At 47.6% G+C, this 144179-nt stretch overlaps 1 long non-coding RNA gene across 1 annotated transcript; it reads left to right on the forward strand.

The window, feature by feature from the left end:
• The first annotated feature begins 17762 nt into the window (after positions 1-17762).
• On the forward strand, positions 17763-96387 carry LOC138565901 (uncharacterized). Its single transcript, XR_011301691.1, has 4 exons — positions 17763-18501; positions 19538-19775; positions 95572-95784; positions 96094-96387. It is a non-coding gene; the product is annotated as an uncharacterized lncRNA (long non-coding RNA).
• Positions 96388-144179: the final 47792 nt, after the last annotated feature.

Below are 144179 nucleotides of genomic sequence, written 5' to 3' on the forward strand. Positions count from 1 at the left end.
TAAATGAGCATGTCGAGAGGTTATTTGGGTATAGAAAGGAGTTAGAAAAGTTACAGAATGAGGATGACGAGGAGGAAAGTATGTATGTACAGAAACGGTTCCTTCCTTGTCGTAAATCGATATCTGAGGAAGCACGAATTTGTACGAAGAACGCACTTAGATGGATTTCGGATATGTCGATAACTCCAGTTGAAGTATATGACACGTATAGTCACTATACGCCAGAAATGCAGAGGAAAGTGATACAGGTAATGATAGAGTACCTACAGGATGATTATGTAAAAAGAAAGATTAGTTGTCCCACAGAGTTATTGAGTATTTACAAGAGAGCTTTTTCACTTAACACTTCTTCGACTGCTTTAGCGCTTGATTTAGCTCTGTTGCTTAGTAAGCGTTCGGAGTCACCTACTTTTCAGTTGCCTATGAGAGAGGTTCCCCCGACATTTGTCCCAAAGGTTGAGGTTGCGGCCGATGCTGCCCGAAATATAGATGCTGTGAACATTCCTGCACATTATGTATCACAGTTCGTTCACGTCCCGTTCTCAAGACAGGAAGTGAATACTATTAGACAATCCATTCCTGATATCAGGAAAAATCCGACGGGATTCTATAAAGAAATAGAGTCCGTCTTGCAAACCTCAGTGTACACCTTAGGTGATATCGATTTGTTATTTCCTGTACTCCTGCCCGTAGATTTGTGGAAACAAGTTAGAACTATAGGCGACGTGCCAGGGTTGGGAGATACATGGGTGAATTTAACTAGACTTGATCGAGAAAGGCCAGCTGGTGAAAGACCGCCTCAGGTGATACTAACTTTGCCTGATAGAATTATTGCAAAATTAAAAACTATAATTCCAGAAAAAAGAATTATATGGGACAAACTTACGGCCTGTGTCCAAGGAAAGTCTGAGGCTGCTACCGAGTTCTTTAATCGGTTCGAACAGGTATTTTCGGATTTCAGTGGACAAGACCTAGGCACAGTCTGGGAAAAGGTTGTTTGTGGACAAATTTGTGCGTGAATTGCTGCCTGACATCCAGTCACAAATTACGTCTTCTGAGAGCGCTTGGCAGGTGAAATCACAATTAGAAGTACTGCACATGGCTCAGTACTACGAGAACCGTGTCAATAATGAAAAAGATAGGGTTGAAAAACGAAAAGGCGATTTGAAAACTAAAGTGCTATTGCAGCAAATTGTTAGAGGCCCCAGAGGGGGTAGTTCTCAGGTTAGAGGTCAGTATGTCCCACAGGGGAATGTGCCCTTGGGTCCTGTGAACATTAACCAGTGCGCTTATTGTCGTCGAGAGGGTCTTTGGCGAGCACAATGCCCCGTCCTTCAACAAAGGTCAAATAATACATTTGGAAATATGGGTAGGCTATCCAGAGGTCGCCCGGGTGTCAGTTTGCACAGGACCCTCTGCAACCTTTCTCGCAGGACAATCAGACGTCGAGTGTGGACACCAGGAACATATTTGATCATCCTTCCGCTGGTTTGGAACCTACACCTATTCCCGTCAATCAGAAAGTTCCCTACGTTGAAATGGTGGTGGGAAATAGGAAACATCAGTTTTCGATAGACACTGGAGCACAGAAGTGTTCCATTGATCATTCACGGGTTCCAAACATTCCACTGTCAGGGCAAACCAATGTTTCTGTAGGGTTTTCTGGCACATCAGTTATTTGTCCGGTTTCTTTGCCGGTACCTATTTCTTTGGGTCCCTTTATGGACCACTGTCCATTTCTGTTGACTTCAAATTGTGGAGAGAACTTGCTGGGGTTGAATCTGTTAAAATAATTAAATGCAGTGATTTATTGTTCTTCTGATGGAGTACACTTGACGATTTCACCACAGCAATTTTCTGTCTCGCAATTCTTGACTAGACCTTTGCCTCCAGAATTCATTAATGTACCAGAGAGCTTGTAGGCTGTCGACGACAATGATGTCAGTGTTTTACAGATTGAACCTGTCAATATAGTTTTGAAACATGGAATTGAGCTGCCACGCATTCCCAACTGTGGCGGCGGCATCGCTATCATATCTAAAGAAAGTCTAGCTCTCAGATTAGCCCCGACTCAAACCCTGCTATCGTGTGAATCCCTCACTGCCAAACTCCCTATAAATAACACCCAATCCCTCACCATCCACCTGGTCTACAGACCACCTGGTCCGCTTGGGACCTTCGAGGAAGACTTGCATAGCCTACTATCCAACAATGCGAAAACCACCTCACAATTACTGCTACTAGGTAACTTCAACCTAGGGTTTAACGATCCAGCAGACATGCATGCCTCCACCATAGCCAATACTATATCATCACTTGGACTCTCACAAAAAGTCAACCTACCCACTCACCTGAAGGGAAGAACCCTAGACTGGGTTGCCGATGCTAATTGCTCAGCGGTCATCTCCTCTACCACACCATTACCTTGGACCGACCACTCCCTGGTCTCATTTAACCTACTGACCTCCAGACCACCTACCACAACTGTGTCACTGGCACCACCCTGCCTAACAAGAAATAGGAAAAATATAACAGTAGAAAGAATCATCCCAGCCATCCTCCCAACGCTAAACGCATTGCCAGACAATCTAGATCCCAAAACACTAGTTCAGGAATATAATAAAATTATGTTAACTACCATGGACAAAATTGCCCCACTTAAACTTCGCACCAGCAAGCCCAAAACCCATTTAAATAAATGGTACACACCCGAACTCAAAGCCCTCTGTCTAAAAAAGAGAAAATGTGAATCTGCCTGGAAACTATGCCCTTCCAGTGAAAAGAAAGCCATTCTTGATACGATTTCTCGTCAATACAAAGCTGAAATCTGCTTAGCTAAACGGAACTCCTACAACAATCGCATTGCTAATTCCAACTCAAGTATGAAGGAGCTCTTCTCCATACTGAAGGAACTTGAGTCACCCATTGCCACACCCGACACTTGCACCAAGGACCAGACTTGGTGCGCAGACATCCAACATGCTCTAGCAAATAAAATAAATACCCTACAAAACAGAATTCAACTAAAAAAAGACTCCTTAAACCTCACCAACCCTCCCACATCTCCTCCGAATGCTTTACCAAGCACACATACTAATTCATTCTCCTTCTCTAAAACTACCATCCTGGAGGTCGAGAAAATTATACTTTCTCTCAAACCCTCAAACTGCAAAGGTGACATCTGCCCTGCACACATAATCAAGGACGCAGCCAGAGACCTGTCGCCCTTCATTTCCAAACTTATAAACGCATCTTTTTCCTCAGGTAGTATCCCCTCCAACTTAAAACAATCCTGGGTGCTCCCCCTCCTTAAAAAGCAGACGCTTGATCCTCTCATCCCCACCAACTACCGCCCCATCACCACGGTACCCTTTCTACTGAAAATCTTGGACAAAGTGGCCTACGTCCAGATTCAAAAATACCTAGAACTACACAAATTACTAGGCTCCAGACAATCAGGTTTCCGCCCATTATACGGCACGGAAACAGCCCTCATTGACTTGAAGACCCAAATTGATGACCTGAGGGATGAGGGAAAGACAGCACTCCTCCTCCTACTTGACCTCTCCGCGGCATTCGACCTTGTCGACCACAAGGTCCTCTGCAGACACATGGACCCAGCCGCTCATTTCTCCCCAGAAGCCATTAGATGGATTGAATCCTTTCTGAGCGAGAGAACAATGAGAGTCTTCTCCCCATCAGCAGCAGCAGACCCCTCTCCTATTATTTGCGGAGTCCCGCAGGGCTCATGCGTCTCCCCCACATTATACAACATCTTCACCAAACCTCTGTTCGACGATCTGGATCATCTGGGTGTCACCTACACCAACTACGCAGATGACACTCAGATTCTCCTCCCACTTTCAGGGGATCACAGTAAGGACAGAGAGTTGGTGAATAGGGTGTATCTCATCATTCAGGCATGGATGGCATCTCATGGCCTATGCCTGAATGATGACAAGACAGAGCTCATCATCCTCGGTACCCCCGCTAATATCAATAAACTAGGCCTTGAATATGCCGACTTCAACATAGACTGCAACATTGTCAAAGTATCCAGGGAGGTAAAAACCCTCGGCTTTTACCTGGATGCCACTATGTCATTCACTAAACAGGTCAACTCACTAGCATCCACCACTGCGTATACCTGCAAATTAATAAGAGCAGGCATACCATTCCTATCCAATGATGGCTGTATGATCTTGGCAAGAGCACTCATACTCTCCAGGCTCGATTATTGTAATGCCCTATATAGCGGTGCTAACAAAGCCATTACTCATAGGCTACAAATCATACAAAACAATGCCTTGAGAGATGCCCTCGGCATTAATAAAAGAGAACACATCTCCGCTACCAGACACCAACACAAATGGCTCTCCACCGACAATAAAATCAAACTAAACTTGGCCTCCCTAACCCATAAAGCCCTCAACAATGCTGCCCCTAGTTACCTGATGGACAAAGTAAAGAGAAAGTCATCCATCACACAAACAAGAACTATCAATTCCAACTGTCTGATAATTCCCAGATTCAAACTCTCCACCATTGGAGGTAACAGCTTCCCTGTGAAAGCTGCTACATTTTGGAGTTCTTTGCCAGACAACCTGAGAGCCGATCAACCCTACTTGCACTTTAGAAGGAATCTCATCAGTCATTTGAATTCCAACAACCCCCGCATTTAATTGCACATTTTACACTTCTGTATAGATACTGTTACTTTCTGTTTGAGGCCTTCGCTCTCGCCACAAACAGCCCCTGTACATATCTGTATATTTCACTCCTTTGTATAGATATTGATATTTTTTATGTGTGAAGATTTGTATTTTTCTCATTCCTGTAACCCTTAATTGCATATGCCTATAATTTTATCTCAACTGTATATTTCTGTAACATTGTAAGCTTTGCATATTCTTTCTGCCTTCGCCCTGTTGCCCCTGGGTATGGTGCGCCATATAAATAAATAAACAAACAAACAAACAGTATAAGATTTCAGTTGAGGGCGAGCGAGTTTTGAAATGCATTGTTTCCGATTTTGTGCATCGCGGGGTGATTGAAGAAATTTCAGGAAGTTTGTGTAATAGTCCGATTTTACCCGTGTACAAAAAAGGCGATAATGCAATTCCATTCCGTTTCATGATTGATTTACGTGCCATTAATAAAGTTGTGGCTCCACAATTTCCAATTGTGCCTGATGTAACGACAATCCTAACCATGATTCCAGCTACAGCTACTTACTTTAGTGTGGTGGATCTAAAGAATGCTTTCTTTAGTATTCCTATACACAAGGATAGTAGATACTTGTTCACGTTCACCTTAGGGGGACACTCGTTCACATTTACTCGTGCACCTCAAGGGTACACAGAGAGTCCTAGCATTTATAGTAGGGCTTTGAAAGAACAAATTGATACCCTTGAATTGCCCTCTACCTGTACTTTGCTTCAGTACGTTGATGGTTTGCTTTTAGCTGCTGACTCTGAGAGTGCCTGTAAGGAGGGCACTGTGTTATTGCTTATCCATCTAGCTAAGCATGGTCACAAAGCTTTGCTTAAAAAATGTCAATATTGTTGTCAGGAGGTCGCCTATTTACGCTATCTCCTGTCAAAGGAGGGAAGAAGATTGACACCTGAAAGAATAAAACACATTTCCGGCATGCCTGTCCCAAATACACAGAAGGAAGTTAGAGCCTTGATAGGTATGGCTTCTTACTGTAGGTTGTGGATCCCAAATTTTTCACTAGTGATCAAACCGATGTTGGCTTTGACGAAGAAGGGCATTTCTTCGCCATTACCATGGAACGTGGAACACCAGCAATCGTTTGACTTGCTTACGACTGCATTATGCTCTGCACCAGTTTTGGGCACACCAAACTATGAAAAGGCCTTTTTGTTGTTTGTGCATGAATGTGATGGATGTGCTTTGGCTGTATTAACGCAGGAACATGGAGAGAAGAATAGGCCGTGCGGTTACTTTTCTTCCGCCGTTGATCCTGTAGCATGCGCTTTGCCAAGATGTTTGCGAGCTGTCGCTGCTGCTGCGTCTGTAAAACAGAGTTAGGTCCTAGGCCATGATCTAACCCTGATGGTGCCTCACTCTGTAGATGTTCTACTGAACCGAAGTCAAACGCAATTCCTCACTTCTGCATGGTTGACAAGATATGAATTGATCTTGTTTGCTCCTCACATTCAAATTAAGAGGTGTTGTGTTCTTAATCCGGCTGAACTCCTACCTTTCCCGCAAGATACTTGCAGCGATGAAGTGCCACATGATTGTTTGTATATGACCGAGCAAGAGACAAAGGGTACAATTGATTTCAAAGATACTCTTTTGGATAATCCGCAAGGAGAGCTGTTTTGTGATGGCTCCTGCTTCAGTCTTCCGGATGGTACATCAACAGCTGCTTAAGCGATCACTACATTAAGCACGTTTGTGGAAACTAAGAGAATCACGCATAATTCTGCGCAGGCCGCAGGGATTATAGCATTAACCCGAGCTTGTGAACTTTCCGAAGGGCTTGCAGTATATGTATATACTGATAGTCAGTATGCCTTTGGGGTGGTTCACAACTTTGGGAGACTTTGGTCAGAGAGAGGGTTCCTAACTTCACATGGCACCAAAATTCAACTTGGCTCCCTGATAGTACAACTACTCTCAGCACTTGCGCTCCCTACTCAGTTAGCAGTTATGCAGCACATCGAAACATTACAGATGATATAGGGAAAGGGAATGCTTTCGTTGATCAGATAGCTAGACAAACTGCTATCGATCTCCTTGCAGAGATGTATGTTTCAAGGGAGACTGTAAATGCTTATGCAATGGATGAGGGTGTTGGGTCTGTACGGGATATCCAAGCTGATGCCACGTTAGAAGAATCCAAAAGGTGGGCTGAAGGCTTGGGGAAACTTGATGATGACGGGTGTTGGGTGGATATAGTGGCAGGGAAATGGCTACTCCCTGACGCGTATGTAATGATGATGGTCATCATGGCCCATGGTCCTACGCATGTATGTGCCCAGAAGATGACAAAAATGTTAGAGAAAGTTTGGGTAAATGACAAGATTTAAAAAATTGCCCAGCGCTACGTCCAGGATTGCATGATTTGCCAACAAAACAATGTGGGAAAGGGGGCAGTAACTCCAAGGGGAAGTTTTGGGCCACCCTCTGTCCTCTTCGAAGTGATCTACTTTGACTTTATTGAAATGGAACGATGTGATAATAAAAAATATGTGCTGGTGGTTATCTGCGCTTTTAGTAAGTGGGTTGAGGCTTTCCCTGTTAAAGATGCTACAGCTATGACTACTGCAAGAATCATGTTAAGGGAATACTTCCCGCAGTTCGGGCTACCAAGAGTTATCTGGTTGGACAATGGTCCACATTTTGTCACTGCTGTAATTCTGAGATATGTACGGCATTATGAATTGACAAACGGTTCCATTCGGCCAGACATGCTCAGAGCGCCGGATTAGTAGAAAGACACAACGGTATCATTAAGAAAAAGCTTGCTAAGACGTGTGCCGGCACCAAACTAAAATGGCCGGACGCCTCACCGATCGTGTTGTTATCCATGCGTACAACCCCTCAAACTAAGCCTGGGCTCTCTCCATTTGAGGTGGTAATGGGGAGACCTGCCAATATTTGGAACCTTCCTAGATGCAATTCATTGAGAAATGTTGAAAATGTATTACTTTCAGATTATTGTAGTCAGTTGACTAAAAACCTGTATTTGATTTATCACCAGGTACGAGAAGCTTTACCTGTGCGATACGACGGCCCGGAACACAGCATACGGCCTGGAAGCTGGGTGCTTGTCAAATCGTTAGAGCGCTCCTCCTGCCTTGCGCCTCACTGGCGTGGGCCATTCCAAGTCCTGTTGGTCACCCAGACAGCGGTGCGGGTCGCTAGGAGAAAGAACTGGATACACGCGACCCACGTCAAGAAACTTCCTCACCCTGTGCCACACGTTACAGAAGAAACCGAACCCTGCGCTGATACTGCAACCAACGATCCCAAAGCAGTAAGTAGCACTGAGAGTGTGTCGGAGAATCTCTCTGAGCCTGTGAGGCTTGGGGAAGCTGCCATTTTGTCTCCACACTCTCCAAAAGTTTTGCATCCGGAAACTGCTATTTCAAATTCGCCACCTTCACTTGCTTCCGACACGTTGCTTCCAGCAGGAAGTGACGACATATTGTTTCCAGATCAATCAGTACCGGGAAAAGTAAGGTACAATCTGCGTCCAAGAAAATAGACTTACGGCACAGTTTTGCTGTGCATCTGATAGACTTACGGCACGGTTTTGCTGTGCATCTGATAGACTTACGGCACGGTTCGGCTATGCATTTGAAGTAAAAAAGGATCGTCGAGGGCTTGTTTTTGCCCAAATTTGGGAAAGGGGTTTCTGTTGGCTAGGGTTGTGGAAGGACTAAGAAGTTGCTCGACCGGGAGGTAGCCAGCAACGAACACTGGAGTATCCATTTGAAGACTACAATGCCTGCTACTGCTACCGCTCGTATGGGACTTGTAAATAAGGGGGTGACCAACTGGGACAATGGACAAAATGCCCGGGCCCCAAAAATGTATTGCTGTATTTTTATAATGATATTTGGGTTTTTAATAGTCGCTGCCTTAGGATTGTGGTACCTTGCGGAAACTCATTCTTTGGAACTTGTGTTGCCTACTGAAAGTACACCTATTGTTCCTACTCCCTTTGTACATTTGCATACTCTATCCCCTAGGGATTCTCAGCACAGACAAAGGTACCACAATAACACTCTACTGCTTATCATGAATGCTACACATGCCATTTTTTATAAATCTAACTGTTGGGTCTGCTCACATTTACCGCAACACAGGGATAAGGGGCTAGGTTGGTATATTCATCCTTTACCTTTGACAACGGCTTGCTATGCTTCTCTTAGAGCACTGTTCTTTGGCCGGTGGAATGATAGCATCTCAGGGAACTTTGATGGCACCAATTTGAATAGTTTTGAGAAACGTGTTTTAACTCCCCTGGTATGCTCGCTTTTCGAAACAGGAGTAAACCGAATGTTGCTTCTATTAGGCCTTCTGATAAACTGTCTCGTCCTTTCCAATCTTTGATTTCCTTTAAAATGGCTCCAATAGGCAATAAGGATGCCATGCTTCCTTCTTACACTGTTAATCATACCCCTGATTCAGTTTCTTTTTGCATACAAAGGAATGGAACTCAGTCAATGGGAAATTTTCTAGGTTGTGCCAACGTTGCAAATTTGACTGGGGACAACAGATCTTTGTATGTAAGCAAACCTGTCTACTTTGTCTGCGGTAATGTAGCATTCCCATGGTTGCCCAGGGATTGCCAGGGAACCTGTTATTTAGGGATCCTGTTACCTGGGGTGTTTATAGCTAGTACAAGAGAAGTTTCAAAGGCTCGTCCACGGCGGGACGAGAATGGTGACACCCCAGCACAAATCTTGGGAGATATAGCTAAATCAGTTGTGCCATTTTGGGGGCAGATAGCGAATTCAGAAGATATCAGAAAACTAACGAGAGTACTGGAGAGAACCATAAACCGGACCACGGACATACTCTATAATATGACTTTAGAACAAAAGGCGGTAAGATTAGTAGCACGTCAAAACCAAATGGCATTAGATGTCATTCTGGCAGAGCGTGGGGGAGTGTGTAAATTAGTGGGGTCCGCTTGCTGTGTTTTCGTACCAGATTCCTCCCCAATTATCTTCAAGGCAATACAGAATCTGCACGTCCTTAGTTCCGAAGTGCATGTTCCTGTGGGAAACTGGATCTAAGCGCTTGGTTCTGGGGCTTCTTGCGATCTTGGGTTTGGAAGGTACTTTCGGTCTTGCTAATTATTTTGGGAATTCTGTTGTTTCTTTGTTGCTGTATCTAGTGTCTACCTGGTATGTGTTCGATGCTAGGGCGATGTTGCGCACAAGCGATAGGTTCGATAGGACATAAAGTGTATGCCCCATGATAAAACTTCCAAGGAATATGTGTTGAAAGAAATTTTAGCAAATGACCTAATGGCAATAGATATTTCCGACAGTGATTCAGGGTGCATGGACGATGAGGCATGGAGTTATTTACAAGGAGATCCAAAATAGTTTTAGCACTTGGCATAAGCCAAAAGGAGGGTTTGTCAAAAGAGAAATTATATTGTGCCTCCTATTGCAATAAATATATGAATATTGGCCTACGCCAAGCTGCTCGAAAGTCGCTTGCGAAAGAATCCGTGTTGCAAGGTCCTGACCTTAAATCAATGTAAGCCGCCATTTTAGGCCAATCCGCCATTTTAGGCCAATCCGCCATTTTAGGATTCGCTTTGTAAAAGTCACCCTGTGAGTTAAAATGGTGGACGATGTCATTCCAAAATACAACATGGCCGTCTTGACCTCTGTACATAGCTAATATGTAACTTGCCTGCAGGCCACTTGTTGAGGTCGTGAACTGAGGCCTTGTCCTTCGTTGACCTGTGTGTAAAAGGATTACTCGTGCAATGAAACTAAACCACGAGCATATGTTGAAACAATGTATTCAAATACTGAACGTAGAACACTTGTTTAACTACATTGTATTAATGTTTGAGAAGGCCTGCATGGAAAATCTTAGAATACACAGTTATTGTATAGGCTTGTTGATACATGTATTAAAGGCAAACCAGTTATATGCGGTTGTTCGAGACTTGGCACGAACCCTAGATCGGTGATGTATTAAGTGGAATATTAACCCGAAGTGGGGCTGGACAACGTGCCCACCAAGTGTATAAAAAGCGAATGCATTCTAATGTACAACGTCTCTCACTGAACACACTGAACCACGCTGGAATTCGTTGTGTTGTACTGAGGGCCGATAGCTATCTGATTTTGCTCTGTTTTGTAACTGGATTCAGTATAAAATAAAGTACTTTGTATGTTCCTTTGTAACCCGTGTTCGGTGTATTTCCTTTTGGGGTACTCAGCCTCGATATTTTGATTTTGTTTTCACACAGTGACCTTGGAGAGGCAGCGCAATCTGCGCAACATAACGTGGAGGAGGTGGAGGAGGCGGAGGAGGTGGAGGAAGAGGACACTGCAGTCTACACCTTGCAAGAGGACATGCCGGACACCACACCCATGCCGGACACCTCAACCATGGTAGACAACCCACAGTTCTCACCCAAGCATGGCTCCGGTGGTGAGGCCTCTGCGGATGACATGCCCGTACTACCACGCAGCCCCACAACTACACACCACCTCCCGTGCAACCACCGGCTGTGCAATCCGTCGGGATTTGGAGGGCCGGGTGACCCGCATGGAGGAGCAGCAGCAGGCCATGCAAGATATGGTCAAACAATACGTGGCGGAAGGGTAAGCTACATGCCTGGCCATGCAAGAAAACACCAGGACAATAAGCCGTGCAGTCTACCATGTGGCCCGGCGCGTGTGTGAGGGAATATCAGCAATGACACAGGCTGTCACCAAGTTGGTGGCCACCATGGCCCAACACTGTGTTGCAGAGGCCGACCCACAATCCCACCCATCGACCAGCTCAACACCGGCGAGTTTCGACCCAGACGAGCCCGGTGCACAGGTCACAGTGCTGTCTGCGCCAGCCAAAAGAACAACCCCCGCCACCTAAAAGGGGGCATCAGTAGCCTGACACACATTGGGGGTCGAGTTAAACTGAAAGTGGATGCAAGGGCATCGGTGTATGGGGGTGGTGGGAGGCATGGGTGTGTGTAGGTGTTGGGGGTGGGGGACGTATGTGTGGGCGTGTTGGGGGGTGGAGGGTGGGGAGCATGGGTGTTGGGGGTAGGGAGTGGGGGGTGTGGATGTGTGGGGGTGTTGGGGATTGGGGGGCATGGGTGTGTGGGGGTGTTGGGGGTGGGGGGTAGTTTTTACTGTACATAGTTATGATACACTTAATACACCTGGTGTGCATAAGAAAAACACATGACTGGAAATTGCTTTTTGAGTGTGTCAATTTATTTCTTAACAGTGCCCAGTGCTCACTGTCACCAATTACGAGTGCCTTGTGTTACCCAGTCCATCAAAAGTATTGTTCAATCAAATTTTGGCATACAACACATCCTTCATTCACATTGTGCCATGCTCGTTATGCATCTTCTCCACCATCATCCTCCTCTTCTTCTCGTGGAATCTGGTCTGTGTCAGGGGGCAGGGGTACGTTGCGCCGGATGCACATGTTGTGCAGCATGGCACATGCCAACACTCTTGCCCACCTTCTCAGGCCTGTATATGAGTGCCCCACCCGACCAGCTGATGCAGCGAAAACGGGCCTTCAAAAGGCTAAAAGTCTGCTCAATCGTGACACGAGTGCGTGAATGTGCACGGTTGTAGTCCTCTTCGGTCCTGTTGACTGGTTGTCTGATGGTGGTCAGGAGCCATGGCTTCAGGGGATACCCGGCATCACCTGCACATGAGCAATGGAAAGTGTATCTGTGAACAATGTTGTCCTTCCTGTGCAATGCCTGTACAGTGTTAATGGTCACATGCCACAGATTCATCATGACTGCACTTGGCATTTCCTTATAGTAAGAGCCAGGTAAGTGTACTTAGGGATGGTCCATGCTTGGGGGGGTATGTGTGCCGTCCACGTTTTAGGGACCTTTCCATCAGGTACAGCACTCACACAAATGAGTTTACAGTGGCCATGATCTACTGACATCTGATGGGTGTGTTGCATTCCAAATTTGTACTATACATATGGAGTGCATCATGACATACATGCCTGATGTGCTTCATGATACACAGTGGTTTGCTAATCGTGTTTGCGATAACTTGATGTCACCATGTAGTTGTCCATCACTGGCTTCCCCCATGTGACTGAGGCCCAATGGCAATGGTGGTATGGTCCGCCAGTGACGGCAAACATTTCTGTAACAGGGCTGGGTGTGTACTGGCATGGTGGAGCTCAGGTATTGTGAATGGGTCCTGCCCCACTCGCTCATATGTTAGTGGTGGTGACTGATCAGTGATTGCATTAGTTTCTTTGCTTGCACCATGGCAATTGTAAGTGTCCGTTGAGGTGCCTGGGCAGGTATAGTGGTCTGCGGTGTACCTGTGGGGTGGGTGCCGTGACAGGGATTTACATGTGTGGCAGTTGGATTTGCCCTAGGCATGGCTGCATGTCCAGTGATAGACTTTGCTCTGCTCATGTATTTCAGGCATTGTGCCTGCAGGGTGATGCATTGTGGTACCTGTTGTTAATGACTGATGGTGTTCAAGGTGCATGTGCTGGCGTGGGTGCTGTGTATGTTGCTTACATCAGCGCACAGCTGTGTAGGCATGCCACATCTACATCCATTGGCTGTGTCGAACATTCTGTTGAGGTGATTGGGCTCACAGTTTTGCTACCCAGGTCGCTATATGCCCCCCAAACCCCAGGCAACACCCCTCATACCCCAGCCAGCAGACAGGTTGCCTATGCTTGTGTCCCCCCCAGGCAACACCCCTCATACCCAGCCAGCAGACAGGTTGCCTATGCTTGTGTCCCCACCCAGGCAACACCCCTCATTGCCCTGTTGTTGGACTTACCCAGCAGCCAGGTACGTTGTGCAGCATGTCGTGCCATGTAACGGGGAGGGGGGGTTGCGCAGCACCATGGCGTCATGTGTGGATCCCGGGTATCTTTTACAGCAATGCGTAATTAATTGGCTTGCATCGCACACCATCTGGACATTCAGGGAATGGTAGAACTTCCTGCTGCGGTACACTACCTCCTCACCATGCCGGAATACCAGCTCCACATGGGTGCAGTCGATGGCACCAAGTACGTTTGGCATGCCTGCCAGTGCATATAATGCAATTTATGATGCATTCACCTCCTCCACAGTCTGTGGTAGATATATGTGGTCCTTTCCATGTTTCAGGAGGGCATCTAGCACCTGGTTGAACACACGGGAGAAACATGGTTGTGAGATGCAATGCAGCTGTCCCACTGTGTGGTGTGTTGGTAGGTGCCTGTGGCAAGGATGTGCAGCACAGACACTACCTTCAGCAAGGGGGGATGCCTGTCCCGATATTGATGAGGCTTACCAGGTCGTCATGGATGAGGTCCAGTATTGTGCATATGGTGTCCCGGTCCAGGTGGTACAGGGTGTGGATCTGTGCAGGGGTTAATGGACTGACCCTTAGGTGAGGGATTGGTGGCTGCCTGCGGGGTACAACTGCCTGTTCTGGTGATCTGTGCTGGCCCTGTCTCACCCTCCTTCTCCTCCTTCACGTCTGCTGCATTCCCTGGTTCAATGCCTGCTGGAGTAGTAGCAGTGCAGACATGTCCACCAGCCCCAGTATTGCAACTGCGAATGTTAGCATTTTGGGTTTGGAAGGGGTGTGTGGTGGGTGTGCTCCTTTTGTGCTGTACCAGACTCCATTACCTCCACCTGTGCTGATTGTGTGCATCTGTGGCAGGTTTGAACACAGCAGATTGCTATTAACGGCTGCCCGCAATGCCGGTGTTAACGGCATCATGGTACCCATTCTTACTGGCATCTGGATGCCGGTATGTGCATGTCCGTGGACCTCATAATGTGCACTTCCTTACGGCAAGCCAGTGTTACTGGCACGGCTGCCGCGTGCCTACGGCCATTCTGGGATGGTGCTACCCGGTCACCACGGGTCCCTGTTGATGCCGGTAGCACCGGCATCGCGGGTCGTAATGCACCTGTCCGGTAAACGATGCCGGTATTCCCTTACAGGTATCGTTATTATCGGACTGGCAACCTTGTAATGAGGCCCATTGACTTGCTAAATGTTACATTGGGATCCAAGATGACCGTCAATGTGTATTAGCCAAGTGTGTGTGTAGCTGAGGTGTGCTTTACATAGGCTGTTGACTTGAGGGAGGAAGGCTAGTTTTGAGTCACTGGTGACACTGAGGGTTTTGTCACATTCCCAGCTGTAGATGGTTTGCCCCAGGGTGTCTCCATGGCTTCGGACCATCTTATATTTACGATGAGCAGGATTGTGGACACGGAGTGGAATTTCCCGCCCAGAGTCACTCATCACTCATAAATAGGCTAAAGTAATATGCAGGTCTTGAGTCTGCTTTTAAGTGCTCTTAGTTTTGTCAGATAATGGAACTCTGGTGCGGGAAGGTGTAGTGATGGTTCAGGAATAAACACGACGATTAAGCCTGGAAGTCAGCATTCAAACCTAGCTTGCCTGAGAGGCAATCGTCAGTTCAGCCACCAGACCACATTTCCTATCTAGAAACAGATGCTTCCTGGCCCCTGCATAAAACAGTCCATTTCCCAACATGCCAGAACCACTGAAAGTAGGGCTGCAGCAAAGCCTATGACAGAAGCCTGACGGACACGTGCTTGTTGGTGCCCCAGTTATATTGCCCTTTACATTATTGTCTGCTCAGCTTCTGCCTCAGAGAGTGGAAGTCAGTCCATAATGACGAATCGAACACTTCTGGGCAAAATGTTACTTCGGTACCTATTTATGATACTTATTTTCTAGCCAGTAACTGTGTTGAGAATAACAACATGGGATGTGACAGTCATATTGAAGCGAGTGTAAAAAGTGGCAATTGCTCATCCTTATAGATCATAAAGAAAATAAATAAAGATTGTGGCACATACATATCTATTCCATTTTCCAGGGACAGATCCATGGGTGTGCAATGGTGCTGAGAAATCATAAATGGTGATGCAACAACGTTTAAGCCTGCCAAGAGAATTATGCACATGGTGCCACAGCAAGGCAAGTTGATGTAAGGGGAAACAAACTGCACACATCCCAGGCATAGTTCAAAATCCACCACCCCCTGTCCCTCCAAGAGTAACTACTCTTAGCATAGAGCACAACCCCATCTCGCTACAAGACCTGACCGATACTGGTATAATCTAGTGATCACCAGGCATCGGATGAGCGAAATCACTGCGCATATGAACCAGTCACTGCATCCCGAAAGAATCATTGACGCTGACAAAATAAATAAATGGCATCTATGTTTCAGCAGTAAGTTATTTCACACAAATATACCATGCAGAACATAGGCTATAGTCATGCAGTTTCCCCCGCAATGGAGTACATGCAGCTCGGTTCTATTAATTGCTTTTTTTATTATTTATTTGTTAACATCTATTCTATACTATCGTCTGCCCCATTTCTAAGTATTACCAATTGTACCTGATAAAGGATGCAGGAAGTTAAAGAGTTCTCCAGGGTCACAAAAAGTCATCAAAGTGGAAAGCTAGGATTAGGACCAAGATCGGCTAATACCCGCTATGATCAGTTAGTAGACCACGCTGCTGTATAAGCAGGAGCTCTCTGCCTTATAGGACATTTCCAAACCTTTTCCTCTGACAAACTGTTGGGGAGTGGTGCACAGCCAGTTAAAAGCAGAGGCTTACTGGCCCACAGGAATAAACACAGATTTCCAGACTTCATTGGAAATGAGAAAAGTGAAATGTTTGAGGGCTGGGGCACACACATGCTTGTCTGATATGATGTAGTGGACCACAATAGGAATGCAGCATACCTGCTCTTCTCCTGTTCTGTGTGACTCCCTAGCCTTATTAATTTTGTAGAGGGCAAGCTTCAAAATTAATAATATCAAATTGGGGCAACATGGTTGCTATCAGATCAGTAGGGAAGCAACACATGAAAACTAAAAAGACTCAGCCCAGTGTAAAAAAGTATGTAATTAATATACAAATAGTCTATGCTTGGTGGATCTGGTATGACGACTAATGTCTCAGACCCTTACTCTCTCGATCCTTCATTGGGTCTTTTTATTGATCTGATAAGAACCATACTACCTCAATTTGCCATTATTCATTGTGGGGTGAAATATAGCCCCTGAATGCTAGAAATCAAGAGGCCCGAGTCATTTGTAGAAGCCCACAGAAGTATATGGCCAACACAGAAATGGTGATGTCAGACATAAGACCTATTGAACCTAAATCACCAAGGAAAGAAAGTGGGCTGGAAGTTCAAAAGTGTGAAGATATGCGCAATGCATTTCAGCAAGGAAATGAAAGACATGTGGCTGATAATGCCATTTCACTCAATCCATGGAGACCTGTGCTTTTATTTAAAAGGAGAGAGCAGTGCATGCATATCTTCAATGAAATACCAGATAGTGCTGCAGTCATTGAAATTGAAATCAAGCTCCTTGCAATTACAAGAAATAAAAGACTTTCCTGTTTGTTTTCCCCTCATCCAAATGACAGTATGCAGAGAAAATGCTCACTAGACTTGGTGTTCTAATATAACTGCCCTATACATATGGACAATTCAGAAGTGATACTCATGTATTTTGAAACTGTGAAAGTCTTATTGTCATGACCACCGGGTTTCCCCTCACAAAATCTACTAAAATGTCTTGGCTAACTGCATATAGATCCTGGGCTCAGGGAAGGTAGGACCTTGGCTATGTAGTTTTGACACTTCCTTATCCTTCAAACATGGCCCCCGGTGAAATTCCTGGTATGGGGGCTGTGCAGTCTAGTTGTTGTCACGCCTTCAGTATTTAAGCCCCTCCCCCTTAGCGTTCCGCGCTTCGCGTCTGTTTTGTTTTCAAAGGACGCTTACCGCGGATCCTGTCAAGATTCTCCTCAGAACCCCGTTCTTTCTTCATGGTTCATAGTTCCCGGTTCCGTGCTTCCGTTATTCATAGCATTCCTTACCTTGCCCCTTGCTCTACTTGCCTTTGGTGTTCGTTACACGTTTTGGGGCGAATCTTTCTAATTGAAGTAAGTTAGCGGCAACGCTTAGCTGTGCTCGCGCTTTCCGCCAGTATTGTTTCTGGTATATTTATTGTGGTGGATAGTGCGCATAGCGCTTTGATCAGTTCCAGTCAGGTGTCGAGTGTCGGGGCTCCGGCACTCAAAACGTGTTTGAGGAGTCTGTCACTAGTGACACACAGACTCTTGCCTCAGGTTTCCTGTTGCTATGTCTTCTCTGTGAAATACCTTTAACTTGTGACACTTCATTGAACTCTCAATAGTTAAATAATTCTCTCCGTTCATTTAGTGATTGTTTATATTTGGACAACGTCATAAGGAAATTCTGTGGCATTCCATATTGAACCCCTGTTACAGTTCTCCTCAGGTTTATTGTCATTCGTGCACATCACCTCAGGGTCCTGTTTCAATCCAGTCCAAGGGTTTAGGAGTCACTCCAGTGTGATAGGTGGTTATTATACAGTGGCTATTTGGTTCCTTCCTGTGCCTTATTGCCTTCCCTCCAATCACCCTTCTACAATTGCCACCCCTTCCATCTTCAGGACAAGCGCCCCTGCGCAGAAGCAGGATGGATAGCCCACAATATACCAATCAAAGGTAAGAGTAGAGAGATTGAAGGGGAAGATAGATAGGGAGATTAGTTAGTGCAAGTTACCTTGGGAAAGTTACATTTATCTATGTTCTTGTGTTTCCTCATAGATTCCTAGTCTATTGGAGCTTAAGATTTCGGGAAATAAAAACTAAGGGTTAGAACAACGCACTCAGAGAAGAAAGTTACATTATAAAGAGTGGTGTCCCCGCAGAGTCAGGTAAGCGTTACACTTATAAGATGCCGGGTAAGTTGCAATTTTGTGTGAGTTTTATAAGCCATTTACTTACAGGGTACATGAGCCGGTCATTTCTTAACCTCCAAGACTTTTCCTCTGCTGCCCTGAAGACACAGGCCTGATTGTCATCATCAATCAGGGCCATTACTTAAAAATGTAGTTAAAATACACTGCTTAGATATAAACCACGTTAAGGACTGATAAGCCCATGTCTGTTCTTGCAGCAGAAGTGACATTGAGGTCACAATTCCCATAAAAGTGTCCATTAAGAGTTGCTATCAGGACTGCACAGGCCTTGATGGGGGAAGTGGATGTAAACACGAGCCAGGCTCTGGCTAGTCACATGTGTAAGGAGAAATGAAACTCAGAGGAACAAGGGTGGGGGCTAGAGTGAGCGAGGCCTGTGAAGGCTGCAGTTGAATTAATAGGAAAATACATATTATTGCATAAAAGGGGCAGTGTAGATGCCACCACGTTCATTCCAGACTTTTATTAAAGCTGACATTCACCCCCTTTGAACCATGCTAAAACGATTTTGGTGTGATAAACATAACCAAAGTTATTAATGAAAATTTGATTTGGGCCTTCTCTTTATTCTAAGAGATTTGAAAGTTGGTGTGAGCATGCAGGTAATAATTAACATGAAAAGTATGAAGTGGCATATTTTTCACTGATATGGCTCCTAAGTAAATGAATAAAAACTGTATCTCTGCATAGGAAGGGCATGCCAACATCAGACTAGCCTCATCTGATTTGTTTTAAAATGTAGTTCTGAAAAATATATTCAGACATGTAAAGATTTGAAAATGTAGGGTACTTGCCATGTTGAGAGATTTTGTGTGTTTTAAAACTTGCCGAGCCCACTGTCAAATTGGGATGATGAAGCTTTCTCCTTCCACAGCTGTCCTGACTCACTTCCCCATCCTCTTGTCCTATAAGCACACATGTGGGAGGTGGGTAGAGATAATCAACCTTTCGCGGGAATCATGACAAGTTTGTGATGTCATTTGCCATCCAGGTAACACAGTTTGCATTAGAACTGGGCTTTTTCCACTGATTCCGAGAGGCAACCTGCTGCTGAAATCTGGCTAGAAACATCCCAGCAGAGAGGCCCAAATCTTGCATTGCAGACAAGAACCAGGAGATAGAAGCTGACTAGAACTCCTTGGAGGCTTTGGAAGAGATCCTTTACTGACCCCATTGCATCCCAGAGCGATGCCCAGCTGTTACCTGATGCCCATTCCAAGGCCTCTCCTGTAAGTATAACTATCGCCAAAGCCATAGATTGTGTAGGCCGTGTATTTTTCAAGCATTGTTTTAGTTATTTCCCCATAGCATAATATCATGTTTGTTTGTGTAGATCCTTAGCATATTTAATTAAAGTAAATCAATTAATTCCCCTATAGAAATCACAGGGTCTGTTTGTTGGCATTCGAAACCAACAAGCTCTTCCCAGTGTGTTTTGATCCAGTATAGACATAAATATTTGCCTAAAGAATGAATCCCAAAACCCTGTTCACACGTGAGTGCGCAGGGTGCAAAACAAAAATTCCCCATTGATCCCCTTCATTTTAAAACAAAAGTGTGAAGCCTGGTAGTGCCTTTGCATGTGCAGGGTACAAAACAAAATTGCCCCCTTGTTCCCATTGTGCTCTGACCAAGACCACAAAGCCCTGCCTGTTCTTTTTAGGTGTGGCAAAACACATTTTCCCCATTTGCTTTTTTCCCCCTATTGCATCTGTGATTAGAATCCCAAAACTGATTTTCCCATTGTGTTCCCACTCTCTGTCACTGGCCTTCCATTCAGAGGGGTCAAGTCTAATTGATGTTTGGAGGGTGAGGGTTGCTGAGAGAAAAGTATCATAACCAAATCAGCAATCACTGTGTGTCTTCAATTGTTCTTTTTCTGTATTGGTGGGTGATTTGAAATTACTTTGTATTTAGTATTTTAGTATTTATTTTATTTATATTGCGCACCTAACCCAGAGGTAGCAAGGCGCAGAGGCATCAAGAGGATTGCAAAGCTTGGTTACATACAGAGGTGTGAGGCCCAACTATGGTTACAGTGTTGGACGTGTCAAAAAGAGACAATGCACGCCGAAAAAGGCCTAAGTTACAGCGAAAAAAAGTATAAGCAATATCATATACAAGATGCCGGTTGTCTCATGAAAGGTATCTACGCTGAACAGTTAACATCCTTAATGTACATATTTACAAACATAGTGGTGTGGGACATCAGGGCAGCAAGGGAGCAGGCGGTCATTATGCGTCGTGAGCCTTGAGCCAATGGATGTCTTAGATCTGAATTGGCAGTAGGGAAGTTCCTCCCTGCAAGTAGGAGGAAGGGAGTTTCAGAATTATGCTGCTTTTACCGGAAAGCTGTTCCCTCCAGACATTGTACGTTTAAACCTAGGCACCAGGAGGAGATTGGAGTTGGCCATTCTAGAGGGGCGAGAGGAAGTTGGTCTGGTGAATCTAGTGATAAGGTATTGAGGGGCTGCTTGGTGGAGTCATTTGTGAATCAGGGAAACCGATTTGAGGAATATTTTGTCTTTAGTGGATAGCCAGTTGATGGATCTTCTAGAGTCAGAAATGTGGGCTTTCTTTGGGATACTGAGGGTCGCTCTTATGGCATTATTTTGAAGGATCTGTATTTTGTTAGTGATATATTTGTTGCAGCCTACATATAGTGCGTTGCAATAGTCCAGCTTGGACAAGATCAATGCCCTGGCTAGTGTGATGCAATTGGATGGAGAGAGAAAAGGTTTAGCTGCTCGGATAAGTTTGCATGTGTAGGATGTGGCGGATGCCATAGCATTAACTTGTTTTTGAAGGTGAGAGTAGAGTCCAGGTAGAAGCCGAGGGTTTTGACCTCCTTGGCTACCATAATCTTATTGTTGTCAATTACAAAAGAGGAGTAATTTTGGTAAGATTTGCTAAGGTTCTGTGAGGATCCTAGAATGAGGAGTTCTGTTTTATCATCATTCAGGCATAGACCATGTGAGGCCATCCATGCCTGAATGATGAGGTACACTCTATTGACGAAGGCCAAATCCTTGTCAAAATCCCCCATCAACGGGATGAGGATCTGGGTATCATCGGCATAATTAGTGTAGGTGATACCCAGATCATCTAGATCACCAAAAAGGGGCTTCATGAATATGTTGTACAGTGTCGAGGAAACGCATGATCCCTGGGGCACCCCACATGTGATGGGTGTTGGGTCGGCTGCTGCTAGTAGGGAGAAGACTCTCATCGTACGGTTATTTCGAAAGGATTGGATCCAGTCAGTAGCCTCTTGAGAGAAGTGGGCTGCTTTTTGAAGGTGGTCACATAAGATCTTGTGGTCGACCAGGTCGAAGGCAGCTGAGAGATCAAGAAGTAACAGTAGTGCAGTCATACCCTGATCTCTCAGCTCATCTATCTGTGCCTTGAGGTCTATGAGTACAGTTTCGGTTCCATGTTGAGGCCTGAAGCCCGATTGTCTGACTCCTAAAAGCTGGAAGTGCTCGAGGTGATGTTGGATTTGTTGGTATGCTATTTTGTCGAGGATGTTAAGAAGGAACGGTACTGTGGTGATGGGGCGGTAGTTAGTGGGAGTAGAGAGGTCTAGATTCCGTTTTCTGAGCAGGGGGAGGACCCATGATTGTTTCAAATTGTTAGGTACGGTGCCTGATGTGAATGACGCATTTATTAGTTTGGTAATAAATGGTGCAAGATCACGAGACGCATCCTTAATCAATTGTGCAGGGCATAGGTCCCCGTGGCAGTTCGATGGTTTGAGAGTGAGAATGACCTTTTCTACCTCTTTGGTAGATACTTTGTGGAAGTTAAAGTGGGAATTGTGCGCATGGGGGTGCACCTGAATGGGGTGAGTTTTTTTAGGGATGAGACTACTAGGTTTAGTAGAAGAGAGAAGGACATCTTTTTTAATGTTTATCTTTGTCTTGAGGGAGGAGATTTTGTTGGCTAAGGCATTTTGTATACCCGTGCACCAGTTTTTATCCTTTTGGCACGAGTCAGGAGCTTGGATAGGAGATTCAACCTCTTTTAGTATAGTAAAGAGCTCTCTGGTGTTAGATTTGGCTTGTAGGATTCGGGTGCTGTAAGACATTTGTTTGGACAGGATAATTTTTTTTTTTGTATTGGGAGGCTAGTCTACTCAGGTTATTCTTATTTGTTACTGCATATCTCAGTATTATCTCTGTGTAGGTGCCTTCACTGACTTATCTTGTGTTGCCACAGCATTGGTAGCTGATGTTAGTCTGTTTGTCAAATTTGGTTTAAATAACTTAATGAATAAATATATTCTTACCACACCGGCCTGGTCCTTAGTCCATTGTGGCACCGGGTACTTGTTGGGGTTGTGTACGAGACGGGTTGGAGGCCTTACCAAAGTGAACTGGTAACAAACTAGTAGTGATTTGTTGTGCGCCACATTCATTGGGGGAAAGGAACTCCCTTAGGTGAGTGTGACCGTGTAATAAACCGCAACATCATCAGGTATTGAATCATGCAACCTGACATTGTTGTGCAGCAATATTAATGGATCTGAATATGTGCGCTCTTATTTTGAATAATTTATGCAAGAACGTGTCTCGTGGCACTACACCAGTTATAGAATAGACGTGCAGCACTCATGTTTAATAGATAACACTCTACATTGTTTTGACTGAGTCAAACTTTTGCCATTGTGTTAGCCATCTTTCTACAACAACATTTCCTTTGTAGCAGGGTCCCGATGCTGGCCCTGGAAATTAAGGGGAGATAAAGAGCACCGTCCTTCTCTCCCACTCCTCACCACTGGTAGACAGGAAAGCAGCAGTACTGCTCTCCCACAGCCAAGAATCACAGGAATCCTGCTCCTGGCAATACGTGTGATGAGCTGGTCATTTAATGTCAATACCTGTTGTAGGTACCTGGGAAGATGATGGCAATACCTTGTAAACTGTGTATAGTTCATAATATGATGGTGATAGCCTCCAAATGGTCTACCTGGGCATGTATTGGTAATGTCTAACAAATGGTGTGAGTGCCAATGTTTAGTAACCTGATGTCTGGCAAATAGTGGCAATATCTTGAATATGATGAGATACTTGGTTTGATAGCAATACTTGGGAAACGGTGTGAGTAGCTGGGCAAATGAAAATAAATACCTGCCAAACGTTGTGAGTTTGTGGGCATAAAAGGCCAAAAGCTGGCAAAGGATGCGAATACCTTTGCATAAGATGGTAATAACTGACAAATGGTGCTCATGGCAGGGCTATATGTTGGCAGTAGATGGAAAATGGTGTAAGTACCTGTGAATACGTTGCCAATATTTGGCAAATTCTGTACCAGGGCATATAATGGCAACACCTGCAAATTATGTATCTTATATGAAATACCAATATCTGGAAAAGGTGATAGTACGTGATATCTTATGTGTCTGCATAAACAGTGGCCATACATGGCAAATTACGTAAGTACCTGAGTGAATAATGTCAAACATGACAAATATCTTATTGGCAGTCAAATAATGGCAGTATATGGCAAGTGGCGTCCTTACCTGGCATTTTAATGAAGTAGACAGAAAATAATGTGAGTGATGCCAAAACCACGATAAATGTGTGGCTACCTAACAATTTGATACAATAGCTGGAAAATTGTATGAGTATCCAAGCATATAATGCCAACATCTGGGAATGGTGGCATTATCAGATATATTCATTTATTTGTTTCGAAGCTTATATGGCATGCCAAGCCCGAAGGCATCAGGGCGCTTTCTTAAATAATGTGGCAGTTACATTAGTTACAAGAGCAGGTAAAAAAAGACAGACCTAGAGCACGCAAATGACAGTACATATAGATACCGTCAGCAGGGTTCAATACAACGAATGCAGATACATGGAGAGAAGAGGGATTGCAGAAGGGTTGGTCAGGTATGGGTACTTAGTTATTCGGGCTTAGAGTAAAGAGATGCGTTTTGAGTTGTTTCCGAAAGATGACAAATGATTCCTGGGCTCTAAGTTGGAGCGGCAGAGTTCCACATTTTGCTGGCCATAGTAGGGAAGCTCCTTCCTCCTTCATTTTGAAGCATGAACCTTGGAATGGCACGGTGGTGTTGATAAGCTGCTCTGTTAGGTCTAGATCTTTGAGCCAATGTGATATTGTCGGACAGGTAGGAGGAGGCCATCTGGTGAAGGCATTTATGGGTTAAGGTGAGTGATTTGAACATGATCCTAACACTTGTGTATAGGCGCTTTATAAATGCCATATCATATCATGTCATATCATGTACTGAGAGCCAGTGTTGTTGGCATCTGATGACTGATATGTGAACCGATCTAGGGACATTTAGAGCATCTCTGAGGGCATTGTTTTGGAGGACTTGTAGTTTTCAGATGTTCTGTAGCTTCGTACCTGCATACGTTACAGTAGTCAAGGCGTGTAAGGACTAGGGCTCTGGCTAGGGTGAGACAGCTTTCCTGTGAGGGGAATTTTCTGCAAGCAGTAATGAGCTTGCATGTGTATGAGATGGCTAAGGCGGTGGCATTAACTTGTTTATTGAGAATGAGTGAGGAGTACAATTAGAAACCAGGCATTTTTACCTCTTTAGTGACTGTAATGGTGTTTCGACCTATAGTGAAGGACTTGAAGAGGTTGTTGAGTTTGGCGATTCTGTGTTGAGAGCTGACGATAAGCAGCTTGGCTTTATCGTCATTTAAGCATAGCCTGTAGTGAGCCATCCATTCTTGGATAGAGAGGAAGATGGCTTTGAGGGTGGCTGTGTCGGTATCATGATCTCCTGTTATAGGGATGAGGACCTGGGTGTCATCTCCGTAGTTAGTGTAGGTGACACCCAGGCCGTTGAGTTCTTTGGTATTGGAGCTGGCTCTGGATATTCTGTTGTTGGATAATTTACCTTTGGTGAGAAGGAATAGTTGTTTGTAATTCCTAGAGGTGGTGTCAAATATAATTGTGTTACTTGAGGTGGGAAGTTTTTTTCCAGGATGATTCTGCTTTTCTTTTGGTAGTTCCTAAAACTTTTAATTCGGGGGTGAACCCACCATTGAGATGGGCTGTTTGTTTGGCTTTGCGTAGTGCAAGCCGCGCTATTTTTTGTTTATAGATGCCAGTATTTTGTAGTTTTTAAGTCTGGTCATTAAGTTGGGGTCGGCGGCTACATCCGTAGGTGAGGCCAAGATAGGTTGCAGGAGTGGGAACAAGTTGTTAGCTGTAATATTCTTTTTGTTTCTCGAGGGGGCCTCAAGGGCTATATTCGGAGGGTTGGTTGGGCTCGATCTGATTTTGGTGTTGAAAGTGATAAGGTGGTGGTCAGATCAGGGACAGGGAGAGTTAGATAAAATGGTGGCGGTGCAGTTGATATCTGCAAGCCAGTCAAGTATGCAACCTTTCACATGAGTGGTGTTCTGGATCTTGTGTGAAAAGCTGAGTGGTAACATGATGTTAGCCAAGGAGAGAGCATTGTTGTTGAGTGGGCCGTTCAAGCCAAGGTTGAAATCACCCAGTAGGATGGATTGTGATTTGGGCTTGATATTGGAGATGTTTTGCATGAACATATTCTTAAAGGAGAGTGTGGGCCCCGTAGGTCGGTAAATGAGGTGGATGTTTAACGTAGCTGTAGCTAAGAGGGACAATTTCACTGAAAGGGGTTCGCAGAATGAAATGGGAGTTGGGGGTACCTCGCTCATGTTTAATGAGGATTTGGCTATGATAGCCACTCCTACTCCTTTGGCATTAGGTATGTCCCTCCTGCATATGGAATACTGTCAGGTACATTTGAATTCCTCGATACAACTATTGCAATGCATGGCACATGGTCTGGGTAGCTTAGACTTTGATGGCACAAACTACCATGTGGTGTGGGTAGATGAGTGCATGATAGCATTAGCTATCACATGGTGTGAGTACCAAGCAACATGATGGCAACAGATGTCAATGTTGTGAGTCGTTTGCCATGTAATTCCAATGAATGAGTAATGTCAATACTTGTCGTATGATGTAAGCATATGAGCCTATCATAATTGTTTTTGGAAAATTATCATTGTAGCTAGATATGTGATAGCAAATGTTTTTAGCACCTTTTAAATTAAGATAACACCTGGAAAATTGCAATTATGCTTGGGCATGTCATGTCAATGCCTGGCACATGGTGGACCAACACATACAGTGACAACAGTATTCATTTTTAGTTTTGGGTAAGTGCAACCTGGAAGGTGAAACTACTGAATTGGGGTACAGCTAGGCGGGAGATGACATGTGAGGATGGACATACAGCTTGAATGCGGCTGTCCCTCGTCATGCTAATCTCTATGGCCGTTCCCAACCACTACGTACGCCTCCTTGCTGAGAACCTATCTTCCTGCAATCTCTTTTTGGTAGCTCTATGATCAACATTAGCCTGCCAGTGTTATTTCTACGACGTCTACTGAGAGTTAATGGTTTAATTGTGGCTGTAAATGCACTACTGGCGTAATAAAAATGTCTGAACCAAGTGAGCCTTCAGCCACTTTATTTACATCTGTGTCTTGCACCAACGTCCTGTTCAAAGGGAGCAGTGACAAATGCAACAGTTCTGACTTGTAGATAAGTATTTTACAATTACTGCTATCATATGCCCAAGTAATCACACCATTTTCCTGTGGGTGCCATCTTATTACCATATAGGACTAAAAAGCTTAAATTGTTGGCTTTGCCAATGCTGGTTTGATTTCTGTTAGTGTTTCTTTTGTAACACATTACATGCAAAGGACGGTGATACATCGGAGTTGCAAGGGTTAATGGTTGGAGAGATTAAAGCAAAAGAAAAGTGACTGCAACGGGGTGGGGAACGACATCAGTAGTCGGCAAATGTTACTATAATGCGGATATGGTGCACAATATTTGCCAAATAGTCTGAGTGCATGAGCACATGACGCGAATATCTGGCAAATAGTCTGTGTGAAATGCCACACTTTAACAACATTGAAAGCGTTTCAAAAGCGAAAACGATTGTTTTTATGAATGCTTTCTCAGTGTCTATCCTATATATCGCATGTATCTTTGAATCTTAGTAAGTCTACCTATCTCTATGACTATGGCCCTGTTTGTTTAGCCCTCGGCTTATCCTGCTATTGTTTTATGGATTTATTGTCCGCCTACACATCGCCACTTAAAGTGCTTTTATGCACCTTCTAAAAATTAGATTCGCACGGAAATTCCCCACCTGTCTAGGTTCAATGGCATAACCTGTAACCATAGCACCGACCGTTCCCCTTCTGAACTCCAGCGGCAAGTCCACTTCTCAAAGAAAACCAGGAGGATTCCCAGTGCGGTGTGGTAGAAGGCAGCGGCGACGGCGCCTCGCATAGTGCGCATAGTGTGAGAGGAGACTGTTTTGGAAACGGAGATACATAGGGCCCCCGAGGCGGAAAGACAGGTTGGGACATGGTTCTAAAGTGTAGAAATTACACCATAGAACTGCTTGCCTAATTACAGATCCGGAAGTGGCGGCTGCTTTCAAAGTGACGGAAATGACAATGATCATACTACTGACTGAGTTTCAAAGAAAAGTGCATATTTTCTTTTTGACTGTCACACACTGAAACAGTTCAGATATTTGCAATGGCGCCAGGCATGGGTGAAACGGCAGGGCACGCCACATTAGCAGCCCTGCTGTGCCATCTCAAGGGAGTCTTTCAAGGCCTTCAACGAGCTTGCACTGTGAAGGCATCCTATTGAAATGAAATGCGCCTGCTCTCGTGCACCACAGCACGGGAGCGGGATGCTTTTCATTTCAATAGGGTGCCGCTGCTGCTGCTAAACAAGCTGCTGGTTTGGCAGCAGCGCTGTATTCAACAAAGCAACCCCAAATTTTGTTTTGTTGCTCCGGGCGCTGCCAGAGCTAAGGTCTTTAATGAATGCCGCAATGTGTCACAAAGTCTTCACCTCTTAACCAGTGGAGCCAAGAGGTTGGTGATCGTTACCCATATTGTGCTTCCCCAATGATCACTGAAACATTGTAAGTGTTGGCAATAAAAAGGCTGTCGGTTTTTATTGCACATTATGTGATATTACACAACACAATAGTAATAATAATAATAACCATATCATACATAATGTACACTTTTGGGCACAAGGTCCAGGATTGTGTCCCTGGCCCATGCTACCATGGTATTACCCAAATTGTTCGAACACAATTGTTCGAATTACCTAATTGACCGAAAGTCGAGGGTCCGAATTGACCTTTGCACAATTGACTGCATATATATATATTGGTTTGGTTATATATATATGAATATATATATATATATTTATATATATAATGCGGAGTGCGGGGGGTTTCCCCCCCGCATATATGTAACAATTGACCTTCACAATTCGGTCAATTGTGCAAAGGTCAATTGTAATTCGAACAATTGTAGTTCGAACAATTCGTATACAACCGCTACCACACCTGGATGGGTTACCAGCCTTCCAGGTTCCCCCCAAAAGTTACTCACCTACCTCTTCCTGCGGCCAGACTGTCTACCGTTTCTGAATAAAACCCGTCCATTCCTTTGTCTGGTAACTGTGTCCCCTTGCTAACGTTTTGTCATTACCTGATATGGTGCATGAGCGAGTGAATTCCTCCCTTTGTTCAGTAATTTTCAACCCCTTTATTGGTCTTGTCCCTTGCTATGTCTATAGCTTTGTAGGATTTTAACCCATATATATTGAGCTCTCTTTTGCCCGTCTCGGGTGTCCGCCTTCTATTGACATCCTGTCTGTTTTAAAATTGACATCCCATGTGTCCCAATATGCACTGGTAAATGTTTCTCTAACCGGTTCTGTTTCATACGGTTCTGGGCACTTTCTATCCATTCAAACAGGGACCTCTCGTCCTTCTGCAGACCCTCCAACTTTCCTTTATGCTTTCCCCGCGCCCGTATTAAGGGGTCGATTCATGGAGCAAACGTGCGCCGAAAATCCCAGCGCCAGCAGGCGCAAGGTGGTGCAAGCGTGAGAAACCCAGCGCACGCGCATGCGTGCGATTCAAGGAAGACGCTGCGCGTGTTTCCCGCTGTCCGTGCGCAAAATCCTGCCATGGCGCACGCGGGCTCACACGGCGTGTGCTACGCGCACAGCAAAAGCGCACATAGCACGGCGCACACAACCAAAGTGGGCGGAACAGTGGGCGTAACACGCGGAATGGGGAATAACGCATGAAAAAGAAGGCGTAACTGGGGAAGTACTGCAGGGAATCACATGGAACGCCCACACGCACGCGAACAACCCGTATTCATGGATTCGAATACGGGAAACCCGCGCACGGCAAAAGACGCACACAGGCGTCAACGCGTTCACCACAGGAAGGCAGGCGGAAGCGTCCCCGCGCACAGTATAAAAGTGCACGCAAACAACAAACACATATATACAGCTACGATGAATGCCCCATTTGTCCCAGCACTGATCGTGGGACACCGCAAGAGGAGGAGAATAGCCAGGGCACACATTTTCGCACCACGGACAAGCCTTTTTGGGATGCCTGACGACCAGGTCTACGGCAGGTATAGGTTTCCACCCCATATCATCCTAGACCTGGTCAGGGAGTGGGAAGATGACCTTACATCCCCCACCCTTTGCTCCCAAGCATTGAGCCCCTTGGAGAAGGTGCTCAATGTCCTGCATTTCTTGGTCACTGGGTCATTTCATCGGACTACTGCCATAGTGGGGGGGGGTCTCACAGGCCACGCAATCACGCTGCCTACACCAGGTACTGGCAATCATGACAGCGCGCCCCTCAGTCCGCAGGCACATATACATGCCCAGAACCCCCGCAGAAAGGCAGGCCGTTGTCCTGGATTTTTACAGGGTGGCACACTTCCCCAAAGTGCTTGGTGCCATAGATTGCACCCATGTGGCCCTACGTCCACCTAGGGCCACTGAGCACATCTACCGAAACCACAAGCACTGGCATTCCATCAATGTACAGGTGGTATGCGATGCAAAGGGAATCATCACCTCTGTCTATGCAAACTACCCTGGATCCACCCATGACAGTTTCATATACAGAATGTCCGCCCTGAGCCGGGCCCTGGAAGCTGGACAGCATGGCGACACCTGGCTCCTAGGTGAGTACAAAAGCCCTTGCACATGCATGCATGTCACACACAAACACACAAATACACAAACCCCAATAATCACAACCATTTACACCTCCACAGGGGACAGTGCCTACCCTCTGAGCAACCACATGATGACCCCAATCCGGAACCCCACCACACCACCCCAGGTAAGATACAACGCCGCCCATATTGCAACCAGGGCCATAGTGGAGCGCACATTCGGAGTGCTCAAGTCACGTTTCCGCTCCCTTGACCGCTCTGGCGGGCAGCTACTCTATGCACCCCCAGTAGTGTGTAGGATCATTGTGGCAGCATGTATCCTGCACAATGTTGCAACACGGCAGGGCGTACCGGTGGACATGGTGGTGCCCCCACAACCCCAACCACAGGCACAGGCGCTGCCCATGGGAGGGGACAGGGCATGTGGTGAGGAAGCCCGGACCCAGCTTGTGGCCACATTTTTCACCTAAACTCCCACCCCTGCGGAGTGCACACAGGCCTGGCACATACCAGGTGACAATCGATGATGACAAAGAGACAGTCAACTGTCACAACCTTACCATCCTGAGATAGTTGCCATGGAAGTGCCACATTGTCTGCATCCCTAGCTACTTAAACACAAGCTATCCTGTGTGACCAAAAGGCACACATATGACATATGACATGACATAATATGGCATTTGTAACGTGCCTATACACAAGTGTTTCAAGGTGCGACGAGGCAGGGAGGGGGGAACAAGGGAAGACAGACAACGATACTACTAGGCCAGGTGTCATTTAGATTGTGCAAGTGCAGGGGTAGGGGGAAGGGAAAAGTGCAAGGGGAAGGGGAGGGGGGCAGTGCAGTACAGGGTAAGTAGAATAAAAAACAAATAAATAGGCCAGCTGGTGGCAACTGCAAAGGTAAGTGCAGACAAGTGCTGGGAAGGGGGGGGGTGTAGGGATAGAGAGACAGTCCCGCAGTGCAGGGATTGCCAGGGAGGCAGTGCAGGTGGAGAGTGGCTGGGCCAGGGACCAAGGTCGGTGAGAGTGGCCCAGTTGCAGATCCAGTGCAGTTTCAGTGAAGAATTTAGCAAGGGAGAGGGAGAGAGAAAGTAGAAGCAAAGAGGAAGGTCTTGAGGTGCTTCCGGAACCGGAGATGGTTCTCAAGTTCCAGGGAGGCAGGGAGGCTGTTCCAGAGGGAGGGCCCTGCCTCAGAGAGAGATCTACCCCCAGCTCGTTGCTTCGAGAAGTGGCTGACCCTGACATGCAAGGTGTGAATCACACACACCTGCAAAACGGGCCATGACCATCACTGTTATGTCACTCAAACCCTCCCAAACCACAACATGACATGGCAAGCAATAGCCATACACCAACACAGTACCAATAAGGTACACATTGCCATGTCAAAAATGTACAGTGGCATCAGACAATGATGCCTGACATGGAATCAGATGAAATGACTGACCAACAACCTCCCACCCAAAATACGTCATTCCCAAATGCATTACAAAAGTTGTAGACGTAACATAACACTGAATGCCTATCTACATACACATTGTGCATTGCAAAATCAACACTGCAGCTTCTGTGTGCTGTGTCCAACTCCTGCAACACACTGCTCAGCGCACAGCACAGTGAACAGCCATTGTGTGTGATGCACACCCTGAGCATCACATCTAAGCGGCAAACCACATCAAAAAGCAAATTAGGCATGTACAGGATCCATAATTGGTCACAGAACATGTGCTGCAGGGACACAGTGGGCACCAGAAGGTAAACAGAGTGTACACGTGGATATCCAAGGGTGGTTGTACATGTAGTGCATCATAGTGCAAGTGTGTGGGTCAGTAAGGACATGCACTCAACATATGCATGTGCAATCAAGTGACCATCAGTGTCCTCTACACATCACATGTGAACATTCACCATGTGTACACCCCAGCATGTCAAACCACAACTATCCCTTCACACCTGAAAGGTAAACACAACACATGGACAGGCATTGATAAGCAGATCCCAACATGTACATAGGATAACACAATTACAATGTCAGGGTTCCCATCACACTGCAGGGCAAGGCAACTATCAACAACAAAACACCCCCCCCTCACAAATGACCATGACCCACTGAACAACTGCACCTGGGTCATGGAGCCTTCAACCCTCAATTTCACCTGGCCACAGGATCACCCTTCCCCTTCGTCGCCATCTCCCACCTTGTGTGTAAAAAGTTGCCTGCACCCTCAGAGTCCACCCTCATTTGCAAAATCACAAAATCCAAGGCAGAAAAACGAACCTGAACACCCTCCAGTAGATGACTTGACGTAGCAGTACCTCAAAAAGGCCAAGTACTACCACAATAATGTAACAACCAAGGTAGCACAGTAAAACAATGTCACAACAGGATGTGAACCATGTGTGGTACATAACATAGAATGATGCACCACGAACGGATGTGTACTGTCACAGGTCCCGTGTACAGGCGCAGGAGTGGCACGAACCAACCACCCCCACCATAGCCCAGGTGCCTGCAAGCTCAAACTCACACAGGCCTCTGAGACCCTGGTGGGGAAGGAGGGTCAGGGATATGCAGTCGGGACAGGTGTTGGCACACTGGATAACTGGAATGAGTGGCAGGAGAGGGGAGGAGGAATGACACATGAAAGTAGGGAATGCACGAAGATGTACTACCTGCATGAACACATACACAATCCGAACAAACTTGGACATCATTGTCATGGCCTTCTGTAGTCCAGGCTTAGGAGTGGCACGAACCAACCACCCCCTCTAGGGTTTTGGCGCCTGCAAGTTTGGGGCTTACACAGGCATCCACAACCCCAGCGGGGAAAGAGGGTTAGGGAACGTTGGTTGGATAGGTACGGGAAGCAGGAACACCGGGTAGAGGGTACAGGGTTTAAAATTGGATAGGACTCAGGGTGATTAGGGGAAAAAAAACATACCAAATTGAATTACTCATTCATCCATGCATTAGTGCACCCCCCAGCAAGCCTATGCAGAGCAGTTTGAAAGAAAAACAACAAGACACTTAGCTCTGGTTTTAAGTGCTGGCCTCCTGCCTGCGCACCTTCAGGTCCGGTTACAGGAGCACTTCAATGCTGCAAAGAGAGCCACACTTAATAATCTGTGCGTGCCCATAACACAAAAACACACCACCAAATATGCCCCATATCTGGTGTAGATGCTTCGTACCCATATGTGACATTACCCTTGTGATGGGTCATACACAGTCAATACCGTAAGTCAGCCGCCAGTGGGTGCATGGCAAATAGAACACCATTGTGTCACAATTCACACAACATGCAATGTTCCCTGGGTAAGCAGACAGACCCATATAGCAAGGCATGACTTCAGAACAAGTCGTGTTCCACCATGACCAAAACAAAGTAGGCAGTGCATGTTTCAAAAAGTACATGGAAATGAAATGCACTGCACCCAAGTATGTCCCTTGCTGTATGTCCCTGTGAGCTGTTCCTTTCCATGTCTCGGAAGGCTACATGGTTGATAAAAGAGCCTCAATGGACCTTGGTGTACCCGAGGGTATGTGCCACTGCCCCTGCAGGTGCCCCAGACAACCTTACAATCAACAGCCATCAGTCCACCAACACATCTGAGCTGTATTGTGTGCTTCAACACCAATATTCGTCCAAGCTCACCTTCAGTGCTGTTACTAAGCCTGCATGTGCAACTGGCCTGGTGGAAGCTTTGCTGTGTTGTGGCCCCTCTGTGCTGCTCGCCTTGCCTGGAGTTCCTTGGAACACGTCAGCAGTTCTAGGATGTAGGTCTGCAATCCCTGTGCCTCTGCTTGTGCACACATGTGCATGTGGGCACCAACAAACGTGTCCAGAATTCAGACGTCCAATGGGCCATGTCTGCTGGCAAAGGTGGTCTGGAGGCTCATCCCCCTGCAGAAAGGGCATGAAACACATGATTAATGCTTTAAAGTCATCTGTGTGTGTCTCTTCAGGCATCTCATTACTGGACCATGTCAGAGACTTACATCAGAAATCACACCATCAGTCCGTCTTTCACATCCAAAGTGTGGAACACACTATCTACGGCATGAATTGCAACAAGCACGTGTACAGTAAAGATAAGAAACATACTACACAATGCATAGCAATGAATGTACACATTAATCATGAAACACCCCATCTAGCAAAAGCTGAACAGTGGTCAATAACACCGCAATCATCCCCACTAGGGGTGTCAACACAAGTTCCACAGCACCAGACATGCCACAGATATGACAGTCCAAAGCCCTTGTGTAATAGGCTGTCACACCGAACCATCCTTGCGAGCCCATGGATAAGGGAGGCAGGAGTGGCATATGTGAGTCAAGGACCCCAAGCAGCAAACACATACACAAGACAAGCCTGAAGGGCCCAGCTGGAACAGACAGTGGATGCCTTCACAAGCCACAAAGCACCGCACCGTCACATGAAAGCACAATAGACAAGCATTTTTAAACTATATTAACTAATTACACTAACTATGAAAAACCTACATTACCTAATTAAACTAACTATCAAACAGAAACTTAACTAACTAAACTAAAAGAAAAATCAAAAATTGCCACTTACGACCCGGGGGGGCACCCAGGAGGGGGGAGGTACAGGGTGCTGCTCAACACCCACATGCGATGATGCTGAGCCAAAAGAAAAACCTCCATGGGCTCAACGCCTGCACAGCCCGACCTATCTGGGAGATAGATGGTCGTCCGAGTCTGGCTCCTCCTGGAAAGGAGGATGTGGCACAGAAGCCTGGCCACGCCTAGCCGCAGCTTGCCCCTCGTCGGCAGCAAGTCTGCCGGACGGGTGAGCCTGGTTCTGTGTGGCGATGTGACGTAGGTCTGCATGCAGAACCTCACGTGATACACGTGCTTCCTCTTGCAAGGTAGCACGTGTAACACAGAGTTCCTCCTGCAAGGCCTGGCTGGACAACCGCTGCACCTCCCGGCAAGCCTGTAGCTCAGCCGAGATGGTACGCTCAAGCTGTGCAAACCTCTCCTCTGCTCGCTGCCATTGGGACATCATAAGGACACCCAGAGTGGATTTGAGGGAAGCATACTCCTCCCTCAGGGCATCCAAGTGCACCTCTGCGTGAGCAGCAATTGCTTGACGCAGAGATGACATTTCAGCCTGGCATGCCCTGTCTGAGGCCGCCATGCCGAGCCTGAGCGAGCGGGCCGTGGACCGTGCCGCCTGCTGCTGGAGAAGCACCTGCCTAGCAGGGGGGAGCACAGATCGGGCCACACGCTCCATGCTCTCAGCGATGTTCTCCATTGCTGCCCCCTGCCGTTCTGAATTGGCAGTCATGTCTTGCTCCCACTCAGTATACTGCGGTTGCGCGCGGTGACCGCGTTGCTGGGCTTGACCCCTGCGGGACCCAAGGACCAGGTGTCATCGCTGTGTTGGCACCGCCCGCGGCTGCACGACTACATGCCCCTGTCGACGTGATGTCCCAGGCACATCAGTGACTGGTGTGGAGGTAACCCTACGTCCCGATCCACCATGGGCAGAGGTACCAAGACTGTCTGACCCCTCAGTGCAGGTGTCGCGGACAGAGGAGTGTCCACATCAGAATCACTCACCCCTGACACATGGACTTGATGCTCATCCAACTCGACATGGACGTCAGAGTCGTCATCAAGGCTGGACTCATAGGCAGCCAGAGACAAGATGGACTTTAGCACTTGGGGGTTTTCGTGGCCTACCACCCCACGACCCCCACTTGTGTCGGGTTGATGTAGTGGTAACAACCCTGTGTCTGGCATGACAACACCATCCTCCGCCACCATTGTGTCATCACCTGAAAAATAGAGAGGAAAGAGGTCACTACACATGTCAGAAGCACACAACACACCGACAAAAAACACATCAGGCAGACATGTGACACACAACATATAACCTGGCATGCATTCTGGGTCAACTTTGAATTGCTTCTGTGATCAGACCTGTAGAAAGGTGGCAGTTTCCATGGAAGTGGGTCTATGCAGTGCAGAAAATGTGTACGCCACTCACTACCTACATGTACAAGGACTCCATGGTGTGTGTCAGGAAATGTGAAGGCAGTGCAAGATCAAATTCAGGCATCACATGCACTGTGCATTCAATGTGTAGCATATCTACAAGCCAAGCACCCCTCCACCCAAGTACAAAAGCAGGGATGCCTAGCATGGTGTCAAAAGGCTGACCATACACCTGTGTATTGACAGGCAGTGTTGACTGGCATCAACAGCTTAATGTGATTTAAGTGACAACACTGAAAATGATGATGAGACAGTAAGCAGGACACATGATGAAAACTCTGGAGGCTGCCCACGTGTGAAGAAGACACTACAACAGTTGGACAGAGTCATTGGCCATTAAACAGTCTGAGGCCTGTGAGCCACACAGATTGTCAGACCCTAAACATGTGTGCAACGCAGTACTGAGCCACAGTTGACATGGGAAGTCTGATGAGATGCCATGCAATGTACGTCACCCAGGACTTGTATTACAGTGATCATCCAGTCAAGGACACATAGGGGCATGCGTGCAATGCACATGGAAGATGAATGGGCACACATGTCCCTGCGGGACATCTGACCTATGCACAGTACAAGTGAGATACCCTGCATCAAGTACTAAGGCTGTACCACACGGCATATGTCTGGCAGATTGTACGCTGGAAGTTAGCATCTACACAGGACGCATGAACAGGAAAGTACACATTGGCAAGATTGAAGCAGACCAGTGCAAAGGTGGAACTGGGGTGCAGAGTGGCGGAGGAGGGGCAAGGGAGCATGCCTACATGGAGTCCCCGCATGCAGGCAGAGGAGACATGCACGTCAGTCATGCAATGACATTGTGCCTGGGCTGAGAGGAAGGTCTCCCCACGCCACATGCAGAAGGGCCAGGGAGCTGGAACATGGACCGGAGGGGCATACTTGTAACCAGCATGTCAGTAGGGTGCAATAGTGGTGATGCGGACAGTCCCCATCTGCTCCACATGTCCACCATCCAACAGAGCAGACATGCAACACGGAAGCATTGCATTACTTACACATCAGAACCATGTACACGTCACATGTAGTGGCAATCATACACAACACATCCCACAAGTGAAACACACACTTCCTCAACAAACGCGCATCAACACTTACTGGACTGGGCAGCAAAGTCCAGCATTTCTCCCACTCCTTCGACCAATTCAGGAGGTATGAACTCCGCAACGAGTGCCTCATGCGGAGTGAGCTCTTCCTCCTCTGGTGCAGGCCCACCGCCAGTCACCAGAGTCAAGTTGTAATTAGAGGCACGCTTAGCCTTAGCGCTGCATTTGAGGTCATTCCAACGCTTTTTGCACTCTTGCGCTGTGCGCACCTCATGGCCGAATGAACTGACATGTTCCGCAACAAGCTTCCAGTGGGTGTCACGGTGGGCAGCCGTAGTCTGACTATTGGCACCCACTAGCATGTCACGGCTGTGGCCCCGCACGTAGTCCACGAGGAAGTCCAGTCCCTGCTTGCAGAAAGGCTTCTCCCTCGATGTGCAGGCGGTCGTGGCTGTGTGTGGGGTCCCAGCCTGTGCTGCAGGAGCAACCTTCCTCCTCTTGGACTGTGGCGCAGACCCTGGCTGGCTAATGCCGCCCTGACCAGTATGGCCAGCGGGTTCGGTGGATTGAGCCAAGGGAGTGGCAGGTGGAGGGACGACCAAAGGCCTGACTTGTGTCAGTGGCATCTGGGTGCCCTCTAATGGACCCTGCGCAGCAACATCCCCTGTGGCAGGGTCATTGACCGCAACGGTCCTGGTTGGCAGACTCACAACCGGGGTGTTGTTGGGTGCATCTGCCCCTGCACTTGCCAACACCCGGCTGTTCGGGGCAGCAGATGACATAACTGCCCCAGGGACACGTGTCTTGGTCTGAGCAGCCCTGCCTGCCCCTATGGTTTCCCTGCTGGCCTGTTGGAAATCTACCAAGGGCTCTTCAAGTGCCAACGCAGCCTGCGCTGGCAGACCCTGAGCCTGGGTGGCGGTGTCCACAGCTGCACCTGCAGCTACCACTACCCTTGGGCCCGTGGCAGTCGATGGAACGGACTGCCGGGTCACACGGGTGCCAGATGCAGAAGCTGCATCCCCCGGAACCACAGGGGGTGGTGGCATGACTGCACCGACACATGGCACAACATTGTGCTCAAGTGGCGCACCCCTGCCTCTTCCCCCTCTGTGGCCACCCTGGAGTCCCCTACTCCCTGGTCACCACGGGCACGTCCCCGACCACGCCCGCCACGAGGAGTACGCCCAGCTGAGGCGCCCCTCACCTTTGGTGTCCTCCCAACCATGGCACAGATGTAGTAGTGCCGGCACAGATTGTCACGCTCACCTGATTCCCACGGAGGCGCAGGTCTGGCTTCGAGTGCTGATGCTTCTTCAATGGTGAAGCGCAGGACTCTGATGATGGACAGGAAGGGCCCCTCTACTCTGGCTTTTCTGGCTCGCAGGAATATTCCCCTGTGCGTGAAAAGGGAGTATTACCTACTGACGGAATTATGCTCAAGCCTCCCACTCCCTTCCAACCCTCCACGATACCCTTCCACGATTCCCCGTGAAGTCTCACCTTAGGGTCTGGAAGGATGAGTTCTCCATCCTGCTTCTGATGCAGGGGCGCGTTGAAACCCAGTTACTTCACTGGATTGAGGTTTGATGGGAGTTCAAAATAAGCTTGACTATTCAGGCGAGGCGCTGTAAGAGTTCTGTTGCAAGTTCAAAAGTTCAAGCTTAATAATAATGTTCATTGTCTTATTGCAGCAAGCGCTAATGCTTATGTCTTTTTCCCCTTAGGGGCCGGGGTTCGGAATGCCGGAGATATGGCGCCGACCCGAAGTGAAACGTGCAGTTCCAGTAAATAACAGGTAAGTTCTGGATGAGCGTTCAGGTAATGTCTTTGCATTTGCTCATTCAATGTCTTTGTCTTTTTTCCCCATAGGGGCCGGGGTCCGGAATGCCAGGAAGCGGCAGGACCCGAAATGAAATGGGAATGACCCAACAGGTAAGTCTTAGAAGGAAACTGAGCTTTTCCTATTTCCCTTCCTTCTCTCACCTTGTTTTCTTGTCTTTTCTCTCTAGGCTCTGGGAAATGGGTGCGGATCCGGATGATCGCTGCTGAAGATGGAGGCACCCAGGAAAGGTGAGTGAAATGCAGCGCTGCAGCGATCGAAGCAAAATGCTTTTAAAATGATGTCTTCCCTTTCAGGATCGTCGGTGTGATGTCTCCGTGATGCAGCTTTAGCAGGTAAGGTCTTCTTTCTCACCAATTTTCTCTTATCTCCCTTTGCAGGCGACCCAGGATGCTGACTGGCGTGGCTGAAGTCCAGATGCAGGAGCTGACACGGTGAGCGTCCAGCTGCGAGGAGCAGAACAACGCGAAGCGTGAGTTGCTGATCGGGCGTGGTTTAAATAGCTTTGGAAGAAGTTCCAGGTATGTATCCTTCCACCGATCAGGTATGTATCCTTCCCCGACCACACCCAGGTGGAAAGTAGTCCCACAGGTAAAGTAGTTCCATTCAGGCCTCAAGAGGGCCTGGATGTAGCAGCATGGTCTGCATCAGGTAAGTGCACATTAAAACACTTGAACACATGTCTAGCTTTATGAGCCTGGCGCCTAAGGCGCCAGGACTGTGTCCAAAGGGCCCCAGCTTGGGCCCGCTGGCACTTCCCTGGGGGGAATGATGCCTGCCTCTGGGGTTGCTGGGTCGAACCTGGCTCCTTGGAGGTAGGCATCATGACACAGATGGAGCAGTGCCAATGGGAGGTGTACACCACAATTGACCTGGGCAATTGGGGTGAAGGGGGTGGGAGGCAAGAGGTTAACAGCCCCCCTGCACCTGCAAGGCTGTATGTGACCCCGGTGATGTAGTGACGGGTCACGCAATGCTCAGGCACCCCAAAACTGCAGTAAAACCGTGCACGCAACCCTGCAGCTTACGTGCGTGGAATCAATCTCCCGCAGTACGCGGTGGCACCCAGTAACACGAATAACGCGTACGCGTGGGACATGCAGGCTACTATGACCTCGAAAATGGGTGCGATACACAGGGGCACCCGCAGTGGGAAAAATAGCGTGTGCGACTCACCGTCTGACTAGCGCGATGCAGAAAAACAAACGTAGCCAATACCCCCGCCAAAAGAAGAGATACGTCCTTGATAGCTGTGAATTTGTGATGGCACGCGAAACAACAGGAAGCAGCAACACACGCCGGTCTCCACGAAAGGCACGTACAGCGAACTGCTGCCCCCGCTCACCTTTAACCCGTGCTGAGGGAAACACCTGCGCGCGTCACGTCCCTTACGCGCATGGGCCCTTTCCTCGGATTACACGCATTCCCACGCGGACGTGCAGTTTTTCACGCGCGCTGAAACGCCCGTGCACGCCCGCGCATGCCACGTTACAGAGGCGCTTGCGCTTGAAGGGCCTTCTGTCCAATGAAATCGCGTATGCCTGCAGACGCGCTTACGCGCTAAGGGCTTTTCCTCGAATTACACGCTGACGTGCAGAATTTTCACGTGCCAAATCACTCCGTATCAAGCTGGCCACGCGTAAGCACACGGAAGACCATGCTCCTGCCCAAAAGGCCGAATTACTGCCCCCGAGAGCCCCGAGCAGCCTCCCACGAGCCATCTGCTGCTGCCTGCCTGCCTGCTGCCACCGTGCCCTGCCATTTGGTGCCTGCACATCAGCCATCTGCAGGGGTCCAGTTGCTGTGTCCAACCCTGCTGGAACAGAAGACTCCCGACTGGGATACCATCGCTCCACAGCCCAACCCCAGGACCCAGTTGCCCACCCACGCCTGCCTCGGGGGTCGCCATGTCAGGGCAAACGCCATCCGAGACCACTGGCGACCCCCAGCCAGAGGGGCAGAGGGCCACCAGCTTCAGTCAGAAGGAAGTTGGTGTCCTGGTGGAGCATTTCCTGGGGCATTATGATGCCCTCTTCGGATCATCACGCGCCGACAAGGAAGGACGGGACAGGATCTGGATGGACATCATGACTGCCATCAACTCGGAGGGGGTGGCAGTCCGACTATTCCATCATGTCAAGAAGCACTGGGAGGACTTCAGGTCCAGGACCCTCAACAAGGCCCGGCGCCTCTTGAAGGCAGCGGATGCTAAGGGGTGCCGGGGCCACTTGTCGGAAGATCAGATGAGGGTCCTGGAACGCATATCCCCAGCGCTCCACGTCCAGGTCCTTGAGAGGCAGACCCGTCTGGAGTCGAGCGGTAAGTGGCCAAGCATTGCTGTGTGAGACAGGGCATGTTGCAGTGTGCTGGTTGTCTGATACTTGCCTGTATGTGTGACATAGGCCATGTACGCATGTGTGTGTGTGCAGGGACATCATGGTCATGCATGTGAGACCAGTAATGTGTGAAGCACACAGTTGGTGTATGTGTTTAAATGCTACATGGGGAGCCCTATGCGGAATGGACACATGAGAGCATGCCAGTCTCTGTTCCTGGACATGGGTGGGGGTGAGGGATGGGTGATGATGCCATGTACATGTATGGTGTCCATGTCTGTGTGTCTGACCTGCGTGTCTGTGACTTGTGAATGCCATGGATGCATGACACATGTCTGTGTCAATGTTCAGATTCACTGATGCAGCCTAGCTATCCTTGCATCAACTGTGTCTGGGGTGTACGAGTCCAGATGGATGAAAGTACGGTGAAGTGTGTGAATGTGATAGGCATGACCCATGATGCATGTTAGTTCAAAAACAACATTGTATGTTTCAAGAGCCCCTTGGACATGTTTGCTTATGTCCATAGCATGCGCCATGCCTGTTACTGCATGTGTTTTGCCTGCACTGACCCATGTGTTGTGGAGGGACATAATGGAAGTGATCTTTGACAGTGCCACTCATCTGCTATTGCTTCCTGTCTAGGGCACCAGTGTACAGTACCCTGATGCTTGTGTTCTATGCCTTCCTCTACACAGCGCAAAGTGAAGAAGAGGGCGGAGACGGTGCTGTGGAGCAAAGCGGCGGGGATGCCCCCACGGCTGCAGCGGAAGGGGTGGGTGAGCCCCCACAGGGGCTTGCAACGGCGGAAGACGGTGTGGTGCCATCCAGGTTGGTGGTTTCCATATAGGAGGAGGAGGCCACTACTGAGCCGCACATGGGGCCTGGTGGGGGTATCCCTGCTGGTGCAAGTGGTGCAGTCCAGGGGCAGGAGGCAGCACAGGTCGCCGTGGAGGTGCCTGTGCATGTCACTGTCCCTGAAACTGTGACTGCACCACCATGCACCAACAGGGATGCTACATCCCAGGCCCGTCCGCAGATAGGGGGGATGTCCATGTCATCTGACTCCCCTCCACCTGCGGACGAGGGGACCCCTGGCCGTATGGAGAAGGTCCTTATTGGTGTCGCGTTGCGCACGGTTGTCATTCGTGATGAAGTGCGTGCTTCCCGGGGGGAGCACACACGTCATCACGAAGAGCACCGTGCCAACGTGGCCCAGTTGGGAGCGGTCGTGATCGGGGGTCTCGTACATGTGTCGGGAACTCTGGTGACCCTCTCCTCCTCTGTGGTGGCTATGCGCCAGTCGTTCTCCATGCCGTCTTCCGGCCCAGATGCCACCAGGGTCCCCTGTGGACCTGGCCCGACCAATGCAGCCAACTTGGTGGGGATCCCATCCCTGCCACAGTCGGGAGTCGGAGGTCCAGCAGGGGTGGACACACCAGCAACTGGACCCCAGCAGATGGAGGATGTGACGGCATCATCGGGCAGGGCACGTGCACGACGGCGTCGGTGGATTCCATCAGCCTGGATGCCATCGTGCTGGCACAGGCAATTGCGTCGGAGGCAGTGGCAGGCTCGACGTGGGAGGCATCATGGCTCGGGGCCATCAACATCAGGGGTGCAGGCATCGGCCGGAGGGCAGGATAACCCCGGAATGGGAGTGGCTTCCGTGTGGGAGCGGTTGGGCCAGCAGATAGGTGCGGAGCGGCAGCGGGAAGAGGAGGAACGGCTCCCAATGGTCAGGGCGGAGAACTCCATGCGGAGGGCGCTGAGCCGGGCTGAGTGCCTGGAGGGTATTCACAGGGAGTTGGAGCTGGACAATGCATTATCCCTGCGAGACCTCAGGGCCAGGGAACATGCCCGCCTCCAAGCCATTGACCAGGAGTTCGATGATGCCCTGGCCCATAACAACATCAAGTGAGCCGTTGGACTAGCCCGCTGCCCTTGTAAATAGTTATGTAGTTAGTGTTAGGTTTCCTTTACTTTTTTATTGATTTTGGACCTTTTGGACAATGGACCACATTTTTGTATATAGTTTTTTTATTAGGTAGTATTTTTAGATAGGTTTCATTTCTTCAGTTGGGATCATGGACCCTGGATTGTTTATCTGTATATAGTTGACTGTTGGATTATGGTTTTTTTTTTCCCTTGGATGTGCTTTTTTTAACTGTGACTTTGGACACCTTTCCTTTGGATTTTGATTTGTGGTTTTTCATTATTTTACGGACATGCTGCTTTTTGTTTTTAATTCCCATTGTCGTTTGTTTATTTTTAATCCCATTTATGTTGCTTTTAATAAATTTTTTTCGACAAACTTCAATGTGTAGTATCATCTCATTGGTTTCATGCATATCATGATATGGCTTTTGACACTGTGTGTATGTGAGGGACATGTGTTCATTTACATACTTGACATTGGGGTTGTATCATGTAATTGGCATTTCTGAGTGGGTGGATGCAATACTTGGGTGGGTGTTTGGCATGTGGAGGCTGCCCATAAAGGCCAGGGATTTGGATTGTGATGACGTGTTGGCTGGGGGACATGTGTCAGGGCCTGCTGGCAGGTGCCCCACAATGCTGGGGGGTGGAGGTGCAGGGGGACATGAGTGGGACATGAATGGGGGCCTGCTGGCAGGTGCCCGCAATGCTGGGGGGTGGGGGTGCCGGGGGACATGAGTGGGACATGAGTGGGGGCCTGCTGGCAGGTGCCTCGCAATGCTGGGGGGTGGGGGTGCAGGGGGACATGAGTGGGACATGAATGGGGGCATGCTGGCAGGTGCCCCACAATGCTGGGGGGTGGGGGTGCAGGGGGACATGAGTGGGACATGAGTGGGGGCCTGCTGGCAGGTGCCTCACAATGCTGGGGGGTGGTGGTGCAGGGGGACATGAGTGGGGGCCTGCAGGCAGGTGCCCCACAATGCTGGGGGGTGGGGGTGCAGGGGGACATGAGTGGGACATGAGTGGGGGCCTGCTGGCAGGTGCCTCGCAATGCTGGGGGGTGGGGGTTCAGGGGGACATGAGTGGGACATGAGTGGGGGCCTGCTGGCAGGTGCCTCGCAATGCTGGGGGGTGGGGGTGCAGGGGGACATGAGTGGGACATGAGTGGGACATGAGTGGGGGCCTGCTGGCAGGTGCCTCGCAATGCTGGGGGGTGGGGGTGCAGGGGGACATGAGTGGGACATGAGTGGGGGCCTGCTGGCAGGTGCCTCGCAATGCTGGGGGGTGGGGTGCAAGGGGACATGAGTTGTTGATCAGTAGTGCAAGGAGACATGTGCCTTTGCTGGGGGGCATGGCCATGTTGGGTGGGCTGCCTGCGGGACATGACCAGGGATGCAGGGTAGTCCCCTGTGGTGTGGGCTGCCTGCAGGGGCCGTGGAGGGTGTACAGGGAACACCTGGGAGGACCCACGCTGCCAAATCACGTGTGGGACTCCCCGGCACCCCCGAAGTACACGTACCCTGCTGAAATCGCGTGTGAAACTTCCCACGCACCCCAGTAATACACGTACCCAGCTGAAATCGTGTGTGAAAATTCCCGCGCACTCCAGAAATACACATACCCAGCTGAAATCGCGTGTGAAACTTCCCGTGCACCCCAGTAATACACGTACCCTGCTGAAAACGTGTGTGAAACTTCCCGCGCACCCCAGTAATACACGTACCCCGCTCGCACAGAGCCAATCGCGTGTGAAACTTCCCGCGCACCCCAGTAATACACGTACCCAGCTGAAATCGCATGTGAAACTTCCCGCGCACCCCAGTAATACACATACCCCGCTCGCACAGGGCCAATCGCGTGTGAAACTTCCCGCGCACCCCAGTGATACACGTACCCAGCTGAAATCGTGTGTGAATCTTCCCGCGCACCTCAGTAATACACGTACCCTGCTGAAATCGCATGTGAAACTTCCCGCGCACCCCAGTAATACACGTACCCAGCTGAAATCGCGTGTGAAACTTCCCGCGCACCCCAGTAATACACGTACCCAGCTGAAATCGCGTGTGAAACTTCCCGCGCACCCCAGTAATACACGTACCCTGCTGAAATCGCGTGTGGAACTTCCTGTGCACCCCAGTAATACACGTACCTTGCTGAAATCGCGTGTGAAACTTCCCGCGCACCCCAGTAATACACGTACCCAGCTGAAATCGCGTGTGAAACTTCCCGCGCACCCCAGTAATACATGTACCCCGCTCGCACAGGGCCGATCGCCTGTGAAACTTCCCGTGATCCCCAGTGATACGCGTTCCCCGCTTGCCGTGCTGGTACAGGGTTAGCACAGCCCTTTGCGCTGGATTGTGGATTTTGATGGCTTTTCCCTGCGCAAGGGGCGTTCTTGGGGGCGTAACTGGCGCTGCTGCAGGGTCGCTGCGCCACTGTGCGCCACGGCTGGTTTTGGTGGCTGGAATCCATGAATACGCTGTGCGCGGAAATGTATTTTAGCGCACTCGGCTGGCGCAGGGATTCGCACGCGCACACTGTGTGCCAGCTGCGTGCGCCACTTGTGCGCTGAATTCTATGAATTACCCCCTAAATGCGCTGTGGTTGGGTCTGCCCCACTCTGATGTTTACTGTTCCTGTCTGTGATAGCCCTGTGCCTTGTACTAGTTTTAGTAGTACTGTTTGCAGCCACATACTATATTGCGCTGGGTGCGGTTTGCCAATGTATTCTTAGCGAGCCCCCTTTATACTAAATCTAGCTTTTATTTTTGTAATTTTTTTTTATTTTTGTTCAGAGAGAGTTACATTGAGACTGAACTTGCCGGCAAACAGCGCATTACAACAACCAATACAGTACAAGGAAGTATACACTTATCACTTTACATATGTCATATTGTACACGTGTGTTTAGGAAGGCGAAGATGAATTGTTTTCTTCTTCCGGGAGCATGTTGCATAGATAAAGTCTGAACAGTGCCCATATGTCTTTGGGTCGGCATGCCGTTGGTAGGGTTATTATAAACTGTTCCTCACATTCGTTGATCATTGATAAGTCTTTCAAAAAGTCTACCCTCCTAGGGGCTTCTATGGATTTCCAGCATTTCAGTATGTTACGCTTTGCAACAACACATGCCACGTTAAACAAACGTCTGGTGGTTTCCGTCACCTTGCCGATAATCCCCAAATAGGTACTTCCGTGGAGAGGGTGTGGCCGGAATTGTGGTGATGTCTGCAAGGATTTCTGCCACCTCCCCCCAGAATTTAGCCACTGATGGGCAGGCCCAGTACATATGGTACGAGTCTACTTTAGGGGCATCGCACTTGGGGCATTTCCCAGTATGACCTTCTACAAACTTAGCCAGCTTGGCAGGGCTATAGTGAAGTTGGTTTAGTAGTTTAAATTGGACCAGGCTTAGCCCTGAGTTCATAGAGACATGTTTGGTCAGCTGGCAGTACCTGAGCCAGGTGGTTTCACACAGTTCCACCCCCAAATCCCGCTCCCAGGTCTGTTTAATGTTGTTACTCGTCTTGGAGTGTGTTTGAATTAAATTGTATAGTGCAGATACACTCTTCCTGTGCCTACCCCGGGTCCCATGTCCCTTGTAGTGCCTTATTAAATATGGTTGTTATGCCAGGGAAGTTCCATAATGGTATCTCTTGGTCGTATGGGTTTGCAAGATCAATTCTCCCGTAAATCTTAAACCATGCTCGTGCAGTAGTGCTCACGGGATCATATTCACAGGGATCTTTCCTCCTGGGATCGAAGATCAGTGCTCGTAGATCTGAGGGGGATGCTGCATATCTTTCCAAGGGAATATGCATTGCTGTATCCTCCGAGTCAAACCAATGTCTCGCAAAGTGTGCCTGTGATGCTAAATAATACAGTTCGAAATCAGGCGCCGAGATCCCTCCTTTTGTGAAAGGTTCTGTCATTTTAGACCATTTCAGCCTTGCCGTCCCCCCCCACACAAATGTTGTGGTTAATGGGTTGAGTTTTGTTCTACCCGGCCAGATTGGGATGTTACAGAAAAGATATAATAGTTTGGGGAGCACCACCATTTTGAGAAGCGATATTCATAAAGAGAAATGGGGAGTTTGGTCGAAAGTTGCAGTTTGACAGAGAGGGATTGTAATAGTTCCCCATGGTTATCAGCGTATAGTGTGCTTTTTTCTCTTGATACCATGATCCCCAAATAGCAGACGCACACAGGGGACCATTTAAACCCCCGTATGTTGGACATGACCCTAGTGTTAGGAGTCAGCAGGAACAGTTCAGATTTGGATATATTGATTTTGTATCCTGAATACTCAGAGAGCCTCTTGATCTCCGCCATGATGGCTGTCAAGTTTTCTTCAGGGTTTCGGATGTATAGCAGAGTGTCGTCTGCATACAGGGAAATTATTTGTGGTGCCCATTCTAAGACCCGTGTGTGCATGGTTATGTCGTATGTATTCAGCCATAGTTTCTATTGTGAGTGCAAATAGAATGCGGGAGGAGGTACAGCCCTGCCTGGTACCTCTGCCTAACAGGAATAATGGTGACATAGTTTGGTTGGATAGTACTCTCGCACCTGGGCACGTGTAGAGTAGTCGGACACATTTTACAAAGTATTGTCCTAGCCCAAATCTCTCGAGGACCAAAAAAAGGTAGGACCAGGATACAGAATCGAAAGCCTTCTCGGCATCTAGCGACGCTACAACCGCATTCGCCCTTGAGTTTATTTGTGCCAATACTCCGAATAGTCATCTCAGATTCAGGGCCGTGGACCTAGTTGGTATGAAGCCGGCTTGGTCGGGATGAATCAATATGGGCATATAGGGCAATAGTCTGGTCGCCAGAATTTTTGCGAAGATTTTCGCGTCTGTATTAATAAGTGAGAGGGGTCTGTACGAGCCCATGGTTTGTGGCGTTCGCCGGGGCTTGAGAAAGACTGTTATCACTGCCTCGTGCATAGTGTCTGGCAATATTCACCGTTCCATTGCCTCTTCCCAAACTTTAAGCAGAGCTGGGGCTAGCAAGTCTTGGAATTGTTTATATAGTCAAGTGATATGGGGGTGTCCAATAGAATTCGTGTTTCTGAGGTGAGAGTTGGGAGATCGAGTGTATGTAAATAGTCTGTTATCTCATCTTTTGATTTGGTATCTCGGTTGGAGTATAGTGTCTTGTAGCATTCGGTAAACATAGCATTGATGTCTTGATCACGGTTCGTTATGTTACCATTGGGCATCTGGATGGCAACGATGGGGGTATGGCGGCTCTAAGCCTTGTCAGAAAGGGCTTTTTAGATATGTGTGGTGGTGTACTCAAACTCGAGTAGTTCGAGTTTAGCTTCCAAAGTGTCTAGTTCTTTCCTGACAGACCTCAGTAGCCCGGTGGACTTGGCCATGATTGCCCCCCGTACCCATACTTTGAACGTTTCCCATATCGTGGCATATCGGTCTACAGATCCTTTGTTTAATTGAAAAAAAACCTCTATTTCTATGTGTAAAGATTCACAGTCGTGTGGGTATCTTAGCATAGAAGGGGGCATTCTCCAACGCCTGGTCCGCGGTGTAGTGTTGCATATATTTAAAGTAAGTGATATTGGGAAGTGGTCCGAGAGCATGCCTGGGTACATCTCACAAGTCAAACCGTGTTTGAAAGAGTTGAGCTAATAAGCCAATAATCAATGCGGGACTCGGAATCGTGTACTGATGAATAGAGAGTGAAACGTTTCTCCTGGGGGTGTAATTCCCGCCATATATCTACCATGGACATTTGCTGCATTATTTGCTGTATGGCTAATGCCGCCTTAGTTGGGGATCGGAGGGATGTTGAGGACCGGTAAAGGGCCGTGTCAGGATCGTATTGAAGTGTCCCCCCCCCAAATTACTGCCGCATCACCAGCAGTAGTTATCATGTTATGAATGGCGTTGTAGAAATCGGGGTCATCAATGTTGGATATGTGTTAACTATAACCACCTCTCGATCTGCCACCTCCCCCCAGACCAATACCTATCTCCCCTGGGTATCTGTTTTGGTGTCACGTAGGCGGAAACCCAGTTTCGGGTGTATCAAAGTGAGAACCCCCCTGGAATGGGATGAGTATTCAGTGTAATATCTCAGTGGGCCACATCTTGGGAGAAAGTTAGTGCAGACCTGACCGAGTGCATGTGTCTCCTGTAGTAGTATGACCTGGGGGTTGTGTCTGGTAATATATGCTGCGGTTTTCCGGGCCTTAATCAGGTTATTGAGGCCACAAATGTTCCATCAAAGGAGTTTGATAGTCATACTCCTATCAACCTGCGCCATAGTCTTCTTTTATTACAGTTCCAGTTCTGCAGCGAGGCGATGAGTGCCGTGACAGCCATGCCCGATGAAACTGAAATCTCTGATTTTAAACGGTTGCCAGTTATGGCCGTACTTTGACTTTCTAATTTTAAACATTTGTCTATTATAACCAAACTCTGTACCCCATTCCCGCCCCCTCCCGCACCATCAACCCCAACCCGATGATGTGTCCCATTCCTCAAAACTCCCATAACCTGTGGAATTCTCCTGAGGGTAGCTTGTTGCTGCCGCATGGCCTCCTTCGACAGAGGCTCCGGATCCCAATGTAACAATTATTATTAATTGAAGCTGTACATACTTGTTGCAGGCCCTACAGCACGTAGAGGGATATCGATTCAGGTCTAGTTAAATCAGCCGAGTCAGGGTTATCTTCTTCCAAGCGTGGCTGTATGTTTTGGTCCCGTGCCCGCTCCCTGTGGGGAATAGGGATATTTGCTTCGACGTATGCCATGGATTCAGCAGGATTTTCGAAGAAATGTGACCTGCCTCCGTATTGGATTTGCATCTTTGCTGGGAAGATGAGGGCGTAGGGGATGTGGCAAAGCTGTAGTTGTCTCTTGACAGGTTCATAGGATCTCCTTTGTGTTTGGACACTAGTCGAAAAGTCTGGGTATATGTGCACTCTGTTTTCCTCATAGTGTAGGGTGCCTTTTTCCATGGACAGCCTTATGATCGTGTCCCTGTAGTTTAGTAAGCAGGCAATTATCGTGTGTGGAGGTGCTCCAGGTTTAGTCGGTGGTGCCAGAGTGCAGTGTGCCCTTTACACAAGGAAATGATCAGCGAAGGATTCTGTGCCCAGAAGGGATTTCAATAGGTTTTCCACATGACTCTCCATTGGGCTCTTACAGAAGGATTCTGCAATTCTGACAATGCGAATGTTGTTTCTTATAGATCTCGATTCGAGATCCTCACATTTAGGTTGGGGTCTTGCGCAGGTCGCCCATCAGCTCTGCAATGTCCCAGCTGTGTTGTGTTATAGCATCTTCGTTCGTGCTGATCCTGTTCTCCGCGTCCCTGATATGCATGCTTTGCTTATCAATTCTAGCCTTCAAGGAGCTAATTGTTGCCACAATATCATCCAGCTTAACATTTACTGCCAAGAATCCGTTTTGCACCATAGCCATAAGGCGGCCTTCTCTTTCGTCGGGTGGAACCTCAGCCTGGCTGTCTGAGTACATTGGTGTGATGGCAGAGGACCCGTGGGGTTGGGAACTTGCAAAGGAGTCCATTGGGCCATTTTTTTTGGCGCCTGTGCCTTTCTTCTCATGGCGGCCCATGTGTTACCAATGTTAATCGAGAGTGGGTTGTGTTCTCCCACGTCTCGTGATGGTATGGGGCCTTTTCCTCCACTTAGTGTTGTCCGGGTGAATATGATGTCTTTTCTATATGTTCAGCCCCGTTGGGTCTAACCGTGCTAGGGTTTGCTGCAATTGTTCAGCCCCGTTGGGTCTAACCGTGCTAGGGTTTGCTGCAATTGGCCGCAATGATAGTTGATTCTAGTACTGATGGGTCGTGCCTCACAGGCCCCTCCTAGTCGTTGCCTAGGGTGCGTTATATTTTGGGTTTTAACATTCGGGCCAGAACTCTGCGCACTTATGGGTTTCAAGGAGTCGTTTAGTTCCTTCTGAGGGTAGGCCCGTATATAGTTTTAACCCAGTTGCGTGGGTGGTTTATCGCGCGTGACCCCTGCTTTTCCAGGACAGTCTACTGTGGCAGCCGTATGTTCAGCCACCCTGTTGACAAAAATGTTAAGGTGGCCGGGCCTTCTGCGGCGAATATGGGCCCCAATCTGCAAAGCTCAGTGTCCCAATGTGGATTTCTTGGAAGTGCATAGCATTAAGACGGGGGCCTGCTGGGAATGGGGCAATGAACTTTGGATATTGGAAGCCGGGAGGCTAAGACTTCAGCTCGCAACGTGTTCACTCAATGTATTGGCTTGGCTTGGGCTTCAACACAGTCTGCGAATTATGTGATCCCCAGTTCCCAACTTTAACAGACATTACCGGGGCGCTCATTCATTGAGCATCCACGTGTGGCTGTTACGGGGTGATTACTGATGCTTAGGTTGTCTCCCCACACGCACTACAGGGCTGCGGGGTGCTGCCTGTCCAGCGTTCTCTCCTTCCCCCTCAGTGCAGGGCCCGTACCTCTTGCTTTGGGTGGGCCTGGGCGGGCCTCGTCCCGCTTCTCCACCTCACCGGCGGGTCCGTGACAAATATAGTGCCCCAATCTGCAGAGCTCAGTGTCCCAATGCGGATTTCTTGAAAGCGCGTAGCGTTAAGCTGGGGGCCTGCTTGGGATGGGGCCGTGAACGTTGAATATATGAAACTGGGAGGCTAAGACTTCAGTCTGCAGCGTGTTTACTCAGTGTAGTGGCTTGGCTTGGGCTTAAACACATTCTGCGAGTTATGTGACCCCGGTCCCCAACTTTAACAGACGTTACCGGGGTGATCATTCATTGTACCAAGTCCTACACCCACGTGTGGCTGTTACGGGGTGATTACTGCTGCTTAGGTTGTCTCCCCACATGCACTACGGGGCCGCGGGGTGCTGCCAGTCCGGCGTTCTCTCCTTCCCCCTCGGTGCAGGGCACGTACCTCTTTGCTGTGGGTGGTCCTGGGTGGGCCTCGTCTCGTTTCTCCACCTCACCGGCGGGTCTGCGGGCATGACAGCACCTTCATCCATTCCCCTGCGGCCCTCCGGGGGGGGTGCGGGTGGCAGCGGGAAGCCGGCCGGGCTTAGCTGCCATCTCAGCGCGGTCGGTGGCACACCCACCAGTACGTCGAGGCGGGGAGCAGGGGGTCCTCTGGGAAATCCTCGGCTCGTCCCAGGATCTGCTGCGCACCGGTGGAAGGAGCCCCCTGGGAGATGTTGTTGGAGGCTGGGGTGGACGGGCGCATCCGTGTGAGTGGGCTGGAGGTAGCGCCCCTCCCGCACACGACCCTGCTGTGATCTCGCAGCCGCGGCGTGGCGCACATCTCCTGCGGATCTGTGCGACGGATTGTAGACAGCGGGTCAGCCCGCCCCTTCTTAGTTTGCTGCGAACTCTGCAACGGGGCTACAGTTGTCGCTCAAAGTTGCTCCAAGCATGCAGTACACAAGGAGGCTTCGGGCCAAAAGGGAATTTGTGGTCTTGTTGGCCCCGATCAGGATTGATTTAGTATCAGGATAGTCAGGGGATCGGAGCTCTCAGCTCAGGCAGCCATCTCGATTGCGTGTGACAGTGCCCCCCTAAATCTATCTTTTAGAAGTTCCGGTTTCAGCTACCTACTATATTGCGCTGGGTGGTGTTCGCCAATGCCGTCTCAGCCCCCATCATAATACCCTGTTTTTAGGGTCCGTGCTGCTGTAGCCCCTTGGCCCTGGCAATCCGGCGTTGGCGCTGTTGTCGCCATACCTCCGTCTTAGAATTTCCATCGAGTATTTGTCAGTGTCTTGCGGACCTCTAATGGACCGTACTCCACTAAACTTTGAGATACTGTTATCTGACTTATTATCGTCTGTGTGGGGTCTCTTTACCCATTTTTTCCCCTTGCATAATAGTTATCCCTAAATATTATTTGTGTTCTTACAGCTCTGTTATCATGTGTCTACCTACCCGTTAATGGTTTCTGAGCATAGCCTTGGGATTCGCACCTATGTTATGCCCCATAGTTTTGCATTTCCGGACAACCGTGTAGCCTCTGAGCTATACCCCCCACCCCACGCCTAAATGCGGTGGTTCTGGGGTTGTTTTCCTACTCTTCTGCGCTTCTATGTACCATCCTAGGCTCCCGGCTATGCCTGTCAGTGTTGGGGACAAATTCCCACCCCTGTCTGCTGCAACAACTTCTACTTGTAGCGTGCAGGGTTGTTCGGCATACCCATTCTCGTCTCTCTTGGCCGTAGCTTTTGAAATACACAAATGCACTCAAGGTTGTGCATTTGTGTAATGCTCCCGGTGGGGGTTGATTGTAATCACTACCTATTTTGTGTTTTCCTCATAGTATATAGTTGCCTGCATGGTGCTTTTAAGTTAGGCGTACTCTTTACAGTATTTCTTCAGCCAAACTTCCAACATTGTCAGCTATAACGCTGTTTCCCTGCGTTTACACGCTAGATAGCTTGCCATGCTAATAGTCATAACGTCTAACGTGTTTAAACCTATCTCTGACTCTGCCTGACATGGCTGTTTTACGGTATGTGACTACCTTGTTTGTAGCGAAAAACGCCTCAGGGCCGGTTTTTCTGGGGATCCTTGTCTGTGTCTGGTTTTCTGAGCTGTCATTGTTGCTAGTGGCTGCTTGTGCACTCTGCTGTGCCCCCAGTTCTACTCCTCTTCTTTCTCTTAGCTTTAGCTGGCTTGGGCCCCTGCATTACCACCCTTTTTGCTTGCCTGTTAGAAAAACCCCACTTGTTTGTCTGCGGTGTGCCAGCAACCCCTTGAGCCACTTCTTCAAATCGCTGGGTTGTGCACATTTATTACATTTTTGTCGTCTGGGGTAATGTTTGCCCCTAATTCAATAATGATTCGCATTTTCTATTGCGCTATGAAACCTCTGGTATCCGAGCGCTGCTTATTATTACCCATGGTACGTTGGTGCTCATTTGTCGACCTTGGAAGGATGAAAGGCCGAGTTTGGTCTTGCAGGGATTTGAACCTGTGTCTGCTGTACTATCTGATCAGCTTCCAGTACTATCCCCAAATAAATTGTATTATGTTATCTACTGGTCTTTCTTGAATGGCCCGAGCCAGTCTGCCACTCGCTTGCGGTGCTCCGTGTGGAGTAGCAGTGACTTGATTTCTCTTTTCCCCAGTGGCTCTCTTATCTGTACTTTCGCACTGGGCTACGCATACATTTGTGGGGGCTTTCTAATGCCCCGGCCGGCTGGTGCCAACCTCCAGCAGCACCTTGTTGTGCCCTTTGTTGGCCATTTGCCCTTTCCGTGTTTTTCATGTGCCTGCGGGAGCGGCACTTGTAAATGTGCCTTAGTACCCTGGTGTGGAAAAAACACCCATACCCTGCACCCGCCTGGACTAGTAACAGTAGATAGAGGGATGCAAAGAAAATGCGCCGTTTTTGGTGGGCTCGGCTTGTAACCCCTATTTGGTCCCTATTATACTTGGCTACTTACCCTCTTAGTTCGCTAACGCCTTGTGACTGCCGGATGTCGGGTTGGTTTCCATGCGCCTTTGTCGGACCGTTCGGTGCCCCTGTTGTATATGCAGTATTCTGTGTACCGAGAATACTTTTGCTACGCTCCTTTCAGAGTGTTGTGTGAACTGGATCCCCCTTCTATCGGGTTCTCCTTGATTGAAACAGCACTGTGCAGTGTTCTTGTTGTATTTTCCTTATTTTGCGTACACAGAGTCATTTTGCTGTGTTCCGTTCGGAGTGCTCTATGAGCTGGAGGCCCCTGCTTTTGGGATCTCCCTTAATTTGCCTTCCCTTGTCTGGATGGCTTTCTGTGCTATTTGACACGTTTGTTCTCTTGCTGCGGATGCTGTAGTTGCCTTCTGCCATGGTTTTTCGTCGTAACTTTGTTTACCATCACTGCAGTCCCCTTCTTGTACGGCCCTTAATGTGCAATGTAGGGATATGTCAAGTTGGTTTAGCTTATCCGTGAGCTCCCCGCCCCTGGAAACCGTCAGCCTCCTATGGCTTATTAGCGTGGTGTGCTCTGCAGCTTCCTTCCGCTGCTTTCCTCACTATGACGTGTCCGGCTTTGCATGATGCCACTAATAGCGTGGCATTACGAGTACGCGGACACGAGCACAGCACCATGCCGGTAATGACCCTACCGCCATGCCACAAAAGACCCCAAAAAGTCCCTTACCGGCTTCGTCGAAAGCGCTGATAGCACTTCCGACCTCCCGCTACATGCAAATAGCGATCACCGCTAATAGTGGATACCGCTATTAGCGATGACCGCTATTAGCGGTGACCGTAAAATTGCGGAACTGGAAATAGCGTCATCGCACAGGAATGGGAAAGAGCACGGCGGCCATCTTTAAAAACACAATCCATTGCCATCCTCAGCAGCCAGGACCTGTTTCCACACAACTCCAACACCAAATCATCCCGGATACCCTGAAGATGCCAAAGGCCATCAAGAAAGGCACGGATCGGCAGCGCAAAGAAAAATTCACCAGCGAGGAGCTGATCATCTTAACCGAGACCCTTGCTGCAAATGCCAATGTTGTATTCACCAATGACATGCGGCGTGAGACCCTCGTGAAGAAGAAGGCCATCTGGGCTGAGGTTGCCCACAAAGTCAGTGCGGTGGGCACCACCACCCGCACTGTCAAGGACTGCAGAAAGCAGTAGGACGATCTACGGCTCCCAGTCCGCAGCATTCTGGCTGCAAATCGCAACCTGGCTATGGCCACAGGAGGTGGCGCTGATTCACCAATAAAACTCCGGGAGTGGGAGGAGACCTGCGCCAGCACTATTGGCGTGGAATCCATCGAGGGAGTCGGAGACATGGAGCGTGGTGCGCCCACTTCATCAGATGGAGGTGAGTGTACACATTAAACAATGCACTGTGAAGGGTGAGGGGCCCCCCAAATCTGAGTCCAGAACCATCCCATGGATCCAGCCACAAACATACATGCACACAACCCTGCCAATGTGAATGTCACACCCCAACACACACACATGCACGCATCACCACATACACGTGCAACACGGACCCATTCATGCATGACCCTCCCGACATCCCCATTTCCGGATTCCCAACTAAAGAGGTCCCAATGCATAGAGCGGCATGACGTAATCATTCTGTATAAGGCACGTAGAACCATCACCGATGATATTCCCTATTTTTGTCCCCCACAGGATCACAGACAGACAGTGATGAACAGGGCACTGTGACACATGCTCCCGCAGCCAAGAAAAAGGCCCAGACACAGGAGACAGGGGACACCGCCACCACCTCAAGGGGCACAGGGAGGAGTGAGCACCAGCAGAGGGGTAAAGGCAGCAAGAGCGCCAGTTCAACACTGCTTGAAGCCACGGCTGCTACAATTGCTGCACCCACGGCAGTGTTCCCTCCCGTCATTGGAAACAAGCACGGAGAGCGCGCTCTCTGCTGCCACCAGTTCCACTGGTGAGGCAGCAGCCACCGCGCCGCTGTCGGACATTGAGGAGACCATTGACCTTGAAACGCAAAGGCAGACCCCCAACCCCCTGCAATCCATTGAGCCAAGCCCACGGCCACCATCGCAATCAAGTAGCCATGGACAATCTGGCAACGACAACGTGGAAGGGCGCTGGAGCCGACGCATGGACCAGGGCGCATCCGCCACCCCAAGAGCTGGACGCAGTCGCCATGACCTGTCAGCCATCAGCCAGAAGCAGGTAAAATAAGGTAAAAATAACAGCGCTGGTTGGCCAGCATGTGGAAGAGGCAGCCCGTCCGAGGGAGGAGGTTAGGTCGAATGCCAGCCAGACAAGAGAGGGCATGGAGGCCTGCACAAACAGGCTATGCGAGGAGATGGCCCAACTGAGGCAGGTCCTCACACGCATAGCGGATGCTATGGAGCGACAATATCCCCCCCACCACAGGATCAACCGGGCACCTCCTCCTCTGCGAGTTCACGTCAGACAAGCCCCCGCCGTCACTCCTTGCGCACCATGAGGCGCACGCCATCCCAACCTCCCAATGGCAGTGGAGGCCATGAGAAGTAGGGCCAGCAAGAACTAGCTGGCACATGTGCAGCAGGACACCTACGCACTACAAGCAACACATGGGGGTGTTGTGGGGGGAAGGGGGAAAGGGTGTTTTTGGGAGTGTTGTGGGGGCAGGGGGGAAAGGGTGTTTTTGGGAGTGTTGTGGGGGGAAGGGGGAAAGGGTGTTTTTGGGAGTGTTGTAGGGGGAGGGGGGAAAGGGTGTTTTTGGGAGTGTTGTGGGGGAGGGGGGAAAGGGTGTTTTTGGGAGTGTTGTGGGGGAAGGGGGAAAGGGTGTTTGCACAGTTGGGGCCATGCACTTTTTGTTCACAAATTAATCATAATACACTGTTGACAAGTTGAGACACAGGCTTGGTCTTCATCATTGTGTATGTGTACATTATTGGGGACAGGGTCCATTGTGCGCCTCACCACATACAGCAGGGCAACAATACCCATCTTCATCCAAAATAGTTGACCCTTGTCTCAGAATATTTGATAAATCAGATGCTGACGCACATCGTGTCCCTCCTGGCCATCGCCACTTGCATGTCCTGGTGGTCCATTTCCCCCATCCTCATCCCCATCAACATCATCTTCATCAGGTGGTTGCATGTCAATATCAGGGGGCATAGACACATTCCGTCTGATACACATATTGTGCTGCATGACACATGCCATGGTTGTCTTTGGCACTTTGTCATGGCCGTACAGGAGTGCCTCACCCGGCCAGCTTAGGCACCGGAGCCGTGTCTTCAGAAGGCCAAATGCCTGCTCAATCACGACGCGGGTACGGTTCTGTGCAAGGTTCTATTCCTCTTCGTGCCTGTTCTGTGGGTTCCGTATAGGGGTAAGGAGCCAACTCTTCAGAGGATAGCCAGCATCACCTGCATGGCTGGAACAATGGGGCCTTGTTACTGGTCACCTCAATTGCAACCTGGACATTTCACACTAATTATGTTAGCATTCCGATTAACATCCATGATTCCCAGCATGCATGGAGACGATCAGTGTAACTGCAATGTGAGAAGGTAAGCTAGTCCCTGCAAGTGGACGTGCACCATGCATGCCTCCGGCAGTATTTCCAATGTCCTGGGTGTGGATAGGTCCTAGGTGTTCCTGGGCCCAGGCAACCTTTGTACGACATGCTAGTGTACTGGCATTATGATTCCAATGTCCCCATGCTGTGAAGCGGCACATCAGTAGTGGTGTACGGGTGTGGTTCTGTACAATGGCTACAGCTGATCCCTTTGCATGTACTCAAGGGCGCATATCTGTTGTAATGTTGTTCAACGCACATTTACATTATGCATATTGGCTGCATGTAGCAGCTTTGTGTCATGTAGGGTATGGTATGATGTGCAATGTGCATGTGGATAGATGTGTCATGTATTGCGTTATGGATTGATGTCTTTGTTGTGCAGTTTACTACTTGCATGTCGTTTCGTGTCCTCTCCATTGTGTGCTGCGTTGGTGGACATTGGTGTACATCTGCATGTCCCTTTATTGTACGGACGACAGTCCACAACCAGTTGGAGTATGCGTCTCTCCCCCCAAACACACCCCACATCACACTGCCATGTGCCTGCCCTGCTACTCACCAAGTAGCCACAAACTTTGTCCAGCATGGCGCTCCATGTTGCGTGGTATCATTGAGTTCCTCAGGACCATTGATTCATGGGTTGATCAGGGGTATCGGTCACGACAATGTGTTGTTCTCTTTTTTGAGTCACAAACCATTTGGACATTGATAGAGTGGTAATGCTTTCTGTTTCGGTAGACGGACTCATTGTGATGTGGGGGCACCATTTCCACATGGGTACAGTCGATTGCCCCGATGCTACTTGGGATGCATGCCAGTGAATAGATGCCAACTTTGTCGTTGGAGATCTCCTGGGCTGTCCGTGGCAGGGATATGTGTTCACTGGTGTGCTTCAAGGGGGCATCGAGCACCTGGGTTAACGTGCGCGTGAATACTGGTTGTGAAATGCCATACATCTGCCCTACCGTATGCTGGTAGGTGCCTGTGGCCAGGTAGCGGAGCACAGTTATCACCTTCAGTAGAAGGGGATGGCAGTACGGATGTGTATGTGGCTTACTATGTTGTTGTGATTCATGTCCACCATGGTGGTGATGGTATCCCGGTCCAGGCGGCACAGGGTGTGTATCTGCTCAGGGGTTAGGTTGAATGGAATGGCTAGAATCCTGGGGATTGCTGGCTGCCTCTGTGGTATGACTGGGTGCACTGGTGTGGCTTGCTGGGCCAGTATCGCCATACTCCTCCCCCTGCGTCTCCTCTGTGCTGCCTGTTGTTGTTGGTGCTGCAATGCAATCATGTCCTCCAGCCCATGTAATGCTGCAAGTATTGGAACCATTTTGGTGTGGGAAGGGGTGTGGGAAGGGGTGTGGTGTGCTCCTTTTGTGCTGCCCCAGTCTCCATTGCCTCCACCTGTGCTGTTGTGGCCACCTGTGGCAGGTGGGGACACTACTCAGCTCTCTTAACGTGCGGTTCGCGATGCCGTTATTTCCTCCCTGCCGGTATGGGCTTCTTCGGACAATACCATGGCACTATTAGCATGTCCGCGTGCCTTGTAATGGCGTGCTATTAGTGCCATGCTGCTATTTCCGACCTGAGGGGTCGCGCGCCCACGGACTGGCCTCTATTAGTGGCACCGTTCTTAGCGGTGCCTCTAATAGTGGCCAGTCCGGGTCGTGATTAGCCAGGGAATTTAGCGATACCGGTAATCCCTTACTGGTACCGTTATTCCCTTACCGCCTAACGTGTAATGAGGCCCAATGTATTTTGTCTTGTTTTCTCTCCCCCGTTTGCTATTGTTGATTTCCTAAATGCTAAACCGTGCGGGTTATGCTGCTGCTGCCTCAAATCTAGTTGCACTGATGATTATGTTTGCAGGTGGATGTAGGTCTTTATTCTGTTTGTACATTGTTGCTGTCATTTCTGCAGTCCATTCGATCTCTTGCTTACCTAATCTTTCAAGTTTTCCGGGTGGGCGACATTGCTATTTGCCCAAAATCAGCTCCCTGGTGCGGCACCTAAACCCCTGTGCTGTAGGATTTTACTATCCTTTTGGGCAGAGTTGGTCTTTTTTAATGGCCAGGATTACCGTTTTGCCAGGATTACTTGTAAGAAAGTTCACGTGTTTCCCCCATGGTCCATGTCAATGGTCACCCGCAAATTTATCAGTTGTCCTCTGTCATGAGCCTGATCGGAAGACAGTGTATCAAACTTTGTTTGTCTGGTATGCACCCTTATCTACTGCCCCGGGCACGCACTATGCGCTGCTGCCCGATGCTTGTAGTTTCTGTGGTGTTGTCCAGTTCATGCGCAGTGCTGTTGTCCTCTATGTATTTGTGTTTCCGGATCCGCCCCTGCTGCTACTTATCTCTCTCTGAAGTTGCTGTCCATGCATATCTCCGTGCCGGGCCTTGCCTGTCTCGCGTTGACCTGGCCTCTTTCACCCTGCTGCTGCCCTGCACTTGGTTTGAGGGGTTCCTCCTTCGTGGCTCTCTTCCCGACTTGTTCTTTCTGATGCCGTCAATTTCTGCATTGTTAAAATGTACATGTTCTTGCAGCTGATGCGATGCTCCCGCGTGTCGCTTCGGATTCCTGCCTCTTGTTGTTTTATTTCCACCACTTGGCCGCATGGAAACTGGCGCGTTCTGCTTATTTTAACAGTGCACTGCCGCCCTCCCCGTGTCGGGTGTTTTGTACATTCCCATTTTTATGCCGTTTCTCTGGCAATGCTAAGTACATCTTTCTTCAAAGTCAAAATTAATTGTATTGGCTCCGGGGTGTGTGCAAGGTGAATCCGCCAGTAAATGTACTCCTGTGACTTTTCTCTAGACCCACAAGACCAATCTTACCTCGTGCTCCCGCCTGTGTAGCCTGGTTGTCTCAGCAACCCTGGCCGGGCTTTTTCCCTTTCATCCCACCTTCACGTCGCTGCAGAAAGAACTTCGACTAGCGAATGCAGGCTTAGCACCTTAACAGAGCTTGGTGAAGCTCACAGTGTCATTGCCAGCGTTAGGGAGTGTTCTGTTGCTACTGCAACCTTGTCTGGTCTCGCCCCCTTGACTTTGCTCCGTGCTGAAATCTTGCATTCAAACGTTCTGCCCTTCCTGGTTTCGGCAGGCCTCTGCAGCCCTTCACTGATGTTCCGTTGTCCTGACTGCTCTGCAAACCCTGTGCCTCCCCGGATAATGACAGTGAGTTCCTAGCGGCCGATACAAATCTTTCGTGATTTCTTCGTGAATTTTTCTTTGCTCCCCGTCAGTCGTATTGTGCAACCGCTGTAATGCATGGATCGAAACTTCAACCCGGTTGACCACGAAGCTCTCGGGCAGTGTTTTCAGAGCAGATCAATGCTCGAGCAGCAGTAATGATTTCATCTCTCAGAGGCTTGAGCTTGATGCCCCGAGCAAGGCAAAGATCATGGCAGTGAGGTAGATTGCTGTCCTGAGCATGGCAAAGTTCAGGGAAAGCATATTTTATAAAGTGTAGGTTAATGCACAACAAAAAAACTTCTGCATACTTTGATTCCTTGTGGTGCTCTGTACAGAGTACCAAGGGTTGTTTTTCTTGCTACCCAGGCAGCCCCTTATATTTTAGCAGATTAGCCCTAGGCTAAGCATGTTTGTGGGGATGGCTTTCCGCGCCGACAGCAATTAGCACCTCGTGGTGACCATTATTGGTCACCTGCTTGTTATGTCCGTAACGCATGTGCGCATGCGCGAGTCTCGTTATGGCCGTGCATGCGCGTAAAGAATAAAGACGGTCCGTGGCGCAGATGCCGCCGGGACCCTGGAACGATCAGACGTGCGTGTGCGAGTCTTATAGTGTGCGTATGCTTTGATGCTAGTACAGGGTGGCCCGAGGCATGGGAAGCCCCATCACATTGGCGACGAGGCGGGATACGGGGAGAGAAACGCTCGGCACGTACAAACGTGTCGTTATGGGCATTTCATCTCACATATATTACGATCCTCACACGAGTGACGGCGGCCATTTTGTTTATGGTGTTTAAGGCGGTTGCGGCCCGCGAGGGTGCTCGTGCGCTGTCTAAAGACTGAGGTAGACAATCCCTCAATTTTTGGACACTCTGCAGTCTTCCTAGGAAGGAAGATTGCCCTTTCTGCCTGAGCGAACAGGCGGTGTGGGGAAAAGAGACACCTCATGTCATCCCAGTATCTCTGCCCAGGAGGTCAGGTACGTCGGACACGTATGTAGCCAGGTTTGCGGCCTCTAACACTGTTTGAGGTGCCTGTGCGACCTGTGAACATGACGGACAGCGACGGAGAGACCTCTGAGGCGGTGAGGGTGGTGAGAAGGCAGCATGGCTCATTACAACCAATGCAAGAATTTGGCACCTCGGGTCCCCCCTCAAAACTGGGCCCGAGATGGCTTCTTTGGATAAAAACACTTGACATGTTTTTCGCCGCCACCGGAGAAACAGATGATGATGCCAAAGTGGCAACGCTGTTGTACTCGGCGGGCACAGAGGTACTGCGCATTTATGAATCTCTCACCTTACCTGTGGTAAACTACGATGCGGTCAAAACCGCACTAAAGGATCATTTTATCCCCTTATCCAACGTGGACTTTGACAGGTTTGTCATGTGTGGAGAAAAGCAGCACGAAGACGAGTCATTAGATGAATTCTGTGCACGTTTGAGACAGCTAGCCACCACGTGCAGATGGACGGATGCTGAGTTAATGGTCCGCCACCAACTGATCCAAGGATGCAGCTCAGGGAAGCTTCGGAGGCAGGTCTTGAGAGAGCCAGGTATGTCGCTGGCGCAGATTTTGGACAGCGGAAGGGTATACGAACTTGCCGAGAGTAGAGGAGCTAAGATGGACGCTGCTGCACGCCCAGGCAAGCTTGAGGAAGCTTTTGCTGTTGGGAGACAGTCCCAGACAAAGTCGAGGTGGAGCCAGAAGAGGCAGGAACCTACATCACCACAAGGCAATCCGGTCATTTGTCAGTATCGTGGGTACGATTTGCCGCATTCGGAGGACTGTCCAGCCAAATCGAGGACCTGCGTAAGATGCAACACGCCAGGGCACGATGCCAGAATGTGCAGAGCTTCTGCCCCAGTTGCCACACAGCGGGACCCGCGAGATTAAGCGGCGGATATAGAAAACAACGCAGTGTCGCTACAGTGGGACAGGATGTCCAAAGACTCAACATCGCAGAGGAGGAGGAAGAGGATGAAGAGGTATTTTTCATCTCAAACTTGGCTACCTGGGCGAGGAAATGCAGACAACCGATGTGTGTTGTCAACATTCAAGGGGTCCCTACGCATGTACTAATAGAAACTGGCGCCTCAGTATGTGTGTTGACCACCGAACATTACGAAGCCATCCGAGATCTTGGACTCACCTTACATTGTGAGAAATGTGAATTTTTCAGGGATCGCATTGGGTTTTTTAGCTTTGTGTTTCATGGCAACGGTGTATCCCCGGATCCGGAAAAGGTCAGAGACATCGGCGAGGCTGTACCCCCCCAATCACCGACAGAAGTCCGCAGTTTTCTGGGGATGGTGAATTACTGCGGCCGCTTCATCCAGGGGCTGGCGTCCGTCTCTGAACCCCTCCGGGGTCTCACGAAAAATGACGCTGTTTGAGTCTGGGGTACCAAAGAACAAGATGCGTTCGATGAGATCAAGAAGGCATTGTCAGATCAGGACACAGTGGCGTATTTTGATCCCGCAGCCGAATCTGAGGTGGTTGTAGATGCAAGTCCGGTGGGTCTAGGAGCTGCGTTGATGCAGAGGGATGCGAGAGGTGAAATGCTACCTATCGCATATGCGAGTAAAGCCCTCATGGAGACTGAACGTCGCTACTCTCAGATAGAGAGAGAGGCCCTGGCCATTTTATGGGGCTGCAGACATTTCAGGTTGTACATTCTTGGGAAACCGGTAACTGTCATCACAGATCACAAACCGCGTCTTCCAATCCTAGCGGGTGTATCCTCGAAACCTCCTCCCAGGATAGAACAGTGGATGCTCGCCCTCATTGAATACGGGGTCAAATTGGTGTACCGGTCAGGGATTAACAATCCGGCGGACTACTTGTCCCGTCATCCCAATATGGAAAGGGAAGGTGATCAGGGAGATGTGGCAGAGTGCAAAGAGTTCATACACAATGTCATGGCAGGTGCCATGCCGGTGGCGCTGGACAGAAATCGGATGGCACAAGAGTCGGCAGACGACGAGGTGTTTAAAATCATCAGAGCTGCAATTCAGAATGGCGATTGGAGAAGTATTCTGCAGAATAACACAAGGAGGGAGGACAGAGCCCAGAGGGATCTTCAGGCACTATGGAAAATCTGTGATGAACTCTCCACTTCGGAGGATGGGTTGCTACTAAGAGGACGGCAGATAGTTGTACCTCGGTCGCTAAGAGCCCGAGTCATGGAACTGGCTCACACCGGACATCAGGGAGTGGCGAAGACGAAGGCGAGGCTGCGCACAAAAGTTTGGTTCCCAGATCTGGAGTCCCTCGTTGAGTTGCATGTGAAAGGATATTTGTCGTGCCAGTCTGCTAGCCCCATAGAAAGAGCACCCCCGATCAATTCTATGGAACAAAGCGAGAAGCCGTGGGGCACAGTGCACACAGACTTTGGGTCAACTGAAAGGAGCATGTACTTTTTAGTAGCAGTAGACCAATGGTCGAGGTATCCGGAGGTGGAAGTAGTTGGCTCACATGCCACAGATCATACGATCCTTGCATTGGAAAAGGTGTTTGCCACGCATGGCCTCCCTGAAATCCTCTGCTCGGACAATGCGCCGCCATTCACTGGGAACAATTTGCACAATATCTGAGAGAAAGGGGCATACAACATCGGAAGGTGTCGCCACTGTGGCCCAGGGACGAATGGAGAGGCCGAAAGGCTCATGAGGACACTTAAGGTATTCCGCATAGCGGCCAACAGTGGGGTGGAACTAAAGAGGACCCTATTTGAGTTTCTTCGAGAATATAGGTCGACACTGCATCTATCCACCGGTGTGGCTCCGGCAGAGGCTCTGTTTGGGAGATGCCTGAGGGGACTCCTCCCGGAGGTGGAAGGTCGTGAGCCGGGGATCATAGACAATGACCGGCTGAGAAGGGAACGAGAAGCCCACAATGCCAAGGAGAACGAAAGGAAAGGACTGCGAGACAAGGAGATAGCGGTTGGAGACTCGGTACTGGTACGCAACCGCAGGCCAGAGGGAAAACTGTCACTGCCATATGAACCCCACCCGTGGGTCGTCACCCATGTCAAAGGATTTATGATTACTGCGGCGAATGCAAGGGGAACCATCACCCGCAATCAGTCCTTTTTCAAAAAATTTGACAGCCGCCACCAGAAGCTGATCCGACGAGGCCTACGCAGCAGGAGGAAGATGCGGAGGTTCCAGAAGATGACCCATCCGTGGGTCCACCACTGACAGTCGGGACCCCACCGCTCAGCACGCAGGCGGAACGGCGGTACCCGGCGCGACAAGGCCGCGCCATAACTGTTCGGCTCAAGGACTACATTCTAGACTCAGGAGACTGAACATGTGACTGTCTCTGGTCAATGATTCACTGTTCAGAAATTTAATTTTGGTAACGTTCATGTTTGACATGTGAATATGTTTCAGTTGTAATTTGTTGTTTCTTTTGTTTAAAGAAAAAAAGGGATGTTATGTCCATAACGCATGTGAGCATGCGCGAGCCTCGTTATGGCTGCGCATGCACGTAAAGAATAAAGATGGTGTGTGGCGCAGATGCCGCCGGGCTCCTGGAACGATCAGACGTGCGTGTGCGAGTCTTATTGTGTGCGTATGCTTTGATGCTAGTACAGGGCGGCCCGAGGCACGGGAAGCCCCATCACACTGCTGTTACTTCCTGCCTCCTCCCTGATCTCTTGTGTGGGTGTGGCACATGCGAGTATGCTTTGCACCCTGCTATGGCCCTCATCCTGCCTATCTCTTTGCAGCTGGGTGAGAGGGGAGGGATATGGGGCTGACCATGTGTCTGCAGCATGCATTCTGCCCCTACCCCTGTGACCTCTTTGCCCCCTAGGTTACTTGCCACACTTTCAAGCTGCGGGGTGTCCTTTCTGCAGCGCTGCCTAATCTGGCAATAGCCGTCAAAGGCTGTCTCAGTCAGCTATCAGCACCAGTTAAATGCCATGAGACTTAGCCCCAAAATTAAAGTTTGTCACCTAAATTTCAGATACCTTCTTCCTCCAGCTCGCTGTTCCGCCACACGCCCCACAAGTCAGAAGGAGGAGTCTTGGTACAGCCCCCGCTTGATAAAGTTATAGTGCCGCCAGTGGCAGTTGCCAGAGATGTTAATCAGCCCAGTGGAAGTGCTTCTTCCAGGTGCTCTACGTGCACTGGCAGGCAACTGTCGGGTGCTGTTAGTCGGTGCCTCAGGTGACAATTTGCTAGTTTGCGAATGGCGGGGTCAAGCACCTCCCACCCACTCCTTTTTGGAGCTGCAGAAGGGAGCTGCCACGAAGTTGAGAAAGATGAACAACATACAGATGTTTGTGTAGAATGTATATTGGGAATAGTCTTAACTGGATTTGGATAGAATATTGAAAGTGTTTACAACCCTTCTCATAGCACTTGAAGAGGAATTCTCCCGGTTGTGTTTTCTGGGTCTCAATCAATCCGGAAGCTTTACCCCACCCCTCCCTCAGGGTAAAGCTCAAGTTGAAAGCTCCATAAATACGGTAGGGCTTCTCCATGTTTTCTAGTAAAGCCAAGGTCTCTTGGTAAGAAGAAAGGTTCTCAATGAAACCAAACAGTCTCTGGGTAGAAACAGAACTTATTTTAATGCAAAAATAAATCTCTGGGGCCTCATCCCAGAATATTTATCAAATCCAGTGACTCGCCCTCTTGGTGTTTTAAGTGATTCCACATTACTTCCGGAGTTCTGGGTTCTTCTCAAGCAGATATCATGTTTCTTATCCTCATTCTACTAGTCACAGGATACTTCTCTTTCTGGGTCTGCAGTACTGAATGTGCCTGCACCTACAGTCTAGGGAGCCAAGAGAGCACTGCCAGTGTTTCCAGGTTAGGCCAAGACCTGGGCCACATAAGGTGGTTTATGGGCTGGGTTTGGTATTGCACCTCTTCTCCCTTTTTGGGAGAAGAGGTGCAACTCTTTTCCTCTACTTCCCACCTGTATCTACCTCCTTGACAGGTCTGTATGATTTCTTTCAGTGGCAATCTCTTCTCCCTTTCCTCTCCTGGGTTCTCCTCTCTTTCTTTTGTGCTATCACCTCTTTGGCACTCCAAGACATGCTTCATTCCTCCTTCACATTCTCATTCCCTCTCACAGACCTGTAGAATGTCTGTTTCACCTCTCCTTCTGATCCAACCCCTTCTCGGTAATGTTTGCAACCCTCTCCCTCCTCTGGGCTTTACCTTGCCTTTTTTCACTCCTCTTGCTCTCCTTTCCACCAGTAGATTCTCCTCCACCTCCTGATCCTTCTTGTCTTTGTACATTTCCTCCTCATTTTTACACTCTTACTCTTAGATCTTAGTCATTTATTATTATTATTATTATTATTATTATTATTATTATTATTATTATTATTACTACAGTAGTTATTGAGAGCAGACCAACCTTTGGGAAGCAATGCAGTGATTTACAATCATAGGAGGAAGATCACCATTAGGAAGCAGAGAAACAAGGGATTGGGGATGTATTAACAGGGGAGGGAGGGCAATTTTCAGCAATGGGTCTACAAGTAACCAGGGGAGGAAACAGTGAAGATCAGATCACCAAGTCCCAGGTATGGTGGCGAAGGGATGATGTACAGACCTAGGTGTTAGGGAGGAGCCATTCCTTGAAGAGGAGAGGCTTGAGCAACTTCCTGAACTGTAGAAGCGAGAGGGTGAGTCGGATGTTGATGAGAAGGAGGTTCCAGAGTCTTCAAACATAGACAGAGAAAACCTGTCTTCTGTTTTTTTCCTTCCTGCACCAGCAGAGTTCAAGTATGCATATTTCCTTACTTCTGGTGGACCGTAGGCCTCCAGAGATGCTGAGTTTCTAAATGAGGTAGCTTGGTAACTTGGGTGACAGCCTTGTAGATCTCAGGGGAGCCAGGGTAGTCGTCGGAAGGCCTTCTAAGAGGGCATTGCCACCATCCATGGACAGCAGAGCGAAAGTTGTTTTCTGGGATGAAGGGATTGATTTCATGCAGGAGAGAAAGTTGTTACCATGCCGTTTGTGGTTTCCTTGCTATGTGCTAGTTGAATGAGGGGCATCTGTCGATGTCAAACCCAATGGGTGTGGTGCAGATGGCCAGCTGGGTTGTGAAGCCCTCGAGGTGCATAACAGAGAGCTAGATCTGGATGTCTGGGTGTTGTGTGTTGTTGCTCAGCAGTAGGAATTCAGTCTTTGAGGGGTTGAGCTTAATGTACGCACTTCACTTGACATTCATGACTGGATCAATGAGAGGCAGGCTTTGAGCCTGTGGATGTCTTTGACGGAGGATATCTTGAGGTAGAGCTGTATGTCATCTGCATATTGGTGGATGTTGTGTGGAGCACGAAGGGTGCCAAGTGTTTCGATGTAAAGATTGAAGATCACAGGGCATGGATTGATCCTTGGGGGACTCCACAGGAGATGGGTAGAGTTGTACAAACTGATGTCTATTACCAAGGTACAATTTGAACTAGCTGAGGCTGATCTCACTGATCCCCATGCAACAATGTTGATTGTCAGTGAGTGTCTTTGGTCCATGGTGTCAAATGTTGCTGAGAGGTCAAGGAGAACGAGGAGGCAAGGATGGCCATCATCTAGGATTTCAAGGGTATCGTCAATCACCTTGATGATAGGGCTTCCGTGCTGCATCTGGGTCTGAAGCCCGATTAGTAGGACTGAAGGTGGTTGTTGGCTTCAATGTGTTGGAGGAGTTCTGTGGCTACTTTCTCAAGGACTTTACCTAGGAATGGAAGATGGGCGGGAGGGGGGTAGTTGCCGAGGTCATCATGGTTCAGTGTTGGTTTCTTGAGAAGCAGGAGGATTTGTCCGGTCTTGAGGGGTGAGGGTAAGGTGCCTTGAATTAGGGAGCTGTTGGTCATTGACAGGTAAGGGAGGAGTGCTTCAGTCAGAAGTTTCTTGAGTATGGAGGCAGGGAGGGTGTTATCCACATATTATGTGGCCTTGAAGGATGCTGGAATGGCAGGGAGGTCTTCCATCGAGAGTGTCTGAAATGTGTCAAGCTAATTGTGGTTTTCCGAGATGGGATGTGTAGTGTGCTATCAGTTGTAGCGTTGGTCTCTTCGTGTTGGTGGATCATGCTGATCTTATTGATAAAGAGTTGATGGCAGTGGATTTCCCAATGAGTGCAGAACGGGTGGGTCTGGCAGAGAGCTGATGCAATGCATGATGGCTTTGAAGAAGGCTCTGTTTTCATTGTTGGCCTTTGCTATGGTGCTTTGGTAGTAGTTGGACATGGCAGTTGTGATCAGTTGTCTGCGTGTAGCACCGAGTTCCGTGAGCAGGATGTGGTCGGATGCGCTGCCGGATTTTACGCAAGTCTTCTCTTATGATGGTTTGTTCGTTGAAGTTGAGTTCTTCAGTATACCGGGTTGTTTGTGGAAGGTTTAGGCTTCAAGGTGCATATTTTCACTGGGGCATGGCGGTTGATGTTGTAGGGGTGGTGTAGCGTTCTAGGAGGAGAGAGTCACTGTCCTGGTTCGTTAGATGTAAATGAGCCCATGTGAAGTTGAGTTTGGCGAGGCCTTCCATGAGAGCCTCCACTGGGATGTTTTGAATGATCTGAAGGATTGTTTGTAGGGTCTTTCTCTTCCCCTGGTTGCTCCTTGACATCCGGTTTACAGCCTTTTCCTTGTTCTTAGTTATCACTTTCCCCCTCACTGTCCTTCTCCCTGGCCATCTTTTCCCAACCTCCTCCTCCCTTCTCCAGTTGTTTTCCTTCTCCACCCTGCTTTCTGCTCTCATCCCCATCTATGGCCTTCTTCTTCCAGGCGCCTTTTCTTTTCTCTTGCTTCTCTTTCTTCTATCTAACCCCTTAGTTGACCTTTTGACAGTTCCCAACAAACTTCTACACTGCTTCTTCATCCCCTCCAGAAACCCACAACACTTGCTGGCCTCCTGACTATTATAGCAGTCAGAAACCAGCCCCAGGGAGGGCCCCGGCACAACTGTATCACCTATGTGTAATTATCCATTCTGAAACTGCATTTGAAGGTTTTGAAAGGATTGCAGCTTCTGCGCTGCTTTATTAGCCCACAGCATGGACTAACCCTTCATTCGCCATGTTGATTTTGCAGTCTGAAGATGTGAGTGGGGCTGCTGCTGATATTGCAGCGGAGCTCTGTGTTCTGCTCCTGCAAGCAGAGTTTATCTACTGTTTTCGGGTGAGAAGAACACATTCCTTTGGGTACGAAGTCACTCTTGTGCTTGTACAGTCTTCCAGGCGCAGTATTTCTCACTTAATATCTGGGTTCCCCTGACACCTGCACTCCTGAACGCACTACACTTAAAGTATGATTGGTCAACTTCTTATTTTGCAATGTCAGTGTTCTGTTATGAGAAATCTCATTGTTTTGGAAAACATACCTTTCTGGGGATAAGGGTCTTGTCCAGTTGGTATACCTTGCGTAAGGATGGCATGGTATTGACAGTAAGACAGACACAAGTGACTGCAGATCAAGTGTGTTTATTTAACTTTCACAAGGGTGTGATAAAAGCATATCTAAGCCTAAATCTATAGATGGGAGTAAGCTACGACCATCAACATCAAGTAATAATAATGCAGTCCTAGCAGAGTCTTGTCAAATTATCAAGGGGTTCCCAAGTCCGATCCTCGGGACCAAAACCTTTCCAGTCAACCAAGTAGAAAGCAGTACCCCTAGTTATCCAACAATCCAGAATACTTGATACCTCATACTCCTCCTCTCCATCCACCAAAACAGGAGGTGGTTGAGCCAATAAACGTGTCGGAGGACAGGGTTTCAGTAAGGAAACATGGAAGACAGGATGGATACGCTATGACTTCAGCAAAGCCAACTTCACAGCGACAGGATTGCTCATAGAGATGATAGGAAAAGGACCCACGAATCTTGGCAACAAAGATTTATTACCTGCCATTTGCAGGTTCCGTGAAGACAACCAGACCTTCATACCGACCCGATAGTCAGGGCCAGGCACACTGCGAGCATCCGCAGTCCTTTTGGCATGCTCTTGGGCCCGGAGTAAATGGCAACGGATGCCCCGATGCAACTGGTGCAGATCACGAACACAATCCGAAGCAGCTGGATTTGTTGTAGGCAAGGATGGATCGAGAGGCAAAGACCGTGAATGAGGCAAAAAATGGTGACACTCCTGTGGCTGAATGCATAGAGTTATTATAAGCAAATTCCGCTTGGGGTAATGCAGTAAACCAAGATTGTTGAAATTGAAGGCACAAACAACGTAAATACTGTTCTATGGTAGCGTTTGCCCTTTCAGTTTGGCCGTCCGTCTGAGGATGATATGACGAGGAGTATCTGTCATCGATGCCAAAAGAATCAGTGAGTGCCCTCCAGAAACGAGATGTGAACTGCGTTCCTCGATCAGACACGATGATGGACGGTAATCCAAAAAACCTGAAAACATTAGCCTTAAACAATCTGGCCAACTGAGGAGCAGAAGGCAAACCTGCACAGGGCACAAAAATGAGTATTTGGTGAAATAGTCAATCAAAACCCAAATGGTATCATATTCACTCACTTCAGGTAGATCGACTATGAAATCCATTGAGACCATGTGCCAAGGTTTGTAAGGGACTGGTAATGGACGTAATAGTCCTACAGGTTTAGATCTGGAAGTTTTGCATCGTGCACATATTGCACAAGAGGAAACATAATCTTTGATGTCCCTAGACATGTTAGGCCACCAAGCCCAGCGACGTAAGGCTTCTTCTGTCTTCTTGTGACCGGGATGTGCCGCGGTAACAGAATCATGAGACCACTGTAAGGCCAAGGTACGAGCATGACCCGGTGGTATGAAGATGTGTCCTTGTATGAAAGGGAGACCCTGAACCATGTCTAGGTTTAGATCAGCGACTTCCGTAGGATGGGAAGAAACCCATTTCTCAATGATGGAGCGTAGAGTGGGTTGCACATCACACGCACAGATAACCTTATTAGGTAGCAGTGGACGTGGTTCTGTCTTTGACGGCCGCTCCTCAACATGAAGGCGAGATAGAGCATCAGCAGACACCTGAGCTCTGGCAGGACGATAAGTAATAAGAAAATCGTACTGCGAAAAGAACAGATGCCAACGGGCCTGCCTGGCAGTCAGGCATTTCATGGTCTTAAAAGCGAGTAAACTCCTGTGATCAGAAAAAACTGTGACAGGATGATGAGCCCCTAATAAATGATGCCTCCACTCGGAAAAGGTGTCTCGGATGGCCAAGAGTTCACGTTCAGTGATGGAATAGTTCTTTTCATATGTTGTAAGTTTACAAGAAAAGAAAGCAGTAGGATGTATTTCACCAGTAAGAGGACACTTCTGCGATAGAACCGCGCCAATAGCAAAACCAGAGGCGTCAGCTTCCACATAAAATGGTATCTCCCGATCGGGATGATTTAGAACAGGAGCTGACGTGAAGGCCAATTTTAGTTGTTCAAATGAATCTTGAGCCGTCTTAGAGCAGACAAATGGAACCTTAGCGCTGGTCAAGGAAGTGAGAGGTGCAGAAAGCCTCGAAAACCCATGTATGAAACGCCGATAAAAAGGACATTCCCATCCTTTCAACCCTCTCTGGTCTCGTCATCTTTTTCCTCGTATTAAACTGCCATCTTGGAACTACTGTTTCTTCGTGTACTTTGCCTCGCTCAAAGTGTGCTTTCGTGCTCTGCCTTTTATCTGTGTGGGGAAGTGTGATGGAAGTCAGGTGTGTGTAATGATCCGTAATTGCCTGACCTTGCCTGACCACTGTATTGGGACATGTCAGGTATAGGGCTCTGGTGTTAGTCCATTGTTGCTCACTGTAAGCTTTCCGTGAGAAAGTGTTTGTGTCGGTAAAGGGGTGGGGGCTTTGTGTTCCTAGGTATCCTACCTGGCAGGATGGGGAAAAGGTGTTACAGCAAAGGGGATACTGAGTCTCATTGTCCCGTGTCCCACTTCCACTCCCTGAAGACCCTCAGCCAGGTAATCCACCTGCACTGGTCCACCCCCAGTAACTGGATCCAAAGGCGATGGCCGTGTCCTGACCACCTGGATGACAGATGAGGTGTGAGCGGGTGAGACACCTTCAGGTTTCGCACACTTCATAGCTGTACCTGCTTACAACACTGAAGTTTACAAACATCATAGGTCCTCAGTGAGTTAGGAGTATCTCTTAAAAGGGCAGGAACAGTGTTGGAAACTATGTAACAAGTCTTTGTCACATGAGCCGGGTGTGGTGAGCTAAACCTGGGGATTCCCCCTCGCCAGCACCGGCCACAATACTGGGCAGTAGCACCTGACCCCCATAGCTTCCCTAACTCTCACCCCAAATGCAAAGGCACATGGGATTATAAGGCAGCAAATGTGCAGCACACTTGTTTTCATTGTTGTAGGCTCCCAGGGGCCTGGACGGGAGGTTTGAGAGGGCTACCACCAGCTCCATCTAGTGAATACAGAATTGGGCTATGGTGTTTGCCAGATGGTTTATGAAGGAAGAGAGGTGGTGGCATAACCAGGGCAGAAGTGGAGCAGAGGTTGAGCTAGTTGGCAAAGGTGAACATGGTGTGTTCTCTGTCGGGCAGTGCTGTAAGGCTTGGTAGAAGGAAACAAAATCATAATTCAACCATTCTTTGGTGTCTGGTCCATTTTATCATGTGTAATTTACACCAGTCATGATTTATGGTAACACAGAGGCATACATTAAAAGAGTTCTGAAGATTTTATTCTCAAAACACCATTTGCCAATTAATCATAAATCACACAGTTGACGAATATGTTTAGAACGAACAGGGATTACAAAAAAAGTGTAGTTGTGCCCAAATCTTAAACCTCCCGATTGTATGACATACAATACATACACTTCTTGTGTATGGAGTTAGAAAACATTGATTTTAAAACTTGTATTGTTTTTTAATTTTGATCACATCAGTTTGAGCATGCTTGCAGATGTTCCCCATCACTTACACCCAGAACATTTGGGGGCAAATATCAGGTGTATACAAGTGTTCCAAGGATTCCTAGATCCTGAATGCAACTTTGTGAATAGCAAATATAAGGGTGTGGGGGTGGAGACAAGCATTATGTTGCTTGTCTTATCCTTGCTCCTCTCTAATATTCTCCTGAAGTGCCCACTTATGCAGATATGGTGGGAAACTAGCTTCATGAAAGTCATTTACAGTGACCATAATGGCATCAATTGTGGCTGCAACATCGAAGTGATTTACACTATGAAGGCTGTCATATATTATTGGTGTAGCTTCATGAAGTGATTTACAGTGGCAATGCTGGAATATTATTTTGTGGGTGCAGCTGCATGAAAGTGACTTCCAACAGAAACGATGGCATATATTGTAGACACAGGCATTATACAAAATGTTGTAAAATGCTCCTCCTGATCTGTTGCTGACATCCTATAACCAAAACATCTTAAGGGTGTAAGGTTATGAACTAACCTGAAATATTTATGGCGTTGCCTATGCTTCCATGCAAAGGGGAAATATCTAGCGGTTTGGACTGAACAGCTCCTACAGGTGACAGTACACTACTGATTTGACTACAGCTTGTCCTCGTCTGCAATGGGGCAGCCATGCAAAAAAATTGTGGTGTGTAAGGTTGCCCAGAAAAGTGGTTAAGATCAATTAACACCCGGCAGTGGCGGTCAGGGGACATCACAGCCAATCAGGAAGCTTGGAATGCAGGCTATACCACAAGGTATTGCACCCTTCAGAGCATGCTCAGAAGAAGGAGGCCATCATCTTCCCTGCACGTTAAGACTTCTTGAGCACCCTTTCCCCCACAACCCTCTATTTCCACCTACCCCACCCAGACATTGAACCCCATACCCTGCTCCACTTACCTGCAGCTACTTTGTCCCTCGTTGGCTCCAGGTATACTCTATGTTTTGGCACTTCCCCGCCGTGGCAATGGCTGCCATGGAACGGGAGAACAGACTTCCTGCAGTTCCCTTCTCCCTAAGTCCATTGCAGCCCTTATTTTGGTACATTTTTTTAAGTAGCGAAACTGTAACCATGCATATTGTCCACTTAATAAAACATCATATTAGCACCTCAGAAAGCATGCCAGTGTGCTAATAGCAATATAACCTGACATGGGAGGGCATTACTGGTCAGGTAATGGCAGGTGCTCACGTTAAGGCTCTTGCTGTGCTCTATGGCCTGCAACTCTGGCCTTGGCCATTATCTGACCGCTAATGCCCTCCAACATCAGAGTATATTGGCTCTCCAACTTGGGGGTACATTGCTTAATTCATAACCTTCCACCCATCACATTTTTAGATACTGTTTTCTACATTGACAGATACTCGAATTTTTCTTCTGCTACCCAAACTCTGCTATTGTAAATGGTATGGCTTTTTACACAATTTCCTTATAAACTGTGCTGTACATTTCACCATTTCAGTACATTATCAACCACCTCCCCCTAAGAATCCTCCTACATTACTTAGGACTCCCTCACTATTTTATGTCACTTGCACTAATTAATGGGAGATGTTAAGGCTCCTCAAGTAAAAATATTCACCTTCTGCCACTGAACTTTAGGTTGTTATATATCAATTGTTGTTTTTCCTAAAAAAAAATTATTAAATGAAAGAAGATTCTGCACTAAAGAAATGTTTGAACACTTGATGTTTTTAGAACAAGGATACATTCTAGAAAAAGAGAGACCACTCCACTGTAGTGTCTACACTGGAGTGGTCTCTCTTTTTCTAGAATGTTTCTTTAGTGCAGAATCTTCTTTCATTCAATATTTTTTTTTAGGAAAAACAACAATTGATATATAACAACACCAATTAAATACCTCGTGTTTAAGCATCACGTGTTTTGTATTGAAGATCACTGCAGTTGCCTGCACCTATAGCAATCTTTACAATTGGTGCCCTGGCAAGTAATTGACTTATATATTATTGTTAATTTTCAAAGAGTATGTACTCTCTGAAAGACAACAATTTATATATAGAAACATGGGACCAAGATTGGCAATTTGTAAACACCAACGGGCTGGTAATATGTCCGGTGCTCTTAAGCGAGATTGCGGGCCACCCCCTCCCACCAATTCCCATTGGTGAACAAGAGAGTATCTCAAGTCTCCCTGTTGCATCTGTAGAAAAAGCAAAATCACAGAAGGATCACTATGGCCAAACATGTGATCCACAACCTTCAAATGTATTCCATACCGTTCCTCTCCGTGTTTTGTATTGTAGAACACGAGAGAGGACCTGGCTTTATTTTGGCCATGTCACACGCAGTGTTCATATAAAAAGACCGGGTATCTCGGCGCTCAGCTGACCACAACAGCTGATGCGCCCGATACGCCTCCTGGTCCGGAACACGCAGAGCACTACGCCCCTTCTCCCTGAGGCCGACTTGCATTTCACGTCGATCGGCGACATTGCTCGCACAGCTCACTACAGGCAGCAACTAGGTAAGAACCGAGGGACTTGTTCGGTGCTAAATGGAAAAATAAAAACAGCAGTTCACAATGCATTAATTTGCTGTTACCTACTCCTTCGTAGGTCGCACCCGCTCGTATGCAACTTCGGCTAAAAGTACCTTTCACCAACAAGGTAACAGAGTTGTTACGAAGTGTATCCACCTTTGCAGCCAATAAAAGGTAATAAGCCTACTTTGTGTCCTCCCATACAAACTACAAATATACTCCGTCCCGTATGCTTAAAGTCTCTTTTTTCTTTCCTGCTACAATTTCCATCTAGCAGCTTTTTTCAACAACGAAAACTTTGAGCCACACTGCTCTCCGGACGAAGCACGATTTAGTAATGAATATCGTGGTCACTTCTCTAAAAATAGAAATCATTACAGCATTAATATAGGTGAGTGCATGTCGACCTGCTGCCACATTTAGTGTTATAGGCAAACACCAAATTAACAAGTGATAAAATAGATAAAACTAACCACAAACCTATTTGAATTACAGATTCCTCTTGGCTTACTAGGACAAAAGGTTATCTTCTCCTTGGCCAATTCTTTCACTTCATCTAATATATAGGTGAGTGTACCACATTGTGTAATTTAAGAAAAACTTAATAACCACTTAAAAACGATTTCCTTGAGACACAAATGGTCTCTTCCTGTGGTTCCATGGCTCCATTCTCGGGCATTTTGCTCTAAACTACTAACGGAAAATGTTCCTTCCCTCTCCTCATGTATAAAAAAGTAACACTACATGCATATCTCTCGGCCACCATCAGTGTTGATAATGATGATGTGCACTGTTATGGAAGACTCTGCTCCTGCAACATATCTGTTTTTTTAAATGTAGCCTTTCAACCACTTTTTATTCATTTTTTTGCCTGTTTGTTTACTTTACAGTGTTTTTTTTGTCAAATAAATATGTTTACTAAGAAGTACTCAACACCATCAAGTTGTTGTATCACCTTGTTTTCTCGTGTCCTGAAGACGGCTACACCTGCATCAACAGACAACTGTTTTGTGCATTGCCTGATTTTTTGGATGCTTTTAGCCGAAACATATGTCGCCTTTCACAAATAGAAACCTAAGACATCTAATAGGTTTTTTCCTTCGATAGAGCTTGTTAAATCAAACAGCACTCTACTCTTAAAATGTTTGATGTTGCACATCTAGTGCCCATATAGTACTACTTGTCACGTACTAACCCCACACATTTTAGCTTTGTAAATAACTCAGCATTTGCTGTAATCACATTTAGATGTATTGTGAATGTTCTCCATTTTTCTAAGTGGAATTTTTAGATTAGCTTCATCATGAAGACAAATAAAACATTTCTTTGTTACTATCTAGTGGTTGTTTTTTGAGGTGCTTTTGTTATATGTTTCTCCATTGGCACAGTATTGAGTGTCATTGTGACACCCATACATTTTAAATAAGTGTTGCAGCAGCTTTTGCCTTCCTACAACAGGCATATTATTTACCTGAGTGTGGCTGGAAGAGATAGGGTTACCATCCCCTTGGCTTGTTCTTCTCATAGATCCTTTTTGATCCCTGAGGGTGGTATTCCTATAAACCGGATCTTCCCAATTTGTTAAATTAGTTAATTGCATTGGTTACATTTTTCCTCATCTCTGTCTTGTTTACCTTAATTTAATTTACCATAATTGTAGGCTTTTTCTCTTTCACTACATTGGTCCTTTTTCACTATGGATGATCTGCTGACAAACAGCTACGAGTGGCAGTTACTTTTTATAATACTACAAAAACTGAAGCCTCTGAAGTCAAAGAATCTTGTACTGGATCTGTTATGCTATGTTATTGGACATTTGTGTAGCGCCTTTTTTCCATTGGTATGATCTCAAAGCGCTGTGGGATGAACACCCTCGTGGACCATAGTGCAGGTCAGTGGAGTGAGTAGGGTAGTAAATGGTGATTGGGTGCACTGTTATGCTATGTTATTGGACATTTGTGTAGCGCCTTTTTTCCATTGGTATGATCTCAAAGCGCTGTGGGATGAACACCCTCGTGGACCATAGTGCAGGTCAGTGGAGTGAGTAGGGTAGTAAATGGTGATTGGGTGCACTCGGTATGTGTGCAGGCAAGCCGGTTTACATAGTGTATAGCTGCATTCTATTGCTAGGCGTGGTGTAGTGGTTGTGTGAGATCAGTAGAATGTGTGCAGCAAGGCCGATTCGACTTGGGGTTTGATGCATTCTGACAGTGGTGGAGCTTGTCATGAGATTGTGTGTAGCTGGGCCAATTTTCGTGGGGATAGCTGGGTTCTAAAGACTGTTGAGGTTTTCATGGAGGTGTTTAAATATGTGTGCTGCTAGACCGAATTAATCAAGGAGGTATAGCTGCATTCTATTGTTTGTTGGTCCAGAGACTAGAGAATTTGCATATTGGTAGTATGTGTGATTGGAGGGAGTCCCCTTTTCCTGATTATATTCCAGAGTCTGCCGAGGAGACCGTATCTCCCGTTTTAGAGGTATGGAGCTTTAGTTCTCCGAGAGACATTTGCGGTCTACTGTGGAGTTTGTTCTGATTACCAAGCTGGATAATGTCTTTCCCTGCTTGACAGTGTCATCTGTGTTGAGTTGCCTGATCCCAAACCTTTACTGGCTCAAGCGATTGCAGCTCTATGGTCATCCCTGTGTCTTGTTGAGTATGCAATTGCTAATTGGATTACACCTTCTTAGTGTGCAGATACATCCAGTTCTGTTCTATCTGACTTATAGGTGCATCCTAAATGTGATGATTGGTACTCAGTGAACCCCAAGGTCCAGCATCAGACCAGGCCTTGTTGTTGTTTTTGTGTCTGACTGACGTTATTACGTGAAGCAGAGGTTTGAGTGTTCCTGGTCTACTGTGTGGTTTGTGTATTGATAACCGGTGCGGCACATCAATGTCACTTGCAGGCGCTTCCCTTGCCAGATTCCTCACCTGATTTGAGAGTGTATTTCCTTAAAGGTGGAACAAAGTCAGTCAATTTCTAATGCTCTTGCATAAGTTCTAGTGGACCAATTTTTCCTGGTCCTGGGTATTTGTTTGCAGCAAGTGGATGGGTATTCCCATCCTGGTTTATGGTTTGAATTGTGAAATTACACTCCATCATTGTCCCTTGCGAGAGCTGAGTGTGTTACAGATATCATCTGTTAGGAGAGCATAGTGCATATCCACAAGAGACAAAGAGCAAGTCCAATCAAAGCTTCAGAACATAGGTGATAATGGGTCCCGGGAAAAGGAGTTCAGGGGATTAATTCCCAAACAGATCACGGCAACCATCACCTGATCAGAAAGCATAGTGCATACCTGGTGGACAACAAGATCAGGCCCCATCATATCGTTAGAACTTAAGTGCTACTAGGCTCTAGGTTTGTAGTTCTCCACAATTAATTTCCAGATAAGTAAGATTAACAAAGGTAAACATCTCCTAGACTGATAACGGAGTGCATACCTGGAGGAAGACAATGATCAAGTACAGTAATGCTGTAAGAGCATAAGTGCTACTAGGACTTGGAATTTTAGTCATGGTCATTAGTTTCCAGATAAATAGAGATACACATCTCCTGGTCTGAGAACGTAGTGCATACCCGGTGGAACACAATGAACAAGCACAGTCAGTGCAACTATGCGTTGGGTTTGGAGTCCTTGGCATTCATTTCTAGACTGGTTTAAGGTAGCACAATCAATGTGTTGGCGCATGAGAGCAGGTTCAAAGGTTGAATTTTATTGATCACAGGAGTCAGCTTCCATGTCCCATTGTTCTTATCTGCCCATATTGATGGGGTTCGAATCCATTTGTTGGCCGTTGGTGGTAGGTTGAGTAGCCAAAACGGTCACTTGCATGATTTTAGGGAGAACGCAAGGGTTTGAGTGCTCTACGGATAGCCAAAAAGACTATAGTCTTAGCTGTGTAGAATGCAGGGAGGCACTGAGTTGCACAATGTTGTCGCCAGGGTTAGGTAGGGGAACCCTCCAATCCTGCCTGAATTGGAGGCGGGAACCACTAGAAGGAGGGCCATGCTTGACCTCATGGTGTGGGTTGGGAGGTAAGGCAGAATCTTTTCTTGTAGGTATCTGGGGCCGGTTTTGTACATCGCTCGGTGAGTAATTTACAGGATTTTGAAGATGGCCTTTTATCCATTTGGTGCAGGGTGTGGAGAGCAGGTGAGATGCGATCCCTTTGTCCCAGTGCAAGAAGCAGTCTAGCAGCTGCTGAGTTTTGGACTCTTTGGAGTTTGTTTAGTTGGTAGGCTAGTGCACCCACGTAAAAGGAGTCGCATAGTCAAGTATGGACCTTGCTGGTTTCCAAAAGAAAGAATATTTATCTTCATGTGATTCCCATAAGTCCTGTCTCATGGTTCAATTGATATTTTGCCTCAAATCTACATACAAATGTCAATATTATGACAAAGAATAATATATGTATTTTGAATAAAATGGTGACTCATCCGAGTCCTTTTCTGTGGCAATTATATTTGAAATTAGGCTTCCCATGATGCAGTACACCAATGGAATTATTACATTTTGCAATACTCAATCATGAAATACTTTGTGAGAACATTGTGTAATACTGGTTTGTAGAGTCAATGTTAATACTTTTACCAAAGTACTATGTTCCGCTAGATGGTTCAATACCCATACATTTTTTTTTATTGCAATTGGTTTAATCAAACCTTTACCATTTAGAAAAAACATAAAGAAGTAATAAAAATGATAAAACAATGAATAAGAACAATACATAAGTCAATTACAAAACCAATTACATCAGATCAAATAGCATAAAAGAGGACATTTATTGATACATTCTAAAAAGAAGTAGTAAAGGATTAGCAGAGAAGTGACAGACTTCCTACAGGACAATTAATCCAAATCCTTTCAGCAAATCATCAAAGTTAATTTTAAATTCAACCCTAAACTTAAGAAAAATCCATATTCAACAATTCTTTATCTTACAAAGAAAAAATATAAGAATTAAAAGACCATGCTTCCCCACCATTTGTACGAATCCTAAATTGCCGAGTCAGGGGATACAATCACATTTAAAAGTTAAAACCGATATATGCTTTCTAGTTGGGGCCATACCCTATCCCATCTCAATGCTCTTTAAGAAGCCTGAAAGGACTAGCCCTTCACATGCATTTTGTACACTAAGGCAGCGTCTCCATATTGTATCAACAGAATAAAAAGCAAAATAGTTGTTTAAAGAACCCAGGAAAACTTGCCTTAGTTTCTTCAATGCCACATAATCCATAATGAGATGTCTTGCAGTTTCATCTTTTGCATCACAAAACCTGCAGTTACTTTAATTCAATGGTATTTGTTTCCTTCTGATTAGTATCTGCTTTGTAGGTAAAATATTCCATCTCAACCTTAAATGGATCCCACAGTGATACCTATTTGGAAATAGGAGGAGGATTTTAGAGAAGGATCCTCGTATCTTGTGTTCGTGGGTTAGATGGCTCGTTGAGGTATATGCATGGAATTGTTCTGTCGTTCAAATGCAGTCATGTACGAACAACTGCTTTTTTGTTAATGTAGGGTTGTTAATCAAAGTTTCCAAGTTAGAATCAATACTGTGTAGAGTGAGTTCACAATTGTTTTTAAATTTGGGCAAAAAGGTACTACACTCTATATTGTTTCCTAACAACTCATATAAGGTGTTACTCAGAGGATCCATCATTTTTGCATAGAGGGTTAACGTCCTCCATTGGACACGTGCCCAGAGCGAGGTATAATCCAGCTCAAACCTAATGGCTGCTATTGGAACAGTCTTAGGGAGACCAAGGATCCTCCTCCAGATACTACCCTCGATTTTAATGAGCGTATTTCTTATCGCACTAGGACACAGTTCTAAACCATATGTTAATTTAGGTACAATTTTACCCGCAAAAAACATCAGTGCCTGTTTGAGTGAGTACCTACCAAATTTTCTGTGTTTTTACTAAGATCCTAGCTTTTTGTATAAGGTTAATCAAAAGGATTTTAATGCCCATATGTGAAGCAAAAAAGAAACCCAGATACATGAGACTGCTGGAAATGTTCACGGTCGCTCCTTCAATACGCCAGGTTGGGGGGCAGACTTTTACGTGCCACTTTAGTAAATGATACAATTTTCATTTTATTAGGGTTGATAATTAGAACATTTTCTTTAAAGGTATCTATGAACCGTTGCAGACCCACTCTTGTGCAATCAAACAGTAGAAAATAGTCTGCATATGCAAGCCAAATGCTTGTAGCCCTTCATTAGTCAGGTATACAGCCACATCAGACAAATATTGATTAAAGATCCAGGGCACAAGGACACATCCCTGTCTAACACCACAATGGCATTGCACCCTATCCAACCATGTCCCCCTGCTGGCTAAATCGTACCTGGATTCCACAATTCTTGTAGACCCCTTCGATAAGTCTCTAGAGACCTAAGGGCAGGCCCCAACCGGACAATTTACACCAAAATTTTTTGCGATTAACGCAATCAAATGTGGCCGAGAGATCGACTGAGGCCATAAAAGTTTGTTCCATCTCTTTGATCCATGCATCTTCCAGGAGACATTTGAGGATCAGCACATTAGTTGAATGACCCTTGCGGAATCCAGTCTGGAAAATACTCAGCGGGTGGTGTTGTTTTTCCCAATCCAACAAATGCGTTAGTAGAAATGCCGAAATTATTTTACAGTCGGCATCTATCAGGGCGATAGGCCGGTAGTTTTTAGGGTCCGGCCTGCTCCCACACTTAGAAATGGGGACTACATGTGCAGTACTCCATGACGGGGGTGTGATTCCTGTCTTAAGAATATCCCTAAACTCTGGGTATAGAAGATTTGCCCAAAGGGTAGGGTCTGACTTGAAAGTGTTATTTGTGAGGCCATTAGGACCAGCTGCCCTAGATCTTTTAGTTTTTTTTTAATTAGGTCCACTACAAGGTTAATATTTAATGGGGGGGTCCCATTTCTCAAATGCTAGTTTTTTCCAATGAGCATCCTCCCCCTCAGCTTCTATAACTGTTATAGGTCCACATCTGCTTGTAAAAAATACCAACTAATTTTTCTACGAAATTGAATTAAACTGCGAGACCACATAGTTGGGGTCCCGATCATTTACCAGGGACCAAAAGGAGCCAACTTGTGCCTTTATTAGAATCTCCAGCATAGCTACAGAATCATGTTGTAATAGCTGATTATGTATAGCTTTGCAGAAGTTTCAAAATTTTTGTTTAGCTAACCTGATACTGCCTTTTTGGGAAGTCTCATCCAGTTTGGATTTCCTAATGTTACGTACTTCTCTCCTCATGGTAGTTTTTGCATGTGCAACCTCATGATTGTAGCAATGGGTCGGTCGTATATTAGGGGCTCTTTGCTTTGTAGCCAGACAGATATCAAGAATTACAGACCCATACAATTTCTGGATTTCATATGTATTATTATTACATGTAATGACATATAAACACAATATAAAAATCAAATAATATTCTGAATTAATTCTATTTCCTAGCAAAACATGCCCTTCTAGGGTTTCATATAAATCCTTGTGTTTCATATTTAAGATAAGACCAAAGTTAATTGTCCTGGTTTAACCCAGAAAAACATGTGTCCATGTATGTAATCAATTTTGCCTCTTCTTGCCGTAGTTTGAAGTCTGTGGAATTGAAGATTTCTTTGAGGAGAGAGGCGGGACAAGGGTCAAGGGGGGAGCCAGAATGTCGGCTGTCGGATAGTAGTTTGACAAACTCCTCGCTCGAGATGTGGTTGAAAGAGCAGAGGAGGTGGTTGGGGCAGAGGTACAAGAAGGGTTCAGGAATTCTGTGATGATCCTGTGGAGCTTGTTGCTGTGGCAGCTCTGGATTTATCTATTGTAATAGGCTTTTTTGGCCTTTTGGATCTTTGATTTGTAGATTTGGTGATGGTTTGCGTACACTGATTTGCTTTGAGGGGTTCTGCAGGCTCGCCATTTGCGCTCGAGGGAGCGGTTTTGAACACCTTCAGGTGGGGGATGAACCACTTGGGGGTTGGTCCTTTGCGGGAGGGTGCAGAGCTGGAGGGGATGAGATGAAAGTCGTTTAGCCAGGGGTCAAAGAGCACAATGGATACAGGTCTGTCTGTGGCTGGGAGTGAGGGGAGGGCACGTAGCAGGGCTTCAGGCATATCAGGTAATACCATGATCTTGTTCCAGCCCTTGAACTGAGATGGAGGGATGTAGAACGCCTTGGGAGGTGGAGGCAGTGTGTGGAGAGAGAAAGGTAGGCCTGAGTGGTCTGTCCAGCTCAGGGGTCTAGGGATGGGTGTGGAAATGAGGTTGGAGGAGCTGAAAATGGCAGCAAGGGTGTGGCTTGCAGTGTGGGTTGGTCCTATTATATGCTGGGTAAGATTGAGTGCAGTTAGACTGTTGAACACAGGTCGAGTTATAGAGTTGTTGGGCACATCAAACCAGATATTGAAGTCCCCCTGTAGAGTGAGTACTGAGTGGCTAACTATATTGGCTGCTAGCAACTCACATAGGCTGTTGGTGAAATGTCTGTTGTATCCGGGGGGCCTGTAAATGAGTAGGAAGCTGTGGGATGTTTTTACCCATGCATCCAAGCCCTACAATAAAACTGTGCAGTACTGGCATGGAAAACATCATGATGGCCAGAACTCCCCAGAGAGTCCACAGGGAAAACATGAAGAATAGGCTGCCACCCATTTTTGCCTATGTTGTGAGCACAGGAGGGCACTGCCTAAAACCACCAGTGGTCTACACACACAGTAGCCTGAAACCATTGGGAATGGCAATGCTGATTGCCAAAAAAGCAACTCAGAACAGTGGGGAATTCATTTTCTTAATCCCAAAAATGGTTGCATTACCAGTACTCACCACTATCAGAAAGCCGGCGTTTTAAAACCACCAGACTTTTGTGTAAAACTGAACAAATGAAACAAAAACAGACCAAGGAAAGACTTGCTAAGAGGTGGATACAATGTAAAACTATATTCTGAAATGACTTGAAGGAAGTAATTATTTAATGTATATGTAAAAATTGTCAGTTTGATTTGAATGTAGAAAACTGGGAACAAAAAGTGACATTTAGCTGAAACCTGGCTTAATGAAACTGGATTCTGCCTGACAACTACACCCGACAGGAGTTGAAACCTGCTCAGCCACTCCCCTTGCCAAAAGGAGTTGTAACCTCTCTGATTAGATTAGGGGTGGAGCAGCTGGGGACTACAGGGAGTTGAACAAAGGCCTGTCCTGGACTCAGGCAAATGTTATATTGGGGGGCCGTAAAATGGCTTCCTCTTAGGGGAAACTGGGAGGGGCAGTGCCTCTGCTAGCAGTTGAGCTTGGGGGAAGTGGATAAACCAGTTATTCCACCCTGTGATGTGGGAAGCCACACCCCTTTTTGACCAGTGCATAATTTAAAAAAGATAGATAACTCATAGTGCGGACTTGTCAGAATTATATAAGTAATATAATTATTTTTGTGATTTTTCTGTGAACATTTTGAGAGGCGTTAGGACCCTGTGGTGTATTCTGGGGGTTGCTAGCGGAAAATAGGGTCTCACTCCAAATGTCTGCATGTTAAAAATCTGACACTTCATCAATTAATGTCCATACTCCTTGCACACATGTGTGTAATTTTGGGTAAATGTCCGATATTGCAAAACCAGTTAAAAAGCGCAAAATGTGTCATTTTTTAATGCAAGCCCCCAGGAAGATCAGAGGCGGACAAGCATGGACCATAAGGAATATATAATGTGCACATGTAATTTCAACAAATTGTATATCTGGGAAGGATGTATTTGAATCAAATATAGATTTGTAGGCAAACTGACCAGGGGAGGATCCTCTGACCCATAAACAGACTTCATCATGCTGACAATCCCTTTCCTTCCCCCAATCATGGGAGAGGGGAGAATTGGGCCAATGACAAGTAGAGAAGGGCAGGCTTAGCTAGGCCCAGGCACACACCCATTTTCAAAACACATAAAAAGAGACTGCTGGGACAGGTAGAGGGATTCAATTCCATTTGCTGCGGAGCATGCTGACCGACGACTTCACATCCAGAGATCCAGACTTCAAATCCAACAATCTCCAAAGACCAGAACTTTACTTCAGAACTTAAAGCAAGGGCCTAAACCCACAAACTGAGAACTCTTCTCAGCAGGCCTCAGCAACCTTAAAATCATTTGCGAACTATTCCACAGCCGGGCGAGCTGTTTGAATTCTTTTGCCAAGACCAATTGCCAGAGACCAGACCAGAGATCCAGAGTGACCCAGACCGCTGTGAGCAGAACCAGAGAGCTGACCCAGATCACTGTGAAGTGCCGAGACCAGAACCGGAGTCCAGACCAAAACCTGACCAGATCCGTGGCGAGGCCTATTTCAAATTTATATTGTGAGTACCTAGCAGAACTGTGCAGAACCAATCTCTTAGTTAAAATAATCTAATCCAAACTATTTTAACCTAAGTAGAACTGCCTCCTAGAAATCGTGTCATCTGTCATTTTTAAAGCTGCAAGCTGTCACCTGTCATTTTGAGTTTACTTTAAATCCGAAAAACTACCTTTATTTAATCGTCCGTATCTCTGGAACCGTTTGGGCTAGGAACGAAATTTAACTTTCATCTGAAAGCTTAGAATCTAAGCTTTCCAACGAACCTAAAACTTCCTACTCCTTATACTTGTTCGGCATTCACGCACTCGCGAAATTTACCGCGATTTGCGATTTTGGCTCAATTTCTCCACTTGTCAAAATAGCAGCTCCATTCTTTCTTTTGTTAAAATCCGTTTGCAACTTGGTAATAACTCATAGAGCATTGCTAAAGTGAGCCTGAACTAATACCAACACGCATCTCCCACTCACCCTGAATCTCTAGAGGGAATTAAAATCAGTTGGCACATTTTCCCATCCACTGCCATCACATTTAAAAGCATTTTGGGCCTGTGTTTCAAACTCTTACCTGGTTCCTCTAAGCTTGCTGGGGGGGGGCTGAATTTCGTATTGTATTTGATTGCATTCCTGAGAACTGTGTGCCCCTCTTTCCATCTCCTTCCATTTCTTACATTGCATAGGGGAGGGGGGTGAATTGCCAGAGAAAAAGTGATTATCTTATCTTTTGCTAAAATCATATCAAGTATTCCTGTATTGCATTTTATTCCTCATTGCTTTTCCCTTGAAATCATAAAAGTATTTTTACTACTTTATCCATCCTATACTAACTCCTCATTGATTGTAAAGAAGTGTGCTAGTGCCAGATTACCCATTGTTGATCAACATCATATGTCTCGGTGTACTATCAGATATTAATTTATTATAAAAGTGTGATATATATATATATATATATTGTTTAATTTTTCAAATAAACCTTTTAATTTGCAAAACAAACCTACTTCTTGGCTCCGTGGGGTCAGGGGGATTCTAAGAAGGGGTGTTATACAAGGGTGGTCATCCAGAATAGTGAACTAGACAAGAAAATACATTAATACGGGTTTTCCTCAGCATCCCAGACTAGGCATTGACTTAGCTGTAGTGTTGATTGAATATCGCTTACAAAGCTGTGCGAGAGAGTGGGCAGGGGAGATGTTGACTAGTCGAGGTTCACAGTTAGCTGTGCAGGGCTGTGTTTTGGTGAAGGTGAAGGTGATGGGAATGTGTAGTTTGTGGAGGATGGCTATTCTGCCTCCTCTAGATGGTCTGTTGTGGGTGATGAGTGAGTAGTCATGTGGGAATGCTTTGTTTGTGATTGGTTTGAAATTGTCTGAGAACCATTTTTCCGTGATTAAAGTGAGATCAGGATTGCCGGAGGTTAGGAGGTCATAGATGCTGTGTCTTTTTTTGGCCACAGAGTGGGCATTGATAAGAAGGCAGGGGAGTTTGTGGAAAGTTGCGGGGGCAGTGCTTCCTAGGGTTTCGGGTGCTGGCTAGACTGGGTTGGTCAGTGTGGCTGACATCGAGATTACCAGATGGACGTCTCTGTGCAGTTCCCTTTCACAAGAGGCAAATAATCCTTAAACTCGACCACTAGACCACCGTTTTCTGCTATATGTATAGTGCACCATTCAACTGATGGTCTGTTTATCAGTTGTCTCTTATAACAACTGAGGAACATGGACATTTGCCCAAGGGCATTGCCCAAGACAGTAGCACGGTCAATGTTGGCAAGCCCTCATGTCCAGCCCCATAACAAAAGAGATTGGACTGTATACATTGGATTAGTATGTGATAGATCATTTCTGGTGCAGAAATAATGTGAACTATGCAAAGAAATCACTTTGCAAATATGCTCTGCTACCTCTCTGCCCCAGTTGCAAACATCCCTGAAGTCCTACCTCTTTGAGGGTTGCGGTCAGGTCACTGGTACCTAGCAAACTCTGGGCTTTGTTGTGTGGGAGATGCCATGTACACACTGCCCACAGCATGAGTACGGGTCAATAGCCTCTTATCTGATTCCTTTCGTTTGATGCATGGTACAAGACAGGGGGGCCCCCGTCACCAATGTTGTATGCACTCACAATGTGGCTGCTTGCTGTAGCGATTAGAGCAAACTAGGAGATTAAGGGCGTCCGGAGTGGAGAGGTGGTGTTTAATCTGTGCCTGTTTGCGGATGACATTCTGGGATATCTTATGGAGGTGGACTCCTCGCTTCCCAAACTTCTGGGACAAATGGAGAGTTATGGACGCCTTGCGGGCCTGAAAATTAATGTAGACAAATCCAGTATTATGCCTGTGGGTCCAAAATGCACCAGCCTGATCACCCATACTCGACACTCAGGGTTAAGGGTCAAACAGACGCAGACAAAGTATTTAGGCTGTGTCTCTTATAGAGATAGTCAAGGCCAACTTCGACCCAATGTTGGTAAAAATCAAAGAGGACCTTAGAAAGTGGGAACTCCTCACCCTTTCCTGGTACGGACACATGATATTGGTGAAAAGGAATGTCCACCCCCGCCTGCTATCTATCTTCCGACCTCCCAACGAGGCTCCCAGTGGCCTTCTTTGGTAATCTGAAGGGGGCGCTCTCGAAATTTGTATGGCAAAACAAGAGGCTGTGAGTGAAATGGGCCACCCTCACTCTCCTGCGTGCCTTGGGGGGTTATGGCTTCCTAAAACCGTACATTTTTTAACAGAATGCTCAGTTAAAGGTTGCGTTGGAACACGCGAGGGAGGAATTGAGAAAATAGTGTACCTACTTGGAAGACATAGTAGTGCACCCTTTAAGGTGAGGGATTACCCGTGGGCCCTCCTTCGAGCTAATTCTGGGCACGGCAAGGGAACCCTCCACGTTGGGTACTCTGTGGGACCTTTGAAGGGATAGCAGAGTTAATAGAGCTTTCTCGTCCTGGCCCTCGCCCATGGTGTCAGTTTTGGGTCCTCCATTCAATTGGGCGAGGCAAGGATGCAGTGTGCCCAACAGTGGCCGATGGGGGTTTTGAGAGGGTGGGCCAATTGTTTGAGGAGGGCCGCTTTAGGAGCTTTGAGGAGGTGCAGGAGGACCTGCAGCAGGACAGGATCACAATCTCTAAGTACCTAAGGTTAAAAGGGATATTCACTGACTCGGATTGGCTTGCCCATGGTACCCAGATTTCACCCCATTTGAGAGATGGTTGGACTGCGCTTCCTCCTGGAAGGGTTCCCTTTCAAGCATATATAAATTCTTGGTCTTGACCCCTGAGGTTGGTAGATACACATTTAATAGGTATTGGTGGATCTCTCAGCAGAGAATATTACGGAGGAGGACTGGGCTAGGATTTTTCAGATTACTTTACGCGGGAACCTATTCACCTCCACCATCGAACACAACTACAAGATGCTACAACAGTGGCATAGGGACCCATTGAATATCTCATGAATGTTTCTGGGGTACTCTCCTGTCTGTCCGAGGGGCTGTGGCTGGGTGGGTTCCCTCTCCCACATGTGGTGGCATTGTCCTAAGATACGCATCTTTTGGCAGGAACTCCTTAGCTGGATTAAGGAATACTCAGAGGTACAGCTGAGCATGGGCCCACTCCTGATGTTGGTGGGGATCCCAGACAGAGATTGGGAGGAATACAGGTTGCCTAGCTTATGTGAGGCCATGCTGAGGTCGGGGAGACTGGCGATAGCACAAAAGTGAGGTAAGTAGTGATGAAAGTTGTTTTCTTAAAAAGAACCATCCTAAGAGGGCGGCCTTGTACATTCTACCTAAGATTCATAAAAATAAGACAAACCCACACGGTAGACCGATTGTGGCGGCAATTGATTCTCTCCTAGAGGTCCTGTCAGTATATGTAGAGTATTTTTAAAAAACTTTTGTGGAAAAAATGTCATCCTATGTGAAAGATTTGGAAGATATGATCCAAATCAAACAAAGATTAGAGATGGGAAATGATGACATTTTGGCAACAATGGATGTGGAGTCCCTCTATACCTCCATTCCGCAGATGCAATGTTTGGAAGTGTTAGGTAACTATTTGGACAAAAGGTCAATGCCACATGTGCCACCCACGGGCTTCATTTTAGAATGCGCACGGATAGCCATGACGGAGAACTTCTTTATGTTCAAACAATCTCTGTACAAACAAAGAAGAGGGGTGAGCACGGGTGCTACTTTCACCCCCGATGTAGCCAATTTATTTATGGCACACTATGAGGAGAAGTTCATCTCCAGAAGAGGCAATCAATTGGAACAACTTGGAGATCTGTGCCAAGGCCTGAGGGCCTGGTACAGATATATAGACAATGTTTTTATTGTCGGGTCGGGGCACTAGTGACTCGTTAATACGGTTCCACAATTGGCTAAATACATGTGACAGGAACATTAGGTTCACGATGGAATGGAACAACACAGAAGTGAGTTTTCTGGATTTGATCATTAAAAAATCAGCAGAAAAGTTGGTCACTACTCTGTATCGGAAACCCACTGATAAAAATACATTACTTCATTTTTCGAGTTTCCACCCTATGGGGTTACGGCAGAACTTACCCTATGGGCAGTTTCTGCGAATTCTGACATAAACTACCTGGCTGTTTGATCAGATCCCAGTTACGATTAATAATCCTCTTGATGCCGTTACTCACCAGATTAAAATTGGTAACTCATACCAATCTCTCTTGTTTCTGTTTTTAACAAGGGGTCAGGCATATATCTCGATTCGTATTTGAAGCTCGTTTGAAATTATCTTTAATTAATTTCTCTGGATATCCTCTCTCTGATAATCTCTCTTTCAATTGTCCTGCATGTTTGAAAAATTCATTTTTTTCAGTGCAGTTTCTGTGAATTCACAACTTGGAGATCTGTGCCAAGGCCTGAGGGCCTGGTACAGATATATAGACAATGTTTTTATTGTCGGGTCGGGGCACTAGTGACTCGTTAATACGGTTCCACAATTGGCTAAATACATGTGACAGGAACATTAGGTTCACGATGGAATGGAACAACACAGAAGTGAGTTTTCTGGATTTGATCATTAAAAAATCAGCAGAAAAGTTGGTCACTACTCTGTATCGGAAACCCACTGATAAAAATACATTACTTCATTTTTCGAGTTTCCACCCTATGGGGTTACGGCAGAACTTACCCTATGGGCAGTTTCTGCGAATTCACAGAAACTGCACTGAAAAAAATGAATTTTTCAAACATGCAGGACAATTGAAAGAGAGATTATCAGAGAGAGGATATCCAGAGAAATTAATTAAAGATAATTTCAAACGAGCTTCAAATACGAATCGAGATATATGCCTGACCCCTTGTTAAAAACAGAAACAAGAGAGATTGGTATGAGTTACCAATTTTAATCTGGTGAGTAACGGCATCAAGAGGATTATTAATCGTAACTGGGATCTGATCAAACAGCCAGGTAGTTTATGTCAGAAACCCATGTTTGCGTTTAAAAAAAGTCAAAACTTAAAGCAAAAATTAGTGCACACATACCCCGAGAAAAAACGAGAACAAACGTTACTAAACCAGTGGGGACTACCGCCTATTGTGGGTCACCACAAGTGTGGTAATTGTATTGAGTGTCCTCTGACAGAGACAAGACTGGAGTTTCATTATGGCATTGATAAATGGCAATTAAGGAGTCACACTAACTGCAGAACGAAAGATGTGATTTATATAATCACTTGCCCCTGCGAGCTATTGTATGTGGATAAAACCACAAGAGAAGTGAGGCAACAAATAGGGGAACACAGGAGTTACATCCGCAACAAGGTGGCAGATACACCCCTTGTGGGCCACTTTGTTCAATTTAAGCACACAAAGATGGACCTTAAATGGTTTGCGCTGCAAGGGATTAGACCAAAAAGTAGAGGGGGCAATATGGCCACAGTCCTTCACAGAATAGAACAGCGATGGATCTATACACTGGACACAGTGAAACATGGGCTCAATGTGTCTGTCTAATGGAATGCACTTATAGCACACTGATTGACTGTAGACCTAAGCCCCTCTTCAGTGGGGTAAGAAAAGGGTAATTTGGTCATGAGTATTTTGAGTTATAGCCTCTCGTGCTTGTTGGAAGTGGTTTAGAAAAGTTTTAAACATGGTAGGCTGGGTATTATAATGAAAGGAGCGATGGACCCATGTGATATGACTCATACTCATGACTATGGAGGTGTAGTATTGTATGATAAACACTGGAAAGTATGGCTATGCTAAACTACACGTGAAGCTGATAACCCTAACGAATAAGAGATCTTGGTAGGTGCTCAATCAAGATGTAAATTACCTATGTCGGCATGATGTAGTAGAGTACAGCTATATTAGCTATAGTATGGCTAAATACCTAGTAGGTTGGAACCATGGTTTGTACTACAGGATATGCGGTAAGCGCGTAGTAGAACAATGATCGCTTTTGAGTGACTATGTAAGAAAACCTGAATCTTCAGGTCCAAACATATTCTAGAGGCTGTAGATAGTTTACTACTTTGATGTACAAGGTGAAAGAATACTTAATAACATAATGTACTACAGGATATGTGGTAAGCCCGTAGTAGAACAATGATTGCTTTTGGTTGACCATGTAAGTGTATCCTGAATCTTCAGGTTCTAACATATTCTAGATGCCGTAGAAAATTTACTAATGTAATTTACAAGGTGAAAGAAGACCTAATAACATAATAATTTCTTTTGAAAAAAAACAGACGCAAAACAAATTTAGCTTGTATTAATTATGTTTAAGGCCTTGAGAGATCTAGATAGAAATAATAAGTGATTCTTTCCATCATGAATTAGACTGTCAATGGCTTTTGTGACACAAGGTAAAAGGAGACAGATACGCTGTCCTCTTTCTATGAACATGAAAATTGACTATAAAAGAATGATACGCCATGCGGTCTCTTTCGTATTGCGCATGCGACCGCCCCCCCGCGACCGAGTATGCAGTGGCATTAACTCCGTAAGAAGTTACAGATGTAGACTAGTCCTGCTCGCGGTAAGTACGAGAATGATAAATAGATTACTCTACTGGAAGGAAATCACTATGTAGCCACCTATAGAGGAGTTTATTGTGATATATGAAGCGTGTAGTCTTTATATGTAAACAAGGATAGTGGATCAAGGGTATCCAATTGGGAAACAACAGATAATCAAATGGGAACGTGTATACTTTACATATATGCTGATCGAGGATATCTAATGGGAAAACAATAGACAACTAAATGGTAGTTATCTTTGGGAGTGCTAGAATGCATAGATTTGTGAGAATGTTGACCTTACCGAGAATGGCATAACTTATCGATCACGATAGACAGAGAGGAAGGAGTATTATATATCTCTGAAGTGGGTCTAATTAAGAGATATCAGAAATGCTGAGTGATTCGATTAATGTATGATGACAACAAGAAACCTGCAATTATGGTGCCAAGATAGGCTTACATGATAGAGACATGGTTTTTGGAAATCTGTGTTATAGGATCTTATTTGGAAAAACCTAAAATACGCCAATGCTTTCAGTTAAAGGGAATTGTTGAGGGCATGACAAATCTGAAACAACAAGATTGAAGTTGTCTAAGCTTGAGGGTGAAGATAAAGAGGGGATATCATGAAGAATGACCCTGAATCTTATATCTAAAAAATAGATGTAAGTAATGGAATTCACATATGCTGGTCAATCCTAGAAGGTAATGAGAATATATACAGGGTGTAATGGAAGATTCTTTTTGCGTTTTAGGATTTTTTCTAAACAGAACTATAGAGGCGACCCTATTCATACTGATATAGGATTGGTGAAGACGAAATAGAGAAGCAACCAAACAGATGGTGCTTTGCATTGGATTGTAAAAATATTCCAAGAATAGATGGAGGTTGGAATGTGAACCCTTTCTTCATTAAAGATATGTTTGTGACCAGAAGGCGACTCAAGGTGCTCTGTGGCATTACTGAAGTGAGTATCTGCTGCTAACAGTGAGCTTTCTTTGTCTGATATTTAAATATTGATTTTAATTGGAAGACCTGATTTAATGGGGTAATTTACATTGCATCCTTGTGGGCGGGTCCATATGTGGTGGGATACATTCACAGGTGTGATGAGGATTTGTCCACTATATTGGCACTCTCATTGTAATTAAGAAACCGGGATAGTGCTGATAATATGATTACTATTGAGACTCATTTGTGCTCACATTTAGTGATATATAAATAAGAGGGGATGACAGTATGACAGAACTTCTAATAGGTTTTTATTGTTTTTTAGGTGGTGTGGTTCACCCTACATTGTGAAATGGGAACCATTGAAATTCCTGATGAAAGTTGTATTATCAAGTGGTCACTATTGTTGAAGTACTGTGGAAATAACTATATACAGATCAAGTTACCCAATAACAGGCAGAGGGAACTCAACAGTGTTAATATTTAATATGGTTTATGGCAACCAAGTGGGTCATCAGTATTTGTATGAAGTAAATTGTGGTAAGAGAGAGTGAGAATGAATGTATGGTAGGAATGAATGTATGCGGGTTGATTTTCAAATGATCACATTTTATTGTGAAGCTACATTGCTAAATATGTGATGAATTTTTTTATGATTGAAATAATAAAAAGAAAGTTGAATTTGGACTGAGGCATTTATTGGTATATATAAAAAGATAAATGCATATGATCTGTCATCCTCTATCCTATTGGTCCATTGTTGTTGTTGGAAGTATTTAGCCTGAGGGACCAGGGATTTGAATCAGGCACCCCTTACTTTTTAGATATATCAGAGCACCGGGATAAGGGAGCCAATCCAACTCCGAATCAGTGCTAGGTCAGATGATCACTTTTTAAATTCATGTTTCACCACCCCTGAGACTGTTCATTATATTATTGTTCAATGATGTCTGAACACGCTGACAAGGAGAATGTGGGGAGGAGCGAATGGGGTTATTCAGCTATGAGGTATTTGAAGGTCTTTATTGTTGATACTGTTTAAATGCAAATAAATACTAATGTTTTTTTAAAAAGCACTTAAAAAGGAACAGGTGGCTAAAACTAAATTAGTGTGTACAGAAGATAAGACCAAAGGATTTAATGAATTAAAAAATACAATGAGTACAGCTCCTGTATTAGGGATTCCAAATTACAGTGAAGAATGTTACCTATTTTCCCATTCAAATGGGGAACTCGTGACAGCAGTCCTTGCACAGAAAACGACATTAGGAAATCATCACAAACCTTTAGCTTATTACAATGGGATTCTGGACCCAGTTATGAAAGACTCAGTCTTTGACAGCTGCTGCATTTACCATAGAAAAGGCTTCAAGTATAACTGTGGGGTGTTCTGTAACTCTATTTGTAGAGCATGCATTATTTGCAATTCTAGAGAAACCCAAAAGTACGTTGACCACTCAAAGAGCATTGGGGAATGAGGTAATTATCTCAAACCCTCCAATCAAAATTGTAAGATGTAGTATAGTGAATCCGGCAAGTTCATAGCTGAACTAGTGGGAGAAGATGATGATGTGCATGATTGTGGTACAATCACCAAATATTATAATGATATTCCCCATGTTAGAGAGAATGCTCTAGGAAGAGGGAAAGTGTTTTTCATTGATGGTTCATCTAAACTTGACCAACAGACTGGGCTGAGACATTCGGGATCAGCAGTAGTAAGGGTGACCCGAGAGGGCACCTTTGAAGTATTAATGAGCAGGATTACCATCAACCTATTCAGCACAGGCTGCAGAATTTGCTGGGATTATTGATGCACTACAATGTTTTGAGGATAAGGAAGTGACAGTGTACTCCAACAGTACACGCAGGCCTAGCACGTTGGAAGAGACCAGCAACCCCCAGGGAAAGTCTTAACCTGACTTTACAACCACAGAAAAGTGCAAGAGAATCCAAAAACTGTATTGATACGAGCACACTATTAGAACCTGAACTTGTCAACAAGAGAAATTATAGAGGAACCCTCTATATCAAACTCACCAAAGCCTTTAGACATAAAAATTGGTCTTCTAAATACCAGGTCTTTAAACAACCATGCCGAATGCATCCATGATTATACAACTCAGGATGAGTTCGATATTCTATGCCTAACCAAAACCTGGCTACAGGAACCCACTGGCTCCACCATCGACCTTGTGGTACCCCAGGGATACATAATCTTCTAAATAAATAGAGAAGTAGAAAAGGGTCGGGGGGAGCTATAATTTTTTTTTAGGGGGTATTCATCTATTATTATATAGCTCGATTGAATTGTGGGTTGTATGGATGGCGGTGTGTCATCTGGTAGTTGATCTCCATGGGTGGATAAGTTGAGTAGGTCTTCGTCTAAGAGTGATTTTTCTCGCGTTCTTTTTTGTGCGATAGGCTGTGATTGGGTTATGAGTCTTTGTTTTTCTTGGGTTTGACTGATCGATGGTGTCAGAAGACTTTGGGTCTTGCATTTTGGTGCTGTGTGCAGTTGATCGGTTGTTTTCGTCGTTCTCAGGAACGCTCTTGAACCCGTTTGTCATTTTTTGTTGGTTTTTGATTGTGTTGGTTTTGGGTCATTTGTTTTTGTTTCTTTTGCAACAATTTTGTATGCTTCTGTGGTATTCTTGTTTAGTTGTGTAGGCTCTTAAGTGTCCAGTTGTGAGGAAACAGTGGTTCCAGATGCTCCTATCAGAGGGCACTCCTCGTTGATTGGCTCTGCCGAGTTAGGTTGTTGGAGTGATTTCGGCAGAGGAACGACTCGTGTACCTTGGTCGGTAGGTGGGTTCACTTGGAGGGCTGGTTGCTGTTGATGGTGTGCTTTAAGCAGGGATAAGACTTCAGTTGTTAATTTTGCCTTTTCTTGGCGGTCACCTCTCGCTATTTCAGCTAGTCTTTGTTGCCAACAATGTGATTCTTCTGCTTCGGTGATCAGACGGGATTCAATTGTCGATATGAAATTCTCTGTGTGGATCTGTTTGGAGTGGATCAGGGCTAGGAGGGTTGCTTGGTCTTTGATGCTGTCTTTCATATTTATATGTCATTTAAGGAAGGGGATCATCGATTGGGAGAGTACTGCAATGAGCATGTTTTGTAGATCTAGCATTGTGGTCGGAATCCTGGGGTTGTCGTTTCCCTCGAGGTCTTGGCCTTTTGGCGTGGTGTTGGTGTTCCTGTTTGTCTTGTACAGTGTTACAATGAGGGGTCGGTTGTTGGTTCTTGGTCGTAAGATCTGGAGTGTAAAAGGAGTCGTCTGACTCATAGTTGAAACGGGTTGGGAGGGATTGTTTTCTAGAGTTGCCAAATTGAGGTTTTATTTTGGCAGGTAGTTGGTGGCTTTCGTGTGTGATACACAGAGTCGAAGTTAAGTGCAGTTGTTGGTTGTTGGTGAGGTTACCAAATACTTCTTTTCATTTGCCAAGGCTTGTCATAATTGATTCGATTTCGGTAATGTCCATCGATAGTCTTTCAGCCTTGATTGTCGTTTTGCTTACGGCCCTTTCTAATGGTTGTGCGAGCTTGATTGAGTTGTGTGTTTGTAGCCAGGCAAGTTTGGCTAATCTTGCTTTTTCTTTCTTCATTTGTTGTGATGTCATCCATGATGGCTTTTGGGGGTTGGTGTTGTCTCTAGGCTCAGTTGTTTGATATGTTGGAGTGGTTTTTCCGGCTATGTAGTTATTGAGTTCTTTTGTTGGTTCGTTATCCTTTTCTTGTGTTGTGGCAGCAGTTTTGGAGGTAGCTGGGTTTCTTCATTCTTTTGGCGTTTGTTCTTCTGTATATGCTGGCTTAATCTTGTCATTGGGGGTATTAGTATTGTTGCTTTGAGGGTCGCTATTGTCAATGGTCGGTTATCCAAGTTCTTGGTGATTCAAGTTATTTCTTGTATGAAGAAGGTCTTGATTGACAGGTCTAGGTGCTGGTGTTTCTTCTTGTTTCATATTATCTTGAGAAGTAATCTTTGAAATTTGCCGATTATCGGGGTTCTGTGTAGTAGTATTATTTGCTTGGTGGCTGGTAAACTCCAGAGGGTTGTGGGTTTTTAGGAGTTGTAGGTCGTGTTGTTGGTTCATAACACAAAGGTTAGGTTTTGTTTCTTCAAGGTTTGGGTGTTGAGTAGGCTCAGAGGTTTGTCTTTCGGGTTCTGGTTGTGGATTTTCTTGAGATGCGGTGTTGATGATAGAGGGGTCTTCTATTCTGAGGTGATCCTTGTGGTTTCGTTCGGAGTTATTTGGTTGATGTTTTGCTGTTCCTTTGACATTCGGTATTCTTTGGAATGATTGTTCCATAGTTAATTGTGAGGAGTCTTGGTCAGAGGCAGCAGCTGTGTTGAATTTTGTTCTTAGTCTTGTTTTTGGACGTATCATGGTTTGTAGCTTGGTGTTTCGGTTTGTAGACATTTTCTCTGTAATGTTATATCGTCTTTGTTAGGATCCAAGGGACGAGCCTCTTTGGTCTCCTGAGCGTAGGTGGAACAGGCTTCTGTCGGGAATGTGGGAAGGTGACCAAGGCAGTTACCTTCTGAGGTATTACGATGTTCTGGTAGATGTTGGGCAGGGTCCAAGGGTCGAGCCCTTTCAGTCCCCTACCGAGAAGGAAACTTCCGTAGAGGTAGTTGGAGAGTGCAGGGCGCAAGGGTTGTGCCCTTTTGGTCTCCTGGGCAGTGATGCACCAATACCTCAGTTAGGGTTATGGTAGTAGGAGGCAGAGGAGCTGCCTTCTCAGTCTCGTAGTTCCTTGCTGTTTGTTGATGGCTTAGGGCTTTGAGGACATTGCGGATAAGATCCAAGGATCAAGTCCTTTCGGTCTCCTACCAATAGTCCACTTCAGGTGAGGTGTAGAGATGTCAATGTTCAAAGTATTAGTGTTCAACAATAATTTCTGAGCTTCTTCCAGCTCATGGCTTACTTTAAGCTTCCAGTCCCCAAGCATAAGAAAATTCTATGAAAAAGTCTCAAATGTACCTTTCTCCGGTTCAAGGTGATGCAGTTCAAAAGCAGATCTTGGAGTTCCCTTCCCCAAGTTTCAAGTAGCACAATCCAAAAGCAAAAGGGGTCGTGAGACACTGTTCTCAAGACAACAAGGGTGGTTCCTTTGAGTCTCAGGGTTCCCTTCCCCAAGACTTCAACTCCGCCACTTGCTACAGTCTGTCACGACCCTCGCCCAAAACCCCCTCTGGCAGGGTTTGCCAGGTGGAGTCAGGACTCAGGCCTCTAGAACCTGGCATCCTCTTCAAAAGCCCTCATGGGGCCAGTCCTGGCCCCTATGGCGCCAGGCTCATACACCATGAAAAACAATGTGCTTGGGAACTACTTTATTGTATTGTCAGCCAACATGGAGGCATCCACATAGCTTGGTTCTTAAGAACCAAGCTATGCTGTCTAGTGTTTCGGGTGTGGCAGCCTAGGGACTACTTTACCTGGACTATTTTGTTGGGGCTATTTAAACCACACCCGAGCAAGACAACACGATTTGCGTTACTTTGCAGCTTGCAACGTGACGCTCACCGTGTCCAGCTATTCCCTCGAACCTCGGAGAAGCAGAACCTACAAGGAGACAAAAGGAACATCATTAGCAGCAGCATCTTACCTGCAGTCTTCATCTTTAAACACTCACAGCTACTGAGAACATCTTCCTCGAATCTGCACGCCTCCCGGACAGAACGACCTTAAAGAGGAAGATAGAGGCAACATTAAAGAAAGCAGTAGAGACATTTACAAATTACGAACTGCTCAAAAGGCCTACCTGGCTGGTCAGCTCTCGGCTGGCACCACTCCGGACATTCCACTCGCGCTGAAGAACACAGCGACCTACAAGGAAGGAAAACACAGGTTAGCAAAGGCAAGACTTTGCAGCGCTGCGTATAACGCTTACTTACCGCATCATAGCGCTCTTAATGCGCCATCATATACCAGAGGGGCTCAACCAAGCCAGTTCTCCGCACTGAAGCTCTGCATACCTAAGGGAGAAAAAAGAGACATTTTAAACAAAGAAAGGCATGCAGGATAGCAACAAAACTAAAGAACAGCAATAAAACCTACCTGGTCAATATCAAACGGGCCGGCATCAGTGAAGTAACTGGACCGCACTCACCCATGAAAGATAACGCGCCCCTGCAAAGAAGGCAGGACGGAGAGCATGCCTAATTCTACCACAAGGTGAGGAGAGGGCGCCAGATGGACTGAAATCATACGGGGGTGGAGCGAGGATACTTACCCCAGTCGGTCAATCTTGAGCACAGTCCTCCTGTATTTTCAGGCAGAACCTTCCACGCAGACCACATCAGGGCAAAGCTGAGAAGCATACCAGCGAGTAACCGGGCTGGGTGGCGTCCCTGTGGATACCAGGTGAGCGTAACAGAATGCAAAGCCTACCATAACAAATCCACCTGGGCGCCATGGAGACATCAGAATGGACCAATTGGCCCAATTACTACGAGAGCTTAGTGCTGATGTTCATTCTATCCGACAAGAGACTAATGCCCTCCAGAGAGACCTAATAGTGACCAAAGAATGCACTGAAGAGATTAGCAGGCAATACTTGCAATCACAGGCAGGACAGACGCATCTAACTGGAAGCAATCCAACGATGCAAAACCACACCATACCACCCACTCCGGTACAAATCATGCTACCTGGAACAGTGCCCCTGGCACCACCAAAAAGGTTCTCAGGCGACCCACGGAAGTATGCGGCATTCATCAATCAGTGCCGCCTTCATTCTCTTTGTAGGCCTGAAGCATTTCCAAACGCCCAAGCTCAGGTAGCGTTTGTCTTATCATACCTGAGTGGTAGTGCAGCAGATTGGTCGGTGCCATTGGCAACCCATGACGATCCTCTATTACATGACTTTGGGGGGTTCCAGAGAGAAATGGGAAAACTTTTTTCTCGCCATACCCAGGAACAAGCAGTAGACAATGAACTCTTGTCCCTCCGACAGGGGAATCAGGACTTGTTAACGTATATTGCTACCTTCAACAGACTGGTTGCCGAAGCTAGGTGGCCAGAAAACAAAAGAACCACGTTATTCCATCGAGGCTTACGAGGCGAATTAAAGGACGTCTTAGCCCAGGTGTTGATCCACCCAGAGACTGTGCAGAATTCATAAATCTGGTCGTACAGCTAGACCACCGGTTGCAGGATCGAAAGGCAGACCGGTCTAAGACGGACCCTCGGACCGTGTATGTTCGACCAAGGGAAAGCACACCCTGTGTACTTGAAAATGCTGTAGAACCCATGCAGATTGGAGGGATACAGCCTCCATTAACAAAACAAGAGCGGGACAAAAGAAGACAACAACAGCTTTGTTTGTATTGTGGGAAACCAGGACATTTCCAGAAGGACTGTCCAGTAAAACCCCCAAGAACAGTCGGGGCCACAGAGAAGGATGAAGCTAAGGAATCGGAAAACTACCAAGCTTGACAAACGTAGAGGTCAGTTTGTCGAGTGAGAAGAAAGAGTTGCTGACCTCGCACTTTGCAATAGCAGTGATCTTAATTAACCACCAACAGTCATCAAGAATGCATGCCGTTGAAGCATACATCGATAGTGGAGCAGTTGGAAATAATATTGATCAAGAACTGGCAGCAGAGATGGGGCTTCCTTTGTGTTCTAAGCCAACTATGGACAAGGTAACCACGGTGGATGGGACAGAAATCGCTTCCGGACCAGTAACCCAGTGCACAGCCAGGGTAACCTTGTTGTGCCAGGACGGACATCGGGAGTCTATTTCATTCGATCTCATCAAGGCACCTCAGTTCAGGCTAATACTAGGGATGCCATGGTTGGTTGCTCACAACCCTTTGATAGACTGGCGGGCACGAAAATTAACCTTCCCCGGTGATTGCCCCCCTGCCTGCTATTACCAAGAGGAGAAACCTGACATCTGTATACCCATGACTCCTGGAGCGACAGTATCAACCCTGGGAGCAACTCATACCTTGCCAAGTGAATACCATGATTTCCAGGATGTTTTCCGAAAGGACCAAGCCAATACATTGCCGCCGCACAGGCCCTATGACTGTCAGATCGACCTTGTTCCTGGTGCACAAAACCCTTGCAGCAGGATCTACGCTCTCACAGAACCAGAAAACCTTCATTTGAAATCCTATTTAGACCAGTACCTTGCAAACGGATTTATTCGTCCTTCGAAGTCCCCCGCAGCTAGTCCTTTGTTCTTTGTACCGAAAAAGGAAGGAGTGTCATGATGCCTACCTCCAAGGAGCCAGGTCTGACCCAGCAACCCCAGAGGCAGGCAGGCATTTCCCCCAGGGGAGCGCCAGCGGGCCCAAGCTGGGGCCCTTTGGACGCAGTCCTGGCGCCTTAGGCGCCAGGCTCATGTTGGACCCCTGTCCTGGCGCCTTAGGCGCCAGGCTCATAAAGCTAGACATGTGTTCAAGTGTTTTAATGTGCACTTACCTGATGCAGACCATGCTGCCACATCCAGGCCCTCTTGAGGCCTGAATGGAACTACTGTACCTGTGGGATTACTTTCCACCCGGGTGTGGTCGGGGAAGGATACAAACCTGATCAGAGGAAGGATACACTTTTGGAACTTCTTCCAAAGCTATTTAAACCACACCCGATCAGCAACTCACGCTTCGCGTTGTTCTGCTCCTCGCAGCTGGACGCTCACCGTGTCAGCTCCTGCATCTGGACTTCAGCCACGCCTGTCAGCATCCTGGGTCACCTGCAAAGGGAGACAAGAGACCTTACCAGCTAAATCTGCACCACGGAGACATCACCGACGATCCTGAAAGGGAAGACATTATTTTTAAAAGCATTTCGTTACGACCGCTGCAGCGCTGCATTTCACTCACCTTTCCTGGGTTCCTCCATCTTCAGCAGCGATCATCCGGATACACAGCCACTTCCCAGAGCCTAGAGAAAAAGACAAGAATAAGAGGTGATAGAAGGAAGGGAATAAGACTTACCTGTAGGGTCATTCCCATTTCATTTCGGGTCTTGCCGCTTCCAGGCATTTTCCGGACCCCGGCCCCTATGGGGAAAAAAGACAAAGACATTGAATGAGCATATGCAAAGACAGTTCCCGAGCGCTCATCCAGAACTAACCTGCCATTTACTGGAACTGCACGTTTCACTTCGGGTCGGCGCCATATCTCCGGCATTCCGAACCCCGGCCCCTAAGGGGAATAAAGACATAAGCATTAGCGCTTGCTGCAAAAAGACAATGGGCCTCATTAGGACCCAGGCGGTAAGGGGTTTACGGCGGCGTAAACAGCGCCGACCCTTACCGCCTGATTCCGAGGTCCCTTAGTGCCATGGAGGTTTTAACACCTGCTTTTAGCAGGTGTTAAAATCCATGGCGCTAAGGGACCTTGTTGTTAATTACGCCACCGTAATTTACCGTGGTGTAATTAACGCCTTCCCCACTCCCATTATGCCCTATGGGGCAAAAATGGGAATGGGGAAGGGTAAATGGGTTAATGGGGACTTACCGCCCCACTCACCTCGGAATGGGGCGGTAAGTCCGCCAACCACCATGGCGTAAACATAGTTTACGCCATGGTGGTAAAGGTACGACCCAGGCGGTAACTTACCGCCTGGATCGTAATGAGGCCCAATGAACATTATTATTAAGCTTGGACTTTTGAACTTGCAACTGAACTTTTACAGAGCCTTACCTGAAAAGTCAAGCTTACCTGAACTCCCATCAATCCTCAATCCAGTGAAGTAACTGGGTTTCAACGCGCCCCTGCATCAGAAGCAGGATGGAGAGCTCATCCTTCCTGACCCTAAGGTGAGACTTCACGGGGAATCGTGGAAGGGTATCGTGGAGGGTTGGAAGAGAGTGGGAGGCTTGAGCAAAACTCAGTCAGAAGGTAATACTCCCTTTTCACGCACAGGGGAATATTCCTGCAAGCCGGAGAAGCCAGAGTAGAGGGCCCTTCTTGTCCATCTTCAGAGTCCTGCGCTTCACCATTGAAGAAGCATCAGCACTCGAAGCCAGACCTGCGCCTCTGTGGGAATCAGCTGAGCGTTACAGAACGCGAAGCCCACCCGGGCGCTATGGAGACTTCCGAGACTGACCAGCTGGCCCAGCTTTTGGGGGAATTACGGGCAGAGGTGCACTCAGCCCGCCAGGAGACTAACGCTCTCAAAAGAGAACTGATCTTATCCAAGGAAAGAACAGATGACCTAGCCAAAAGGTTATTACAGGCCCAGGCAGGGCACACTCCTTTACCTAATTCCAGGGACATTTCCACATCAATGGGTTTGAGTAACCCGGTACAAATTAATCTACCTGGGCACATGCCTTTGGCCCCGCCTGAACGTTTTGCGGGGGATCCCAAGAAATATGCCGTCTTTATGAACCAATGTCGTTTACACTTTCTATGCAGACCCGTAGCCTTCCCTAACGACCAGACCAAGGTAGCCTTTATACTATCTTACCTCAGTGGCAGTGCTGCCGATTGGTCTCTTCCATTGGTAAATCAGGATGATCCCATTCTCCAGAATTTTCAGGGCTTCCAGGCCAGCATGGAAAGATTGTTCGCTCGACACTCTCAAGGACAGGCCCTTGATAACGAACTGCTATCCTTACGACAAGGTAATCAGGATCTTCGGTCCTACATAGCCACCTTTAACAGACTGGTTGTGGAAACTGGATGGCGAGAAAGCAAAAGGATCACATTGTTTCATCGAGGCCTGCGCGGAGAGCTTAAGGATGTTCTAGCTCAGATAGTAAACCCACCCCAGGTCTGCGCAGACTACATTGACCTGGTGGTTCAACTTGATCACAGACTTCAAAATAGAAAAGCAGATCGGTTCAAGTATGAAAACCGAGCACCGATCAAAACCCACGCTAACTCCAAGAGTACCGACGTATCTGAACCTATGCAAATCGGTGGTGTTAAAGGACCATTAACGCAGAAAGAATGAGAGAGAAGGCGGCAAATGCAACTCTGTCTGTATTGCGGGACTGCCGGTCACTTTCTTCGAAATTGTCCAGTTAAACCACTTAAGAAGGTGTTTGGAGCTACTGATAATGAATTAGTGACACCTGATTCGGGAAACTACCTAGCCCGGCAAGCGTAGGGGTCCGCTTGCCGAGCTTGAAAACTAACTCTTTGACCTCGCATTTTGTCATGCCAATCGTGCTCGTGGACCCAAAACAGCCTCAGTAGTTGCATGCTATAAAAGCATACATCGACAGTGGAGCTATTGGAAATTACATAGACCGTGAATTGGCTTCCAGGATTAAGCTTCCTCTCCGCACCGAAAGTAATCCAAGATGTCATTACTACAGTAGATGGAACTGAAATAGCCTCAGGGCCTGTAACGCATTCCACTGTTGAAGTGACACTGGTAGGTCAGGATGGACATCGGGAAGCAATCGTGTTTGATGTGATCAAGGCCCCACAATTTCAAGTAATTCTTGGAATTCCTTGGTTAGAAACACGTAATCCCAGAATTGACTGGCGAGCAAAGAAGATAAGTTTTCCTGATTGTGAACCAACTTGTTATCCAAGAAATCCAGCTATGGGTCTAGCCTCAGCAACTTCCACCCCTGTACAGCTACCGTCAGAATATCAAGAATTCCAAGACGTTTTTCAGAAAGAACAGGCTAACACGTTACCTCCCCATCGGTCTTATGATTGCCAAATCGATCTGGTACCCAATGCTCAACTACCTTGTAGTAGGATTTATGCCCTTACGGAACCTGAGTACCTGCATTTGCATCAGTATTTAGATCAGTACCTAGCCAATGGTTTTATTCGCCCGTCCAAGTCTCCTGTCTCTTCAGCTCTGTTCTTCGTGCCGAAAAAAGAAGGCGACCTTAGAACCTGTATAGACTATCGCGCCCTAAATCAAATAACGATTAAGAATCGTTATCCTCTGCCCTTGATCCCTGAGCTTATCGACCAGGTGAAAGACGCTTGTGTGTACACCAAGTTAGATCTCCAAGGAGCTTATCACCTGGTGCGCATAAAAGAAGGCGACGAATGGAAGACTGCATTCCGCACCAAGTTTGGGCTCTTCGAATATCAGGTGATGCCCTTCGGTTTGTGCAATGCACCTGCCGCCTTTCAGTACTTTATGAATGATGTTCTTCGGGAACTTACTGATGTCTGTGTCATTGTTTACATTGACGACATCCTGGTGTACTCTTCTTCAGAATCTGATCACAGAAAACATGTTAGGGCAGTTCTTGAGAAACTGCGCCAGCACAGACTATTTGCAAAACTCGAAAAATGCGTTTTTCATACCACAGACGTTGAGTTTCTCGGATTCATCCTGACACCTCAAGGAGTCCGAATGGACTCGCGAAAGGTGGACGCCATCCTCAAATGGCCTTCTCCAAGCTCGGTGAAGGGAGTTCAGAGCATGCTCGGCTTTGCCAATTTCTATCGAAGATTCATCCCGGAATTTTCCCGAACAGTCCAACCCATCACCGCTCTCCTAAAGAAAAACAAACGCTTCGAATGGACTCTTGAGGCCGAACAAGCCTTCCAGGACCTGAAAACCAAATTCACCTCTGCACCTGTATTGAAGCACCCGCACCCAGATCTCCCGTACATAGTGGAAACCGATGCATCCAGTTCGGCCATGGGAGCTGTCCTGTCGCAAAGAGACCCAAAAACTAACCAACTACACCCAGTGGCCTTTTGGTCCAGAACATTTTCTCCTCCTGAAATCAACTACGCAATTACCGATAAAGAGTTACTGGCCATCAAATCTGCTTTCAAGGCTTGGCGTCAATACCTTCTCGGGGCAAGACACACCATCACCGTAATTACGGACCACAGAAACTTACAGTATTTAAAAACGGCCAAAGCTCAATCTTCACGACAACTCCGCTGGGCTCTATTCTTTGCGGAATTTGATTTTGTAATTACCTATCGCCCTGGCTGCAAGAATGGAAAAGCGGACGCCTTATCCCGGATTGGCATGGAAGAACCTAATTCGAGCTTAGAACCTGTGCCCATCATACCTGAGCAAAGAATCTTAGGCTTAACCTCATTGCACACTATTGAGGACATCCAAACGCAAGTAAAACAACTTCTAGACTCTTCAACCTTACTGGAATGGAGTCAGAAGAGTCCTCATTACACCGTTAAGGATGACTTACCCTACTTCCAGGAGCGGTTGTTTCTGCCAAGTAAAGAATTGCAAGAACTTGTTATTGCCCTTCATCATGAATCTTTAATGGAAGGACATCCTGCTATCGCTAAAACGGAGGAAAAAATTAAACGTCACTTCTGGGGGCCTTCTTGGACAAAAGACAAAGGGCCTCATTACAAGTACTCCGGTCCGGAATTAACACTGCCGGTAAAACCATACCGGCACCGTTTGCATGTCCGCGCAATCATGACCCGCGGCCCCGGTAATAGCACCACCCTAAACCGCCACCGCGGAAATAGGGTTCCCCTTAATTCCGCCTGCACGGAAACCCCTCCGTTACCGGCAACACGAAACACCGTGAGCATCACAACTAGCGCGGACACGGAAATACCGGGAAAAAATGGCGGAAATACCATGATCACGGTGGCGGAACCGCCGCCACCGCGAACATGGCGTTATACACTGCCGGCTGAACTGAATCAGGGCACAGGTGCACCAAATCAGCCCAGCTGGACCTAGCAGGCCACTGGGAGCCTACAAAAGGGCCACACCCAGCCCAACACAACACAGAACCATGCAGGCAGCAGGGCTAGTAGCACTGGGACTGGGCCTACTCAACCAACAGGCAGTACTGCACATGGTGGCAGCAATGGCGCAGAGGAGGAGGCGTAGGCGGAGGAGGCGCAGGTGGCAACCAGCCAACCCTGCAGCTATGGCAAACCCCATTGCCCAGCCAGCCCGACCCCGCCGCCAGCCACCAATACCACGCATCAGGGCCTCACCCTGGAACCTCACCCCAGGACAGATCCACACCCTATACCGGCTGGACCGTGCAACAATCATGCACATCACCGCCATGATTGAGGACAACATCAGCAGCCTAATTGACACCCCCACCGCCATCCCCCCCCTCTTGAAGGTTGTCTCAGTTCTGCATTTCCTTGGCACTGGCACCTATCAACACACGGTTGGTGAGCTGCACGGCATATCACAACCGTGTTTCTCAAAAGTCCTGGTACAGGTACTGGATGCCCTGTTGCGCCATGTGTCGGAACACATAGCCCTACCCCGCACCCTCCCCGAGGTCATTGCCACCAAGTTGGCCTTCCATGCCATAGCAGGCATGCCAAATTGCATAGGCGCAGTTGACTGCACCCACGTCGAGCTGACAGTACCACATGCAATTGAGGCGGTGTTCCGCAATGGGAAACAGTATCACTCTTTGAATGTCCAGATGGTTTGTGATGCCATGCAACTGATTACACACTGCTGCGCACGTTTCCCAGGCTCATCACATGACTCAATGGTACTGCGGAATTCCACGTTGCCACGGTACATGGAACGCTATGCCGGACAAAGCACATGGCTATTGGGTGAGTACAGCTGACGATGCTACAACCCTGTCGGAGTGGTGTGTGTGTGTCCAGGCCAATGAGCATTGTGAGTGTGCCGCTGTGACCGCACATGCATCACCCCCCTTCCATCTACCAAATACACAGCGGATGCCAAACATCATGAAGGAAGACATGACAGGGCACCACAATGTGCCCGTGCACACGCTGCCACAGCCAATCCCGTCACTGTCCCATGAACCCTGTGCCACTGCAGACACCCACCCTCAATTGAAACACTGCCCCAAAAAGCACGAGAGGCGTGTAAATGATACGACGAGTATTTACTACTTCCGTACAGTGGAGTCACTCTGCCATGTGTGGACAGCACTGCACCATGACATGCACACAATCAAATGTCACCCACAGGGCACAGCAAACATGCTAGTTGATGTGTAGGCCCATACGCAGTCAGCGACATTCCTCGTGATGGCCAAAACATACCTCCAGACACTGCATGGTTCATATGCATGAATGAATGATGATACAAGAATGCACAGCAGCAGATGAGGACATGATGCCACAAACACTGACATGTTCCCCCATCTACATCCCATGTAGGTGATGCGGGATATGCACTCACGCCATGGATGATGACACCTGTACGGAGACCAAGGAACAGGCATGAAGAGGCATACAATAGGGCACATATCCGCACACGTGGAATGATTGAGAGGACATTTGGACTGCTGAAGGCCCGTTTCCGCTGTCTGAGCAGATCTGGCGGATCACTGCTGTACAGCCCAGTGAAGACGGGCAAAATCACGCTGGTATGTGCCATGCTGCACAATATATGCCTGCGCAGGAACATCCCATTGCCACCAGACGCAGATGAGGAAGATGGGGATGGGGATGGAGATGGGGATGGAGATGGAGATGGGGATGGGGATGGGATGGCACCGCCTCCCCCTGGGGGTGCACATGATGGCCAGAGAGCACGGGATGCCCTGATTCGCATTTACTTTTGAGTCACAGCACATTCACAGTAATGCACAAACATGGTGACGACAATGAATTGATAGTTGCACTGCAAAATAAATGATCAATGTCCACACATGTATGTCTTGATTTGAAATGGTGATGTATTGATGTAATAACAACAGGGAAGAAGGTGCATTGGTTAGGGAAGCTGTACACCCGGGGCCACCCACCACCCAAACGTGCCCACCCCCACCCAGAGCCCATTGTCCAAACCCCCAAAACTACCTACCCCACCACCCAAACGTGACCACCCCTCTCACACCCTTGTAGTCCACATGTGTCCTGCACTGCCCCACACACATGCCATCACTTCCGTGTGCGCTTCTGTGCAACCTTGCCCAAGGGACCCGTTAGCCTACTCGAGCGCCTCCTTGGACTGGCAGTAGTGGAGCTGGATGGGGTGGTAGTGTTTGATTGGCCAGAATCAGGGATTGAGGGCATCCGTGCCAGATTTGCCTGTTGGCCAACCAACATGGCCTCCACAAGCCTGGAGGTGTGGTCATTGACCTCCCGCACATGGCGTGCAAGGGTCACTATGGTGCTCGCAAAGCGTCCAATGGACCTCGACAGGCGACGCACTGAGGCGCTGTAGCTCTCCCTCTGCAGCCTGGATTCCTCTAGCTGCCTCTCCACCAGCTGGGTGAGGGTAGCCTGCTGGTCCTCCATCCGCTGCATGCGGGCATTCAGTTCGGCCATGGATGGGGTGGGCGACCTCATGGGACTCCCCAGTGAAGTGGGGCTGAACCCCAGCTCATGGAAGGAGCCCAGGTCTTCCAATGTGGCCATCTCCCCCTGTGGCCCCGTTTCCGAGTGCTCTTGCGGGGCACTGTTATCACTGCAGGCCGCCCCCTCTGCAGTGCTGCTGCCTTCGGTGTTGTGTTGGGTGGCCATGATAGGTTCCTGTGGCACCTGTCTGGACTCAGCCAGTGTGGAGATGGTGGGGATGTTGGTGGTGGTGGTGGTGTGCTGCACATCTGTAGTGGCTGGTAATGTGGCCAGAGGTGCAGAACTGCCGGCAGCATCCTCCTGTGTGGTGGCGGTGGCTAGTGTACTTGCCGATGCTGATTGGCTGGCCTGTTGTGCAGTATCACTGTCACTTGAAACGGCTGTGGGGACACAAAGGCATGCAATTAGTGTTGTTGTGGTGGCAGATGGGTGCATCACATGCGTCATTAAGATTGTACATTGAATAGTGTTAGTCACATGCATCTGATTGCTGGTGTCTGCATTAAGTGATATTGGTTGCCATACGGATCATTATGGGTCCTTTGGCCCACACATGCACTGCCTGGGGGGGGGGATTGTTAATGGGTCCTTTGGCCCACACATGCACTGCCTGGGGGGGGGGATTGTTAATGGGTCCTTTGGCCCACACATGCACTGCCTGGGGGGGGGGGTTGTTAATGGGTCCTTTGGCCCACACATGCACTGCCTGGGGGGGGGGATTGTTAATGGGTCCTTTGGCCCACACATGCACTGCCTGGGGGGGGGGATTGTTAATGGGTCCTTTGGCCCACACATGCACTGCCTGGGGGGGGGGATTGTTAATGGGTCCTTTGGCCCACACATGCACTGCCTGGGGGGGGGGTTGTTAATGGGTCCTTTGGCCCACACATGCACTGCCTGGGGGGGGGGATTGTTAATGGGTCCTTTGGCCCACACATGCACTGCCTGGGGGGGGGGATTGTTAATGGGTCCTTTGGCCCAGTACTCACAACTGCATATTTACATGTGCCATTCATGTTTGGGCACTTACCGGCATCTGCAGGTGGGCTCACTCCTGCCTCAGCCTGCCCAATCCCATGGATTCCCTCTAGGTGGAGGACGCTGCTGCAACGCTCCTCCCATGCTTGCAGCCTCAGTGGGGAAGGGGGTCCTCCGCCTGTCCCACTGCTGCGTTGGCGGTGCGTGGAAATGAGGTTGCGTACCCTCAGCCTCAGGTCGTCCCAACGCTTGTGGCAGTCCTTCACACTCCTCACTGCCACGCCCACAGCGGTGCACTTGCGTGCAGCTTCGGCCCACACCTCCTTCCTCCGCTGCTGTGTGGCACGCCGTTGGTCGGCGCTGAACAGCATCTCAGCATTGTCCACAATGTGCTCCACCAAGACGGTTAGCTACGCCTCGCTGAAGCGCTGTTTGCACTGCCTCTGAGCAGGAATCCTGGCAGACATGTTGGTGGTCCCTTTTGGCTTCTCAGAGTCAGGATTGTGCTTGTGCTGGCTCTGGATGGCAATGGATTGTGCTTTTATATGATGGCCGCCTCTCTGTTTCCTGTTTTGGCGATCATGGTATTTCCGGTTCCGTGTCCGTGGCGGCGGAGGCGGAAACGGGTTTTGCGCCACTTGTGGCTTCGTTATTTCCATTTCCGTGGGGTATTCCGTGACGGCGGTCACAACGTTTCTGAGTCCGTGTGGTGCGCGCGACCGACAGCGTGTAATCGGGCGGTTTTTCCGCACCCTTGCGGACACGGAAACGTTTTTACCGCCATCACGGATTTTGCACTGTCCCGGACTGGCAGGTTGTAATGAGGCCCAAAGTCTTTTGTTCTGTCTTGCGGAATTTGCGCCCAAAACAAGGCTCAAAAGAAAAGGCCAGCCGGCCTACTTCAACCCTTGGATATTCCACCGGCGCCATGGCACACCCTGTCAATGAACTTTATAACCGACCTGCCTCCTTGTGCTGGTTACAACACAATCCTTGTAATTGTGGACCTATTCACCAAAATGGCCCACTTTATCCCTTTAAAGGGTTTGCCTTCTGCTTCCACCTTGGCCAAGGAATTCCTGGAGAATGTAGTTCGCATACATGGTTTCCCTTCCATATTAGTCTCGGATCGTGGAAGTCAATTTATCTCCCATTTTTCGAAGAAGTGTTGCCAACTAGCACAAATAGATGTGCGGTTATCCACCAGCCACCACCCCCAGACCGATGGACAAACCGAGAGAACCAATCAGACTCTCGAGCAATATCTTCGGTGCATGTTACACCAATCCGAGTTAAATTGGAAAGACATCCTTTGGATCGCAGAATATGCATACAACAATTCAGTGCATTCTGGAACCGGACAAACCCCCTTTTATACTTTGTATGGTCACCATCCTCGGACCTCTGACCTAGAACCACCTCTGACCCTGGAAATGCCCGCAGTAAATCATCTGCATTCCACAATAACCCGAGCCTTCAAAGAAGCTGCAACTCATTTACAGCAAGCCAAGAAAAAGTATAAAGAAAACGCAGATTTGCACCAGAGTAAAACTCCGCCTTACCAAGTAGGAGACCAGGTATGGCTAGCAACTAAACACTTATCCCTCAAGGGCCCGCAAACCTTCAATCCCAGATTCATAGGACCTTATCCCATCAAGGCTATAATCAACCCAGTGGCCTTTAAACTGGATCTACCGTCCAACATGCGTATACATCCAGTTTTTCATGCATCACTTTTGAAGCCCGTACAACCAGGAACCCGATTGTCCAAGCCTCCAGATCCAGTTCAAATTGAAGGGGAATTAGAAGTCGAAGTTAAAGACATTTTAGACTCCAAGGTAGTTAAGTCGAAACTCTTCTATCTTGTTGACTGGAAGGGATATGGACCTCGGGAGAGTTCGTGGGAGCCTAGTAACCATGTACACGCACCTCGATTAGTACAAAGGTTTCACCGGAGATTTCCGAACAAGCCAAAATCCCCGGAGGGAAGAACCTTGGGAGGGGCCTTGAGGGGGGGGTACTGTCATGATGCCTACCTCCAAGGAGCGAGGTGCGACCCAGCAACCCCAGAGGCAGGCATCATTTCCCCTAGGGGAGCGCCAGCGGGCCCAAGCTGGGGCCCTTTGGACGCAGTCCTGGAGCCTTAGGCGCCAGGCTCATGTTGGACCCCTGTCCTGGCGCCAGGCTCATAAAGCTAGACATGTGTTCAAGTGTTTTAATGTGCACTTACCTGATGCAGACCATGCTGCCACATCCAGGCCCTCTTGAGGCCTGAATGGAACTACTTTACCTGTGGGATTACTTTCCACCCGGGTGTGGTCGGGGAAGGATACATACCTGATCGGAGGAAGGATACACTTTTGGAACTGCTTCCAAAGCTATTTAAACCACACCCGATCAGCAACTCACGCTTCGCGTTGTTCTGCTCCTCGCAGCTGGACGCTCACCGTGTCAGCTCCTGCATCTGGACTTCAGCCACGCCTGTCAGCATCCTGGGTCACCTGCAAAGGGAGACAAGAGACCTTACCAGCTAAATCTGCACCACAGAGACATCACCAACGATCCTGAAAGGGAAGACATTATTTTTAAAAGCATTTTGTTACGATCGCTGCAGTGCTGCATTTCACTCACCTTTCCTGGGTTCCTCCATCTTCAGCAGCGATCATCCGGATACACAGCCACTTCCCAGAGCCTAGAGAAAAAGACAAGAATAAGAGGTGAGAGAAGGAAGGGAATAAGACTTACCTGTTGGGCCATTCCCATTTAATTTCGGGTCTTGCCGCTTCCAGACATTTTCCGGACCCCGGCCCCTATGGGGAAAAAAGACAAAGACATTGAATGAGCATATGCAAAGACAGTTCCCGAGCGCTCATCCAGAACTAACCTGCCATTTACTGGAACTGGAACTGCATGTTTCACTTCGGGTCGGCGCCATATCTCCGGCATTCCGAAACCCGGCCCCTAAGGGGAAAAAGACATAAGCATTAGCGCTTGCTGCAAAAAGACAATGAAAATTATTATTAAGCTTGGACTTTTGAACTTGCAACTGAACTTTTACAGAGCCTTACCTGAATAGTCAAGCTTACCTGAACTCCCATCAATCCTCAATCCAGTGAAGTAACTGGGTTTCAACACGCCCCTGCATCAGAAGCAGGATGGAGAGCTCATCCTTCCTGACCCTAAGGTGAGACTTCACAGGGAATCGTGTAAGCGTATCGTGGAGGGTTGGAAGAGAGTGGGAGGCTTGAGCAAAACTCAGTCAGAAGGTAATACTCCCTTTTCACGCACAGGGGAATATTCCTGCAAGCCGGAGAAGCCAGAGTAGAGGGCCCTTCTTGTCCATCTTCAGAGTCCTGCGCTTCACCATTGAAGAAGCATCAGCACTCGAAGCCAGACCTGCGCCTCCGTGGGAATCAGGTGAGCGTTACAAGGAGACTTGAGAACCTGTATTGAATACCGCGCATTGAACCAGATCACCGTGAAGAACCGCTACCCCTTGCCACTTATCCCTAAGATGCTAGACCAAGTTAAAGATGGCCAGATTTATACCAAATTGGACCTTCGAGGAGCGTACCACCTGGTCCGAGTCAGAAAAGGAGATGAATGGAAAACCACCTTCCGTACTAAGTACGGCTTGTCATGCCCTTCGGGTTATGCAACGCTCCTGCGGCATTCCAATATTACATGAATGACGTCTTAAGAGAGTTAATTGATGTGTGCGCCTTAGTGTACATAGATGACATCTTAGTATACTCCGCCTCAGAACAAGATCATGTCAGGCACGTTCGTTTAGTCCTCACCAAGCTCCGTCAATGTCGCTTGTTTGCAAAGCTTGAAAAATTATTTTTTCATGTCTCCGAAGTAGAATTTCTTGGTTTTATCCTTACTCCAGGGGGCATCAGAATGGGCGTGCTCAAGGTAGATGCCATTCTGAAATGCCCTTCACCGACGTCTCTGAAAGGGGTGCAAAGCATGCTGGGCTTTGCAAACTTCTACCGCCGGTTCATGCCAGACTACTCTCAGGTTGTGCACCCAATCACAGTACTATTACGAAAAAACAAAAAAAAGTTTGCTTGTACCGAAGAAGCAGAAGAAGCCTTTCAGGAACTTAAACAAAGGTTTACCTCCACTCTAATCCTGCGACATCCTCGTCCAGACCTCCCTTATGTCATTGAAACTGATGCGTCCAGTCTCGCAATGGGGGCTGTCCTTTCACAGAGAGACCCGGAAACCGGCCAGCTACATCATCCTGTGGACTTCTGGTCGAAAAAGTTCTCACCTCCAGAGATTAATTATGCCATCACGGACAAGGAACTCCTGGCTATCAAATCCGCCTTTAAAGCCTGGAGGCACTACCTTCTGGGGGTCAGACACACCATTACAGTCATCACAGACCACCGAAACCTGCAATATCTCAAAACAGCCAAGGCCCAGTCCTCGCGCTAATTACGGGGGGCCCTGTTGTTTGCCAAATATGATTATGTAATCACATTTCGACCAGGAGTCAGAAACGAAAGGCGGATGCCTTATCTCGCAGGGGCATAGATGAAATAGTATATACAACTCCAGACCCAGTACCTATTATACCTGAAGACAAACTCTTGGGTATCACGACAGCCTTAACACAAGCAGAACTACGAAAAGAAATCCAACGGACAATGAATCCTGATGCCTACCTCGCATGGCAAACTCAAGGAGAACAATATACCATCAAGGACCATCTACCCTTTTTTAGGGATCGCCTATATGTACCCAAGAAGGAATTACAACAGCATATTATTTCAAACTATCATGATTCACTGATCGAAGAGCATCCGGGAATCGCCAAAACCCTAGCTGAGGTGAAAGAGAACTTTTGGTGGCCTACCTGGCGTAAGGACATCATTCAGTATATTCAGTCCTGCGGTGTCTGTGCACAAAATAAATCACAGAAACAAAAACCATCTGGTCTCCTACAACCATTGGACATTCCTCCAGTTCCATGGCACACGCTTTCCCTTGACTTCATCACTGAAATACCTCCAAGCCAAGGGTTCAACACCATCATTGTAGTTGTGGACTTATTCTCGAAGATGGCCCATTTTATTCCTCTCAAAGGCCTCCCAGACGCAGTCACTTTAGCAAAAGTGTTCCTGGAGGGCGTGGTTAAGCTACATGGCTTCCCTTCGGTTCCGGCCTCTGATCGAGGCAGCCAGTTTGTTTCAAACTTCTGTAAAAAATGTTGTGCAATGGCGCAGATCGACGTTCGGCTATCTACCAGTCACCATCCCCAAACGGACGGCCAAACCGAGAGAACCAGTCAGACACTCGAGCAATATTTACGGTACATGCTGCACCACGAACCAAGGAATTGGAAAGACTTACTATGGATAGCCGAATATGCATATAACAATTCTTTGCATTCAAGCACGGGACAACCGCCCTTCTATACCCTTTATGGCAGACATCCACATACCTCTGAACGAGACCTTCCAGCCACTTTGGAAATCCTAGCGGTAAAGACTCTACACACAACCATTATTCATGCTTTCAAAAGGGCAAAGGAACACCTTATTCATGGTAAAGAAAAACAAAAGAGATTCGCCGACCAACACCGGAAAAAGGCCCCTAATTACCAAGTAGGAGACAAAGTTTGGTTAGCCGCTAAATTCATACCCATCAAGGGAATCCGGACCATCCATCCCAGATTCTTAGGACCCTATACCATTAAGGCAATTATCAACCCAGCAGCCGTGAAACTGGATTTACCACCTAATCTACACATCCACCCGGTATTCTATGTGTCCCTCCTGAAACCAATGCAACCCGGCACACGGATTGGGAAACCACCTAAGCCCATACTTGTTGATGGAGAACCAGAATTCGAAGTCAAAGATATCTTGGAATCTAAATACTCTAGGACCAAGCTATATTATCTCGTCGATTGGAAAGGATTTGGACCACAAGATGGACCTTGGGAGCCCAGTGAGAATATCCACGCACCACGTCTAATCAGGAAATTCCATCGGAACTTCCCAACCAAACCTGGGCCAGACAAAAGGAACACCATGGGAGGGGCCTTAGGGGGGAGTGCTGTCACGGCCCTCGCCCAAAACCCCCTCTGGCAGGGTTTGCCAGGTGGAGTCAGGACTTGGCCTCTATAGCCTGGCATCCTCTTCAAAAGCCCTCATGGGGCCAGTCCTGGCGCCTATGGTGCCAGGCTCATACACCATGAAAAACAATTTGCTTGGGAACTACTTTATTGTATTGTCAGCCAACATGGAGGCCTCTACATAGCTTGGTTCTTAAGAGCCAAGCTATGCGGTCTAGTGTTTCGGGTGTGGCAGCCTAGGGACTACTTTACCTGGACTATTTTGTTGGGGCTATTTAAACCACACCCGAGCAAGACAACACGCTTCGCGTTACTTTGCAGCTTGCAACGTGACGCTCACCGTGTCCCGCTATTCCCTCGAACCTCGGAGACGCAGAACCGACAAGGAGACAAAAGGAACAACATTAGCAGCAGCATCTTACCTGCAGTCTTCATCTTTAAACACTCGCAGCTACTGAGAACATCTTCCTCGAATCTGCACGCCTCCTGGACAGAACGACCTGAAAGAGGAAGATAGAGGCAACATTAAAGAAAGCAGTAGAGACATTTACAAATTACGAACTGCTCAAAAGGCTTAGCTGGCTGGTCGCCTCTCGGCTGGCACCACTCCGGACATTCCACTCGCGCTGAAGAACACCGCGACCTACAAGGAAGGAAAACACAGGTTAGCAAAGGCAAGACTTTGCAGCGCTGTGCATAGAGCTTACTTACCGCATCATAGCGCTCTTAATGCGCCATCATTTACCAGCGGGGCTCAACCAAGTCAGTTCGCCGTGCTGAAGCTCTGCATACCTAAGGGAGAAAAAAGAGACATTTTAAACAAAGAAAGGCATGCAGGATAGCAACAAAACTAAAGAACAGCAATAAGACCTATCTGAACAATATCAAACGGGCCGACGTCAGTGAAGTAACTGGACCGCACTCGCCCATGAAAGACAACGCGCCCCTGCAAAGAAGGCAGGACGGAGAGCACGCCTAATTCTACCACAAGGTGAGGAGAGGGCGCCAGAGGGACTGAAATCATACGGGGGTGGAGGGAGGATACTTACCCCAGTCGGTCAGTCTTGAACACAGTCCTCCTATATTTTCAGGCAGAACCTTCCCCGCAGACCACATCAGGGCAAAGCTTAGAAGCAGACCAGCGAGTAACCCGGCTGCGTGGCGTCCCTGTGGATACCAGGTGAGCGTAACACAGTCTTATCAAAAAGTTTTAACAAAATACCAGGTCAACCTGACCTTCTTACTGGCTCACGTTGCCCGTTCTTATGCAGTGGTTTTATAAGGCTATTGCTCGGTGTTCTTGTACTTCTCTGGTTTCTCATTATCAGCCTTGTGGCCCTGCCATCATATGTCACACACCTCTTGCCAAGCTGTGGCCTTGCTGCACTGCATTCACTCATAAAAGTTCTCTGTTTGGCTCTTTTCACCTTTAACATTCTTGACTTTGATGTTTGAATTAAATCGTTATGCAATATGTATTCAATTCAGTTCAGTGTTCAATATACACATTTATTGTTCAGGTTTAAATTTCTATTCTGCTCGATATTTAATATGCACCTTTTTGTTTCAACGTTAAGTTTCCATTTAGTTTGGTATTTAATAGGAATGTATTTGCTCAAATTTAAGTTTCTCTTCAGTTCGATATTCAATAAACATGTCATTCTTCAAAGTTCAGTTCTCCTTTTTTTCAGTATCCAATAGGCATTTAATTGTTCAAAGTTCAGTTTTCCTTTTGTTTTGGTATTTAATAAACATTTAATGTATCATATTACGGACATTGTTCATTCCCAGTCCTGTTGGAGTGCCCCAGAGCCCACACACCCTGCCAACACTCACAGGTCTTCTGTGCTTCTTCTCCTGGTAGTTCCCACAACTTCCATTCTGCTTCGGAGGTCAGAAAACCTTACTGGTGCGAGTTCCACTCGCCTGCCGTGTACCTCTCGACACACCGGCAGCTCCACTGCTTCTCTCGGCACGCAGGCAGCATCTTCTCCATTCTGGCTCCACAGCAGCTCCTGCTGTTTGCTCTGGGGTATGGAGGCTACCAGGCTTGGGGAAATCACACGGCCCATTTACATCGGGTCCCCCAAGTCTCCTGGGCTTGTTCCCGGCATCCTGGCTCGGTCTCCTGTCCCACCATAGCTGCCTCTGCACACGGATGTTCTGCTGCTCTCTCAATGGCTCCCCCTGTCATGCTCCTCCCGCCACTTGGCTGGGCTGGTCTCGTCTTATAAATCTGCAGCCCCTTGACAGGCTGCAGGTGTGGATGACCAATTAGTCCTGCCTGACCACAATTAAAGGGACATGCCTGACCCTTACAGCTGCTTTCATGCACCTTCTTCGTCCCAGTACCAAAGTGGTGAAAATGTGTAATCTTCATCACTCTCAGTTGCCTCTTTTTCGTCCCAGTACTGTCAAATGTCTCTTATCTGCCAGAGTCTCTTATCCTCCAACAGGAGTAATGTCACGATGCATTGTTAGCTTACCATTGAGGCAGTCTTATGGTTGTGATGTAAGTAGAAGCCACCTATATGATGGCGTACACTCTTGGCAAATACCGGTAGGCCAATTTACTGCAGTAATACACAAAGCAAAAGTAGTACACAAAGCAAAAGTGCAGTTTGATGAATCCCTTTCCTCTTGGGCTTGGGACAGTAACATTTAGGTCATAGGGGCCCCTGTGGGGCCCCAAGACGCACAAAAGCCAAATGGACCAGGAGAAAATAAACCCATAAAATGGGGCAAGCCAGACCCAAACTAGCAGCAACGCAAACAACACCTTTCGCTTTAAGGAAGCTAAATTGCAGCATTTCGAAAGCCTGAGTAATGTGTAGGATACACTTATTCCTCCGGCAATGCTGCCAGAGGAGACATGTATTTGCTTTTGCAGGACCCCCATTGTTACCAGTCAGGAACACATTGAAGAAGAAGGAACCCACGTGTGTTGCCAACACAAGGTTTATACCAAGCGGGTGTTGATCTTCCACTTCGGTAAGACACAACGTAGCACTTCCTATTAGAAAAATACTAGCTAATGCACACAAACCCTTTCTCAGATTTATAACATGGTTTACTGAATTTTAGTTCACATGCTGTAGGTAAACAAGGACTACAATTAAAAAATGAAGTCACAGCAGAGATCTTAGAGACAGAATAGCTTGGAAAAAGATAGGGCATTGGTATGAGAGAGTGAAAGAAAGAGAGAGACAGAGAGAATCAATGTGTACCAAGTGGAAGGAATAGGAGGCACACGTTTGGCAGGAGAGCAAATTGACTTGGAAGCCAACAGTGTAGGATAATGGTGTATTGGAGGAAAAGAGGAAGGAGGGAGATATTGTTAGAGAGAGGAAGGAGTAAGACACTATCTAAGAGAGACTGCAATCTTACAGATTATAGAGGAGATGGAGACCAAAATGGGAATTTGTCTTGGGCAGCAGAAGGAGTGCCAACATCTGGGAGGAGAGGTTTGGTGTAGAGAGGAAAATGAGACAAGGGGTGGTTATAGTGAGGAGGATGAAAAAGAATACCATCCGGAGAGATAAGAATTGACTGAACAGATAGAGAAGGTGATAAAGGCAGAGCATCCAGGAAGAGGACGAGAAACCAACCTCTTAGGTAGCAAGGAAAGGGACATTTTGGAAATGCATGTTGGTCCCAGGGAGAGTACAAAGAAGGTGAAGGAATGAAACGGCACGACTATACAGGTGGGACATTAACGACAGCCCAGGAGTAGTCAGGGTGAAAAGTAGGCCCACCAAGAGGAGCAGGGGCTGAGAAGTGAGAGTAGAGCTACACCTCTGCCAAACCCCACCAGGGCACACCAGACCCAACCAAAAGCACCAGCCTTGAGCGCACCATGCCACAAAGTCATTGGCGACCCGAAAGTACCTAAAAGAAACCCTCTAGAAGTCATTGAGTTGGAGGACCATTTAAACATCTGACTACTCTTAGCCACTGCTATGAGGCTTAAGAAAATGTATGCCAGGAGGGCAGAGCAGGAACACAGGACAAGACAGAGAAGCATCGACATCTTCCATGAGGAGGGAATCATTTGATTTGCCCCTTTATCTTCTGTCTTTCTTATAGGAACTTTTCTAACACTTAGGGGGTAATTCATAGTTTCAGCGCAGAGGCAGCGCACGCGAGCAGCGCAGAGAGGGTGCGTGCGCCAGCCGTGTGCGCTAAACAGACTTCTGGCGCACCGCGTATTCATGGATTTCCCAAGCCATTTTGAGCCCTGGCGCAGCGAACATCCCGCAGTGCCAGTTATGCCCCCAAGAACGCCCCTTGCGCAAGGAAAAGCCATTGAAATCTCCAATAGGGCGCAAAGGGCCGTGCTAACCCTGGACCATCTTACAGGCCTGCAACACTGTAATCGCATGAAAATACTACGCATACCCTGCTTACGGCAGCCAAAGTGCACTCCTCGGAATATGCGTACCCTGCTCGCGCCAGGTACATTTTGTGGAAAAAGTCCCCCTGTGGTGTGGGCTGCCTGTTGGGCATGCCCAGGGTGGATGGGCTGCCTGCGGGGCATGGGGAGGGTGAATGGGCTGCCTGCGGGGCATGCCCAGGGTGGATGGGCTGCCTGCGGAGCATCGTGAGGGTGAATGGACTGCCTGTGGGGCATGCCCAGGGTGGATGGGCTGCCTGCAGGGCATGGGGAGGGTGGATGGGCTGCCTGCGTGTATTTCGGGGGTGCGCGTGGCGTTTCACATGCTATAGGCCTGGCGCAAGTGGGGTGCACCCCTGGAATACACGTACCCCACTTGCGCCAGGCCTATAGCACGTGAAACTCCACGCGCACCCCCGAAATACACGCTATAGGCCTGGCGCAAGTGGGGTACGTGTATTCCGGGGGTGCACAGGGAGTTTTACATGCGATAGGCCTGGCGTGAGCGGGGTATGTGTATCTCGGGGGTGCGTAGGGAGTTTCACATGCGATTTCACTAGCACGAGTGGGGTATGTGTATTCCGGGGGTGCACAGAATGTTTTACACGCGAAAGGCCTGGCGCGAGCGGGGTACGTGTATTTCGGGGTGAGCGTGGAGTTTCACACGTGATTTCACTAGCATGAGCGGGGTACGTGTATTCCGGGGGTGCACGGTGAGTTTTACACGCGATAGGCCTGGAGCGAGCGAGGTACGTGTATTTCAGGGTGTACAGGGAGCTAGCGCGAGCAGGGTATGTGTATTCCGTGGGTGCGTGGGGACTTTTACACGCGATAGGCCTGGCGCGAGCGGGGTACGTGTATTTCATGCCCTGCTGGAAGCCCACACCACAGGGGACCAGCCCACACCCCAGTCCATGCCCCGCAGGCAGCCCATCCACCCTGGGCATGCCCCACAGGCAGCCCACACCACAGGGGACTACCCTACACCCCTGTCCATGCCCTGCAGGCAGCCCATCCACCCTGGCCATGTCCTGCAGGCAGCCCACACCACAGGGGACTACCCTACACCCCTGACCATGCCCTGCATGCAACCCATCCACCCTGGACATGCCCCGCAGGCAGCCCACACCACAGGGGACTACCCTACACCCCTGACCATGCCCTGCAGGCAGCTCACATGGCACCATGCACTTGTGAGCCCCAACACTTGTCCAACACCCACCCACCAGTGATGGGCACCTGCCAGCAGGCCCCCGCTCATGTCTGCCACCCACCGACCAGTGACGGCACCTGCCAGCAAGCCCCGACTCATGTCCCCCAAACCCACCAACCAGTGATGGACACCTGCCAGCAGGCCCCGACTCATGTGCCCCACCCATCCACCCACCCACCAGTGACGGGCACCTGCCAGCAGGCCCCGACTTATGTCCTCCACCCACTCACCAGTGACGGGCACCTGCCAGCAGGCCCCGACACATGGCCCACCAAACAACATGTCATAACAAAACCAGACCCATGGCCCTAATGCCAACCCAAATCTCCCCTGCCCCCCAGTACAAGCATGCAACCATCCACTGCACCCACTCCCAAATTAGCCATGCCATGAGAGTCTCACAAGAACCAGCATGCCCATGCATGAGTGTACAACAGAGCCACACAGTGGCAACACATGATTGAGGCAATGCTCATAAAGATATGCACAACACCAATGAGAGTAGACCACACCAATAATGAAGGAATATGAAATGCATTGAAAAGTGTAACGAAATAAGAAAATGAAAAATGAAACAGGCAAATAAAGAAATAATGAAAGGAAAAAAATGAAATGAAAGAATTCAAATGTAAAACAAAAATCCACAACAGGAAACTAGAAAAGTGATCCATTGTCATTGTCCATATGAAGTACATTAAAAAAAATAACAACCATTGATCCATGGTAGGTTCCAATAACAAAAGTATGTACAAGACTTGAACTATTTACAATGCAACTCCAAAGGGTCCATGATCGCAAAAGAAAAGGAAACCTACCAAAAAACCTATCAAAAATAAACAATATACATAAAGTGGAGCAATGTCCATGAACTCCAAAGAAAATACTAAACAAAGGAAACCTAACCCTAAAGAACTATGTACAAAGGAGGCATGCAAGTCTCACTCTTAGATGTTCCGGGCCAGGGCATCATTGAACTCATCTTCAATGTCCCGGAGGCGTGCCTCTCCCCTGGCCTCGAGGTCTCGCAGGGATGCAGCCATGGCCTCCTCCAACTCCCTGCGAGTTGCCTCGAGGCACTCAGCCCGCACTTGAGAGCCCCAACACTTGTCCAACACCCACCCACCAGTGATGGGCACCTGCCAGCAGGCCCCGACTCATGTCCGCCACCCACCGACCAGTGACCTGCCAGCAAGCCCCGACTCATGTCCCCCAAACCCACCAACCAGTGACGGGCACCTGCCAGCAGGTCCCGACTCATGTCCCCCACCCACTCACCAGTGACGGGCACCTGCCAGCAGGCCCCGACACATGGCCCACCAAACAACATGTCATAACAAAACAGACCCATGACCCTAATGCCAACCCAAATCTCCCCTGCCCCCCAGTACAAGCATGCAACCATACACTGCACCCACTCCCAAATTAGCCATGCCATGAGAGTCTCACAAGAACCAGCATGGCCATGCATGAGTGTACAACATAGCCACACAGTGGCAACACATGACTGAGGTAATGCTCATAGAGATATGCACAAAACCAATGAGAGTACACCACACCAATAATGAAGGAATATGAAATGCATTAAAAAGCGTAATGAAATAAGAAAATGAAAAATGAAACGGGCAAATAAAGAAATAATGAAAGGAAAAAAATGAAATGAAAGAATTCAAATGTAAAACAAAAATCCACAACAGGAAACTAGAAAAGTGATCCATTGTCATTGTCCATATGAAGTACATTAAAAAAAATAACAACCATTGATCCATGGTAGGTTCCAATAACGAAAGTATGTACAAGTCTTGAACTATTTACAATGCAACTCCAAAGGGTCCATGATCGCAAAAAAAAGGAAACCTACCAAAAAACCATGAATGTCCATGAACTCCAAAGAAAATACTAAACAAAGGAAACGTAACCCTAAAGAACTATGTACAAAGGAGGCATGCAAGTCCTACGGCTCACTCTTAGATGTTCCGGGCCAGGGCATCATTGAACTCATCTTCAATGTCCCGGAGGCGGGCCTCTCCCCTGGCCTCGAGGTCTCGCAGGGATGCAGCCATGGCCTCCTCCAACTCCCTGCGAGTTGCCTCGAGGCACTCAGCCCGCCTCAATGCCCTGCGCATGGGGTTCTCCACCCTGACCATAGTGAGCCATGCCTTTTACGCCCAACGCCGCTCTGCATCTATTTGCTGGTCCAACCGCTGCCACACGGAAGACACTCCCAATCCAGGGTCCTCCTTCCCTCTGGCCGATGCCTGCCCCTGTGATGTTGATGGCCCCGAGCCATCACCGCTCCCACCTTGAGCCTGCTGCTACCGTGTATGTGCCCTGTCTGTTGATACCTGCATATCCTCCTCCTGCTGGGGTCCAGTTGTTGGGGTGGGGCCACTCCTGCTGGACCTCCGACTCCCGACTGTGGCAGGGATGTGTCCTCCACCAGCCTGGCCGCTGGGTCAGGGGCAGCTCCACAGGGTGCCCAGGTGATACTTGGGCAGGAGGATGGCACGGAGGACGACTGGCACATAGGGGGTTCAGTTGAGGAGGGGGTCGCCAGAAGTTCCAGCACACGGTGGAACCCAGCCTCGCTGACCCTAGTAGGTCGACGCGGTCAATGAGGTATTCAAAATGACGTGCATTGTCCTCATGAGAACCCTGCACGTCATCCCGAATAGCACGTTGACGCAAAGCCACGCCAGCTAGGACAGGCTCAACATGGTCCCGGATTGCCACGTCTGCAGGGAGAGGAAGGGCAGTTGTTGTGTGCGCATCCCCTCCCTGAAAACTGGTCTGGAAAGAGGCATCACTGCTGGTGCCGGATGATGCAGTCGGAGGATCGGTTACAGGATTACACACAGGCACCTCCGCGGCGGCCTGTGCTGCCTCCTGTTCCTGCCCCTGGACTGCACCACTAGCACCAGTGGAATCCCCCCTCCAGGCCTGTGCATCGGCCTTCCACGGCCTCCTCCTCAACCGAACCCCCCACCAACCTGGATGACTCTAAGCCATCTTCCTCCATAGGCCCCTGTGCGGGCTCAGCTGCCCCTTCTGCTGCCGAGGAGTCCACCTCTGACCTCCGCCTCTGGGAACTTCCTTCGGCAGCTGCGGCCATGGACGCGGCACCAGACTCCTCACTCCCCGAAGAGATGACAACCTGGGAGGGGAGCTGGGCCTTGCGTCTCCGCGGTGGGATCCTTGCCGCTGTGCTCCACAGCACCGTCTCTGCCCTCTTCATCAGTTGACGCTGCAGACAGGGAGAGACAGAACACAGGCATCAGGGCACTGTAGATTGGTCTGATACACACATGACAGTTGTACATGAGTGGCAGTCTCAAACTTCACAGATGGCATCACACTCCCCAACACACATATCATTTGAACCCACACACATGCGCAAATTAGGAATGTTGCAGCAGGCAGCAGCATCCATACACATACAACAGCATGAACATCCGTAGGGTACCCTGATGTCACAAGCAACACGGGGAGTGGCAAACACATGCACACATGCCACCAGACATACATGCATCTGCACATCTCCACCACCTGTCACAGTGCTATCATCGGCAACTATGTCACATCTGCCAATCGGGTTCCTACATGTCTGTGTCACATGTATCCATGGCGTATCACATTCGCACACATGTCAAACACACACACACACACACACACATGTATGCCGTGCACGTATATGAAGGTGGAACCAGCATCCATGGGTCACACCCCAACCATGCCATACTACATACACAGTAATGCTAACATGTGTGCATCCCCACATGCATTCGAGCATCATGCATTTGAACACATACACCATTGATGTGCCTCACACATGACTGGACTCACATGCGCAAGGCCCATGTCCCAGCACATACATATCCATACATGGGCCTTTCCAGACATATGTCCAAGCTGCACACTCCTGGCACACCTCAACATGCACTGCGTCCAATCAGTATGCATGAACACTGACCGCTCGACTCCTGACGGGTCTGCCTCTCAAGGACCTGGAGGTGAAGCACTGGGCGTATATGTTGCAGGACCCTCATCTGGTCGTCGGTAAGGCAGACCCGGCACCCCTCTGCATCCGCTGGCTCCAAGAGGCGCAGGGCCTTCCTGAGGGTCCTGGACCTGAAGTTCTCCCAGCGCTTCCGGACGTGTGGTATGTTGCGGGCTGCCACCCCCTCCACGTTGATGGCAGCCACGATGTCCTTCCAGATCCTCTCCTGTCCATCCTTGTTGGTGCGTGGTCTTCTGAAGAGGGCATCGTAATGCACCAGGACTTGCTCCACCAGGATACCAACCTCTACGGCACTGAAGCTGGTAGCCCTCTGCCTCTCTGGCTGGGGGTTGCCAGTGGTCTCTGATGGTGTTTCCCCTGACATGGCAACCCCGAGGCAGGTGTGGGTGGGCAACTGGGTCCTGGTGCTGGGCTGTGAAGTGATGGAACTTCAGTCGGAAGTCATCTTTTCCAGCAGGGGTGGTCACAGCAACTGGACCCCTGCAGATGGCTGACGTGCAGGCACCAAATAGCAGGGCATGTGGCCACCAGGCAGGCAGCAGCAGATGGATGGTGGGAGCCGACTCTGGGCTCTGGGGGGCAGGAAAATGGCCTTCTGGGTAGCAGTGTGGTCCTCCATGTGTTGTCGCGTGCCAGCTTGATACGGAGTGATTTGGCATGTGGAAAAACAGCACGTCAGTGTGTAATTTGAGGAAAGGCCCTTAGCGCATAAGTGTGTATGTGACGTGATGCGCGCAGGTGTTTCCCTCCTCACGGGTGCATAGTGATTCAGCACGTGAAAAAACAGCACGTCCGCGTGTTAATGCATGTAATTGGAGGAAAGGGCCTAAGCGCGTAAGTGACGTGGCACATGTGGGCAGGGTTAAAAGGTACACATAGGATGCCATTTTCTTGTACATGCTTTTTGTGGAGAGCGAGCGGGTGATTCTTGTACTTCTTGTCGGTTCACACGCGATAACTTCACAACGGTTGCAGTTCGTACTCCTTGTTTACTCAGACAGCGTTCAATTCTTCTTTTGGTGGTGGTGTTGCCAACGCGCCCACGCGTATCTTTTTCACATTCTTTTTGCAGGCAGATGGTGAGTCGTGCACGTATTTTTCAACTGTGTTGCCCCCGTGTGTCGCGTACCCATTCAGAGGTCATTGTAGCCTGTGTGTACCTCGCGTACGCTTATTTATGTGTTTCTCGGTGCCACAGCGTAGTGCGGGTCCTTTATTCCACACACGTGGGCTACCAGGGTTCGCGTGCACGTTAAATTTTGTTTTCAGGGTGCCTGAGTGTTGCATGACCCATCATCTTCCCCCATGGGTCACAGACAGCCTTGCTAAAGCACAGGGGTATGTATTCCATCTAGTACCCTGCCCCCTTCAACCCAATTGCCCAGGACAATTGTTTACTGCACCTCCCATTTGCACAAGAACATCAGTGCCATGGTTGGGAGGCGACCAAATGGTAAGGGAGGCAAAGGTGGCCGACCTCCAAGAGGTGTCCGCGGTAGGGGACGTGGACAGGATGAGCAGGGTGGCCCAAAAGTCCAGTGTATGGAGGACCAATCAGGGACACCTATGCCCCCCCAATGGGTCGGGGAGATGCAGCTGACACCATCCCAGTTCAGGCCCTGTTAACCCAGCCCATATTGTTCACTGAACTGGCACGGGATGACTCACAGGCCGACTTCTGTGTCATAAAGTCAAATCCACGTGTGGCGGTGAAAGTTGCTGTCACCATGCCACGTGGATCTGGGGCAGCAATGTCATCTGCAGCTCAATCCACCCCAGCTCTGAGTCACCCAGCCGGGACAGTGTTGGTCCCAGACCATCACACCAAGGTTTGTCTTGGCAACAGCACCCAGCAGCCAATGTCTGCAGTGAGACCTTTGGTCATCATGCTTTGCCTGCTTCCAGTGTCCAGTCCACCGGCGCTTCAGCCCCTACCGACCAGAGCGGCGTAAGCCACTCAGGGTCCATATCACCTCTCAAGAGGTAGAAGCGTGCTCTTGCGGAACAGGCTGGGACCCCAGACACGGCTCATCCCTCCGGCACGTCAAGAAAGCAGAGTTTCAATGATGTAGAACTAGACGCACTTGTGGGCTACATGTCGGCCCATGGCCGCGAAATGCTGGTGACTGCAGGGTGCAAGACTACGACTGCTCAACACAGGGCACACTGGCAGTGCATCGCGGATCAGATTAGTTCCCTTGGATTTGTGAGGCGCACAGCTGATTGCTCAAAGCGGTGGAATGACCTCAAACACCGAGCAAAAAACAAGCTGGCTTCCAATCATGCCTCTACTCTGGTGACTGGCAGTGGGTCTCCACCAGAGGAGGAAGTACTCACAGAACACGAGTCAATCGCTGGAGGCTTCATCACAGAGGATCAGATCGAAGGCGTGGGAGACCTACCAGATCTTGAGGCAATGTCCGGTGAGTGGCCATGCATGTATGTGCAAACCATGTGTATGTTGCTTGGGTGATGTGTTCTGATTGAGCGCCAGGTGAGGCTGTGTAGTCATGACTGCTATAGGCCACCCATGTGGTGCCTCCAAACCATCCCCCAGCCTTGGGTTTGGGTTTCACAGTATCCCTTCTGACCGCAGTTAACACTTTGCACCTGATTGCTGCACCTGCCCTTCAACTGCCATCATGCCATCATGCCACAACATTGTTGATACTGTTTTCCTATTCATTCTGCCTGACTGATGGAATCATTTGCATGAAAAACTAATTTTTGTGCCGTTCTGCCCCAAATGCACCATACTTCAGAAATAGATTTCACCCTACAATGCACCACATGTGTTTACTTATTATGGGAATGATTTCATCAACCAGGCTGATTGACTTTTGTGCACCTACGCATGCTCTGCACACAATCACTTCGGGCCTCTGTTTAAATGTTCAACATGACAATTGACTTCTGTCATGTCCAAGTGACCAACGATTGATGTATCCATGTGCCTGCCATCACTGTATTAGTTAACACTGGCTTTGTTGCAGCGTGTGACACATGCGTGTTTTGTCACACTCTTTTGCATGTTCTATTTCATGATGTGCATCTCACATGGGACAGTACTGATTTGCTACCATCTGGGTGTCCTTGTCAAATCTGCCATGGTTATGCTACGTGCCATCTGTGTGCTGGCATGTGTCATGTATGTGGTTTGTCCATGCCACTCACAGGCTAATGTGTGTTGCAGGTGCTATGCAGCATGCAGCACATGTGTTGCTTTTTCAGCTTAGAGTCCTCAATGTCTGCTTTTGCATGCCAGAGTTAGTGTCATGTGTGACATGTGTTATTAATGTATTCAAAGTGCAGATTGTGATGCCTATGTGTGTCGGCTATGCTGTTCATGCCTGTCTTCATTACTTTTGTTTTATGTTTGTGCAGGTGATGAGGCACTAGATGCTGTTGAGGAGGAGGAGATGGCGCACGGGCAGGAGTACTCACAGCCCCAACCAGGCACCAGTGGAAGACGTGGGGTGGTGGTGGGTGAAAATCCATTAGTCCTACAGACCATCCTGTCCATGGGTGTCTCTGAGTACTACTCTGAAGACCTCTATGGCTCAGGTGCTGAATCTGACATTGAGACAAATGTCCCGTCGCAGGTGTGTGATTCTGGCAGGGATGCTGTTCTGTCCAACTCACCTGCACTGGGGGTACACCCCTCTATGGGGCATTCAGTGTTGAAATGTCCGCCTGTGGCGGTTACGGATGCAGGGTCACACTCCACTATATTTGCTCCTGTTCCTGTTCCTGGGCCAGCAGATCAAAGGAGGAATGCAGTCCTGCGGCCTCAGGCAGTGCCAGCACAGCAAGGTACACATCACCTTGCCCCAAACAGGTGTGGTGCCCGCCAACACGGTGGCCGTGCGCCACCAGGCAATACTGTGTGGGAGAACTCCAGGTATACTATTGCAGCACAACAGGGGGCATCGTGTGAGATGATGGCTCAGGCTGTGGATAGGGTGGCCACTTCCATTCTCCCCCCTGAAAGGCAGGTGGGGCTCCAGCAGCAGGCAACAGAGTCCATGTGCCGCTCACACAGGGAGGACATGTTGACATGCAACAGGGACCGACAGGCTGGACTGGAGACTCTGCGCACAGCCATATCTGCAGAGTCACAGGCCCACAGGGATGCCCTGAGGTTAGAACACAGGTGCCTCAGAGATACTCTGGGTGCACTTGAGGTGTCCCAGAGTACAAGGTCAGAACAGCAGCTGGAGCAGCTAACACGCACAATCTCAGCTGAGCTCAAGGCAACCCGTGAGGAGATGCGGGCATCACGCGAGGCCTTGCAGGCAGAAGTCCGTGCTACCCGTGAGGTGCTGCATGGGGATCTCCGGACCATCATCCTGCAGAACCAAACCTTTCAGACCCGCATGCTTGCTGCCATGGAGGAGCATGCCAGGGCTTTGCGTAGTCAGCCTCCCATACCATGCACACATTCTAATGTACCACCAGAGGGTGATGACAGCGATGGCAGTTCTCCCACTATGGGGTAGCCGTGCAGGCCATGAGCCCATGGAGGTTTTTTTTCTCAACATCCACGCATGTGGGTGTTGGGGTGCACCCTGTACCTCGTCTCTCCTGGGTGCCTTCCCGGTCAACACATGGCCATTTTTTATTTTTATTTTTGACATTTTTTTTATTTTTAATTTTTCATTTTTGATTTTCATATTTGTTTCCAATTTGAAAATATTAATTAGATTTTAATTTTTTGATTTTCATTTTTTCTTTTGCTTTTTTCAGTTTATTATTTTCATTTTCATTTCTTTTTTCATTTGATTTTTTCATTTTTTTATTTTAGTTTCTTTTTTAATTTAATTAGTATTTTGATAGTTTATTTTTAATTTCATTTATTTTCTTTACTTTTCTTTTTAATCTTTTTCTTTTTCATTTTTTTTATTTACATTTCTTTTTTTTTTATAACTATTTTGTTTCAGATTGTAAATTCATGTTACAATGTGTTGCTTTGTGTGGCTCCCATAGGCATCCACTGTGTATTCCAGCTGGGCACATGCAGGCTTGTCCTGTGTTTGGGTTTGAAACTTGGGTTCCTGACACACATCAATTTACAAAAAGGGGGAATCCCAATGGTACTACTCTAGTAGTAGCTCTACCTGTTATCAGGGAAATGAACTTTAGAGACAACAGAGGTAGTTAGCCAATATCAACAGCTTACAGTAAAACACTCATTAAATCAATAGGTTGATTATTACACATTCAGAAATGTATTAATAACAATGGTTATACAAGTACACATTTAATTAGATCAAAAACGAGAGTGCAATCACTATCGCTAGTAGTAACAAAGACTAAAAAACTGTCTAAAAAAACAGACAATATAGTTGTGACATATGGGCCTAAATAGAGTTGGGTAACGTGTATCTACTTAACGTTAAAATAATTGTTTGAGTGTTGTAGGGGCATTAGCTGTCTTACACCAATCAAAGCTCCTATTCTTTGAGTATGTTATTCATCTATCTAGTAATTTCTTATCTAGAGAGGGGAACTCGACATGTTTCAGTTCTCATACAGTTATTACGGAACTTTCTTCAGGAGGTATGTCATTGTATTTTCTAATAGTACAGTAAAGACAGAGACTGTTGTAAAAACAATAGTTAATATCAGTCGTTGTTCTTGTTTGTAGTATAAAACATCAGACTTTTTGTGTTCAAACTGTAGCTGTCGGTATTAAAAAAAACAAAAAAACAATGAAAGTAAGCTATAATTGCTTAAATAATTCATATAATCCTATTTTATATCAAACAGGACTAAGGAAGATAATTACCTAGTCCAATGATTTAGAGTGAATCCAAAGGAGTCTTTTCCTGAATAAAGCAGAGTTGGTCCTCTGGGTCTGCTATTGACTCAGTCTTGAGTCGTATGCGACCTGCAATTTAGATTTGCATCGTTTATATAATCTGCCATTGGTGTGACTGGGCTACATCTCAGTGGATGACTGTGGCAAAATATATTCAATTTAATCATGGCTTACCATATACGTAGGGGCCAAAGTAGAAGATATGTTAGTTCTCATTTTAGATTTTTGGAGGAGGAATCAATCCTTTTGTTTTGGTAGTGTACTTGACACTGTAAATCCGCTATAATGAAACGGAAGGCAAAATGAATGAGGGACATTTTTAATTATCTGATAGATAGTTGTGTTTGTGTAGCATGGGTAAAGACATCTAGTTTCTATATTACAGGACCTCCCTTATTTTTATAAGTAGGGCTACGTCTTTAAAGTTGTTAGTTCAGCATGTTTCTCATTTCACAGGAAGTTGTTGTATCTCTGCTCTCTTAGTCCTCTAAGTATAGATGTGTAGTCAGATCAAGTGTCTGATCTATAGAATATAAAACCACACACAGCGGACTGTGTTACTAACTTTTTAGTCTGTATATTTACCTAAGTGGCACGGCTCGATTGAGGGGGTCGTTACCCTTAGGTAATAGTCTATGGGCTTAAACTCGATATAGCTGCACAGAAATAAGCTTTAAAAAATGCAAGTTCTAACTTATAAGGGTCTCACTAGGCCCCCGGATAACACAAAAATAGTTATTCTTACTCCATGCCACAATATAGTTCTTACGCGTACGCAGACGGCTCCTTTCGAATGTAGAAAGAGTCACGGGCGCCATATCGGAAAGGTGTTATAAATAGGCGTCTTGTCCTTTGTTAGTGTTGCTAGCTGTACTAATGGCAAATCATGCCGTTCCTATATGGCGGACGCCATATTGGAAAGGAGTTATAAATAGGCGTCTTGTCCTTTGTTTGTGTAGCTGGCTATCCTAATGGCGAATCGTGCCATTCATTACGGTTATTATTAGATCTTTGATCTTGAACCTGAAGGGATAATATTGCGAGCTATTCCGCGTCGCCTAGTTGATAAATGACGCCTTCATATAAACAATTTGACCTTTTTCATAGGGATTATATAATTTAGTCAAGTCAGGGTGCTAGATGCCAATAAATGGCATGATAATCTAGATTAGCGAAGAATATTTATGACTACGACTAAAATATTAGATTTTATTCCACTCAATGGCTTCATTTAGCCTTATTTGGTCACTTTTAGTCAAGAAGATAAGTCTTTGTTCTTTCTCTAATAACATTTTTTTTTTGTTTATTGATGTCATTTCCTAGGAAAGTCATAAGGACTGTCCATCGCAGATCATCACTTCTATGGTTAGATTCTAAAAAGTGTTTCACCATTGGAGCTAGTATGGTTTTGTTCTTTATACAGTTCCTATGTTCAATAATACGTGTTTTTATCTTAGGTATAGTTTTTGTAACGCTCACCTGGTATCCACAGGGACGCCACCCGATCTGGTTGGACTGCCTTTGACCTGGACCCTTATTCCCTGGGTTCCCACTCTGCCAAGGATCTGATCTGGAATACAGGTGTTTGGATTAGCCCACAGTCTCCTCCTCTCTGGGCCCACTTCCCTCGTGAACCCTCAGATTCCCCGTAGAGCCTTTCTTACCTTGGATTTGGATATGGTGCGTTCTCCGTCCTGCAATTCTGTGCAGGGGTGCGTTGTGGTTGGGGTGCTTCACTGCCGAGTTGCTTCACTGGCGCGGGCCCGCGAGTCCAGTCCTGCTGCAACTCAGTTCTTCAGGTAAGTCTTTTGCTTTGTTTATTTGTCCTTAATTGTTATTGCCCCTGTTAATGTTTTTTATCTCCCTAGGTGCGGGAGGAATGGCGGAGGCGCCGAGCAGGCTGGAGCTGTGCCTGAGGTGGTGGGTGACTGCGCAGAGCGCGTCTCTATGTGCGCTTTTATGATGTGCTAACCTGTTCTTCTTCTTCACAGGTCGCCGTGATGTTCCAGATGAAGGCTGGCGAAAGGATGCAGAGCGGTGAGAGGAAGATGTCCAGATTCACCATCGAATAAGTCTGCGGCAGATTGATGGAAGGCCACGATGATAATAAGCCAACCGCGACTTCCACTCAGGTAAGCGTTTTTTCTGAATGATGGTTTAGATGCAAATGCGAATGCTTACTAATGTCGTCTTTCGTTTCTTTTCCTTCCTTCAGGTTGATTCCAGAGTGAGCGTCTGCCGTGATGCCGGAGGTGCAGGACACTGGAGTGAAAAACAGACACTGGATTCTCGCAGGTAAGGATGAATAATGCTGTTCTGCTTCTTCTTTCCACAGATGCAGGCCCGGAATGCAGAGATCAGACCTCGGTGAACGTCACACTGCGAGTGCAGAGCAACGTGAAATGTGTTCTGCAGCTCGGGCGTGGCTTTTATAGTCTTTAAGTATCCCAGGTGTCTTCAGGCCTGACCACACCCAAAGAGCTAAATTGCATGGTTCAGTTCTAGAACTGAACCATGTGGAGGCATCCATGTTGTGCTATTGCCATTGGAGATTATGGCCTCTCTATCAATAATATGAGCCTGGCGCCAAGAGCGCCAGGCCTGACTTCAAGAGCGTCTTTGGGAGCATGATTGGGCCCTTGGGGCTCCGCTGGAATATTGCGATGTGGTCCTAAGGGCCCGAATGCCAGGACCATGGGCTGTGGTCGTGACAGCACTCCCCCCCCAAGACCACTCTCAGGGTGGTTCTTCTGTCTGGTCCTGGCTTGGTGGGATAAGCACGATGAAAATATTAAACGTGGTGCATGGATGTGCTCGCTAGGTTCCCATGTTCTGTCCTTCGGGCCATATCCTTTCCAGTCGACTAGATAATATAGTTTTGCTCTGACGTATTTTGAGTCCAGAATGTCCTTGACTTTGAATTCCTGTTCTTCATTGACCATTACAGGTTCAGGTGTCAAGGTCACCCTTGTCCCAGGCTGAACTGGTTTTAAGAGGGATACATGGAACACAGGATGAATATGCATGTTGGCCAGTTTAACGGTAGCTGGATTTATGATGGATTCAATGGTAAAGGGTCCAAGATATCGTGGTCAGAATGTCCGGGTCCCTTTTAGAGGTACATGCTTCGATGCTAGCCACACTCTGTCTCCGATTTGGTAGTTGGGGACCTTTTCACGAAGTAGGTCTGCGTATGTCTTCTGGCTAACCTTGGCTTGACGTAACTGCTCTAGGGCACTTGTGAAGGCTTGAGAGATTATGGAGTGTAAGGTTTTGACGGCCGGCATTTCCAGAGTCATAGGGACATCCAGTTCGGAGGTGCATGGATGTCTGTCGTACATAGTATAAAATGGAGTCTGTCCGGTACTGGTGTGTTGGGAATTGTTATAGGTGTATTCGGCAACCCACAATAAGTCTTTCCAATTCCCTTCCACTTGGTGGTACATACAGCGTAGGTACTGTTTGAGCGTTTGGTTCGTTCTTCGGTTTGGCCATCCGTTTGGGGATGGTGGCTAGTGGAGAGCCTAATGTCGATTTTGACCATTGAACAACATTTTCTCCAAAAATTGGATACAAATTGGGTACCTCGATCTGAAATCAGTACTGATGGGAACCCATGGAGTCGCACGATGTGTTCCAGGAATGTTTTTGCCAGGCTGGATGCATTTGGAAGGCCTTTAAACGGCAAGAAGTGGGCCATTTTAGAGAACAAGTCTACGACCACTTGAATGGTATTGTATCCTTGACTAGAAGATAGGTCGGTAATAAAGTCAAGAGATAAGGTATGCCATGGAGCCGGCGGAATGTCCAATGGTCTAAGGTGGCCAGCTGGTTTCTTTTTTGGTGACTTATTCTCTGCACAAATACCGCAAGAGAGGATGAACTGAATGATGTCCTTGCGCCACGTTGGCCACCAGTAGCTCCGTTTTACCTTGGCCAGAGTTTTGGTGATTCCAGGGTGAGCTTCCATGAGGGAATCATGATATGCCGAGATGACTTGTTCCTGAAGCTCTTTCTTGGGCAGAAATAGATGGTTCCTGAAGTATGGTAGTTGGTCTTTGACACTGTGGTGTGCCCCCTGTGACTCCCACTCCCACAGTGATTCGGGAGTCATTGCAAGTCGAACTTCTAGTGACAATTCATCTTGAGTCATGGCGGTTGTAATGCCTAAGAGTTTGTTGCCAGGGATGATGGCCACAGGTTCAGGGGTCGTGTATACCCGATCATCTATACCCATGCAGGAAAGGGCATCGGCTTTGCCATTCTTGACCCCAGGTCGAAACGTGATTGCATAGTCATACTCCGCAAAGAAGAGAGCCCACCGTAGTTGTCGTGAGGATTGAGCTTTTGCACTCTTTAGGTATTGTAGATTTGGATGGTCTTTTATCACGGTGATTGTGTGCCTAGCCCCTAGTAGATAATGTCGCCAGGCCTTGAAGGCTGATTTAATGGCCAGAAGCTCTTTGTCTGTGATGGCATAATTGATGGTGGTGGTGAAAACGTATGCGACCAGAAGGCTACCGGGTGTAACTGGCCGGTGTGTGGGTCCCTTTGCAACAGAACTGCGCCCATAGCCATACTAGAGGCATCTGTCTCTACCACATACGTAAGATCTGGACGGGGGTGTCACAGAATTGGAGCGGAAGTGAATCTTGCCTTGAGTTCCTGAAAAGCCTTTTCAGCTTCTTCTGTCCACTGGAATTTCTTGTTGCACTTTCTCAATAATGACGTGATTGGGTGTACTATTTGGGAGAATCCGGGGATGAATCGGCGGTAAAAGTTTGCAAAGCCCAACATGCTCTGGACTCCTTTGAACGAATTTGGAGCTGGCCAATTTAGAATGGCATCAACCTTGTGCACGTCCATTCGAATTCCCTTTGGAGTGAGGATAAACCCAAGGAACTCAACCTCTGTAACGTGAAATTAACATTTTTCGAGTTTGGCATAAAGGTGATGTTGGCGCAGCTTGGTAAGAACGCAACGAACATGTTTGACATGGTCCTGTTCGGAGGCCGAATATACTAGGATATCGTCTATATAGACAAGGGCACAGATGTCAATCAGTTCTCTTAAGACATCGTTCATGAAATACTGCAATGTGGCAGGGGCATTGCAAAGGCTAAAAGGCATCACTTGATATTCATATAAACCGTATTTGGTACGAAACGCAGTCTTCCACTCGTCCTCCTTTTTAATTCGAACAAGATGATATGCCCCTCTAAGATCCAGTTTCGTGTAGATTTGGGCTTCTTTGACTTGGTCTAACAATTCTGGGATTAGGGATAAGGATAGCGGTTTTTAATAGTGACTTGATTCAGTGTGCGATAGTCAATACAGGTCCACAAATCAACTTCCTTCCTGGGTACGAAGAACAGGGGAGACGCTGCAGGTGACTTCGAGGGGCAGATGAAACGGTTGGCCAGATATTGTTCGAGGTAGGACTTCAGATGTTGATTTTCCGGTTCTGTAAGCGCATATATTCGACCACAAGGGATTTGTGCACCGGGTATCAGGTCGATCTGGCAATCGTAGGGTCTGTGGGGAGGCAAGGTATTAGCCTGTTCCTTTTGAAACACGTCTTGAAAGTCCTGATATTGGCTTGGTAGGGTACCAACCACACCTAAGGTACTTTCCGCCCCTTCCTGGACAGCCATGCCCGTGTTCGTTGTTTTCCTTCCGTTGTAATAGCAGGTGCGTGTACAATCTTCGGGAAAGGTCAATTCCTTTGTGCGCCCGTTGATTTGTGGATTGTGTGCGACCAGCCATGGCATTCCTGAGATCAACCAGAACTGGGGTGCTTTGATGAGATCTAAAGCGATTGATTCCCGGTGACCGTCCTGACACAAGAGGATTAAATCAGTGGTACATTCAGATACTGGGCCGGAGGCAATTTCAGTACCGTCTACGGTGGTTACAGTCTCTGTGTTTGACTTAGGGCAGAGTGGAAGCTCCATCTTTGCTGCAAGATCCTGGTCCATGTAATTTCCCACAGCTCCGCTGTCAATGTATGCCTCAACTGAATGCATTCTTGACGGCTGTTGGTGGCTGATCAGGATCACAGGCAATGCAAAATGGGAGGTCTGGAGTTGAGTTTCTTTGTTCGACAAATGGAACCCTACATTTGCCGGGCCTGGTAGTTTTCCGACTCCACACTTGTTTTCTCCTTATCCGTGGCTCCTACGGACCTTCTTGGTGGTTTTACTGGACATTCTTGTATAAGCATAACTGCTGTTCTCTCCTCTTGTCCCTTTCAGCTTTGGTTAAAGGGGGTTGCCCCCCTAGTTGCATCGGTTCTGTGGAACTATCCGTTCCTCGCTGAACATGGCCCTTGGAGCGCATGAACATGGGACGCACATCTGGTCTGCTTCGATCTACTCTTCGATCTTGTAACCTATGATCAAGTTGCACTACCAGGTTGATAAACTCGGCACAGTCATTGGGTGGATCCACTACCTGGGCAAGAACGTCTTTTAGCTCCCCCCTTAAGCCCCGATGGAATAACATGGTCCTTTTGTCCTCTGTCCACTCTGCTTCGACCACTAACCTATTGAAGGTCGCTATATAAGTCAATAGGTCTTGGTTTCCCTGACGGTGGGACAAGAGTTCATTATCTAAAGGTTGCCCATGCGAACGGTGGGTAAAGAGTTTTTCCATCTCCTGCTGGAAACCCCCAAAATCGCATAGCAGGGGGTCATCCCGACTAACAAAAGGCACAGACCAATCTGCAGCACTACCAGTCAGATAAGACAGTACAAAGGCGACTCGTGACTCGTCATTAGGAAATGCCCCTGGTCTGCAAACGAAATGTAGGCGACACTGATTCATAAAAGTTGCGTACTTCCTAGGGTCTCCCGAGAAACGCTCCGAAGGGGCTTAAGGAACTGCTCAATGAAGGGTGATCTGTACCGGATTAACTGGTGGTGCTGGTATAGATGGAATGGCCCCAGGCAATGGAGCTTGTCCGGCCTGCGACTGAAGGAGTTGTCTACTTAGATCATTTGTGCGTTCCTTGGCCATTATTAGTTCTCTCTGCAATGCATTGGTCTCTTGGCTGGCTGAATGCACATCGGCGCGTAACTGCCCCTGCATCTGGGCTAACTTGTCAGTGTCTGAGGTTTCCATACTGGACGTCTGACTGGATTATGATTATTGAGGCTTCGCGTTCTGTAACGCTCACCTGGTATCCACAGGGACGCCACCCGATCTGGTTGGACTGCCTTTGACCCGGATGCGGAGCGGTGAGAGGAAGATGTCCGGATTCACAGTCGAGTAAGTCTGCGGCAGATTGATGGAAGGCCGCGATGAGAATAAGCCAAACACGACTTCCACTCAGGTAAGCGTTTTTTCTGAATGATGGTTTAGATGCAAATGCGAACGCTTACTAATGTCGTCTTTCGTTTCCTTTCCTTTCTTCAGGTTGATTCCAGGGGAAGTATCTGCCGTGATGCTGTAGGTGCAGGACACAGGAGTGAAAAACAGACGCTGGATTCTCGCAGGTAAGGATGAATAATGCTGTTCTGCTTCTTCTTTCCACAGATGCAGGCCCGGAATGCAGAGATCAGACCTCGGTGAACGTCACGCTGTGAGTGCAGAGCAACGCGAAGCGTGATCTGCAGCTCGGGCGTGGCTTTTATAGTCTGTAAGTATCCCAGGTGTCTTCAGGCCTGACCACACTCAAAGAGCTAGACCACATGGTTCACTTCTACAACTGAACCATGTGGAGGCATCCATTTTGTGCTATTGCCATTGGAGAGTATGGCCTCTCTATCATTAACATGAGCCTGGTGCCAAGAGCGCCAGGCCTGACTCCAAGAGAGACTTTTGGAGCATGATGGGCCCTTGGGGCTCCGCTGGAATATTGTGATGTGGTCTGAGGGCCCGAATGCCAGGACCAGGGGCTGTGGTCGTGACAGCTTTACCAATATAGTTGCGCCGACATGGGCATGTTATCATATATATAACGAACTCTGTATTACAATTAGTAAATTGTGACTGGTGCCAAGGTGTATCTAGACCTATATCAACTTCTTTGAATTTTGTTGTGAACTTGCATACTGGGCAGTGTCCACAAGGATGGTGACCTTGGATAGGGCTAAGTCCCCGTGCTTTTGTGATGCTCTCTACTTGTGGTTGTTGTATTCGGAGTTTACTACTGCTCACCCAGTTCCCTATAGTGGTGGATTTTTTGTACGCAACAAGCGTAAAAAGGCAATTTGGTAGTAGAGTGCTCAAACATCTTCCATTGCTTTCAAACAATGTTGGTAATGGATAGACTCAGATTAGTGAAAGTGTTGATGCTCACTATTCTTTCATCAAGTTGTTTTTTGATTTTATCTTCCATCAGAGATTCGCGATTATTGTTATAGGCTCTGTTGGCTGCTTTTCTTATAAGCCTCTTTGGATAATTTCTCTCATGGAGTTTTTTTGAAAGAGCTCTTGCTTCTTCGTCATATGCTTCTTTTGTACTAATATTTTTTTTAACCGTTAGAATTGCCCCTAGGGTAAGTTGTCTTTCAGATGTTTAACGTGGTGGCTATGGTAGTGTAAAAGCGAGTTTTTATCTGTTTTTTTGTGGAGTGATCCGTCTTTGTGGAAGATAGTGAGATCTAAAAAGTGTATTTCTTCTTTGTGTATAGTCATGGTAAATTGCAGGTGTCGATTGGATTGATTTAGCCATGTCAAGAACGTATTGGCTTTATTTGCTGTGCCTTGCCAAATGGTTATAATATCATCTATATACCTTGCCCACGAGAGGAGGTGTTTTTCAAACGGGTTGTTTATATAGATGTATCTTTTTTCAAAAAATTCTACATATAAATTAGCCACACTAGCGCCCATCGCCGTTCCCTCAGTCTGGGAAATTCGGCCTTGAAATTCGAAAAAGTTCTTAGTAAGTGATACTTCTATGCACCAAAGTATGAACAAAGTTGGAACTGTGTCGTTATGCAGGTTTGTCCTGTGTTTGGGTTTGAAACTTGGGTTCCTGACACACATGCCACTCCTGCTTCCCCTTTCCATGGGCTTGCAAGGGTGTGACCAAGTGACAGAGGCATTGGGCTCTCATAAGTTGTGTGGGCAGTCTGTAGTCCAAACTGTGTATACACCCCTAGTGGGGATTGGTGATGATTTCTCCACTGCATGGTTGATTTGTATATTGTATTCCATACAGGACATTTTGCATATATGCATGTAGCTTCTTCATGTCTTAAAGAGCCGGTCTCCATTGCAGATGCAGTTCATGTTGTATGCAGTATACTGCCACATTTGCCTACCAGCAACACACTCAGATGGAAGGGGTCGAGGTGCTGCCTTTGTCAGGTTGTGACACTTGCACTACTTTCATTTTTTACTGTCATACGTTGCCACTGTTGGGTCCTGTACTAATGTTTTGTGTTGCTGATAGGTATTTGTTCATGTGTGCTGCTTCTTTTTCACTGGTGAGAGGGAATTGTCTCTGGCCTGTTTCCATTTGGGACGGTGCACTTTGTGACACTTGTGTCATGTGTTGTGCATTCATTTGGTTGCTTTCACATAGCATGCCATGCCATGGTGTGTTGGGTAGCTGAGATGGGGTTAGGTAGGGGTTGGGTGACATGCCACTATTTGGGTGTACTATTTTGCAAGGGGGTAGTCCTTCATGCTGCATGAATGCGTGCCTTTTACTGACACAGCATTGGGTCTGTTTAAGTAGCT

Source organism: Ambystoma mexicanum, chromosome 2p (genome assembly GCF_040938575.1).
Source record: "Ambystoma mexicanum isolate Mex_15411 chromosome 2p, UKY_AmexF1_1, whole genome shotgun sequence".
NCBI lineage: Eukaryota > Metazoa > Chordata > Amphibia > Caudata > Ambystomatidae > Ambystoma > Ambystoma mexicanum.